The sequence below is a fragment of the Corvus cornix genome, chromosome 3, assembly GCF_000738735.6.
Source record: "Corvus cornix cornix isolate S_Up_H32 chromosome 3, ASM73873v5, whole genome shotgun sequence".
Lineage (NCBI taxonomy): Eukaryota > Metazoa > Chordata > Aves > Passeriformes > Corvidae > Corvus > Corvus cornix.
The window spans coordinates 73,871,377-73,981,195 of record NC_047056.1 but is presented as its reverse complement, the minus strand read 5'-3'; the positions used below and the strand labels follow the sequence as shown (position 1 = coordinate 73,981,195).

Genomic DNA, 109,819 nt, shown 5'->3' with positions numbered 1-109,819 from the left:
CAGGGCTGACACACACGGGGAGCCTCTCCCCCGCTGTGAGCTCCAGCACTTTCAAATTTCAAATCCCCATGGTGAGCTAGTTTAACATGCTTAAAATGGAAAAGAATTAAGCCAGTTTTAAAAAATATTAGTTTTCTGACACTTTTATTGAGCTGCAGGTCCAACAAGAAAGCCCAGTGAAAACCAAAGCTGGCTGGAAGGCAGGCGTGCAGAGCAAGGCAAAGGTAAGCCGTGAAAGCAGAGTTGGCAGCGCTCCCGTGCTTGCCAGGCAGATGATCACAGGCCGGGTTCCCTGCCTGGCTGTGCGGACGCTGGCATCCGCCGGCAGGAGGCACGGCCTGCACAAAGCCAGAGGCAGGAGCATCCTCCAGGCAGCAGGAAGTTTGGAGTAGTAGAACCAGTCCTGGCTTGACTTCCCTCTAGTGCCAGCCTGCTTTATTAACTGACCTTGCTTGGTACTACCACCCTCACTGCTTGAAGTCTGCCTGTTTACAGGTCTCCTGTAAATACAGTATAATTCATGTAGTAGATATTTGGATTTTTTTTCTTTTTAAAGCTAAATAAGGACTGCTGAAAGGGCTCAAAAAAGCTTGTCTCGACAGCAATGAAATATATGGCAAACTTGCTTGATTTGTACCTGCCTCACTTCTTTACTCACCTGCTTTCTATCCAAAAAAGCTCACGGTGCACTACAGTTAAGAGTCATTAATAACGCCTCAGAGCTACTGATAAAAACAGAGCTCCTTTATGCTAGGATAGTCTCCTTAAGAGACAAAACCAAGCCTTCCTTCAAAACAGGCATCCTCATATCATTCAACTTAATTTATTACTTGTCATTCATTTAGCAAAGCAAACACAAAATCTCAGTGAGAGAGACAAACCTTACGTTGGCATTGCTCTTGTATTTGTGATTTTAAAATCAATTACAAGCCAGTTAATACATGCACACTGGCAAGTAATAAACTTAACAGGATAAGCTCATTTGAAACTAGAAGTAGCTATTCCATGAGACAGAGCCTCAAAGACAGGAACAGTTTTTGGTATTGTGCCATATTTCAAAACACATGTTTAAAGTCAGAATATTGTACCCAACTACTCTTTTTTGGCCTATCCCTGGCCACAGCTAATTCTTGCTCTTACATGGTCTAGTGGGCACCTTGGGGCACATATCAACATTGGCTTGGTTGTATTCATCTTCAAAACAATTTGTATGGAAATCATTGTTCATTTGATTCCACACTATCCCTTATTTATTAAATAAGTTTTCAAGGGAAATGCCTCCAAATGTCGTGTTGCTCCATGATATTCAAAATCTTATGTATTGCTTTCCTGTAGTGCACTGAAATGTTTTTGCAGCGTTCATTTTAAAATGATACAAAAATGGGAATGTATGTATTTGCACATTTTGGGATCACTTAAGAGGTATGGAATTAAAAGAGCAGTTGTTATTTTAGCCTTTTCTGGTGAAAGACATTCCTAAGGGAGTTTCCAAAGCCCAGAGAAGTCTAATGTACGTGATGTTGACAAGAGTACCAACGTGTATTTAATTGCTGAGGGATGAGTAGGCCGTCATAGTAAGATTTCTGAAACAGTTAAATACAGAGATCGTATGCTCTTTTTATTGGCATACAGTCACTACCCATAAGTGCATTTGTGTCAAAAAAATAATTTTCATATTTACAGGAAGTGACAGAATTTCAGTTGTTGGAAGAGTATATAAAGCTTTTCATACATAATCTTTTTTATTATTAAGACAGAGAATATAAAATCTGAACTGAAAATCAAATTCAATGCATCCTGGAAACTGTATTCCTCAACAGCTTTTCTTAAGCTTATTTCTAGTTTCTTTCTGCTTTCTCAAGACATCCGTCTAGGACATCTGAACTGTTATGATACCTACTTTTCAAAAATTCCTCACTCTTACCCAGAGTCAAGAGTGTAGTGAGATTGGATCAATACATCATTATTTATATGCCTACCACTGCAAGTAAAAGTCATGTGTTGTAAATTATGCCTTATTTTGCTAATAAATACGACTGCTTACTCTATGTGAAAGGATATAATTAAGGGGGGGTGTTATAACTGATTATTTATCTGTAACAGTATTTTGATAAACATGCATGTATTCACTAGCCATTAGCTTGCTTATTAAACACATAGTTAAAACGTGTTTCTTTGTACTGAAGCAGTTGATTTCTGCATCTTATTTATGAAAAAATTACCGTTGAAAAAAGCTGCAGAGCTGAGTTCTGACTTAGTTAAATGGATTAATTAATCTGTTCATGAAGACATGCTTCGCAAGTTGCCTGAACTAGTATAATTTTTTCTTAGAAGATACAGCCAATCAAAGAGAACTTACTTTTATGTTAAGCCTTTTCTTTTTCACAACTGGTGTCACACCAGACCTTTTAGGCACAGATCTCTCCCTGAATTCACGTTCTTCTGTAACAGTCACTGGCCTACAGTTGGGTATTGTTGGTTTGTTTTTTAACTTCTATTATTTCACACTCTTGTTTCTAACAGCAATAGTCAGTTTCTTTAAGTAGGTAATCAGTGACCTCTTTCACTGCATGGTAATATTAAGATCAAAAATTTAGTGACATCATTGCTAATACATCAATGTATTAGCTCTACAGGAGTCACAATTCTTGTAACACTAAGAACCAGCTTTAATATTCACTATGCATTTGATGCATGTGCCAAAATGTAAAGTTAGCCTATTGTCAGTTTTCCAATGTGTACTGAGTGACATTTATAAACATATTCCATAAAAACATCTAAAATTCTGAGATGTGTGTAATATCCCTGAACATCCAAAGATCTCTCTGAAAACTGGGTGAGGAATATAGTTCCAGAGCTTAACACTGCCACAGGAGATCAGTTAATCGCACATATTCCTAATGGGGTTCAGTCTGTTTAAGTATAGCTTGTATTACAGTGACCCATATTTTACACACACAGCATATAGTACCAGCTAGACCAAAAAAAAAAGTTACTAAAAATCTATTACACATATCTAAAGAAAACTAAGATGTCCTTTCTCTGTTCTTCCACACCCCCAATAAAGTAATCTCATCATGTCCATGGATTACAAGTGTTTCACGTTAAATCTTTTTCAAGTACTTTAAAAATTTGTTATACCAAAAAAGCTGCCTTTTTCTTTTTAAGTACTTTCTACCATTTAACACAAAATTCAGGTGCAAGAATTTTAAACAAAAAATGAACTAAAGAGCTTTATTGACATCACAGTACATTCAATAGTAATTTTAAGAACATTACAGCTGAAAGAGAATGGCCTGTTTTATAGTCTTAATAAGCACTACCGTTCTTGAAAAAATGTAATACAAAGAAATCCTATTAGGTATTTAATTCTGAGCAGCATTTGGAAAAAATACACCTATTTACAGATAAAAAAAGGATTCTGGTTTCACCTACATAGCCACAATGTGCCTCTATAATGAGACAAGCCTTTTATAACTCATGGAATTTTTAAACGTCATAGCACTGGTGCCATAAATTCCTCAGCGTTTACGACGAAGAGGAGTTGTTGATCTGAAAAATAAAGGAAAAGGGGGAGAAAGTTAATTGGAAAAAATAAAAGACCCCCAAACCCACACACACTTTAGGCTTAGTAATTAATAGTTTTAAAAGATTTTCCAAAGTTACTTTTGCCTAAGACAAAAAGTTTAATAAATACCATACTTTATTTAAAAAGTTCATATGCCGTACACATGAAGACGAATATAAAAAAACTTTTTAAAAGTCAGACAAAATACTTAAAAAGTATACTACCTTGATCGTGACTTAGACTTGTGTTTGCGGCTTGCCTTCTTACCAGACCTTTGAGATTTCTCCATGGAGCATGACCGAATATGCTTCGATTTCTTAGCCTTCTTTTCTTTACTGCTTCCTGGTGATTCAGAACTACTCCTTGCACTAGATTCAGAGCCTGATCGTTTTTTGCTATCTTTGGTAGTAATTTTTTTGCTTTCTTGTCTGGAATCCTGTCTTATTATTTTCACACATATTGAATCACTGCGAGAAAAAGTTCTTTCACTGTCTCTTTTTCTCTTTAATCTACTGTCGTCATGATTGCCAGCCTTACTTTCTTTTTCCTCTTTTTTGGGCTTATCTTTTCTCTTTTCCTGATCTCTCTCCCTTTCTCTGTTCTTCTTTTTGTCTTTGTCTACACCTCCACCCTGCTCCTTCTTCCTTTCATGATCTTTGCCCTCACTTTTATGTTTGTGCCTATTTCCAGTAGGGCTTCTACGCTGATCTTCGGCTTTACGTCTGTCCCTGCTCCTGCTGCGGCTTGCACGGTTGGCTCGCCGGTCTCTTGAGCGGCTGCCGCTTCTACGTCTATCCCAACTTCTCTCTCTCGAAGGACTCCGATTTCTCCGCCTCTCCCCTCTTTCAGCACTGTGATTTCTACTAGATCTTCTCCTTTCCCTTATTTTCTCCCTGCTCCGACTCCTCTCTCTCCTGTTTCTGTGGGAGTAACTCCTGCTTCTACTGCGCCTAACTTTATGTGACGGTGTCCTACTGCGACTGTGTCTCTTCTTCCTTTTGGGAGAGGAAGAACGTGAAGAGCTGCGACTACTACCTGAGCTAGTGCTATAGGATGAACTGGATACTGTGCTGCTACTGCTGCTGCTCCTGCTATTGCTGCTGCTGCTACCACTGCTAGAGCTTCTTGACCCACTCCTTCCTGTCCTCTCTTTACCCTCTTTCTTGAGTTCTGTGTCAGGTGCGATTGCGTTTGGAGATCTTTTCTTTTCATGAACCATATCTGCTTCAATTTCTTTTGCCTCCTGTGATGCTAAGTTACTATTTTGTTCTTTGATGATAAATTCATTCATCTCTTTTGAAACTTTTTCATTTTGTAGCTTTTCTTCTGAAAAAGGAAGTACACAGAAGAAAAGATGCAATTAATTTGGAGCAGTATGTCAGTAATTTCCACACTGTTACATTGATGAAACCAAGTTTCCAAGCACCTCTCATAATACTTATAATTAAAACACTGCCACCATACCAACTACTTACCAAGCCACTCTTTTTTTTTTTCTTGTAATTCTAGAAAAGTTGACCTCCTGCTTAGAGAAAGTGTAGAGCCCAGTCGTTTTTAGAAGTCCTTGATGCTATTTCATGTTTCAGTGGTTTAAGATTAAGTTATCAAACAAATATCCTGAAACACCAGAACTCCCAAACTGATCTACACATAAGACCTTTTCCTTTTGCAGCCTTTCTGCACATCTGCTTCTCCCCTTGTCCTTCCTACAACACTCCTCTAGTGGTACTGATGTTTCCTGCCTTTCTTTGAGCCCCATTCATCTGGGTTTGAGGATTACTGACTGGTCTGAAGAAGTTGTATTTCTCACATAGTGAGACCCTCAGAGGTTTCCAAAATAAAAATTATTTCTATTCAACCTAGGATCCTTTGCATCACTGCCAACTTTATCTCCCCATTTTAAATTGAATCTAGAAAAAATAACTGACATACAACATTTTTTGCCTAAAAATGGCCTTTTGATGTGGGCCATCATTTCCTGAGTTAATTTAGGGAATAAAACTGCTTCCAGAAACCCAGAGTGCTCCAAATGGCAGCTGATGGTCAAATTTAACCCAGAAAACAATTCCAGCTGGTCCCTGAGTTATTAGGCAATACAGGCAGAAGCCAGTGTATGTTAGAAGATGCTGTATTGTCCATTAGAAATCTTCTGCCTTTCCAAAACACTGCTACAAATGAAACTCTGCATTAGCATTCTTTGGTATTTTGGATGTATAGAATCAGCTGCTTTACACTCTAGATTTGTATTTCTGCAAATAATCCCATGAAGATATCTCCACACTGACATCTGGCTTCCTGCACTAGGAAGACAGAGGTCACAGGCCACCACTCAGTCACTCTCCATATGGCTATCCTTTTATGCATACATCTTAAAACACTCAAAGAGAGATAGGAATATTAAGAAAACCAGAAGTTTCGCTAGTCCAGCCTTTTATTAAGGGCTCCATATGTCTTATTTTCAGGTGGAGGAAACCATCAATTTTAAGTTCTATTGCAATAGCACTTTCTCCTCCAGCCTGTGAACTTGGTTCATGACTTCTTAACATTGCATCCATCTCTAGACAACTCTTCAGCACTGGGAGCTGACTGTGCTACCCTTTTGACCTACATTATTTGTACAAAAGGAAAACCTTACCTACAGAGAAGCAGAAGTAAATCACAGGGTTTTGGGGTTTTTTTAAAATTTTAATTAAAAATACATTATTTATATATTTCGTTTTGTATTTTTGGCTTAAAATGTATTTCTTTGCCATCAATTTACATACAGTAAGTAGTAAACTCCATATACAGTGGCACAGTAAAAGACATTGTAAGATTTACCTTCTAGCTGTTTTTCTAGTAGTAGTTGCTGTTCTCTCTCTTTTCTCCAAAACGCTTCCTGTTTTTGCCTTATTCTGTGTCGTAATTCCTCATCATCAGTATCAGATGATTCAGAGCCTCTGTCACTTCTCTCATCTTCACTGTCTCCTGATCCATAACCACCCAGTCCACCTGCGTGCATAAAGTCCAGTCTATCACGAGGAAAGATTAAGCTTTGTTCTTAATACTTCTGTGAGGCAAAGAGGAGAGTAACATTGCCCTTCCTTCACTTCCTCGTCTCTGAAGAAGTCACTTTATTCTGGTAAGTGCCAGTGTTGTTTGCCAGTGTGTTCAAGGCCCTCGTATCTGCATTGATGCTCACTGTCTGGTTCTACTCCTTCTGGAACAGCTTGTCTATTTTCAGCAAGCAACCACTGTGACCATGGTACTTTTTTCCCATTGTATGGAAAGGCAAAAGAGCTCCCTGTGGAGACTGTAACAGTGCCTGCCTCTGTATCAGCAACCGGACAGAAAATGCCTGGGATCTTTCCCAGAAGACACCCCTGAAATGACTTCAGCTGCCTCCGTAGTCCAAGGCTACAGAAATTCTGAATGCCTTATCAATTTTTCCATATGATTTAGAAAACACTGCACTTTGACAGGTATGGAGATGGAAGAGAAACAGACTTTCTTCTCCCCCAGAGATATTAGTAACTACTGGACTGAAAAGGATGAAGTCAATTTAAACATCTGACATGGATTTCTTTCAGTCTGAGGTCCTTAGGATCTTTACTGAGTTAGTTTTGAAACATGAATACTTGTGATGATAATATTCAATCTAATTCATCAATATTCCATGTAATGAACATATAACTGATCACTGACACTGCTGTAGTACATTTTAGATGATAAAAGTCATGTTGGGAGAAATCTCTTGCAGTTGTGTCTCAAGCTGGAATTTCAATCTCTCTTTTCTGTGTTGTTTCTGGTAGTATATGATATGGGAGCCTTTGTGTTTATGTAGCTTTTCAAGAAAATAGTAATTGCAAAGATTACAATATTTTTATTTATAGACTTTCACATTAGTCTTCTATCAACTTTCCCCTCTGGTTTGCTTGGATCAAAATAGAAGAAAAGTATGAAATAGTATTCCTTTCTTTGAAGACTGCAGTGTGCTTCTGAAACTATCATACTTTGAAAAGTAAATTTATCTAAAATTTTTCCGGATTTTCAAAATTAGGGCAAGATTCTCATACACTAAATCACTGCCTAGTCCTTTACTCCAGCAACTATCCCACTATATATCAGTAGGATCACCTGTGGAACAAACAAAGGTGCTGATAATGATAAAGTTATCAGAAAGTGACCCATACTCCCAGGCAATTAAAATCTAGTTTCAAAATGCAATTTCTAGAAATGCAAGGCAAAAGTGTAACTCCCCCTTTAAGCCCTCTCAAAAATAAGGAACATACTTACCGAGTCCAGTGAGGGAAGCCAGTGCACTGGACTGTGCCAGCTGTTTTGCAGGAGCTTTGTATCACATCAACAACAGGAACAACATGTTAACACAAATAGCCACGATTTCATAGTCATGAGTCTATGGTATTGTTAAATCTACTACTATTGCTGTTCTTTGGAGGGAGAGAAGAAACATTAAAAACGCATCATCCATTTAAAACCACTTCTAGATTTTTTGACCATGAAGATTTAGAATTTAACTGCAATCAACAGTGAACAGAAAAAAACCGAATAGATACTCATAAATCACTTTTCAAGTTACAGCATCTGCACATAATTTTCAACTTCAGTAGTTACATACTTAGATTAACTGTGTTATGTTAAAATAATCTGTTCTGTAAGTACAATACATGTTAATAGTGAAAGCAAATTAATTACTAACTGAGGACTCAAAGTTCATCTCTTTTCACTTCTGAACAGCTTTGAGATAAAGATGATAGTAGTAAGGAACAGCTACAACTCAAGAGCCATTAACACACAGGTACCGTTTTAACTGAAATGAATTGTATGAAAAAAAATGGAATAACTCAAGTAACTCACAATACACTGCACAGGACGACAGTACATGATTACTGGATTTGAACTCTACCAAGTTGGATGCATTATACTGGAATTGTTCTTGAGGGAGAACTATGGGGGTTAAATGTTCTAAAGACATGCAAATACAGAATTTTCGCAGAAGAAACTAAAAAAAAAAAAATCCCCCAAACCCAGCATACCTTTAGTTGCTTTACGGTGAACATCTTTGGCCACATAATAGATTTCTTCATTTGTGACATCTAAGAGAATCTCTGTCAGCAGCATTTTTGTCAGCATCATCTGAAGAAAATTGCATATACAATTAAAGGCCAAAATACCTTGAATAAATGCTGCATTCAAATTATATCCATACAGCTTCACTTCTTTTGATGACTATGGAAGTGGTCTCCTGCATATTTTATTTAATGACCTCTTTCAAAAGACATAACTAGAAAACCAAAGATTGAAGCTGTTTAAATGTCACCTGATTCCACAACCTTAAAGTTTGTATTTTGACTGTGAATTGTATCTGCCTGTATTGTACACAGCTATCCAGGGCACTGATCCTAACGTCTAAGATGATGTAACAAATGAGTATGTAAATCAGAAACGTACTTAGACTGATTCCAATTATTCTTCCAAAAAATAAAGAGCACATTTCTGACTGTAAAGATCAGAGGTTACTTATATAGCATTTTATTACTACATATTTTCTACAAAAATTGAAATTACGGTAGCTAGTTCTCCAAGTTGTTTATGTCTAGCCACATGCTCTACAAAAATACATTCATCAAACTTAGTAGAATTCAGGCTCTTAATTAACAAGGATTCAGTTGTACAATTTGCATGCAACTGTCATTTCAAAGTATGAAGGTTGTGCAGACACAGTGAAACTGCTGCTGATCTAGGATTTAAGTTTGTAGCACTTCCTTGCAAGAATACCTTTCTTGAATTCCCTTTCACAGGAACTGAGGTTGAAGCATAGATTTGAGATAGGTGCATTTAATCACTAAAAGTTTTCAGAAATTTGGTAAGTGAAGCAAAACCATAGAATTAATAAAGATCAATGCAAAGATTACAGTCATTACATTCTTTCACTATTGTGCTAAATATGAGTTATATAACTGATATCCTCGTTTCCATGAGAAAGACTGCATGATGAAGAGACATGCAAATATAACCCAGCTTTAGTGTACAATGCATACTGTACCCCAATGACAGTATCAGGCATAGAAAAAGTGATTTACTTTGATATGCCTGAAAAATATGAGCAATTAAACAGAAATACTTATTGAGAACACCAGTATTAATACCATTTGATACTCCTTTTCTTCTTCTGTCATTTCTGGTTCACTTTGCTCCTCTTGAGGAGCTGGGGATGGACTCCTGCTGATTTTCCCAACACTTACAGCCTCTGTGTTTTCAGCATCTTCATCTTCCTCATCACTGTCCTACAAGAACAGCATCATACATTTCAGGAAAAACTTAAATATCAAGCTCCTTAGTCTCTATTTGTAATAGTCAATTTCATTTACTTTGTACTGAAATCTGTATTTCAGTTATCATAAAACCATTTATTTTCTCCCTTCCTAAAAAATATGCGGGTACCTCTACCCACACAAGCTAAGAAAATACTTAGTTGTCAGTTCCCTGCCAAACATGTACTTTGAACTACAAACAAGATAACTGTGGAAGTGAAGGCAATGCAAGGCTTCCTAAATTGGCTCAGTTTAGCAAATACAGGTATCTGAATTTTTTCAGCTGCTGATTTAGAATTCTTTCAAAGGATCTGTATGTTCCAAAAGGAAGGGAAAAAAAAAAAGGAAAAAAAAAAGTCCAATTTCATCCTTGTTTCTTTGCTACTACAGGCCAAATTATATACTTCTACCTCTTAGCCATTAAAAACTTCAAAACATCAAGTAATTATCAACAGAGCAGCAGCTTAACCTTACTTTAAGCAACAAAACCAATGAGGTAACCACAAACACAGTCTCTTCTTTAAAGAGACTAAAAAGGTGATCTTTCAGGAAATACAAACCTGAGCAAAAAACAAACCCTTCTACTTACAAATTTACTTTTCTGAGGTAATCGTGGACCATCCCCTTCTTCAGCATCCTCACTTCCCTTTTTCTCTTTTTTAGACATCTGTGAACGCTGCTGCTCCATTCTCTCTTTTTCCAATTTTTTCTGTTTTTCTCTTTCCATCTTTTCCAGGCCCTCACGAATCCAGGCAGGCAGAGTTCTACGCTTCACAGCATCTACATAAGCAAGGTTTACAGTTTTGCAAGATGAAAAAACCTTCCCCCCAAAAAAGGAACAAAAAAAATCCCCCAAAACAAAGAAGCAAACCCCCCACCCCCATCAAAACAAGTCCCACATCTGATTGTGGGGAAAAAAACATTTATAATGGCTTTTTCTTTCCCTGCTCTTTTACTTTCTATTAAAAAGACAAAGGTCATCAAATTTTGCAATTCTTTATAAAACACAGCTTTTAGATTTTTTCATTAAGGAGTGGTTAACATGTACCAATCTGTGGAGGCTCCTGCTTCACAGGCATCGCAATAGGTGAACGCTGTCGATCTCTGAATGAGGGTCTTTCCCTTCGATTTTGAGTAGGTGCAGGAGGTGCTGGAGGACCTGGTGGCCCTGGTGGTCCTGGCTGCCAATAAGGTGGGTGAAATCCACCTTGAGGTGGACCAAAAGCAGCCCCATGCTGAAAGAGTAATGCAGTTTATTTTTCTTCACATGGTAACACTAAATGCAGCATGTGAGCAAGTTGGTCTACAAAAATCCATGCAAGTAGGAATCCACGATTTCTATGCTATTGAAATCTCTCAATCTCTCTTACTGTGGTCCCCAAGAAACAAGTTTCCTTTAAATATTTAATGACTAAACTTAGATTTAAGCAGGTATACTTAACAAACCTGAAAGGGCTTCAACCAATCTCCTTTCATATTGTGCTAAATACTAAGCCCTATAATCACCATCTATCTCCATCAGTTCCGTGCCAGCTTAGCACCAGAGCATGCAGTTAAATCAAGAGTATACAAAATTAAGATTTAAAAGTCTACCTATGTTAGCAGTCTTTTAACTACAGCATGAGAACAAGAATTTAAAGTTCAGCCTTTTATTACATAAGAATTTTGCACTGTGCACTTTCTAGTAATCCTTCACAGATCTTATTAATATGGCTGATTAAAATATTAAATACATAAATATGAAATTTTAGTACAGATCCTGGGTTTTGGGCAAGCTGTATACAATCCAAATGTCGTAGGTCTTGAGGCATACATGCAGAGTTTTTTGTTTTAATATTTACTGCCCAGAAAAGCCTAATGAAACAATTTAAGAAGAGAGTGTTTAGGAAAAACGGTATAGCATCAAATATTCTACTGAGTATTTAACTCGCTAGTACTGAAGCACTCTCCATTACAATTTCAGGTTAAGCATCTCTTTCATTCACTGCAAAACAAGTTTTCTGTAGTATTTAGAGAAGCTAATTTTAAGAGTTTTTCCCATGACATAAACAAAGAAAATTATAATTAACTCATGTATTGGAAAATTAATGGTTGCCTATTTAACAATACTGCTGAACAAGAGAATTGTAACAGGAAAAATAAACGAGAAGATTAAAAAAAAACCCCTTTCTGCCCATCTTCCCTTGTATTTGTTTATGAACAGGAGGTAGGTTTTTAAACAGCTAGTCTGTCATTTTTATCAGGAGTTTTGAAAGAAAAATATTGAAAATAGAGGGAAGATAAAAAAATTATTTGTGTTTAAAGATCTGTGCAATGCACCCTGCTATTATTATAAAACCAGCTACATGTTTATTATGCTATACAACTTATATGCCAGAATGAAGAAAAAAGTGGATATGGATTTTATTTTTAGAAATACCATTGTTTATTCAAAGAATCACAGTAGATAGATATGGAAAAGATCAATGGATCATCCAGTCTATCTGTCTGCAAATACAGGACTGTTTCCTGTGGTACATTATCTAGCATATTTAAGCATATCTTTCTGAACTTTATTTTTTTTCCTTCTCCTCTTTTTTTTTTTTTTAAACACAAAGCTACATAATGTTAATTTATATACTGGAACACAGTGATTCATTTTAATACTGCAGACAACAGCCATTTCTCATTACTACTGGAGAAAAATAAAACCCTTTGGCCTCTGAACATAACAGAGAACTCTAAAGTCTCTTCTGTAAAGTGTTTGGTAAAAATGTGTCTTAGCAGATAACAGATTCTGTAGATGTTTGTAGAACTGAAGAATGAAAGTCGCCGCTAGATGATATTAGAGGAACACATCCATGGAAGGGACTCTGCGCGTCTACAATATTAAAGCAACAAATATGTTTCACCTGATAGTCAAACTGGTTCACTGGCCCCATTGCAAAGTTATCGGGAGGTCCCCCAAAGTTGTGATTGTTCTGGTTAAATATATGCCTGTTGTCGGGAGTAAATTCCCCACTGTCCTGACTGTTGCTGTCTTCAGACGGAGGAACAATTTCCATTTGACCTGGGGTTGGAGTCATCCACTGCTGATCTGGAGGTGGGTGAGGGGGTTGGTGAGGCATTCCCCATTCTGTTTAGGATTTAGAATACAAGTCAATACCAAGTTAGTATAATTTGTATGAGTCATCAATCGCTCAGTGTTCTTGTATTTATCACAAGGTTCCTCAAAGCATCACGGATGATAAAGTAACGAAGAATCATCAATCTACAGACTCTATTATACTGTCTCAATAATTTCTTTAACTAAATGAAGGAAATACAAATGGCTATAGCTGAACTAAAACATGCAGTATGGGGACAGAACTGGACAGGCACAGACACCCTGTAAACTTGTTTTTATAAATTTCTAGTGATAGTGAGTTCACCACAGGACTTGTTTAAATTGTTTAAACTGTTAAAAAAACTGCTCCTACTTCTCTACTTCAAATTTGAAAGCAAGGACTTGAAATACCTCTTATGAAGAGAAAATGGTTTTGCAAGCAAGCACAACCACTGAAACCTGTGCTCCAAAGTCCTGTGTCTTGATAATGGATGATTTCTTGGATTGTCCAATATCTAGCAGAGGTCCTAGAATAAGCTGTAGTCATAAGCCCTCAAACATACGTTACAATTGGCTAACAGAGTGAAAAGGGTCTAAGGAATGAATTAATAGCTCATGTGGCCATAATTTTTGAATGATTCCTTAAAAAGACAAAATTTATGTGCACTATACAGATACTTACAGACCATGACAGAGCTGCGCTATAACTTTCACCAGTAACAGAATTAGTATCTAGCCTCTCAGGTTAATTCCCACCTTCCATCCAGTCCTTTAGTACATTTTTCTAATTTTTACTGTCCTTCCCATCTGCATCATAATTGGATCCATTACTGTAGCAACTAAAAAGTGTTATCACAGTTTTTCTATTTCTGTGAAAATTTCTACGTACTGTACAGAAATACAGCTAGAATACACTCTGCCACATAGAAAAGTTAAAAATTCTTACATGTGCCTACAATAACTCGTAGCCCAGCACAGGTAGGTGAAACCTGATGGCTACCTCCCTTTTATTATGTGCATATAAGAACTGCCAATAACATATTAAGCCTACTTATATTAAAGGTTACATTTCAATAAATTTGGATAGTGACAATGAAAACTGGGAGTATTATTCTTTCAACCATTAACAGAATCAAGCATGAAGTGCAGTTTTCCCCAAAACAACTGAACACACACACATAACTATCCTGTTCATACACTTCAAATTGCATTATAGTGTAGTGTCATAACCCAGCTTTCAGAAAACAACTTCAGAAAAATTCTTGGCAGAAAATTACCAATTTCTATCCCATTCTTATTACCAATAGTATCTTAAGAAGTTTTAAAAAGAAAATTAATTTTTGGAAAAAACTGAAGTTTTGAGGAACTGAAAATAATTGATACTAACAGAAGCGTCCAACCAACTTTAACCTGCAATAATTGAAAAATGCTGACAATCAGATACCTAAGCTAAAAAGGGTAAATCCTAAGTATATGAAACGTAATAAAAACATATTTTTCACACAGAATTTTGCTGATCTCCCTTTTTAAAGATTTTAAGACACCTAAAGCCATCATCTACCAGTTATATTGTGAACTCATTCTACATGTCAAGATCATGCCAGAAGCACGTATTACACTACAGGAGAGGCAACAGTAGCTCTCTGAGGGGCAGGTGTGATTAATAAGTCAACTGGTAGTTTTGTATTTTGAAGCCTGAGGGACAGGGCATGTTCACACCAAAAAATGTCTGACACGAATAAAATGAAGAAACATGAAAAACGGGAATGAACCGGAAGGGGAAACAAACCTGGCTGCCACATTCTGTTGAAATTGGGATCCCCCTGAAAATTATTATGGTTGTTTGGACCAGACTCTATTCCTGAAATATCCTGTCCGTTTGGCATCATTCCTTGTTGTTCCACTACATTCTGCTGCCCTGAGGCTTCTCGCTGAGCAATCCATGCTTGAGCTAATGCAGCCCAGTCAATCTGGCCTAAAATAAACAGAGGAAGTTAAAAAGGTTAGAACTCACATGTCTGAAGTTTAACACTGTTTCTCAATTACATGTCCTATTGCTCAAGATAAACGGGCAACGTTTACCTTCAGCAAGTACTGTGAGCACCATTAAAACTTACTCACAGTGTACAGTAAAAGAAATCAAGCAAATGTCAGTGTACAGACTTGCTGAAGTACAGTTGCTCTGCATATGTTCAAAATGTCATAAGGCAGATTATTTTACATTCGCATTAGCACTCAGTGGGTGGTAGAAATGCACTTTTTTCATAAGTGAGCTAATTTTGACATCAGAAATTAATATACATATCCTTAAATTATAACTTCATGAAGATTTGAGAGCAAGAAAGAGACGTAGTTAGAAAATTATTTTTCAATGTACACTCTTCGTATAACCATTGCCATATATTATGTTTCAGTTCTCTCTCCCATTTTTTTCTTTACTGCCATTCCTGCCAGTAAATAAATAAACTGCACTCTCAGGTAAGAACACTAGTATGTCTTCTGCTTATTATCAAGTCAGGAAAACTCTCCAGTGAATTTAACAGAAATTAAAGTGACAGTAAAACCCATGTGCCTGATCACTTTGCCTTAGTATTAAATACACACCTGTATTTTCATCCATTTCTCTATTTCTCTTGATATTTTGATTTGTTGTCACCCCATTCTCAATTTAAGATATATTACGTTCTACTGTTTAAAGCATTTGGTGGTTTTGGTGGGGGGGAAAAAAAATCCAAACAAGAGATCATGATTATCACTGCTGTAACCTAAATCAAGAATCATATTAGTCTTCCAGTGAGGTTTTTTTCTGTATATATAGCTGCATTAGTACTTCTGCCAAACAGGTATCGAATAAAAAAGCAGATTCTCTCAAACAAAGGATTCAGCTTGGCTAAAGAACTGACAAGGATACATATCTGGTACATGAGGTCTAAATGTTGATCTATATGACTGGTAAAATGTTGGTAATTTGTCTAGGATAACTCAGGTTTCTTGCCTGTTTTTGCACATTATATATTAACTATGCGAAAACATTTGGAATCAATATGTGTTTTCTATGTTTTCTCTTTTTTCTAGTTCAGAAAAGCATCATAAATGCATTATCTTGAGAGCAGCTACAAAAGGCAACTATGAGTCATACTCTGTTACAAAGATTGAAAAATTCAAATGACAACATATTAAAAGAATTAATCCACAAAGCTTTCTATATACTTACTTGGATCTTGCTGGTGCTGAAATGACTGCATCCACTGCTGTTGGTTCAAAGGCCATTGCTGCCAAGGTTGTCCACCTTGATCCCACATCTTTTAAGTCTTTATATAGTCTATATTTCAACTAAAAATAATAGTTGTATGTTTAAATAGATGCCCATGAAATATCACATAACTGAAACTTACATAACTGCAGATATAGTTAAGCCTTGCAAAGCAAGCTGAAGCAATGCTGGCTTAATATTTTAAGCTGGAGGAAATGGTTCATCCTTCAGAGTAATATCTCAAATATTACTGTAAGATTTCAGGAGTCTAGTATGCTTTCTCTGTATTTTCACAAAGAAATTAACTACAAAATGATGTTCAAGGAGAGATATGACAAGTTGGTAAGACAAGATCTCATCTGGCAATAAATGCAATTTAAAGCAAGTCAAAATATAAAAGGCATGATTGGTATCTTTGCCTGCTTCTTAGGGAAAAGATGTGTATTTCTCTAAACAAGTGTCATGCAAGGCTGTTAAGCAAGACAAAAGTCACCAAATGGTAAAACACATTGTTTATGATTGCACAGGAGAACTGCACAGGTACAAGACAGTGCCCACATGCATTTTAGGCATTGTACAAACTCATCTTAATTTCTAAATAATATATTCCTTCAACTCTGAGAAAGAAAAATAAATGACCACACAATTACCACATTGTCCCTTAAAATCATGAGAAATTATTTTTGCCATGCTGTATATATCCTCACTGAGCAGGCAGCAGCAGCCCTAGGTCCGGACGGCAGGCAGCAGAGCTCCACAGCCTGCTTCAAGTAAAGCTCCAGGGGCAGCTCGACATGAATTTGCTGAGGCACAGCAGAACAGGCAGGTGTGCCCATAATGGCACACCAGCTCCTTCCCGTCATTTGTACCTCCGGCACGCACCTAACCTGCCACACATGGAAGATCTGAGAGCAGCCACCTGCACTGCTCTGAACAGTTTCTCTGAATATATAAACTAGGCACAGTTCTGGGAATACCTCACTCCAGAAGCTGTTCCCAAAAACCAGTATGGGTAGGAATGCACTGAGTGTGACCCCCTCCGTCCTACCCAATCTGTTAAGAACTTCTCAACAGGCTTTCCACTCAATGAATATATCATCGTGGAATTTAAAATACAATCCTTAAGCTCGCGCTATTAAAACATCAAGCATGTAGATTGTTTCGAACACTCCAAACTTAAAAGAAAGAGAAAAATTCATTCCCTGAGGTCACAGGAGCAGCACACAGGACCCAGTTGTGGCTCACAGCCAAGTGCAATAGAGAATAGATGAATAGAGCCTCTGCTTCAGAGCAAACCAGCTCAAAGCAGCCAGTGCCACTTGGGTGGCCAGCCAGGAACAACGCCAGTGGCTCCAAGGGAGTGGGACACACACACCCCACAAACAGCCCGCTCTCAGCACATGGACAAAGCGACTGGAGTGGAACCTGCTTGGAAAGGCATCTTGTGCTTGCCTGCTTGCACAAGGAACTGCATGACTGCATATGAAGAGAGCATCACTCTACAAAAGTGCACCACACAAAGAGCTGCACACAACATCAGGGGGCACCGGGCCACGGGGAGATGAATGCAAGTTTGTATTTTGCATACTTCTGTCAAATTAAATCTTTTATCTGAAAAACTGTAGATCACCTTTGTTCTGAGACCATTTACTGTCAACACTGTAGAAAAATTACATGTGTGGCTCTGAAACATTCAGTTGCAAATGCCTTTTGGGGGGGGCTTTAAACAAGACCAGATCAACTTTGGCAACAGGGGAAGTATTGGGCAAAACCTACCTAATACTTTATTAATTTCACTATCTTTTCTTGCCAAACTAAGTATGGAGGCTTTTTCCCATTTCATGAATGCTTTTATTATATTCAAACCTTTAATAAGTGAAGACCCTGCCCTTTCTTTTGTCCCTTTTTTTCCACAATTTTATTTGTACCTAGGAAATTAACTTTTTTACACCAGTTGAGTGTAAGGGTGGCTACTAATGCACTTAATGCAACATTTTAGCTGACCTCTTAAACTAGTTCTCCAGGTATTCATATATACATATTTCATACACTAGGTATGAGGAAGTAACTGCAAATACTATTTGCCCCCTAAAGTAAGAAAAAGGTAATTAAATATTTCTTCCTTTCCTCAGTTCATCTTTCTATCCAGAATAAAAATTCTTTCAATTGTCAAAATAAACTTGTTTACACTTTCAAAGTTGTACGAATTGGGGTTCAAGACTACTACTGCACTGCACAGCCTCATCGTGCCGCTCCCTTTGTTTCTAGCTGTTAAATCCCACTAGCAATAATAAACATGGATTTCACTAATTCTGGTAGCACTTTTTTACCTCAATACATAGTACATTGCAACAGGTTTGTGGAATTACACTAAAATACACTCAGCAAAAGGCTTAATTTTTTTCACTAATAATTTATAAGACAGGTTTGCATATAACCAAATGCAAAAAAAAAAATTTACACAGTTAAACATCAATTTCTCTTATCAAAGTGCAAGAATATTAAGACCATTCTACAAATTCAACTAAATTGGAACCTCCTACACACAGCTTTTACGTGATAGGATTAGATGAGATTTATTTGTACTGGACTGGCTCTATCTCTGTCCTAAATTTTTCAGTATTCCAGATTTTTTAAACATGCTCCAGCTAACACAATTATATATCTATTTCTCAATTGAAATGGACACTTAGTATTCTGGTCTTTTTTTTTTTTCTTTACTCTCAGGCCTTGATCCTCACTATGGACAAACTGAAGCATTTGTTTAGATCATTAATACAGTCTAAGGCAACAAATGTCTCCACATCTCAGTATAACCTGCCCTCAAGTCAACAGCTCCCTTATTATTTTACAAGGTATTCAAATCAATCTTGTGGGAAAGATAGATTACATTGCAGCCTGTACCAACTGGCATCTGAAATGGTGACCAAGGGACAGAGCAGACAGGCAGTGACCTCAGTCAGCAGCAGCATTCATTCATCTCCTGGCTGCTCTGTCAGCAAGTTATTATGCCCCGGGACACCAAGGCCAAGTCCACACCCCTACAGAAAGTGGTGCTGAACGACCCCCACAGTCTCCCCATCAGAGAACAGCACTAACCCAGGCCACCTTGCACTCTCTGGGCTGCTTCCAAGCACACTTCAGGTGTCAGCATGGACCTGGGACCCAACATGCAGTTAGGACATGTCCATTCTGGTTTGGAAGGTCAGAGGCTTTCACTCAGTGCCAGCTGGCTGCAGGGCCAGAATAAAATGCACAGTTGGGTTTTAGCTGTTAGCATACATAGCTGCTTCTCCACTGCTCTGCAACATAATATGGCCCGGACTTCAACTTGCCCTAGAGAGATTATTTCACCTTATTACTGCTATTCTGGGGAGAGAAATCAGGTGGGGAAGTGCAAAGCAATAGGTCAAGGCATGGAAATGGTTTCTATATTGATACACAACAGTTTGACAAGACAGCAACAACAGCATAAAACCCTGAAGAACTTCAACATTTGATTAATTCAACTTATGCCATTCAGAGCAAACTAATTTAAAGTCACTGCTATTTGAAACAGATAATTTTAGTTTGTGAACTGTATTTGAAAGCTTTTAATTCTGTATTGCAGTTGTACTTCTACTGTTTTCCTGAAGAAATGTTGATTTTCATAGGTTGGCAACCATAAAATATGCTGGTTTCCAAGTACACAGATTTATTACCAAATTCAGTGTAAAAAAAATCTTTACTAATCAGAAATATGTACTACACAAACACTTAAGCAATGACATCACTTTTTAATGCAACTGTACATGCAAAAGCCCTTTTTCAAATATAATGTGAAAACTGTCCAAAACTATTTTTCGTTTATTTCAATTCATCTTCCTTATTGAGCAATGTTTGTTTTACAAAAACAGGAATTGGATATGGAAGGAATAAAATTTGCAACTTAAAATGTTTATAAAACCAACCTTAACATATACAGGCTAAAAGAGAAGATCATGTGTATTCCAAAATTTTAGTATTGGAGACTAGATGATGTGTTTTAGTATTGAAGACTAAATGTGTGGCTCAGAGCCATTGACCAGAAGAGGTTGGTTCTAGGGCCCCTCTCTATATGGTGACCTGGAACAGAAGGACACTGTCATTTTCAGGGAAACAGACTCCCCTGCTTTTTAGTTCTCCACTTATTTTCCTGCATTTTCTCCAAGTTTTCACCAACTGGTACAAGGTAAACACAAAAAAGGTACTTGATAATTTTTTTTTTCATTTACTACAGGGAGGCTACTGGCATTCAAAGATGGTTCATTGACTTGAAAAACTGTTTTGCTAAGCACTACAGTGTCTAATGGTTTCATCTGCTGTTAAGTGCCAGAGGCAAAAACCCCCTGGTTTTAGCTCTTCATTTTCAGTTGCCTTGCTCTAAAAGGTAACTAAAACAAACACTTAGGCTATTCGATGTTACTCTTCTCTATATAAAGGGAATGTAACTTTGTATTCTGCTTGTAAAACTCTACTGAGTACGCAAGGACCTTTCAACAGAATCTCAGTATTGTCCTATCAGACATCACTGAGTTTCCTTCCTAGTGATGATATTTTAAAGATGTCAAAAATAAAAACAGACCAAGTCAAGTCATACAATAATGAACAAACCAAATGTGAGAGTTACCAATGCAACACTTTTGAAACTCAGTACCATAAATGGAAAGGGCACAAATTACTTCAAAAAGAACTCACAAAACACAGCAGAGAAAATGTAGCCTGTACTCAGTAATTTTAAAATTACTGCAAGGGATTCACCTCCAGTACCAAGGCAGGAGAGGAGGAAACAAACCCAACAAACAATGCCTCTCACCCAGCAAATCAGTAACTTAAAGGCTTAAAGCAGCTGGAACCTTTTGTACTGATGTATGTGAAAAGAAACAACCATTATTTTCCTGAGACACAAGTAGTAATTAATAATGGAGAAAAGAGACTCAAAGTGCTCTCCCACCTAAATAAAATCTGCATTGACAAAACTAACTTAGGATGCTGCCACATGAACTATAAACAAGTTTTTATTTCTTACAAAGTTCCCAAATCAGCATCACCTGAAAGAACAGGCTTCACCTAACACAATGGACAGCTCTATTTCCCAATAGTGACACAAGGCCAAATACACAGCAGAGCATCCAAATCGCACTGAAACAAGCTTTATTTTCTACTGAAGTTGGGGGGGGGGAAGGGAGATGAATACTGGCTAAAATTTACTCAATTCAAACATTAGAAGACACTAACAGAAGGGTACCTCAGCTGAGCAGTCATTAAGACACACCCATTCTGACATCACTAGTGCATACAAGAGGTTTGAAAAGCAACAGGTTCAAAGAATGGATCCATTTTGTAGGCACCTACTTACAAAGGAAAATGCAGTTACTACCCCTCCTTTATGATGATGCGTTAAGGTTCCTTTACTTAGCTGTTCTACCCTCCAATTCAATTGGACATAGCCTTTTTTCTTTCCCTCTCTCTCTCTAACACACAAATAAACAAAAGAACATTTATTGGTGCTTCAAGAGCTGTTCCCTGATGTCAGATCACAGAACAGGAACCTGAATCTATTAAAAATCTGTTTACCAATGAAGAAACAGAAGTCAATTCAGGATTCTTTTTGTTTTATACAGAAGCACAATCACATGAGCAAAACACCCCATCAATTCACATTTAATTCCAGTTACATGTACTTAACAGATTAGGAAAAATTCATATAATATCTCAAAATTTTGCTGGAGTTCTTAAGAGCAAACATGTTCTCAAATATGTTCTTTCACATGTTGGGGTTTTTTATTTTTAAATTAAATTTGTACTCAAAGGCTGGACCAGGATCTGCTGAAGTTTTATTAAAGCAAATTACCGGTATGAAAATGTGCCACCCTTGAGAGGACTGCTAGTGAGGGTGCCCCTGCTGATGATAAAAGCTGAGACAGTAACACAGATAGGACTTACCTTGATCTCTACCAACCTCTGAGAGCCAACAGCACTCAAACATTTAAATGTGGTGTCAAACTCTCTACTACAATATTTAAACTAACTTTTCTTTGGGTAAAGACATAGAAAGAACAGATATTTTTAAAGGCACCTTTCAACTCCTCTCCTTGATTGTAACATGCATCTCAACTACAAATTACACCTCAATGTTAACCTGTTCTTTTAGGAAAAAAAGGCAACTCCTTCAACCTATTTGTTTGCATAATAAGTTATTTTCCAACACAGTTGTATGATGTGTCCAGACACACCACACACTGAAAAGCACACAATCACAAGGTACTTACCAGTAAACAGAATCTTGAGTGGTAATTCACAAGCTCACCTTTCACTCTGGGAGACTCCCCCAAGCACTTCCCACAAAACACAGTTATCTTGCAGCAAATTACATATTTCCATACCAACAGGAATGTACCCTGTCAAGGAGAGCATGGTTTCCTGAGAATTTGCCAATGGCACAGTGCTTAGTGAAGTCCCCTGTAGCTCAGTGCCCACTGATGTCAAAGATGTGGCCATCTTTTAGACAAGGCCACCAACAGAACTTGAGCACTAACAGGCTCATTCAGGTTCCCTGGACAACTCTACCTCAGCAGTTTCATAGTGTAAACTCATAAAATCTGCTATCAGTTCAACAGTACTTGTGGCAGAGCTAACTGCGCTCTGACCTCTCAACAATGGAAAGGAACAGTCTTAAGGAGCAAGGCTCAGTCCTGGGAATGTCAAAAGACAAAGCCTGCTTGTCATCCTGGAGATAATACCTTCCTTAAATGCCTTATGACATTGGCTGCAGCAGAACTGAAAAATACCAAGAAATTTCCCCTGGAAAGATAAGAAAGATCTGTCCCTAAATAAAATTTAATACAGTTAATGGAATAACTGAATTGTTCCAATTCATGCAGCTAGTCCAAGACAAGAAGCACAGACTTAGAAAGTTAGCTCAGCTCCAGAAAAGCATCAAGAAGATAACTAACCATACCAAGCTGTCCAGATGAGTGCATCTTGGGCACTCTTTCTTGCTCCTTATAAGTAACTCCCATCACTCTGACAATCTGCTTCTTCGCAGTATGAATGTTATACAACATCCTAACTATGCAGAACACCTTACAGTTCAACAGCTTCTGCAGCAGATACAGAGATTCTGAATGGCTTGCCTGGAAATTAATGAAAGTGAAATATCTTAGCAATGAGGAAAAAAAGCATTGTTTGGAATACAAAATCAAATATTTGTTAGAAGCTAGACTATCTCAACTCCAAGAAATCAGGAGACAGCCTAGGAATAAAACTGTCACTAGAAGGAGAGTGGCACACACCTTCTGCTGCGTCATGAGCTGAAGAGATCAAGGTGAGGAACTCCTATGTCAGACATCAATATCATTCGACCTGATCCTCAGGGCACAATCTGGCGGTCTGATTTATTCAACCTTGTAGACAGACAGACTAATGATTCTGGAACCTACAGAACCCACAGCCAATAATCAACAGCTTTCTCATGCTGAGGGGAGGCTGTTGCATCACCTTTCTGATCATTCTACTCATCATTCCTGAACAGCAGGTCAATATATGACACAAGATGGCCTGACAAGTTTTACTTGCAAACTGAACTCTTAACACACTGCTGCAGAAGTTTTTCTGGTGACTAAAAATCTTGTCTTGCAGGCATTCCAAACAGGCATTGCATTTAGCAAAGAAATATCCATTACCTAAATAAACAAGGAAGAGCAGGCCACCATGCATACTTGGAGAATCCCTATACAAAGAGTCTTTGGCACTCTTTCGTACTCCATTCACAGGTCAGATATCTAGGTCAAAACCAAAACCAACCAAAAAAAAAAAAAAGCTAGACAGATGTTCCACATCCTCCAAGATAACCTGACAGTCCAGCCATGACTTTTGGACTATATTTAGATCTACATAGTTGAAGGGAAAGACCCCAAGAGGTAGGAGTCCTGGTTTGTAACAAACTGCAATTACTGGTTTTGAAACACATTATTATTAAACATTCAGTGTCATTAGCTAGGTAATCTTTTGGTGTGAGCTTAAGACAATACAAGCAGCAAAGGCACATTAATCTCTGACACTCTTTGTAGAACGTGGGCTACAGAAGTTATCCAAGTCACATCTTGAGAAGGATCTCAAAAGCATCACACACTCTGTGGGCAGAGTTTCTTTATCTCATATAGACTTAAGCTCTGAAGGTGAACCCAAAGGAAAATGGAGATGTTTCAGAAGCAGAGCTCCTTGAAACCAAGAGCCTGATTTCTTGACCTTTCATGTGGGTGCCTTGTTCTAATGTAAGGTTTTTATCTTTCCTTCAAGGTAGCTGGTATTGACCCCGTGAAGTTTCAGCACAGTGACTGAAAGCTTATGATGAGTTTCCATGATGAATTTTGTCTAACTGTTCAGTTGCAAGCAGGATAAATCTAATCCTACATTCACCACGCCAGGATCAAAGCAGTTACCAGAAAGACAGGAATTAAGCCAGTACCACCAAGAGTTCAAGCTGAACAAGTGCTGCTGGAGAGCTGTTTCCCCCCATTATGCTATTGCTTCAACAGGGTCATGATAGGAAAGACATCACCAACGAGGTTGGAAGGACTAGTGGATAAATACTCTAGGGATACAACACCAAGAGTTCACATAGTTCTCCCAAGTAATTAGAAAGAGCAGCTCATCCATGGTATTATCACTATCTAACCAAGCTGTAATCCAAAGACAATAATGGACACACATTGTACAAACTCCAAAGATGTCTATATCAAAGTACTCCAAACTGGAAGGAGATGTAAACTGAGCACTTCTTCCATGACTGTGTCACTGGAATAAAGGATACTCTTCTGTAAGAATTTGTACAATTGTACAGAGAACTGCACAAGAAAAACAGCTTTGCACACCCAAAGGAGCCCCCCCACCAAGAAGAAAATTTAATGCATAAAGGGTGTCACAAGAATTATCATCAGCCGGTGGTTTTGGCATAGGAGACCCAGGTAAGTCAGAACACTTCTGCAGTTAAAAATATCTGGGAATCTGGAAAAGCACTGTATCCTATGCATCCACATAGCAATGAACCCTGCAAGTTACGACAGAGGGTCTGCAGACACATTCACTCAAAACAAATGCATATCATCACTCAGACAAAACATACCAGCTTCCATTTGACTTGGGAGAATTAACATTTACTACTATATTATACTCAGCTGATTGGAAAATTAAGTATTTATGGCGTGAGTTAAGTCTGCAATAAATCAGAAAAAGTTGAAGTAAGTGTCTTGCTTGCTACTCTGTTGCACTCATTGCACTTTCACTTGGAGGAAGACTTCTATACATCATCTAGGGCACCACTCTTAAGTTGTTGCAGGTATTTAATGCCTAGATACTACGTATCTTTTCTCCTCTTAAGAGCCAGAAGCTATATCTATATGCCTGCTGGCATCTGTTAGCATGATGTCAAGTCAAAGAACATGTCAAATCTTCCAGCTCACTTATAGTTGTGTATCACTAAAATGCTGGAGGTCAACTTTGCTCCACTCCATTTTTAACATCAGAACCGTTCTCAGACTGAAGAACAGAGGCTTTTCAAATGTGTAACCAAGATCCAAAATACAGGACCAGAAAAAGAACTGATGAAAACAGCTTGCTCAGTATCCATGAAGTTCTCCAGAACCTAGTTCACACATCACTACGTCTGACTAATATTTACAGTGCTAACAAGATAAAGCAGTGTGAACAAAGGTCAAATAAAAAAAAAGAAAAAGAAAGAGAAAGTACTGTGAAATCTTCAGGGAGTCACTCGAGCAGTACAGCTTCCAAGGTCTGCCATTTCAAACTTAAATCCACATATCCACTGAGCTGAACACAACTCTTTTTTAAAAGAGAAAAAGGTATTGGCAGCCAGGTATCATTTACTTATTTTTTGTATTTCTAAGACATAAGGACAAACACATGATTTGATTACCATAAAGTACCAAAATCACTGCTAGAACATTTACTACCACAGAAACATTATCATAACTTAGGCAGTTTAAGTCAAAACTCTACTGGGTTTGGGGGGCAAAAAAAAGGCCAGTCTGATTATTTTCTTCATGTATCATTATGCTGGAAGTCCTGATGCAGGATTTTCAATTACCCCTGTAACCCAGCATTTTTTTTCTGAAGTGGATGGTCCATCTGCAACTTCCTCTGCAATGAACATGCTCTGCACAAAAAATTAATAGTACCAGTAGCTAAATAAACTACTCCTCGCTGGTCATGAGCAGATATCATCCTCAATGATAACTACAGTTATCACTTAATAAGGGATCAGCTAGTGATGAAAGTAAGAACACTTTAATAACACCTACCCAAAATATTAGTTTTCACCAAAAGCAGACTTAGAATCACTACATACCTCAGTCATGAAAAGAAGTGAGATTGGACACTCCTGTCCCCATAGTACCTTTGCATAATCCTGCACCTAACTAAAAATCAAACACAGCTATGACTCCACTCTACCACTACAGCTTATAAGGTGAGTTAGCCACTGAAAAATTGTGGAACTGTGCTAAATTTGTGGACTCTTAAGCCCTACAACACCTCTGAGCCCAAAGCAGAGAAAGCACTCTTACCAGAGCAGTTTGTATGTCATCTGGGACAAAGACAGTACAGAAAGTCTTGTAATGGCATAATAGTAGAGATGGCACAAGATTTGCTGCTGGACCAAACAAATTAAAAACCAGGAGCTTGTCTGTCAGTAACCCCAGCGACCTGTCCCCGAACAAAGGCAAGACTTTCAGTTCCCCCTCTGTTCTACAGGCAGGGGAGCCACAGCATCCATAACCCCCATGAGAGCCATTTTTAGCACAGCTAGACTCCAAAAAGAGGTTTCTTACTCGTACCAACAACACAGGTGGTCGGCTGGACTGGAATGGCATTTGTAACCCTGTCTTTGGAAAATTATGTTAGATTACTATCTGCTGGTACACATGCCTTATGCTTTGAAGACCACCATTCCCCCTCTTCAAAAGGTGGCTGACTCTGCCTTAAAACAAAACTTTTAGGGCAACCCATGTTCCCTGTATCTCACACCTTCCAAGAGACTGTTTGCTTGAAAACATTTACAGGTATAACTGTAAGAGAAGCGAACAACAACCAAGGTGGCTGAATACTCTGCGTAGTAATTTGTTACAGAAGAAACTTAGTACATTTCAGCTGGGGTAGCACATCATAGAATCACCCAGTGGTTTGGGTTGGAAGAGACCTTCAAAGACCATCTAGTCTGACATCTTGCATGATATGACGTTGCCGAATACTCTGTCCAACCTGATCTTAGACATTTCCAACCATGGGCATGTGCGATCTCTCTGGGAAACCTGCTCCACTGTTTCACTGCCCTTATCATAAGAGATTTCTTCCTTATATCCAGTCTAAATCTAAATTTCATTTTAAAACTGTCATCCCTTGTCCGGGGCCCTGATAACAAGTCTTCCTCCATCTCTCCATCTTTCTTACGTGCCCCCTTTAGGTACTGAAAGACTGCAATAAGGTCTCCCTGGAGCCTTCTCCAGGCTGAACAATCCCAACTCTCTTTGCCTGTCTTCACCAGAGAGGGGTTCCAGCCCCCTGAACAGTTTTGTGGCTCCATCCTTAACTGTAAGGCCTAGCACATCCCGTTAAAGTTCAGTTCAACAACTTTGTGGGATTGTCTAATGAAGTACAGAGAATCTGCAGGGATAAGTGCCAAAAGCAAAAAGGCTTTCAAACCCATCATCTGTCTGAGGCTCCATTTAAAAACACCCTGCGTTTTCCAAGCTACTAGTCCAGGTATCTTACAAATGCTGCTCTGTGAATTTTAGTTCTCTGGAGCCCTCCAGTGGAACGAACTCATAGGAACGGCCACGAAACCCATGAAACAGCACAAATATCCCACAAATACATTTCATCCGCAGGAGCCAGGCTGCTGACACAGCCAACTACCAAATCCCAGGGCACATGTTGCTTCCCTAACTAGGTTACCGGCTAAACCAAGTAGCCACTCTCCCCCGCGCCTCCACGGACGCTGCTTGCCCAGCAGCCAGCGGCTTCCCCGCCTCGGCCGGGCCGGCTGCGCGCTCCCAGCATCCCAGAATCGCCGTCCCCGCGCGGTCGCGCGCTCGGCACCGGCCTCTCCGGGCCCCGCCAGGGCAGCGGCGGCGGCGCGGGGCGGCCCCGGGACATGCGCAGTGCCGGCCCCGGGCCCGTCCCCACCGGGGACCCCCGCCGGGGGGGTCGGCGCAGGACGGGGGGGTCCCGGGGGTCCCCGCCAGCCCCCCCGCGCCTTCGCCGCGCATGCGCGGCGCGCCGCTCCCCCCGGACGGGCGGCGGGGGAGGGCGAGCGGCTCTCGGCTCGTCCCTTCTCGTCCTGGCCGCCGGTTTCCGCTGGCGGTGCCACCGGTTCCTCACGCCCGGCGAGCAGCTGCTGCCGCCGCCGCGGCGCGCGGTGGCCTCCCGGCTCGGCTCGGAGCGAAGGGGAACAGCCGGTCAGCGACACCCGCCGGCCTCCCGGGAGCGCTGGCGAGCACAACCCGCCCCGCTACTTACGCGCTCCCCCGCCGCCGCCGGTGCCGCCGCTCCGCGGCCGCGCTGCCCCGGCGATCGCTCCTCGTCTTCACGGACAAGACAATATGGCGCCCGCTGGCGCTCACCCGGAAGTGAAAGTCGTCACGGTGCTGACCCTCGCCGGTGTGCACGGGCGCCTGCCGCCGCCATCTTTGTTGAGGGCGCCCGAGCGGCGCTTCCCGTTTCCCTTGCCCGGGGGCGCCGCAACACCGCCCGGCCGCCATCTTTACTGCGGGCAGCTCCGCCGGTTCTGCTGCCCGCGGCTCTGCATGGCAGCCGCGGCGGGAGAGGGAGGCGGGGACGGGCTCCGGCCTGGGAGCGGTGGGAATCAAGCGAGATTCACGTTCCCGCCTGCAATAGTGTGAGGAGGCCCCTGGGAGGCTCATTAGCCCCGTGGCTCCACAGGTAACTGCTAGTCAGAGTGTGATCCGTGTTTCCAGTGCGGGGCCGACGTGAAGAAGTATGTAGAGCTGGTAGCTAAGCGTGGAAGTACGTAAGCGGACAGGCTCCGGGCAACGGCCCTACACTGAAATACACAGTAACTTCTGTGTTGCACAGCTGCAGGGTGTCAGCATTCAAAGTCAGGCCAGCGGATGGCTATCAGGAGCGTTTGTGAAGCAGGACAATTCTCTAAGTAGTTTATTCTGAATATCCAAATTAACTTCTGTGAGTTCTACCGTGAATTTTTCCTTTTGTTTTAAGGTACGAAGGAAAAACAAAAACACCTGCGGTAAACAGCTCTTCTTGTATCGTCACTGGGGATGATTCTGTAGGCAGGGACTGAGTAATTCCATTCCTTTGTGTGGAGCAGAGGTTTCCATTAGCTGGCACATTACTTACCGCTGTGATCACTGCCTTCCCTTCCTTCAGCGTCATGGATGCAAATGCCTAAAACATCCCCAGTCTCTCTGATCATTGCATAACACTTTATATTAATACCCACACAGAGTAACACAGTAAGTTAACTTTTATAAATCTGTAGAAAACTGAAGGCTTCAAGAAACTTCTGTAATGATTTCAGTGTAAGATTTGTCAGTGCCACTTAGGCTAGATATTAGTGTTAGCTGAAGTGTTCTAGATTTTTCCCTTTTTGTGTCACGTGGAATGGCAGAAGTGTTGTGGAAGTGCTTTCCATGGACAGAAGTGTTGTGGAAGTTTTAAGTCTGTCCAGTGTCGACTCACAGAACTCTGGAGTGATGCTTATGGATGGACAACCTTCCTGCTGCTACTGAAACTGGGCATGTGAGGGAGTCCCACTCTTGGTCCTAGTCTTATCACAGAATTACAGAACTCAGTTCTTGTAAAGGGAACAAACTTTATGCCCTTTGTTACAGGGGGTAAGGCCAGGGATATAACCAGGGTAGCTTAAGTGTTCAAGGATACAGATTCATCTCTGGGGAGCTCTTCCACAGGCAGTGATGATGTGAGACAGGACAAAAGCAAAAATACGTGAACTCAGTGGTACAACATACAGCTTATATTTAAATAACACAGTTTTCCACATGGCTGGATATTTTATTTACATATTTTTCTAACAATATATAACAGATAAAAAGACAAAATAAATAGATGACAAATGCAGCTATACTCTCAGAAACTTGTTAAAGCACCTAGGATAGACTGGAAAACTGATAAGACTTGTGTTTTTAAAATACAGTCTGTATGTAAGACCCTGTTTACTTAGTAATATTTGGAATTAGAAATCTACAAAAGAAATGTACCATGTATCAGCACTGTAGTCCAATTCTAAAAATACTATTTGTTATTTAAATACCTGCAGAGTAGAGTCAGACTATTAGTTCAAACAGATGAAAAAAAGAAATTAATGAAAACTAGATGAAACTTTTACATGCTTGATTCATTGCTCACAAGTATTTTGGACTCAGCAACAAGATTTTTGATTACTTTGATTGCCTTTTGTGTAAATGCAGGCACACATGATCAGGCATTATCTCCATGCATAAATGACCGTCGAATCAGAACTCAACTTTGGAATGGCTAAATAGGGAATGGTGCCTATTGACATAGTGGTTTCCCTACTGAGTACACTACAATGATTCCCAGGTTACATAGCCCAAAAGCAAAAAAACTCCTAAACTAGCAAAGCAATGAGGTAATTACTAAGAAGTCATAAACCCACTCAGAATAAATGCTCTTCTGTTTTCTTTTAAAAGCAGTGCTGCACCTTTACCTTTTGTACTAGAAAAATAGTAGAAGCTGCAATAGACATAAGAGACATCCTTGACACTTAAAAGTTAGTGTTTTCTACTGCTATAAATGAAGACGGAAATATTTGTAACTTTATATAAAGTAGAATGTACACCAAGTAGTTTTGAAGTGGTTGCAATGCATTGCAATTGTTTTATTAGAACATACAAATTCACTTAGACGTCTTATATAATGTTGTGCAAGTCAAGTGTTTTGACTTGTACTAAGACATCCATCTGAAAATATATTTTATAATCTCATTTACAAAAAAGATTACAAATCATTTTGAATAATCACTTTTCCACCATTTCTGCAATTTGTTTATACACCAACAGGAGAGGTACAACAGCTAGAACAGCTGGCAAAATAACAGCCTAAGATACAGCAAATAGACACAGAAGCAATAATAATTTGTTCTAAAATAATTCGACTAAAATGATTCTACTGAACAGTAGTGGCATTTCTTTCACATAGATATATAAATCTTTGTATGAAGGCATAAATTTGTACAGGGTACAGCAAAAGAGGGTCCAGATATTGAAAACTAAGGAATATCAAATCTTTGTTTAATCAGGGCTGCTGTAAAGCTGTTTTCTGAGGTGTGTTACCACTTTTTAATGAAAATTGAATTTATTAATTTTTGTTAACAGAAGAGTTGTATTTGAATGCTTTCTTTGTTCCCATCTAATTTGTTCCCATTTTAATACATCTTAGAGTTTCTACTAAAGAAATTACTCCTTTCTTAGTTTGTTACCAATATGTTCAAATAAGATTTTTATAATGGGTTGAGAATGGAGATGCATTAATTTCATGTCCCTTTATGATCCAGTTTGTGTTAGTATAAAAAAGAAGCATACAGAGAAGCAAATGGTGAAGTTAAGACATTTCAGCCTTTTAATGAATTTATAAACCACTCTCACCTGCTACCACTTGAAATCCATTAGCAAGAGCACTTCATTGATACACACAGAGGGTGCAGATGGGAAAGGGGAGGAAGGTTTGGCAGACTGCATGGATGTAATTTTCTAAACAAAGGCGATTTCAGTGTGTACATTTTGGGTGGCAAAGTTCAGGGTTTGTTTTTCCTTCCCCTCTATTTGTAGCCATCTCTTAGGAGAACAGACTAATGCAAACATAGTGTCTGTACACATATTGTAGACAGGTTAGTATAATAAACCTCCCCATCACTTTTTGCCACTTTTGGCATAAATTATATATAAATCCAAAGATAACAAAGCTCTTTCTTATAATCTGTACTAACTGCTTAGCTGATGCAGTGGTCTTTGTTGATGTCTCTGTTCTGGGGAAACTTTTGTAGGGGGTTCCAGTTGTCCATATATGTAAATCAGGTACTTCCCATGGGTGAAGTTTACTTACTGATGAGTGAGGAACTGTTCAATTTTAATCCTTTGTAATTGTTTTACAGGAGCTGTCTTGTGACTGGTCAGCAGAGAGCTGCTCAGGAGTCACAGCTTTTCTCAGGGATTGGTGTCGCAGCCTGTAGGCAGAGCCAGTGTGGTGGTGAGGACAGGCCCGACTACAGCTACAGTAGCTCTTCCTGCAAGAGCTTTGCAAGTTCACAGAGTAAGTAATGAGATTGGGAACCACTATATTATGTTTAAGGATCAATGAAAGCAAAGAGATTGACACAGAGGCCTATGGAGACCCCAAAAACATAAAGAACAGATGGGGCTGATGAAGAAAGTAGTGGTGCCCTTGTGAGAAGAGAAGGGTGGGATGAAGAGAAAGCCCTTTTGAAACTATTCCACACGAAGACACAGGTTACTGCATTTTCTCAGGGTGGGGGACCACAAAAATATAGTGAAGCTCTGTAAAGAGTAGATGCTGTAGGCCTGAAGAGATTTTTGGTTGGTAACATAAGATATTTTAAGGAGAATCTTAAACTTTCAAGCCCTTCACTTAAATTCTGAAAACACATAGCTTTTCAGTAGTGTGCACACATCTGGCAGTTGCAGGAAACTGCAGCTCCTAGACTCTAGAATCATATTTAACATTCTAGCACATACAGGATGTACACCCTTGTTTTCCCAGAATTCTCTGAGCTTCTTTTCCAAGTCCTGATAAGGAACTATAACAAGTCTTCAGTACACACATTTATGTAGTTTCTTTAGAGCCAAACTTTACACAAAAACCTATGTCTGTCTAAAGGACACCATGACTTGCATCTAAAATTGTGTGTGACGTCTTGCATTGGTCATCAGTTTTTTCACTTCGAAGGCATAACTTCACCTGTTGCCTTCATTTTTAGAGAATGCTTCCTTCTGTGGTATTTTCGTACCTGTTCCTGACTCAAGGCTTAGAGTTCCTGCCAACACAGCTTTTTATTTCAAGTCAGAATGCCTCATCCAGGGGCAACAGTGATGGCTATCTTGGATAAAGGCATTGGCTCTTTTTCATGGTACTCTCTCTCCATGTTCTGTAAAATACCTAAACGCAAGTAAATGGTCCCTGGCTGTTAATGAGAAAATAATCCTGCCAGCATCTTTTATGGCATCCTAGTCAGTTATGTCCACTTGGGAAAATTTCAGCAGTCCAATCTGCAAACTCCAGATATAAAGAAGCCAAGACCACCTCAGGAATTTCCTGAAAATGGCATAAAAAGTAAGAAGTAACAGGTTAAGAACCTTGTTCTGTTTCTCTCCTAGTTGTGCAGTCTAGGGAAGTAGTTCTAGGCTAAAAAGTAGATCAATACAGGTACTTAAATTCAGTAGTTTTACAATAGTCAGCAAAAGGAGGAAGGTCAGGCATCAGCTACTCAGTCTGTCTGCTTTAGGGTGGAGTTCTCCTAGCAAGATTGTGTCACACAAGTGACACTTAGTTGCCATTTGCTATGACTGTTGCCTGTAACTAATTCTGAGTTTGAATCAATTACATACAAAGAGAAGGCCGGCGTGTGTAGGTGGATGAATGGTACGGGAAGATAAGGAGCTAAAAGAGAATTAGGGTATTTTAACCAACTCTCCTCTAAACATCTTTCTTTCTTACTTAGTGTAGACTCAGGTTAAGATGTTGTTAGCTGGAATACAGATGGCTAAAGCTGGCTGCTTGGTTTCTCTCAGTTTTACTACTTTTGGGTAGACTGAGACAATTTTCATTTGTAGAAGGAAAAAACCCCATTGTTTTGGCTAAAACACATAGCCTAATTTTGATCTGAACAGAGGAGTTTTCCTTTTAAAAATAAAATCCTGTGCAACCAGGGGCTCACTCCGTTATGACAATCAGTTGTATGGCCTACAATCCTTAGTGCCTGCACAAGAATGTGCAAGTACTGTGGCTGTAAGATACACCTAAGGAGTTTGAGCAAATGCAATTCTAGCAGGTTCTGCCATGTTCTCATGCAAAAGAGGGAATGCAAGTGGGATGAAGCTCTGAAACAGAACTAGGGAATAGGAGAGTCAGGCAGCTAGGTATGACAACATGTGCTACAGACAGTAATAGGGACAGGATGTTTTTTCATTAAAAAAATATTACTATAAATGAAAACAGTAAGCATGTATTAACAGTTTTTCTCTACTAAAGAGCAAGTCATAGACGATGGAACTGTTACAGAAGTAATTTGTATTTCAGTAACAGCTTATTAAATAAATTAATTACCACGTAACTTCAAGTAGTCATCAGGTCTTGACCGTAGAATGTATCTGTTACTCTCTGGGATGGAAATAAGAAATTACCAAAGGAAGTAACACCTCAAAACAGGGCAGTCAAAAAGTCTAGAAAAACCAGTTCTGCCACTAGGACACCTGCTGTCCCCCACTGCTGACAAAAGGAAGTCCAGACATGTATCAGAGGGCAAAAGTCATCATTTACTGTCCAACTCATACACACAGTGCAAAAATAATTTATAGTTTATTACTCCTGTCAGAAAAGTATTCAGGAACAGATAAACCAGTTCATGTTTAGAACCAAAAGTAACAGCATTTACTGAATTATGCTTAAACTCTGTACATACACAAGCTTATATGCTGTACATTGTCATAATTGTGAAGTTGAAAAATTACTAAATACAGAAATTATTTGCAATTCTCTTTCCTAGAAGGTAAAATAACAATATCTGTTGATGGATTTATGGTGTGTGTATATATCTCGGAGGATATACTTACGCACACCAAGTACATACTTATATTGAAACAGGAGTACATTGCTATACCAGTGCCAGTTGCAGACAACTGAAAGGGTACTGGGTATCTGAGGGTTCACTGCCACTATTTAGAAGCCATCATTTTCCCAATCTATTCCCAGCTCTTATCAGGAAAGTGCATTACCCAGAGACAGCTGTTGTTACTCCACTCTGGAAGGACTCTGCTTTCCAATTACTAAACATGGAAGCGACACAATTTGACAGGTTCTTGTTTGCAGGAATCTTAACAGCTGACATCCAACCCAGTGATGGGAAGGGTCTGGGCTGGATCAAAAGAAGTTGAACACTTTGTATTGTTACTGTACACCAGCAAATCCAGGCACTTAACGCTATCAGTATTTCTATTCTCAACTGTTCTAGAGCTATGGGCAAAAGCTTATCTTTATTATAATCAAAAACAAACTTTCCCTAGACCTCAGTAGGATAGGACATCATCTTACATTCTAATGGTACTGCATTTTAACGAAACCAGAATTTTAAAAGTTTGGCAAAGTGCATACTTTAAGAGAATCATTCAGATATTTATGATAGTTTAACTGAACTTCAGAGTCAAAATATGATAAATTCTCTACAAGATAAAGGCACAATATTTACAGGTACTCTTACCACTGCAGCTTTAAATAAGATAAACTAAATAATACTACCATCTTTGAAATTAAAGTGTTAAGAATTATAGTAATAATCTTTCATAAAAAAGTAGATATGCTTGTGCATTTAGTACTCTTGATTCTGGAACCATCTGAACATGGGCATCACTAACATACACCCACTGTCCTCCTGATGTTCCCATGGCTTCTTTTAAACCTGAAATGCAGAAGCAAAAGAAATTTTTTCTTGTCTTTCACAACATTATCAAACAAATACAGTGGCTATTTCGAAAAGCAAGAAAAGCTTCTAACCCACAAGAGTAATTCATTACTTAGATGCAGTCCGCTATTCATAGTTGGAATGTAAGTTTGACATGTAAGTTTGAAACTTACACGTCAAAGAGCACTGTAATAGAAATTGGTGGAAGACAATGCAATGATGCTGCCATGGCTTTTTTCATTTTTTTTTAGAAAGCCAAAGACATTTCAAGTACAGCTTGCTGAGTTCCAACAGGAAGTTATACTAGAACACAACCAGTTCTGACATTGAAAAAAGATTCTATTTTAAAAGCTGACCAGTGTAAAATTAAGAACATGAAAAGATCTAATCTGTTCTAACAATCATTGCAAGACAAGCATTAGACTGAAGGAAACTTGGATGTCATGAATAATGTAAAAGATTGTCTTACTGGAAATGAGCTTCAAATGCAAAGTGATACTACATAGGATAGAAAAGATAATGCTTGGTTCTCACTTTCCCCCAAAAAGGAAAGAGTAAATATATTTACCCAACTCTTGACAGCTAACATATTATTGCTGCCACAAATCTTTTACTAACAGATTCTGATTCTGTCCTGGCAACTTATTTCATTCTGCATATCCATCAAGTATTAGTAAGAACTAGTGTGCTCTTCTCAAAATGCCAACAGAAACCCTACACCAAACCTTATATCTTCCATGAAAAAGATTCCTGCTGTTCACATTAGACCAGAGTATTCCAGATTTTTAAGTATGAAAAAATTCCCAATCCTAAAATACGTAAGATACATAAAATGCTCAAATATTTAGAAAATGTAATTTAATTTAATGTCATGGATTTGACTGGTGTACTAAACCATTTTCAAATACTGGATGTATTATTTTGACTAGGAAAGAGAGGAAAGTTTTCCCTCAATTATCTGTTTAATGGCTGAATCAAAATTCCATTATTCACTCAGCTCTATATGGGATTAACAGCAGAAGTAGGATATGCATTGTGTGCACAACAACAAAAGAGAACAATTAATAGAATCATAGGTTGGTTTGGGTTGGAAGGGACTTCAAAGATCATCTAGTTCTAACAGCTCTCCCAAGGACAGGGACACCTTCCACTAGTTCAGGTTGCTCAGAGTTCCATCCAACCTGGCCTAGAGCACATGCTGGGATGGGGTTTCTACAACTTGTCTAAAAATCACAGATTACTCTCAGCTAAAAAATTATTTGCTATAAATCCCTGTAGACAGTTGCTTTTGGTTTACAGTGAAGGAAAGGAAGCTCTATCTGTACATACCCAGAACGGTTTTAGTGGTAGAAATATGCTCTAGCAATTTCTTGGAAGATGTCCTGACTTTCACATACGCCGCATAATGACCACCTCTCATTGACCCACTGTGCTCCACTATTCCATAAAGACTATACAGCACTCTTGCACCATCCATAACGTTCTGCATTCCCAGAAACACAGAAAACAAAGGTGAATTATTTCACAATGAATTTTACAGGTGTCTTAAGTACCTATCAGCAGTACTATTCCGAAAGAGGCAAACAGACATCTACAGCATTTCCAACAGTGAAACACCTCTATTACAAGTACTCAGTAGTCTTGTTAATTTAGTTACCATAGAGGCAGTAATACTTGTCCTTAATGCTGTTAGATACACCAACATCACCAGGGCACCACAGCTTAACTAATACTAGCTAACATCTGTGATATTCTTGTCATGAATGGAATTGCATATAATTACAGTTCTGATCTCAGGACACTGTTTGAAAAATTCACTCTGTAATTTAATTTAAAAAGGAAGAAATAATCATCATTATCGTCATCATCAATCCAATTTAACTTGTGATCAGGACAACAACTGCTGAAGTACAATAAAGATTTGAAATGGTACCTTGCAAGATGCAGCGCAAAATGGTGCTAAGTCTAAAATCAATGGGAAATCCACATGCCTGTTTACTTTCCGTAGACTCAAACCAGCCTTCAAAAGAACAGAAAGGAAGACTGTAAAAGAAATATTTTTACTATGAAGCTTTTTAAAGATAAGGTATATCACTATACTATTAAAATTAACCAAATCCAAGAGTAAGATTTTAACTGATTTAAACCTTGTTATGTTTTCAATACAGTGTCTGCTACACATAAGCATGACAGACACATAAGGGGTTTCCCTGGATACATCAGGATGGCTAAATGCACTCTGAAGGTGTTAGGATAATCACAACATCAGCATGTTTCAAACAGCGCTTCTACCAGGTCTCCATCTAAAAAGGCAGCATTGGGATCACAATGGCACTTGAAGAATTGCTTGTTCACCAGTGGGGCAGAGGAATATACAAGAGGGGTTTGGCCTCTTACCTGGTGGAATCTTTTCAGGTGGAGAATAAGAATAGCAGGAACTGAAGAAATCAGCAGCTGTTTCCGAGCATTTGTGTAGACACCTTCCATTTTCTTTTCTGTATTTATGAATATCAAAATAATTTTTAGAGTGAAGGCAGTCATATGGAATTTTTAAAATATTTTCTAAACATCTGACAAAATAGATCTATGCTATAATGGTTTTGTACTTGTTATATAAAACACAAGGGAAATTTTGTGGAGTAACAGAAGAATATTTTCTCATTTTTCTAGTTATTAATAAACATAATCTGCAAAATCTGAGCATTATTTTAGCCAGTTTTGTGCAAATCAGATCAGAAGCAGGAAGCCTGTACACTATCTAGGTCAGCTTGCACACTGAGATACCTACATTGTCTGTTACTATAGCACCCAACTTTCCTGTTAAAACCTAAAATAAATGGATGATCCCTGGACAAAAACTGGAAGGCACAAGTCTCTTTATCTATGCTAATGTCCTAATCACTGAGAGTTTAGTTTTCCATTCTTCAGTTCTTTCTGAATGACTACATACTTCATACTTATTTAAGAGAAAGGTCTGAGGAGAACTGTCTACTTCAGGAAGCCTCATAACTTATTGGTTTGAGCATACAGGATTGGGATATGTGGCCTCCAAACCCCGTATGGTGCATAAGGCACGGAACACAGGGCTCTTACCAAAAGTAGCACAGTGAAAACTCCACAGAAAAGCTCCACAGTAAAAGAGAACATGTCGCTAGCATTTATTTTTGCTGACAAAATTAATTTACTGGTTTTACATATGTTCAGAAGAAAATAGTTCATTTGAGGTATAATGGTTAATTTTTAATCGGGTGACCTCTTACATCTTCTGTTTTAGAAGGAAAAAATAAATAATGATTAGTTGTGAATTGATTTTACTTTTCCGTTTTTCATGGTGCCCATGGAACCCAAGTGTTATTTATATAGCACAGTCCAATGATGATTACAGGAATGATTATAAAATATTATGTTTAGATTAATTTTTCTGAATTTACTCGTGCTTAACTTGTATCTCTTCAGGTATCTATAAATGCACAGCAAACAGGCAATTTTTTGTTATTATAAGACATCCCTCTATATTTTATTTACAGATTATGAGAAGAGCTTAATTTCTTCATTATTCTGAATTTCAATACCAAAAAACCCCCAATCCTCTTAAAATGTTTATTTTTCATGAAATTTAAATTGTTTTTCTTATTCAGTGAATGCTTGGGCTATACAGGCATCAAGGAAAAGATTGTCAGAAGAAGGTACTTCTCTCTCATCTCCATTCTTACAAATCCTGGAAGTTTTTTTTCCTCTCTTCATTACAACTCTCTTTTTTTGCCCCTTTTCCATACATAATTACATTACTTCCCTGAGTATGTAAGCTACTGGGGCTGAATATTACAGCATTTATTTCAAAGCTTTGAGGATTGTAAGGAACAGAAACAGCAGCAAAGATTAGTATCGAGCAGTGCATATACTCAGTTTATGGTCATCTTTAAATTCATTATCTTGGATAGAATAAAGGTGCAAAATAAATTCTATGTTACATCTACAATTATGTTCTAATATAAAAATTAGCCTTGTTGCCATTGCCTGATGAAGTTTTAAGTTGTTACAAGCAAGTTCTGCTTGGGGAGACATTTTCTGTTTAGCCACAGCAGGGAGGCCCGTGCTGGAGCAATGGAAGAGCAGCCAGCACACAGGCTTTGGGAGGCAATGCTGGAAATGGTCCAGAGGTACAAGCACTTTACCTGTGGAGCTGGTTTTCTTCTGATACTTCTGTTTCCTCTCTGTGCAGCTCTCACATAAAAGCTTGTTGTTCCCCATTAAGAGCTCTACAGAGGTGAACTGGTAAAGGCAGGACTGAACAGAACATTCCTTTGAGCTAGTTATGTAGCTTTGGGAAAGCGTCTGGAAAGCATTTTGAGGGGTTTGGGATAGTGAGGATTTGCCTACTGAGAACATGGAATTATTTGATAAACCCAATGCTGGATCGCCACAGCTTGGTTTCTTATCTTCATTTACAGGCTCACAGAAGCTAAGCTTGGATATGGCACTGGAAATCATCTCTTCGTTGCTGTTGCTCGGCTTGTTGTGCGGCGTTTTAGGGTTTAAGTGGTTGACGTGCACACCAGACACGCTGCTGGGTGGGCTCAAAGTTGTTTGCTTAGAAGCACTTTCGCTTTCTGAGGCTTCACTGTCTGCATCAAAGCTGCTTTCAGAGCGGCTGGCTTCCTTCTCACTGCCCTCTGTCTGGCTTCCATTGACAGCTGCCTCAGCAGTGGGGTCTTTGGAGTACAGGACACCAGAGCTACCTTCCAGCTCAAGCTTTTTGGCTTTTTCCTGCATGATAACAGGACTTCTTTCTTCTTCCTTTGAGGAAGCTTTTCTGGCAAGCCATCTCTCATGGTTCAATTGATTCTGTAAATTATGGCATTATTAATTCGGTAATAGAGGGGAGAAATAGAAAGCAGATTTGTAAGCTGACATCTTTTGAAACATGATTCAAATTCAAAGCAAATTCTTGGGGGGTTATATTGTTTTATATTCTTCATCTCTCATGTTTGAGATAGCTGTGTTCCTTAAGATGTTTTAATACTAATTTAGGATTAGAAACCTACACCCCAGTCAGCTAAGAGCATTATACTTACTGAGAGATCAATACTTCCCACAACTAATTACTTTCACTTTGCGACAGCTGTGGATGGCACATTTGAAGTGGTATTCGCTAATCTAATTTAAGCTTCTAAAAGGCTCTCAAGTTTAAGCTACTCCCCTCACCTCCCATGAGAGGCGTTAGTTGATGAACAGCCCCAGAAAAAATTCAACTCACCTTGCAGGCATTTATCATAGAATTAACTAAAGCATCCCTAGGAGGATGTTTGCTGATTTGAATATTACCTGAAATTGACTTTTTAAAAATCAAGATTGCAAGAAGAAAAAAAAGACTGCTTCCACAGAAAACTACTCCTATAGATTGAAAAAACCAAACCCACAAAGCTGCCATAATTTTAAGTGATTTGCAACTGTTCATGACTCTTTTCTTGCCTTCTTTTTTTTGGCTGCTTTCCAGAAGAAATGAGCAACTTTCCTTCCTCTTTTTTATTTCCTTTATTTGAATTGGATCAAAATTGCAGTGGTACCAATGGAAATCCTTCCACTCACCTCAACAGGTTGAGTTTTAGGGCTTTTCTTCTATAACAATGTTTCTGCACTACTTCTTTCCATCCTTTCCTTTGTTTCTACCTCATGTCCTTCTTCTACTTCTCTCTCATTCTCTTCTCCTATCATTGTTTTATATGGTTATTTTATATGGTTATTTTTTCTTCACATGTGTTTAATGTGTTAGGACCTGATTCAGGAGAGTTTTTATGGTACTCAACAGAGCACAGACATTTGCAATAGTCCCAAAAGCAACATGAATTGAAACTAGCCTGCAGATTTTCTTTTTCCCTATAAATGAAATGCTGTAACTGAAAGCTAAATGGTTACCAATGACTGTCATTTCTCATGCTTCTAATGATGACCTAAATATTTTAAAATGAGTCTATGTCAGCTATATGTATACTATAAAACCCGACTGACGTGTCAAAATTCCCTGGAAGTTCCCAGTCACCCTAGAAACTTCAGTTAACTCAGGATGACTGGTTAGTGTGAGTATATAAGTTCTTACCTTATCTTTTGTTAAAGTGTGTTTCTTGACAATTTTGGGTTGATTATTCAGTGTACCGATAGAAGAACAATTATACTGACCAAGATCTGCCTCCTGTACACTTTTACTTTTACCTGTTCTTCCCAAGGGCACAGGTTTTGCAACCTAAGAAATTAGACAGGAAATCAGGAAAGGCAACATGTCAATTTTGTTAATCCTTTGCAACCTACAGAAAAGATGAATGTAGGTGGATTTTTTTTGTTTATTTTAGAAAACAGTGACCTACATAAAACAATTAAATGGCCCCCTGAATTGTGACATAAGACTACTTTCTTATGTTTTTTTAAATCATAAACTCACTGTCATTATCTCTGAAGCTTCAACTGAAAGCCACAAGGAATATGAATGATACAAAATTTCTGTATGTAATACAATACAAAATAATCTATTCTATTATTGTATAAACACATGTGTAGCTGTATGAGATGTGACTTTATCAAAAGGGACACAGGTCCCCAAGTCAGTGCCTGGTGCAGTCTGTGACAACAGAACTGCCACACACACACACCCCCATCACATTACTGGCAGCAGCACATCTCAACTGTAAAGGAAAGTGATGACTATAAAGTAATGCCCATCCTCAAGTAAGTGCAGCAACTGCTAAATGCCCACAGAAATTGCTCTCAAACAGAACCCACAAAGTTTCCTTGTTACACATGAGAGCCAGGAAGCACAAGGGCCCAGATACTCAAAATGCTGCTAAAGCCTTAATTCCCACAGGCATCTGCACTCAATGCACCAACGAAGATGAAGAATTTGTTGTGGAAAAAAATTGGTGTTTGGAGGAGAATACATTTTATATAGAAAAAAAATTACATTAATTACTCTCCCTTAAATGTAGATGGATATATGCAGGATGAGGGAAGAACCACTCTCAACCCACCCCCACTACTCTCAAATGAAAAGCCCAAGTTCTGAAAAAACAGTTTATGCCTTCAAAGGAACACAGCTCCTCTGCAGCTAATGGAGGCAATCCATGAAATGCTGAGAACACCAGAACAAATATATTCAAATATCCATTTTTACAGTGTCTCATCTTGTAGGTAAACATCAGCCCAAGGGACTCAGGTTCTCTAGATGCAAACCAATAGGTTAGAATCTGCCTCTTTGGACCTCCAAAAAAAGAAAATGCTTATAATCATTCTATTTATATAAGTACACACTATTAAATTAAGCTAATCTCAGACTTATATATTCTCTAAGTTACTAGGGGCATTTGATCCAAGTTTGGACTAATTTAAAGATATATGCACTTATGACAGTGTATGCCTATATATATATGTATATATGTAGAAAATCATATAAGGAATAGATGGATAACAGTACATGTATTTATAGACAACGTTACATTTTCAGGCTTGAAATCAAAACTATGTGTATATGCATAAATAACTTCGTAAGGGTATTAAAAACAATCCACTGGAACCAATAGTTACTTATTACATATTCTGTTTCTTACCCTCTCCTCTATTATAGGAAGTGAAAGATCAATGAAAGGTTCTTTTACTGTTGAAATCTTGAAGAAAAAGAGAAAGTTCACTTAAACACAATGAACAGTATGTGGGCATAGTACATAGCTCCCTTTATTTAATCAATGTATTACCAAAAACTATACAAAAAGCTAATTACTTACAAGATGTATGAAACTACAATGAAGAACTTCCCACTAACTTTTTAAAAAAATTTATTAAGTTAGCTCGAATTTTCTTTCTAATACCACACAAAGCTTCAGCACACAGACACAAAGGGCAAGGCCATTCATCTGGGCATGAACTGACTTGAAGCAGTGTGGTGCTCAGTTTCTCTGAGCTCCAGATGGATTTTCAAGTCACATGGGCCTCTGTGGTACCATTTTGCAGAAAGCTACCTTTCAGAGTTTCTTGATTCTGACACTTCTGCACAGGTGTTTGAGCTGTTATGCAGCAAGGACTGGTTAATGACAGTTAAGTGACAGGTTCTAACCTCATGCTCTCAGTTAAGATTAAGTCAGTCTTACTGGTTACAGTCAAAAGCTTTGTTAGATCTTTTCACACCATATAGTAATTGGTAAAATAAATGCAGTTACAGGGGAAAAGAGGACTAAAAGAAACCAACCTCTTTTTTTGTACTAAGGTTTCATTTTGCCATGTATAAGCTGGAAATATCTTGCAAAGCATACCTAGACAATCTCTTTCAGCACTTTCCATCTGCCTTTATCACTAAGTTCCTTAGGCTCTCTCCCTTGCTGTTCTTGAATTCCTTCCAAAACTGACTTATCTTACCTCTGGAAAGACTGTGAAAAAAAACCTTAAAAAAAGAAGTAAAAATCACGTTGTACATTTAAGTCACAGTCATGCCATCAATTACCGTGTCCCTTCTCTTCTATTTGTGACCCCATCTTCCACCTGTGACACGTGGTATGGACTGCAGGTTTATATGCAAGGGACTCAGGAACGCTTAGGTTCCCGAGGTGCAATAAATGAGATCAAAAGCAGTGCAGCTCTGGTGACTCACTGCCTGGTGAGCCATGTTCAAACAGGGGTTCCTCTACAGTGTCAGTCTGCATGGCCAAACATGTATCAAAAGTATCTTGCCAGTGCAGGCAAAGGAGAGTGAAAGCTAAACTCTTCCTCGAAGGACTACAGCTAGCATATTCCCAAGTCCTGTGCAGGCAGAATGTAAGAATCCAGCAAAAATAGATGAGACATGCAAAATACATACAACCTCTGGTTTTTATATAGTCAAGGTTCTTCATTGGTACTAGTAGCACATTGAAGAGTAATCTACACATCACACACAGGGAACTTTACCTGGCACTGCAGGACTGTGCTTAATTTTTCAGATTGATTAATTTACTTAATCTCTATAATATGAAATAGAATGTTTTAAACCAAACACAAATGTAACATTCAATTAGAAAAGTCATGCAAACAAGATTTTTTTCTTTCAAACTTAAAAGAAAATTATAAGGATCATGGAAAGCATTTTTGATGGAATGTCAGTAATATTAATTATGAAAGAAATATACTGTTCATTAGAGTTATTATATTAATTATAAAAAATACTTGAAAGAAAAAGAAGTAAATTTTTAGCATTTTCCCACTCATTCTAATTCAAAGTAAGTAATTTCCAATTTTCAGGAGTACCCCAGAAGAGCAGGCAGGAGGATTTATGTTTTAAGATAGGTAAGTGTTTTAAAAATATCAAATAACACTGACGTGTAACACATATGATTATAAAATTTGGAACCTCCAGCCTTAAGTCAGATGTAAAATCCAACCCAGTACTTGAATCCTTTTTGAATTCAAAGGATCCCTCTTCTTAGGTTTGGGAGAATAATGCTTTAAAGAAGGAATAAATAATTTCAAATGAGAAACTTTCAATAAAGTCTTGTTTTTACAAACAAACACACAAGTATAAAATTGGCAACACAATTTTATACTTTCAAGACAACGTAATCAAACCAGTATGTGATCTATTCCACATCAAACCAAATTCCAGAATACCTACATTTTCACATTCCTCACACATGACAGTGCTAGTCAATTCACCAACAAAGATCCTATCTATGAAGTTCATCTTCACACCCTCTCTTCCATATGCTGAAAAAACATTGCCTTTTTTAAATGTGAAAAATAACACATCCAATGCCACACTATAAGTACAACAAAATTCTTTCCAAGATATATTATGAAAGCACAATTTTAAACATATTCAAAGTGTTTTGAATACAATAACTAATACATCATATACTGTTATCTCAACACTTGAAAATATTTTAGTGAGAAGGTTCCCTTTCATCCTTCCCTTCCCCATCTTCTGTAACAGAATAGTAATATTCCATCTCTTAAGAAAAAGCTTTTTAAATAAAATCTCAGTTTTCTTTTGAATACATAATATTGCATTGCCTTGATATAGACACTGGGGTAAGCAGACAGGTTATCACCCTTTCAAAATGTTTTTTTTCAACTATAAAGCCCTAAAAAATGTAAGAAAATCCTCTTCTAATACATCTTTATGCCTTAACATTTGCAGATTTGGGAAGGATGACTTACAAAACATCTTAACCATTAGGACTTTAATTAAAACAAAATCCCCCGAATTAGAACTACTGAATAAACAAACACACGCAAAAAAAAAAAACCAAACAAACAAACCAAAAAAAAAAAAAAAAAAAAAAAAAACAACCCAGAACCTCTTCTCTTGAAATAAAATGCCTTCTTTAGAAACTGCTGCCTATCTTGACTTTGTAAGTGCATTTAGAGTGCTCACAGTACCAGTCAACTAACAGAAATCAGTTTTATTTATGGAAAGTGGCCTCTCTGAGTATAAAGTAATTATGACTATATAACAAATATGGAGCAGGCTATTTTAGAAAACAAAATTAAGTTCTACCTATTATTAAAAGATGCATTGTTATCATCGGGGAGCCTTTCTCCTGGATACAAAGACGCAAGTCAGCTCTCTATACTTTAGGTACGCACTAGGCGGCACTAGAGTAACACAGAATAAAGCCTAGCAATCACAGCACTTCGGATTTGTTCGCAATAGGCAGTTCTGAAGAAAATGGTATTTAAAGACTAGTGCAGTTTTAAAAGTTTTCAATAAGGAGTTGCATACCTTTGACTTTTCTTCTAGTTTCTTCATCTGCTGTCTTAGTAGTTGGGTTATTAAACGCTTTTAAGATACCAGTTTGTATACGCTAGAAGTAAAAATAAAACCAAGTATTTTAAGTGTAAACATTCTAAAAACTAGTAATATATGATTAGACTTTATCTTGTTTTATTTCTATAAAATAAGCATAATTTAATATTGTGAAACTACTGTTGTTATTCACTAACAATGTCAAAACTACATGAGCTTAACTTTAGTAGATCATCATCTAAAAATTTCCTTTTCTTAAAAGGGAACCATCATAGGGCACTTTACAGGTTACCAAGAAACTATGAGATTTTCAGTAAACTAATACTATCCATTTCTCCCATTGTGAATGGACTAATACTGATTGACTAGGATACAAAATACTTGGAAGGCAGCTAAGTGTCTTTTAGTAGCCAGACTTCAGTGACTGCGTTTGGGCACTATTTTTATCACTTCTTTTTATTTTCTAACACTGCAAATTCCAGAGGTATGTTAGAAAACCTTAGAAGAGAAAGAAAACTTCTTATGAATCCACGTAAATGTTATCAACATTTACTCAGAAAAAATCCTAAAAACTACAGGTTTGAAAGAAGGATCAGAAAAAAGCAAATTCATTAATGAATTTGTAGCTGCCCCTCCAGACAGGGAGTGCTTCTGCCCACTATTTCTCAGCTGCCTGGAGGTGAGGAGATGTTGTGTTCCTGGCAGCAGAACTGCATGGGCTGGTAGAAAAGCCCAGCCTCTGACACACTGCAGAGAGAGAAGCAGGAGGATTAATCAGGTCCCCTGACTCCAGTATGCATGACCTGTGCTTCTCCTTTTCCTGGCAAATGTCCTGTCTCTCTGATCTACAAATTCTAGTAACCTGTACAAGTCTCCCTTGTCAGTGTGCAAATGACATTTATAATCAAATACTGAAGTCACACTTAGAGCAAAGTACATTCTAAGAGACAAATAGTTATACCAAACCTTCTGCAACTCAAACCCAATGTCCTAACAGAAAGATTAATAAATGGCTCTAGTTTCCAGGCAGCAAAGCACACTTCCAAGCCACATATCACAGTAGTGTGAGGATGACAGACAGCATCGGAGGTTTGGTTTCCAGTTCAGACACCCATCAGACCAAGTCATACTCCGACCTTATGAGTATGTGACCTGGCTTGTGAATTAACTCCCGCTGCCCCGAGCTCAGCTTTGTTCATCTTAAAGCCAACAATATACTAAAAGGATTAATCAATAGGTAATTCATGAAGTTGAGCACCATAAATGGGTTTAGGGCCATAAGCAACCCTTTTGTTGGGATTAGCGCGTTGAACCATTTATTTAGGTCAAAGAAAGACATAGTCTTTGAATGGGTAGGGTGCTGTGGACAATGGCAGCAGACATTAATCAATTAGCAGCAGGGTTCAGCCACTTCAGGCCCTGGTGTGAAACCATCTCCAGCCCACATTGCTGGAAACAGCAGACGCTATGTCATCTTTATTGTTGTATGGCCAAGCTTTTAGCTTAAAAGTCCACTTGTGTACAAACACACTTTCTAACTTTTTGCCACAGAAATATGAAAAAGTCCAGCACTGGTGTCAGATACAAACACAAAACCACACAGAAGAGGCAAAAGTACAACAGGATTTTTGGTTAGCTCCTATAAATAGTGTCTTGTTACTTATTATATGTATTTCTCATCAACACTTAGGGTTTAAAAACAACTAATCCTGGCAGGGATAGGGAAGTGGGGATGGCCATGTTCAGCTGTCTCATAGGTGGATGGCAAAGCAGCCAGCCACCTTTCAGCAGGGCTGGTCCCTCTCCCAAGAAGGAAGTTTAAAAGCAGCATGAAAGAGGAAGTTTAGCAGCTGTAACCCCTGCTATGGGGTTCTGGTGGCAAACACGCTGCTGCAGGCAGTGCCCAGCCAAAGCCCACGTGGTGGAGAGGCCACAGGGGCAGCTGCTGGGCTCCTGCCTGTGTCCAGCCAGCACAGGTCTTATGTTTGCTGGTTGTCTGCCATCTACAGACCTGAAACATGGGATGATTAAAAAAAACTGAGGGAGGGGGAGAGAGCTTTTACTAGTGTTGTCGGTGGCAGAGCACCCCGAGGTGATAAAGATGTGTCTGCAGTCATGCACCATTAGGGCAGCAGTAGGATGTAATTGCAGGGCAGGGTGGCACCCACCTCTCTCTGTCTGGTGATGGGGTGGCAGAAATACTGCCCAAAAATCACCGTAAATTCTCGCCATCTTCCATCACTCTTTTGAGGTAGGTACTGTAGCTGCTCTCTAATAATAAATGATTCAAAAGGCAAATGGTAATGCAGGTTACTGCAATGATGGCACATCCGCTGGTGAAGCTGACAGGAGACTGACTTGAGGGGAAAGCACAAGCACCTCCTGCAAAAGCAGCTTGTTGTAATAATCCTGCTTTCTGTGAATCCTCCTTTGTCAAGAAAATATAGTTTTCACCTTTTATTACACGAAAATCAAAAAATAAAATAATAAACTTTCCCTCTGCTGCAAAAACATAGCAATTGTTTTCTAAAGAAATCAGCTGCTTCTGTTGTGTACCCTGTTCCAGACATCATTTTCTAAGTGTGACAGTGTCAAGGTTTAACTGTTTTTTCTTGCAGTTCAGTTCTGTTTATAATCAAGAATGCTGCTGACAAGACCAATAAATATTAGTATTCTGGCAGGATGGGGACTTGTTCAGCTGTACTGTAGTGCCAGGAACTGGGCTCAGACACAGCTTTACATCTTATCTGTGAGATAATTCAGCTCAAGATCATGACATTCATCAGGTTACTAAGTGAAAGGGAAGAGGAAGTACTCTGCTCAGTACAAGATTTAAGGCCTTCCTTTAGAGGAGGCCTAGAAAAGGCTATTTACCACAAAGTATCATCTGAAAAGAAGGGTCCAAGACTAAGTCAGATAGATTAAATCTGATATGGTCAAAATAGCAACCAAACACACCCTTTCTTGCGTGAACAATGCAGGAAACATAAATAATGAAGGAAAATAAACAAAATTCACACAGGGATGTTTTCAATATAACAAACTGCTTCTATTCTTCACATACTTGAATGTAGATTTTAAACAATGAAAAGCAGCACCTTGCTGATAAAACAAGGAGTTCCTCACACTTTCAAGAGACACAAGAAACTTTGCATGATTTTTTTTCTCCCACAATTTTCAGTGAAAATTTTCAGTTAAAATTGTGGGCAGGGCCATAGCTAAGAACTGTTAATTTTTGTTCCAAAGCTTTAAATTCACTTTGTCAGCTAACACAGAGGTCCTACCTTTATTTTCTTGACATCTCAGATGTCCTTTTTTCCCCCCCTTTTCCTTTTTGTAAAGGCAAACAACTCGGATTCCTAAAGTTGTCATGTTCTACTTACAATACTCCTACTACTACTAACTGAAACTTTCATTCCAATCAACTATCTTAACAAATCAACATGAACATAATTAAATATCTTTCAAAAAAATATATTTTTCTCAAGACAGTGAAAATAGACACTCCTACTCCATTAAGCACATCTTTAAAACACTGGGAACATGAAGAACATTGAAGCAATGACTGGTATTTCACTTTTAAAAGACACACAAAGACGTTACTTTTGTCTCCTCAATCCTGATTGCATCCAACAGATAGTGCAGAAGCTCCTGGCTGTCCTGCTGCTGGAATCCCTTAAATCGAGGAGCCCTGTGAGAGAAACAGTAAAGAATTTTAAATTATCTTGGGAGGTTCTTAACAAGACAATGTCAACATCAGACACCTGTTGGGTGCCAGGGTACAAATAGGTACAATCCCTGCTGGACCTCATGGGGCTTTAGGAAGCTCCTGATGTGGCAGGCAATTTCATCAGCAAGGCTGCACTTTAACCTGGGTTGCAGTTTGACTTTATGGAGTATGGCTTGCCTAAAATACAGATTTGCCAGTAGAGTCTCATCCATGCTAGCAGCTCTTTCCTGACAGACTACCCCAGTACATCTGTACCACCAGACATTCCCAATGTCATGGAAGAGAGAGAAAGAAGATTTTCCAAGTGCTTAACCTCCTTTGCTATCTCACCCTTTTCTCATTTGAGGAGAAATCTCAGATGTGCATAAACAGTCCTTTTAGATCACTGGCAGCATCCACATGATCCTCAGAAGCCAAAAGAGGAAAAACATCTGTTTCTGACTATGCTCCCATTTACACTGGTGATGTTTTAGGCAACTGCACAGGGGTAATGTTGCATCTGCTCTGAGACAGCCATTCAGTAGTATCAATCACTACTATTAAAGAACTGTTGAATTATTTTTTTACTATTCAGAGCATCTAAATGTATTCTAAAGATCATATTTTTCAGGCACGGATTACATAGAAATTAGAAAAAAAGAACTTATGAGTACATGGATAGATCCTTAAGGTGTTCTCCTTACAAAGATAACGACAGCTAGAAGGCTTCTAATAAACAATTTGAATCTTCAGGTTCTTGCAATCCCAAATGAGGCTGTGTAAATATTCACTATTACCACATCTCTATTCACATTCACTGCAATTGACTAGCCAAATACCTGTCTTTCCAGGCAGGTTACCCTTTAGATCTTTAATTACAGTCTTGAACTACCTGATCTAAAATGAGATTCCACAGAATCACAAGGAGTTGGAAGGGACCACTGGAGGTCACCTAACCCAACCTCCCTGCCCAAGCAGAGTCCTCTAGAGCAAGTTACTCAGGATTGCAACAGGTGGGTTTCTGAATTTCCAGTAATGCCACCAAATGGCAGCTGTGACTCTTGTTGCAGACTGAGGTGAGCACATGCAGGCCTAACCATGTGCACCCCTTCCAAAACCTAGCACCGGGACAATTGGATTAGCACAGCTCAAACAGGAATTTTATTAAACTGGCAGAGCAGCCAGAAAAACCAACCACTCACTCAGCTCCTCAATTTTATTAAACACACATTGAGCCAGTTTTCACTTTGAGCTGTGGATTGTGTGCTGTGGCTAATCAGCACACAGAGCTGCAAATATATATTGGTATTTCCCCTGGCACAATGATCTCACATGCCCAGCAAAGCTGTTGAGGGTTCTTGAGAGTGAGTGAGGCTTCCATCCCACTCATACTCTAAAGCTGCTCAGATTTGCCTTGGAAGTTTGTGCTCATGGACAGCAGTAATTAAAGGTGACCAGAAGACACACCAGATGTGCAACGTGCCTGCAACAGTAAAATCTAAAGCTGGGCAAGGTGTCAAGATGCCAAGTTAGGGCACAGCAGACATAGGCTACAGGCACGATAGTGATACAGGGGTCTCCGTTTTGAACGGCTCCTTGGAGGCACTTTGGGGTGTAACTCGAGAATGATTGAAAGTGACAAGGCAGATATGTAAGGTCAGTGCCTAAAATTAAGTGGAACAGATCTGGACCTGCGTATGCAAAACAACATGTTCACATTTAAATAGGATAGGATAATTTCACATTGCACTTCATATCCAGTTTTTGACAGAAAGTTGACAATATCCCTAGTTTAAAATGATTTAATGATGCTACTGTACTGTAAGACTATAAAATCTGGAATCAGTATCAGACTTTTTTAAGCATTCTTTTGAAAGTGAATTTTTCTTTCACAAGCAAGTCAACCTCAAAAATTAATTTCAAATTTAAAAATTAAAATAATCTTAGAAATTAAATATTTTGTTTGATATTCCTAAAATTCAGTCTTTTCTTCTATTGAAATCACATGTTTTATTTCTAATAATTTTGATTATAAATTGCAAATACTTTCTTAAAAGCACTGAACCTTTATTCTGGCTCCAATAAAACACTCAATATACATTTAAACAATAAATAACATATGTAGCTGCATTCACAGGTTTGTATGCATGCACAGTTTCTCTCATTGAATGTCTAGGAATCTGAAAAAGCTTTTTTTTTAACCCAGATGGCAAAATCAGTTCAATTCTGAGAAATCTGGTTAGTTAGCCATAGTATTATCATTAACTTATGAGAAATTTCTTGTTTTCCTGTGGCAGTGAGAATCAATGAGTATATTCAGCCCATCTTCTGCAGTATAGGCACATTAATAGCTCCAGTATAGCAAAAAAACCTTCCATGTATACACATTCTGGATCCTGGTACTATAGGGATTTTATTATTTTTTGGCCACAAAAGCGAGACCTCTGTAAGAGACACTACAGTACAAAGGAAGAAAAATTAATAATTGCTTGACAAAGGACCAAGCAAAAACTCCATCACTGTTACAGGAGGGTTTTCTTTCACTGCAGAGACACCTCACAGAGCTAAATATTCAATGCAAATAAGGAAAATGCCCACACACACTTCTTGTTACTGCCTATGATTTGCAGTGCAACCTCTCACTGATCAGTATACAATAATCATTTCAGAGGAAAATTAATTTACTAATTTGTATTTCAAAGTAAAATAATTTACCTGCATGTTTCACACAATTTTATCAGTTTAAATTAAGAGGGAAGGAAATTAACTCAGCCACAGGAGTTTTTCATTTTTTGTTTTGGTTTTTTTTCATTTTATTATAATATAGTGCATTTACAAGTACAAGATTATTTAGGCTTCTCAGGGCCTGTACTAAATCTATATGCCTGAATTTTAATGGAAACAAGGATGATGGGAATGTAACAGCTACCACTTTAAAAGTGAAGTGGTAGGGAAAGTGACTTGTAAAGATTCCCTGTAAGGTTGAGTCATTTACTTGGACTGACAAATGATGTCATTGTTAACACTGCTTAAGATATAGTTAATCTGTCATTCATGTACATAGCATACTATGTAATGTTGCATATAATTCTAAATATCTCATGTTTTGTGGAAAAACATTTGAGATTAATGCATTTGTTTTGGGGGGGAAACCACAAGAGGAAACCAAAAAATAACAATAAAAAGGAGGGAGGGAATTTCACACCTCACAATGCATTTACTGGAAACTTCCTACACTTAAAAACCAGTATTAGAGAAGAAAAAGGAGTTAATCCATGCTGATACACAGAAATCTGACAACTAAAAGATGTGTGCTCTCGTCTCCTTGAAAATATGCTTCAAGCAATATCCTTGGCAAAAGTGAGGGACTTGGAGATGGTTGGTTGAGTTGACCGCTCACAGATGTGCTGACATATGGAAGCCAGTGCCAATGCGATACAACCTGTTGTACAGTGTCAGCAGGATAATGACAGAACAGGTTGAACTCCTGCTAATGGCCATAAGTGGTGAAGGACAACTGTGACATCTACATGCATGCTACTTATCTAGCCTCTCGTTGCTCATCTGGAGACCAGTTATAATTGCTTGACTGTCAGTTAAAGAAATACTTTTCATTATGATCTACTTCCTAGAATGCTGTAGTAACAAAAACTACATAGTAACATAGTATTTCAAAGAAAAAAAAAACCTAATAGTTTTAATTCCTATATTATATTCATTTGAGGGAAATTAAGCTATGATTTAAAAGCAGAACTGGGATACAATTAAAGTCATTCAATCGTACTGCACAAAGCCGACATACTTTTACTGTATCTAAAAAAATCTTCTCCAAAATCATCCTTTCAAAGATTACTATCTTTGTGCAGAAGATAGCCTAATACCCTGGAAAACTTTAGAAACAACAATAAGTGCTTGGAAACAGAAAACAGAACATACTATTTGATTTTTTCCAGTAGGGCAACATGCACAAGAATCCTTTAATGCAGTACATACACTACAGAGTTCTTCTTGGTAGGAGGTGCTGGGAGGAGCCCAACCAAACAAGGGCTTGGCCCCACATGTAAGTAACAGATAACACCAGGCACAACTGTAATATCTCAAGGGCATGGATAGACAGCACTTAGCTCTCCTTTGGATGTTCTGGGTGATTTATTTCATCTTTTTTGTCTCACCTTCCCCCAAAAGGGAAAATGAGATACCTCCACTTTCTTGCAATGCACCAGATCAATTCTTTCTTCCTTTAAGATTTCCAACAGCGCTCTGTGACAGCAAGTTCCACAGGTTAACCCTATAAAATGTTTAAAAAACTACTCTTCTTTTTTTTTTTTCCCCTGGCTCTAAATCTGTTGCCTTTCAGTTTCACAGACAGCTCCTTGAACTCTTACAAGGGCAGTTAAAGAAGCACAACTAATTTATCTTCTATCATTCATTGTCTTCTCTTGCTGTCACGTCTTCTTTTCATGTTCTCTCCTGCCTAAACTCCTAATATTCAAGTCCCTATTGACATAAAGCTTCCTATTTTTGTTACCTCTGCCAAATTCTGGTTAACCCAAATAGAGAATACACCTCCAATGTACCTAAAAAATTTATTTCTTCATTTTATCTATAACCTTTGCTTACAGAGCTCACCAATACCACACATTGAAAATACTTGTGTTCTCCAAAGTGCTACACAGGTCTTCCTCCTGAGTAGAAGTGAACATAAAGCTCAGGAACACACACTTTTACATGCAATTTGTCTACTTTGCACTCATAAACTTGTTCCTAAAATTATGAAAACTTTGTCAAAGTTTGCTGAAAAAAAAGACATGCAATCTCTCAACTGTTGCTGCGCAGAGAAGCTGTAATCTCCTCTGTCAGATCTCCTGAACATGACACAGCACCACCAAGCAAGGCACACAGAGGCATGACAGAGACACAAAATAATTCATAACATCAACTGTGTGTTCTGCTGCTATTATACTTAAATGGTAGAAGTCATATGGGAAAAATAAGCAAGCAAAAAATCTTTTCTAAAGATTATTTGAAATATTATTTTGCCGACAGCAAAGACTCAGAAAGACTCCTTAATTAATGAGAAAAATCCTGTTTCCTTTATGTCTTGTATCTTGTATAACATTACCTTAGTTTTCCTCAGCATTTCCTCTCAGAAGTGATAAATGTGGAATTGTTTAGGTTTCCCCTCCAAAACTATAGTTCTGTTAATATTAACAGTCTTAACCACACATGACCTCCATTCTGCCAGTACCACCTCTGCCTTCAGTTCTATTTTCTGCTCATGAGAAGGAAAGATGAATAGTCTTTGGAGAAGGAAGACATATGTAGATTTTGTGAACACCAATAAAATCTTTGTTAGGGAAGCATTTTTTCCTGCATGTTAATGTAGCAATAAAATATCTCTATTAATTATTATTTGATGGAGGTTTGAAGCAGCTAAATTCTGTAACTCCTTTCTGGACTCATCACTTATATGCTGCAACATTTACTTGCTAGGCAAAGCTAAGCTTTCTTCCACCAATAAAATTATTCAATCATAAAAAATAAAGGAAATAAAATGTATGTCCTCTTAATACATCAGTGTTGCATTAGTCACTAAGTCTCCAGATAAGTCAGAAATCTGCAGTCCTGATATTCAGCATAGTGGAAAACCAACAGAAGGGCCCCGTAGCTATGCTCACAATCTGTCCTTGCAAAACATCTGACAGCTGCAACACTAACAAAATTAACAGTGGATGAATTAGTACCAGACGCTAAACAGTTGCTATAGAAAGACTCATCCATTCCTTTTCTTCTTCTCCCCTTCTTCAACCTGGCTACTCCACCACTTGATAAAATTAACACTCAATATCATTTTTTTCTTTTGTTATTTAATAAAAAAAAGAGCACCACAAATGCCCTTTCAAACACAAGATTATGAACTTCACACCATGATCTCCTCAGACTCTTGAAGAAGCAGTTTGCAGCTGAAAATGACTGTGTTCCACTTCTCTTACTGCTTTTGAGCAGTGAACGTGTATCCACTTGCAGGTTTTGGGATCCCACTCGGACATGCCAGAGCTGCAGCTGAACAAGGCAGTGTCTGCAGCCTTTTCCATCCTACACTATCTGTACAATCCCCTCCATAAATTCCTTACCGAAGAAAGGTATGGTCATATGCTTTACACTTGTACTGAGACAAGATCTGTGATGGGGAAAGAATGAATTTAGAAAGAAAAACGGTTGCAACTGGAGTCAGCAAGCTTTTATGTAATGTATATAAACCCGAAACATTAGTATTAGAATGCCTCCCCCATGCCCTCCTCCCCGGTAGTTAACTGACTTGTCTTTCTCTGATGTATCTCCGTCATTTTGTGTCACTGTAGTAGACACCCTTTTACACATTCATCCTGTCATCTCTTTGGGAAACTTGTTGTTTGAAGTTTGCTTGTTGAATAAAAAGAGTTCATGCTAATGCAATGTGAAGACCACAAGTAGTGCCTGCCTCTAGGATTACTTTATTAGCATGACCTCTTGGCAGCATTCAAGAAGCAGAGGATGCTGCAGTAACACAGACTTCTTCCTAGCTGAAACTCCTGCAATCTTGCTCTGTGCTCTCTTGCATTTCAACCTTGCTGAAGAACAGAAAGCCAACTTTAAAAAAAAGGGGAAAAAAAGGCTTTGTAAAAATGGCATGACAGAACACTGCATTCATACTGTTAAAGCTAATAAATAGTAAATACATTAAGTTGGCAAAGATAAAGATTTCTCATTCTCCTACTTTTACCATTGCACACCACTGAATTTTCTGGAACCACCCCCTTTCTTGCTTATGTCACCAACAATTATAAACAATCCAAAGACCAAAACCTTCTGTCATACCTGTCCAGCCCCTTACTGCCCCCAAACACCTAACTTCTCACTAACAGGACGTGGCTGACACTTTTGCTATTGATAGCAGGGCTAGTAAAGGGTTTGTAACTACGTGGTGTTCTGCAAGGATAACAGAAGTAAGAAGTAGGGATGAAGGCAAGGGATGGTAGGAGCTGGCAGATACATGTCTAAACACCAAAAGTCTGCTGACCACATTAAAATGTTTCCATTTTAGCTGCTAGTTAAAGTGTATGCACATCTTAATGATCAAAAGACAACAACAGAAGAACAACTAGATAGCTGAGATTTAACACTGACATCGTGTGATGACTACACAAATACACACAGAGCAGATACAAAATACCTGTCACTTTTAAAAATGCCATGTCATCTGAAGTGAACTGCATTGTGATTATTTCACAATGAATTTGCTAAGGTGAGCTTCAAAACATGTTTTACATCATCTTTTCCCTTCGATCCTTAATACTTACTGGGAAAGAACTACTATTGTTATTCAATCATTTCCCTTCCATTTCTCAGCCAAATTTAATTCTTACAATCACATTTTTTGAGACAGCCTCAAAACACAAGGAGGAGGAGTGAGAAAACAATATAGTTTTTTTCCCTATATATTTTTCTTCCAGGTAGATAATGCTAAACAAAGAACACTGCTGTTTGACTCAAAAATGCTGTAAGGTCACTTTACACACATTTCCTTTTACAGCTCAAAAGAATCAAAAGGGAGACAAGTACAATAGGAAAAATATAATATTACATTTCTGAAGCGGAATTTTGAGGATAAAGAAAAGGCAATGACTTATTTCTTTACAGAATTAAATTGTCCCTGCTCTAGTCTAAAAGCTTTTTAAATCCATTCCTGCTCAGTAAGGTTGTCCTGGAACACCATGGTAGGAGGCTGCAATTTAAAGTTGCTTAAAGTTCCTTGCAACAATAATGTAGCAAGTAAATTATCATACAATATTATTCTTTTTTAAATATGAGATTAATATATACCATCCTCAGCTACTCTGCTTCTACAGATTCTGTTACTTTAAAGTCAACGTTTAAATATTTGTATCAACTTTTAAGTAGGTCTTCTACAGGTGTTTTGAAAAGCAAGAATGTTTGCATCATCACTGAAAGTACCTACAAAGCACCACTGTAAACATTTTCCACACCAAGGAACTGGAGCTTCTTTAGGGTTTGTAAGCTCTTTGCAATCTGGAGCCATATGCCATTTCAGTACTGCTTCGAGTCCTTACTTGCTAGACCCTTTCTAATTTTGAATTGATGCCAAGGTTAGACATCATAGCAGAGGTTCCCCATTTTAAAATCTTACTCTTTTTTACAAAATACCTACACACACTTTGCAGTGTTTGCACAGCTTTATGCTAATAAACACAAAACCTGGAAGGTAGTCCTATGTTCTTTAGTTTTACCATGCCCTCTTCTGCCCCCTCACACTCAGTTTGAAGCCAATTCAATGTCCATGGTTATGAACTGGGCCACACATTATGGGAAGAGCAGGTACAACCCTGGCATGCAACAAGGAGTCCTGCAACTTTAAAACATGAACAAGCTGTTTTCTGGACTGCCCAGTAAAAATCTAACAGCTTCTTTAGAAAGGACAACAGACATTGCACCCTTAGAAACACATCACTGGAAATTAAAAGAATAAGTGAAAGATACTGACAATACATACTTTTGACAAAGCTGGCTGAACAGCACTTTGGGAGAAAGAGGACCTTTTCCAGCCTCCCTCATGCTGTGAAGGAACAAGAACATTGCTGAAGTCAAAGGTCCCGGGCTGGAAAGGTTTACCACCAAAGGATCCTAAAACAAAGGTAAATTACGCATCAGATTTCAAAGGTGATGACACAAGACTTGTTCGAGTTACTACACACATGATAATGAGCAATGTATCTTTCAGTCTTAACAGTGTTTCAGGGTGTTTTTTTTAAATGTTGATGTCACCTATTTGATTGAAATAGTTTAAGAGCAGGCTTATTATTTAAGGAATAATAGTCACAAAACCAAACAATTCTTGTTGAGCAAATTGGTGGTAACCAATAGCTTTGCAAACAGGCATGTCAATGAGCTGGTCTCATTCTCACAAAAACAGACAACCTTTGTATTACCTGCTTTACTCTTACGCCCAACATGCACTGAAATTCAACTGGAGTGACAACCCAGGTGACCACCGCAGTGGGCCAGCATAAGATTGTGCTCAGTGGCTCTCTGTTACCCAGCCTTAGGAACGGGGTGTCCAGCTTCTCTGATCTGTGAGCTACACACTGAAATTTCCACACATCCGTAGCCACAGAAACGCACCCTGTTCCTCCGTGAACCAGGTGCTGTGAAGGTACCAGCAGTGGTTCCCAGCAAGAGATGAAGGCAGATCCCACACATTCCCCATGGCACTGTGAGACAGGCACAGGGTGCATCCTGCACAGCCCCTCTTGATATAACATTTACCCCACCGGCACTTCTGGGTTTGAAAAGATCCAGCCAGCAGCCACTCAAGCCAGTCTTAAAGCAGAAGATAGTCCTGCATTGCTTACACACCAGGTAAGCAATGGTCTCAATGTGGTCTCAATGGCCGCACACCACCAGCACTCCAAGGTTCGTATGTGCCCACAGTGTTCCCTACCAGCTGACCTGACTCTCAGAAAAACAGATAACAAGTGCCAGATGAACAGTTGGAGAGGATGCCTTGTCCAGAGAGCAGATCCACACAAAACGTAAGCCCGATGGACGCACGCAGATATAAAGTACGTGCTTTATATACACTATCAAAAGGTGGGAAAAGGCCCCTTACCAAGCAGGAAGCTACAGGTTTCTACATTACTATTAATTAGACTACTGCAGCAGTCTAATTCTGCATTGGCATATAAAGACCAGAAAACACAGTCTTTGCTCCAAAGACCTTATTTACATTGTAAGCATTGTCATGAAACTAAAAATAAATCTTTCAACCTTATGGCTGTGCAAGTTACACATCAAGCATAACCCAACACCCCAATGGCTTTCTAAGCCTTTGGGCAAAAACAAGCTCCAGACTTCTGTTGTGGCTCAGGAGAACTTAGTGAAACATGTTGCTGCTCAGAACTGCCACTGGAGGAAATACAGACAGCAATGCAGTGAATTTCACACTGCTCTCGTCTGGAGAAGCTACAAACATCACCTACAGCAACACAGTGAAATCTTCATCATTTTAAAGGTATCTGAAACAGAATACCACTCTTCTACCCTCACTGCCACCAGAAAGCTCACAGCAAACAGCAGGGGAAAAAAGGAAAAAACTAAGAAAAAATCCTCTGTAAAATATTTGCTTCAGCTAGCAGAGCGAAAGGGGTATTATCTTTATTGCCAACAACATATAATGAAACCCCAAGTCTCTAAGACATGACCAGAACAGCAGAATATTCTTTGGATAATAGCCACAGGAGACACTTTCCCATACGCCTGCAATGAGCTTGAGGAGAAGAAATTTGTTTCTCACTGAAATTTTCGCTCCTCTCATTTTAATCCCCCAGGCTGTGAAGCACGCAATAGACTTTACATGACTTATCAATGAAGGGTTGGGATGGAAAATATTTCATGGACACATTCTAGAGCCCAACAGACTATATCCTCTATCATATGTTCATACTGAAGAAATTAAATGGCAAAGAAAAATAAACCTGCTGCTCTTTCTTGAGATCAGGCATTATTTGATACTTCAATATGACAAAACGTGAAAGCAAGTAATTCTTCCTCCTCCTCCACGGCTGAGTAATGATTTTTGCAAAAGAAGTCAGTTCACAGGCAACATAAACCAGCTAAAAAATTAAAATGCAAAGGAAATGGGAGAGTAACAGTGTGCTTTTAACAGTGACGTGATTTCCTGTCCTCCAGCTTCTTCCCACATTTTCCCAAATTTGTATTTCTCAGTGCATACTTACCAATTGAGAATCTGAAGTATGACAGATTTTTAACTTTGTTCCTTTCTCCTTTATCTCATACATGAGTTCATTTAGTACATGAGTCTGTGCCAAGTTCTTAAAGGAAAAAAACCAAAAATACACAAGAAACATGCTGATTATTCAGATACACAGTTTCTTTAGTTATATATTCTAGATTCAGAGGTAGACAAAACCAGATATATTTCGTAATGTATAACTGAGGTTTAGATCAGACCACTAGAAAGAGTTCTAAAAAAATCACTGATCTGGCTGTATCTAAAATTGTATCTATTTCTTTTTCTGTAATTTCAAAATAGTTCACTAGTAATAACTTTGTTGTTTATGTTGAACAAGATTAATTTTTTTTTTTTAATGATGAGGACATTATTATTAGAAACCATTTGCCTCTTTCAAACTCTGCAGTCCCTCTCATCATGCCCCATGAAGCACAAAGGCTTTGGCACACTGAAAAGTATTACCTCCCTGAATTTAGGAGTGAAACCAACTCAATATATCTCAGCTTTGTTTCTTGATTTTTGGTTAACTCTGATTGCAGATCACTTAGGTTTCTACGATGCCCTAAGTATGGACAGATAACGATTTGTAATTTTAGTATCTCTTTGATGAGTTTTGTAATCAACATCATAAACACAAGGTAAAGTGTACCGGTGCAGAACACCTTCGTAGCAGTTTTCTTTCACTTGTTCACTCCTGTCTGCAGACATAGAGATGTCTCTGCTCAGCTGACAAGCAACAGAATGGTGCAATATAAAACCCGCTAAGGCTGCTGCTTTTTTTGAGGACATTAGATTGGCTGTACACTTAACATCAACAGATGTATATTAGTATAGCTCATTCCTCTTATTCTAGTCAGAAAAAACCTCATAATCAATAGAAGTAATTTTATAACTGCATCCATTGTAGGGGTTTAAAATCATCCCAAAGCAGAGTGCAGAAATTTACATTATGCACAAAGTACCACTATTTATATGACCAGTATGGTAAATACCCTGCATTAGTCATGACTGATAATGCTGAACTTCAGATAAAACCATATGCTAGAGTACAACCCACACATATATGCAGTGTGTAAAACACTTGGCATTTTCACTTGTCTCATTACTGTGCAAAATGCTACTGATCCAGGAATTCTTTTTTATTATAACAGGAAATACTCCTTGGATAGCAAGGAGTAAAAAGAATTTGTAAAGGACTTTCAGAAAGCAGAACGAAGACTCCTAACACTCAGAACCTTTTCAGAAGCCCATAGATATTATACAGATGTAGTATTTCTGAAATCCATTAAGATAAAGTGGTATGATCTTTCCATCTTACCTGCATGACAGCATTAAAAAAGCATGTATTTCCTAAATTATTTATCCCTTTAACTGGAACTGATGCACCATTACCAGAGCTTTTTCCTTTCAGTATTTCACTTGTTTCACTGTTTTCTTCACGAAGACGTATGATTTTTGATGAACCTATAATTAAATTACAGATTAATATGGCCACATAATTGCATAGTTTAATGAATTGAGTCTTTTCATGACTATGTTTATTAATTTTAACATACGTGGAAAGATACCTTGATAATACTCTAAGCTCCTGTATGCAGTCTTAAAAAAACCAAAAAACCAAAAAAACAGACATCATCAGATAAAGCCCTGGGGGGCAAAAAAAATGCCCTCAACAAGTACATACATTCAACAAAACCTTCCATCGTAATCATACTGTCCTATAAGACTGTAACTTCCACAATTACACAAGCAATAAATAAACTGAGTTCATTTATTAGCAATAGGCAGCTGAGTTATATGTTCATTAGACACACTAGAAACACCACTGAAAGGCCGCTTTTTGGTGCATCTGAATGGAGGTAGCCGAAAGTTACCACTGAATGCTGCAAGTCTTTATCAACTATAGTGTTCCATTCCAACTGCCTTGTCAACAGCCCAAGCAGATTCATTATCCCTACATTCGCTCCTCAACCCACCTTCTTTTGTCACAGCCTGAGGAATTGCTAATGCAACCCACATACATACAATGCTAGTGTTTTAATTTCAAGTAACAAAAAATTGATAAAACTATGCTATAACATCCACATAATTCCCTTTTTCCCTTATTATTTAAATAGATGAGGGGCAGCAAAGTTAGACAGTCATTAACTTGTAGCCTAGAGGTAATAGAAAGACTTGAGATAACAATATTTAGCCTTGAATTCTACTAGCAACTTTCATATTGTCATGGTTGCAGGACTAAATGTGAACATTACTGACATCTGCAGTGTCTTAAATATTGATTAACAATGCACGTCAATGTAAACGAGTTATGGACTTAATAGATGCCAAGAACCATGATGCTACAATCTCTGTCTTGACATATGAATTCATGTATTTGTTCTAATGAGTTTCACATTGAAGTCTCATTAAAGTGTTCTTGAGAAATAACTAACAGACCTATTTACGTTAATGAAATTCTCATACCAAAAGGTTCTTTTATGTACACTCCTAAATACCTTCTTCCTTGGAAAATGAAAAAACAATAATTAAATAAAAAAGAAGTCATTCAAATATCTGTTGTATCTGGCAACAAGCTTCTGACCCAGTCTGCCTGCACCCTACAGTGCCATCGAGGTGCAACTATTCTTCCAAATTGTATCAGAGTTTTTCAAAACAGAGTTAAAGGTGCTTTGCTGTTTAAAAATATTTTTGAATGTTCTTGTTAACAGTGCTTACACAGCTTTAAATTACTCTCCTTTCCACTCAGGTGGAAAATTAAGAGAGTACAAGGACAAAGTAAAGACCGAGTTCTCCTTGAAAAAGCAGACAAAGAAAGTGTTTTTGAATGTAACAAACAACAAATGAGCTGCTCATACCCTGAAACAGTCACTGTTTTATGGGCTACATGAAGCAACACCTTTTAACTGGCATGCTTAGAAGGGACATTCTACAGTGTCTGAGGCTTGTCCACCCACAGAGCTCCAGAAAACCACAGCATAGGAATGGGAGCTGCAAGTATCTGCAACTCAAAGGCACTGCTCACTCTCAGAAGTTTAATATTATAACTGGAGATGTTTTCCCCTCAGAGAAGTGGGCCATCCAGAGTAGTGCTGGGGAAAAGAGATGGTTAAAAAAAAAAAAAAAAGAGGGGAAAAAAAGGCCAAAATTGTGGAAATGATTTGTGTATTAGTATACCACAGTTGTTGCATTTATCCATCGGCATTCAAAAACATCTGGGACAGCATCTTAAAGTAAACAATGTTCACAAGGCCATCTGGACAAAACTGCAGGCAAAAATTAAAGCATAAGCATATGGAAAAGCAGATTTTTCTCTTCCCTTTAGCAGTACAGGATGACAAATGTCAAACCTAGATCTGTCCACGCTTCACTGTGCTATGCTTTGCAGCACCACCTGGCTCTCCTTGCACAGCCACCAAATATGGACAGCACTGCCACAGCGGACCATATCTGCAGGGCAAACTCGATAAAAGCATTTCACTTCATGGTTAAATGGCAGCTTCACACAAGTAGCAAGGTTCCATTTGCTGAACCTTACATATAAATTATTTCAGGGAGGGAAAACAAAGCCGAAGCATCCAGCTTTGTGATAAGAGCTGGATGAATACACAGTTACAAAACACAATAAATGAGAACCAGACATCCGATTGCCACAAAGCTGGATAATTGGTATAGGGATAAGGAGAAGTAGAGGAAATCGGAAAAATGCCTGGATGTTGGTATCAAAGTTAGGAACCTCCTTCCATTCAGAAGGTTTTAATTACTGCCTCTTGATTTTGAAATAATTTTAAAAGCACAATCCACATGACATTTTACTATGTTTTTGTATCTGTGAAAAAGTCCTGACAGAATAGCGCTGCTTTGCCATTACAACCATTATCTGCTGCCTTGCTTATAACACACAGATATGTTTAAGTACATATACAGAGCCAGAGGAGGGACAGCAGTTTTTAATTTAGCTCTGTTCAGTGTCCCTGGCTCAGTGATAAATGACAGACAGGCCTGAAGCTGAATGCTTACTTGACATGTGAAGAGTTGGTCAGTCTTAATAGAACATGCTGGTAATGACTGTGATAGCTAATACTTCTACAGATTGGGGCTAGAGGGTCCTTCTGCAAGATTAACCCAAGGCTACAAGCATGTTATTAATCAAAAGGCTAATATGTAATTTTTTAAAGTGAATTTGCACTGAACAACTGTTTCCTGGACCCTTGCCGTTTCAGTCTTGCAATCCTGTAATTTAACAGGCGTGCTTTGGGGTATGAAAAGTGACTTTTAAGCCAGTATATACACAAGGATCCCAGCTGAAGGATTTCATCAAAATGGCTGTCATCTGCTGCTGCCCACAAGGACCTTCAGCTCCTGGCCAAACAGAATAAAAGATGTAGTCCAACTCATCCATCCACATGCAGTAGTATTTGTTATAAAGGACCTTGTTAACATTAATGACAGCAAGGCAGGTGAAAAGCACAGAAGTAATCAAATTCAGACTGATTTCTGTCATTAGTTTACTCATCTTTTAGAAAGTTGACATGGTGACCCTTAAGCTCTCTGCCTTTCTCAGGTAGTGTGGACATCGGCCCTAGGCAAACCTGTCCATCCCCACTGTGCCTGGGACTCACATTCAGACCATGCCCCTCTGTCAGACTCCTTCTGCTGTTTTCATGCAGAGGTGACCTTTCTAATCCAGCCATAAAAGGAAGACTCTCACTTAAGTTGTGCCTTGATCATCGGAACCTTCTTTTCTTTTGACAAAGTGTATCTGGCTACAGAGACACCCTACTTGAGCACTCTGCCAAAACCCATTGCCCAGCTCTCCATCCAGATCATCACACCCTACTGACCACCTCTCCATAGGCACCAGGTCAGTGCCTGCCTCTGGTCCCACCACGATACCCACCTCCAGCTCTCAGACAGCTGCTTTTGTACAGAGACACAGCCTTCATGCTTGGTGAAGCTTCCTGACACCACCCAGCTCTCCGCCATGCTAGAAACCCCCTTCCCACCAGAGCCCTGGGAAGAAGGGCAGCAGAAACTGCTCCTCTGCTACAGCTCTTGCCTGCAAAGCACCCTTTTCTTGCTGCTCTTCTCTTCAGTTTTTCTTGTGCCTGCTCTGCTCACCTGTGGTCCTGTCTCATAAGCTCTCGGAAGGCAGGGAACACTGCTTTGTCCCACAGCTGCTCAGTACCAGCCTCATGGGTAGTGACTGAGATTCCTAAGCCCAACGTTAACATGGACAACGATTCATTGCACAAAGCAGAGCCACTTACTGGACCAGGTGTACAAACACACACGGTGCCGACACATCTGCTTGCAAAAGAAAACTTATTGTGGGTTCCCTATCAATTTGTTTTACCAGCATTTCAAACATTTGCAGCGCACATGGACTTCTGTAGCGCCTTTGCGGAAACTGAGCTGTGTCTGGGGGTGCAGATGGTATGTAAGCAAGAAGATAAATGACATCAAATTTTTCTTTCAGCCAGGGGAGTAAGCACTTTTGCTCATCTTTTCAACACATCTTTTTTTTAATTAAAAATAAGGGCTCCAGGAATACGCACTTTTATTCTAAGGTCAAGCCTTTTCTATTGAATACAACTCTGGTACTTCAGCTGAAGGTCTTCACAGTAAAAGCAAGGTTAATAGACTGCCTTTCTTTTACCAAGTTCTCATCATGCTGTTCTACAAAATGCTACTAAATTGTCTGGCACTCCTTTTTTATCTAAAACATTTAGATTTTTTTTTGACACTGTACAACAATGAGAATCCAACCCTTAGAAAAACATCCTGGTTTTCTACTGAAATAGGCACTAGCTTTACATTTTAAAAGCCTAATTTCTCTTGCAGTGTTACAACCCTAGCAAATCAAAGATTATAAACAATAAATTTATTTCTTTGAGTCTTGCCACAATGTTATAAACTAGAAAAGACATCTGCACAGTGTGAAAGAGCAACCTGTTCAAGGACTGCTTTTGACCCTCAGATGCTCAGACGACTTGTGTTACACCTCACAAGTAAATAAGTGGACAGGAAAGGTAAGAATCCATGGTTAAAAATGACAGAATGCTTAAATTTTTTTTTGTGGTTGATGATTCAATTTTCATTCCTTTGCAAGGAGCTTACTAAAAAAAAAAGCAAATTTGAAAGAAATTTCTGACCAATAACAGAAATGTCATTTTGCCAAAGTGTATTTCAGATTCAGAAGATTCAGAGAAACAACATAATCTGTTTTATTTTGCTAGTGAATTTTAAGTAGATAGAATGGTCTTCTATGACTCCAAACTACATGTAGTAGAAGTCACTTAAGAAAGAATACAATTTTTTTCAATATGATCTTTTGTCAACTGATAATATCCACAGCAGAATGCAAACCTGAAAAGTTATTCATCACACTACCTGTTTTTCCATACAAGTCAGTAACTCTCACTTGTACTGTAAAATTATATCTATTTTTATACATCAGTTATAGCCACCAAAATAAAAATCAAGTTTCTAACTTTCACTTATTGGCAAATCCGGGCAGCTGAACTTACTAGCAAAATCTCATTTCTCTCCTTGCCCCTTCCCAACAATAAATTTAACTACAAAATTCGAGAATATATCTTCTTCCTTCCCATTCTATTGCCACACAAATCAATTTAATTAACTGCTCTATAAAAAGTATGCAATCTTATGTTTCCACTGACACATAATTTGGCTTTTGTAAAGGAAAATACACATCAGATTCACTTTTAAGACTGCAAAACAATTTGTTGTCTCCAGTAAATGAGCAGACACACAGATTGCAATGTCTCAGCATGGTTCCTGTGTACTACATGTGCATTATGTCCATGTGAAGCTCACAAGTGTGCCACACAGACAATACTGCACCTGCCTTTCTGTGGAAATCATCGTGGCCTGCTAACCTTCTCCACAAAACAAATTTCTGGGTGGTACACCCTAGAAAGCAATCTTGCTTTTTTCTTCCAGCTTGTGCCCAACATGACCTCTTAACCAAACAGACTCCTCTAAAAAAAAGGGGGAAAAAAAAGAAAAGAGCAGGCATTGCTGGGTACAACAAACCATAGGATCAGATGTGAAAATCACACAGCTGCAAGCATTCTTTTGGGAACCCAGCACTGGGATTTATCTCAATCGCTTAATGTAATTACAAAAGTCAGTCATGTAGTAGTAATGTAATTTGCACATTTTTACAGCTGAAGTGAAGTTGAATCTTTATGAGAGGCCGAGTGAAAAGCAGGGATCCTGCTGCCACACTATTCCACCACATTAGTACCAAATGACAAGCATTTTGCTTTTGTTTATTTTCCAAGATGCATTAATTAGGAAATCTATATAACCCTCCCTCACATGTTTCAACTGATCATTTTATCTTTAAATGAATCCTGCACTTCTGAGAACTGAAAAAAAAAATCCTAGCAGCCCTCACTTGCTACTTAATCCATGTTCATACTGCATTTCTACAGAAATTTCTACACAATGCTATTTGAATTTTAATGATGCACCATGCCAACCAGTTGTTACAACAGAAAGAAATCCAGACCTAAGATGAATTGTTGTTACAGTGCCACATTCTGCCATGAGAACTGTCTTCACTTTGACTGCTTTTTTAGAAAGAAATGGAAAAGCAGTGGGGAAAAAAGCACAAGATTGATTTTTAAGTGAGAAATACGAATTAACTGTCAGTTTTACACTACTTGTTTCTCACAAGTTATTTTTCCTTTTTTTTTTAATTAGCTTATGTTTTTAAGGGGTGAATATACAAAATAAATTTTAAAAATTACACCAACTAATAATTTAAAGAATGACAGTTACACTGAAAATATCAATGGAACATGAAATAAAATGCTACACTGAAAAAAATTAAACCAAAACAAAAGCAGAGTGAATTTTAACAGCTATACATCTTGTACTTCTGTGTTCTGGACAACAGCATGAATTTCATTTCAATTTCAGGTTTTATTTTTTTAGAATCCCTAAAGGTAGTCTAATGAAAAGAAAAGAACCTTAGATAGATTTCTGTAGGGGAAGTACCAAGTCTGTCATTTATCAAAATGAACCAGGAGTGCCGATTCTGGTCAGGAGTTCCTTGTCATGCACACCAGTCATTTATGAACACACGGCTGTTTTCCAGCCTCTTCCAGCAAGGAGCCTGGCCCAAAACAACAGACTGTCCCAGGCAAAGAGCTTTTCTGTCTTTTCCTTGCCACTTAGGAAAACCCAACTAATCATTTTTGGGCCCATGTTTCCAGAGCTTTCAGGGATGCAATCCAAACTGCTCAACACAGACAGAGTAGAAAGGGTCACAGACTTCCACCTTTAAAACATCACTGGAAGTACACACACACACTTTATGCATGAATCCAAGCCTGCACTTGAGCCTCAACCCTTTCCCAGAATGGAGCAGGAGATGTGACTGCCCTGCAGGAGCAACCCTGGCATGTTCAGACCTCTTGCTGCCAAGGCAGGCACCCTGCAAGGCTATGTCTAAGCCCTAAACAAAAAAATATATATAATTTTGGTTCCAGTTACAGCAAAGTTCCCAGTTATATCAGCAAACACTTACATGAAATATATGTGTTTTCAAAACTGAGTATCAAAATTAAACACAAATGCATATACAGCAGAAACATATACATATGCCACCCTGCTCTGCTATAATACACTTACTGTTCCTGAGTTAGTTTGGAATTTTAGTTGCTTACTTTAAGACATTTCACAGAATACGTCTAAACTTCATAATTTGAAAGCTTTAGATGTTTTGAAGTTTCACGAATTAAGAATCTAAGCCATGAGGCACAGAGTTGTATCACTCAGAAAGTTGTATCACTCACTCAGTACAGTAATGGAATAAAATTGTTTTCATTACATTATCTGAAAAAACACCAGAGCATTTTCATCTGCAAGAAAGCTGCAACACCCATTTATTACACATAAATTTGAAACTAAAGCTGTGAACAAAAGTGAAATCACATGCTGTATTTTAACTGCTCCAAGAAAAAAGATGCAAAAGGTAGCAATATATCAATTTATTAAAATCGAATAATTTAACATACAACCTGTGACTACATCAAAATATCGTATTTCTAAGTAGTCCTTCATCTTCATCCCTCAAAAAATACGTAATGCCTCTTAAAACCAGTAGGATTTATGCACATGCAGCTAGAAGAATACTTAGTGTCATTCAGTAAGGCAACCCTTCTCCTTTCTTACTTCTAACCAGTTGATTTACTCAAGGTGGTTTTTGAGAAGCAAATCTGGAATTCAATGCACTCTCTGAGTCACAAGCCAGAAATGCTGCCAAGTGCATTACAGTAGGGATGAATAAAGTTGACATTATCAAGAGTAGACAGCTGAAGGCCACACATACAAAGTTCTATCAACTATCACATATATTGAAAAGGTGTATTAGGCTCCTAATACAAGAAAATAATTTAATACTATCTTAATAGAAATGAACATTTTATCAATTAAAACTGAATAGCAGAAAGGGACATTACATCCAACAACAGAGTACTAGAAAATCCATTTAAACAAATCTAGCTAACTGTGGAGAACAAATTTAAATCTGAAAAATTTAAGTTGTGATACATCCATACCAATAAAATTAAATTTATTTATAGTGAATGTATAGTGTACACTTTGATATATTTTTATGCATTAATTTATGTGGCCTTATCTTATTTAAGGTAACAACTCTTCTATGGTAAATTTTCTTTGTTAAAGACAAAATTTGGAAACACTGTCCTACAGTGCCCAAAATATTTTTAAAATGTAATCATACTGGAGAAAAAAAGTGACATTATGTTTTGACAGGCATTACTTCCCCAAGTAGCTCTGCAATTATAAATTACATTATGGTCACATTGTACATAATTTTTCAATTGTATTTTTAATGGGACTCAAAATCTGAAGTGCTTATTTTTAGAGACAGTACATTACAGGTATCTCCAGATAAAATTGTTTGTGCAAACTTACTTGGTTCAGCCCTGGCACCATGTTTTTGAAGGAAGTCAACTATCTGAGCCAGAACCTTTTTGTTGCAATGTGTTGACAGCTCTTCATCACATTCATAACACCTAAACAAAAGAAGAGACAAACTGGAATCCAGGGCTATCCGCATGCACATCCCAGCTTTGGCAAATTTGCCAACAACCTCACACTAATTACTTAAGCTCTCAGTTTCAATTTTTCACACTAAAAATTGGAATAGAATTGAATTCCTTCATTTCTTATACGCTCTTCTATAGATCAGTCCCAATTCACTGTGGTCGTTACAGATTTAAATAATTTCAGAGAACGCAATGGACCAACGTATTTTGTCTCCAGAAAGCCTGCCCTTCCTCTACAGAAAGTATTAATTTTATCTGTCATAATCAGTCTTTATCATGAGAAGAAACTACTTTAAGTCATGTGAAGTCCTTACACACAAGCACACACAAACACCTGCAGACTGATTCTTACCATATGATCCATGTGCTTAGGTTGATAACGATGCAGTGAGGTTCTGTGCGTGCAGTTTGGAAGTGTTTCAGAGAATGCTGGCCTTCCGAATTCTTACTACATCCCTAAAAATGGAAACATCAACCCAGTAAGGGTGGGAAAAGGGAAGGAAAAGACTATGTTATTAGTAAATAAATTACAAAAACTCCACTTTTCAAAATTAGACAAGAAGCTATTCTGCCCTATTCGTTTAGCATTCTTAAGGATTGAGAGGAGTTAACGTTCTCATCTTCTCTACTTGAAAAAATCAATTAAAAATATAGAGATTTATTAAGTTTGTTCTAAGTGAATAGAAATAATTCCTAGCTTTTGGATAAGTATTGAATAAATACGAATAGACAAAAATTTATACCATTCACAAAAGCAAGAATTCTCTAGTAATTGTGAATGAAACAACTACATGGCATATTTAGTCCACAGAATACCAAGAAAAAGGACAGCATAGGTAACTCTCACTGCTCAAGAATGTCAAATGCATTCCAGACAGCAAATGAAAAAAGTACATAAAGTGCTTTGTACTACAAAGCTGCTCCGAACACACCATTTCTGTAACAGCAATTTCAAGAGAAAGCATTTGCAATTGTTCAAGTATTAACAGAGTGGGACTTAGATTCAGGACTGGCTCTGAATGAGGCACAAATTTTAGAAGCTTTTAACAGCATGAAGAAGCAGACAGAATTAACTCCTTTTAAAAGCCCTCCTTAACTAGAATTTTTCAAACAAGATATATGAGTCCTCCTCAGATCTAGTTAACTATCTTCCGAACCCTGTGAATAGCACGTTTCTTTGCACAATCAAGTATGTTCATATTATACTGGTAGGAGCTGGCTTCTGTCCTTACTATAGTAAAACCAACTGAAATTCCAAGAAAATTGTGAAATGTTTTGTCCAGGCAACTATTGGCTGAATCAAGCCTGACAATGACCATAAACTGAATTTTGCTGCATCAATCTTTACTTCACTCCCAGGGCAGAAACCTGTGCAAGCCGCTGGGGTGAGGACCTACCATTTTAAACTCTGAGGCCATGATTTGACATTATAACTGATCCAGTCTAATGCCACAGAAGCAGCATTCTCACTCCAGCACAGTCCTTTCTCCCTGGTTTCAATCAAATCTAGCAACTGAGTGTCCACAGCACAAGCTCATTCAGCAATACACGTTTGGTTTTTCATTCATTCATTCCTATTTGTGGGAACTGCAGAGGAGCCAGCTGAACGGATGCATTTTGCAGCCACATAGTTCCCAGAGCCAATTCTCTCTAAGTGGCAACAGGATGCAGATAAGAACAGAGAAAAGACAGGACTGTCACTTACTAATCATGCCACACCTCACCGTGACACATAAAGCTAACCCTAAACTCTGCCAAAAATGAGACAAGAACATAAGGTCACATCCCACTTCCTGAGGAAGCTGAAGCATGGACTCTCACAACTAAGCACTTATGTCACACTGTTCCTCTGGAGGTAATGAGATGCCAAACAGACAAGGATCTACAACAGTTGTATCCTTTAGAAACTCCACCTCTGCAAAGTGAGTGCACTTGTGTACCTGAGAGCCACATTTGAGACACAGCCAGATGTCTGAAGGCGCCACGGGTTCACCATCGCTCATGCGCCTCTCCTTCAGGCATTCCGCACAGATTGACCACACGCTCTGAGCCACCGCTCTCTTCACATGATGCACATCCACTGCTTGGCTCACGTGCTGGCAGGTTAAGCCTACAGAAAATAACACAGACTCACTTTCATCCATCAAAAATAATAGCTATGAAAGGCAGCACATGTACGCTGAAAGACCATAATCTTCAACGAATTCAGCATTAGGAAAAAAAATCAGCACAGAATTAAAGTAGGAAAGATCAGCCAGCTGCTCCTCACATACTGAATTTTATGAAGGAATCTTTTTCAGTCTTTCCATAATGGAAATTCTTTTCAAGTCAATAAATGCCACCTCTTAAAACCAGATAAACTACTTTGTACAAAAGTACAAGGATTACTTTTGTACAAAACTAATTTCCCCTTTTTTTGACAATAAAATAATACATAAATCTATTTTTGCACATAACACAGGCTTTTGACCTCTTTTCAACCCATAAAGAAAGATTTTCAAATACCCATGCATCCCTACTACAACTGCTCATTCTGAATGTGAATATCAACCATTCTTCTCTGTCATATTTTTTTGCACAAATTCCACTATGTCACAGAATAACCTAGGTTTGACATACCCTCTGAAGGCCATTTTGTCCGAGCCCTCATCTAAAGTAGTCCCAACTACTAATTTAGATCTGTTTGCTCATAGTTTTGTGCAGCTGAGTGTTGACTATCTTCAAGGACTGAGATTTCACCAACTCCCTGGAAAATCAGATTTCTGTCTGACCACCCTCAGAGTGAAAATAAAATAAATTTCCTCACACCTAGTCAAATTTTCCATGCTCTAAATTTGGTCTGTTGCCTATAGTCCTCTCATTGTGGACCTCCTAAAAGAATCTGGTTCTGCCTTCTCTGTAACTACCATCAGGCAGTCAATGAAAGAAATTACACTTTCACTCCTTTGGCTAAACAAAGACATTTGCTTCAGCCCCTCATCCCACATCATGTTCTCAATCTCCTTAAAAACGTGGAGGGGGTGAACCATTGGCCTCACTCTGACAAGTCAGCCTTTCTTGGACGAGGGAGCCCACAACTGGACACAGTTCTTCCAATGAAGTCCCACAAATGCGGAAAACATGGAAAGAATCCCCCACCTGCCCTGCACTCTCATTGATACAATCCTGCCTATAGCAGGCACAAACAGCACAGCTCGGTTTTATTCAGTGTGTGCATGAGGACCCCCAGGACCTTTTCTGCAAAGCTACTTTCAAGCCATTAATTCCCACCCTGTAATTGCATGTGGTTATGCCCAGGTGCCAAACTCTCCACTTGCCGTTGTTGAACACTGAGAAGTTTCTGCCAGCCCATTTCTCCAGCCAGTCTAAGTCACTCTGAATGGCAGACCTATCCCGCATATCAACTGCTCTCCTCACTTTGCTGCCATGACTAGATGGCAGAGCACAGCCTCACAATGACACCAACCAGTTTTCTCAGCAACTTCAGATGCATCCCATCTGACCCCATGGACTCGTGCACATCCAGCCTGTTTAACAGCTCTCAATCTTCTACTCTGGACAATATTTATATCCCAAAGTATCCCATTAAGGTCAGGAGCCAAAGAGGATCTAGTGCAGAGCTTACATGTGAAGACAGAAGCAAAGGAAGAATTGAGTTCCTCAGCCTCTTCCTCCTGTGTCCCTAGGACCCCTGCCCCCTCACACAGGAGGTTTGCACTCACCCTAGTCTTCATTTTACTGTCACTGTATCCATACAGGCTCATCTTACTCTTCACATCCCTCATCAGATCCAAATCTAACTGAAGCTGCTTTACCTAATCCCTAATCCTGCACACTCCAGACCTCTGCAAGGGCAGCCCAAACCTGTCTCCACCCTCTCTGCCCTTCTTTTTCCCCTCTGCGCTAAGCTGGAAGCTCCCTGTTCAGCCAAGAAGCCTCCTGCCACACGTGCTTGACCTTACATGGAGAGGAAAGGACCATTCTGCTTTGAAGAGGTTGTCATCGAAGATCAACCAACTCTCCAGCCCTTCAGAGCAGTCATGCAGCGTAACAGCTGATCATGTCATAAACACTTGACTGGGGATATTTCTGTTATAAATTCAAGCAAGAAAAGTATTTCATGGTACCATGACTTGTGGTTTTCATCAGTCAACATGGAAGTTATTAATCCTCAACCTCAGGACAAACATCACCTAATGTACTTACCTGAAATATCATCTGAAGAGTCCTCATCCTGTGGCCTGTTAGGCCTTTTGCTTCTCTTTGGCTTCTCAGGGTTGGTTCTTGATGGATCTTTCACCCGCATCTGTTGCTTACTAGGAAAGAAAAACAGAGGTGGCTTTATTGTTATTGCTATTGAAATGTTTCATCGAATGTAGCAAGTTTGAAAGCACAAGATCAAACCACACATTCGAACCTGGCGAACGCAGTTTTAGACTTGGTCTAACGTCAGCTACTATGTAACAAGGAGTATGAACGTGTCAGGAAGGAAGTCTTAGGAATGTCGCTAGATCAGTTAACAGAACATGATGAATTGTATCTGTAGGCAAAGGGGACACACTCACTTCTAAGCAGTGGTGTTAAATATTTGAGAGATCAAGATTTTCTTCATAATGCTATTGCAAAGTAAGTTATTACAGAGCTACAACCATAACATACCAGAAAAACTTCATCAAAATAAATGTTTCTCTTCCTTAATATATATCCCTTATGAAAGGTTTCAGTCATCATTTACCCTTGGCACATTCCCTAAAAGTTTTTGAGCAATTTCAAACACTATAAGAAAATAAAAAAGTCTTCCAAATCTGATTAAAGTGTTCTATCCTATGAGGGACAACAGATTGGAGTGCAAGCTGACCCCTCTATTAAACATTGGAGAATCCATAAAGATGGAAGTCTCTCATAGGAAGTTTGTGTCATTAATCAAGAAGTCCTATGAGGAACAGAATTAAAGCATAGATATTTGCCAGTAAACTTTAAAAAAAAATCCTCAGAGATTTTGACACACCAGTCATTTAATCAAAATCCAAATGTGAATTCACTGAAGGACTGTAGTTGTGCATCAGACAGACGCTGGGGCTTAGTTTACAGTTTGTCTTTTAACAGTGTTGTTCATAAAAACAGATTTTTGTTTTCACATACAAAGCATATGAACATAAAATAGTCAAATATTCATACACTGCAAACATGTGAGCCATTCTGTTCAGAAATAAAATGACATCTTATTGTGCACCAGAAACAGGCTAGTAGTGTCACCTGAGCCACCAGGACCAAAGATTGTCAACTGTGCTACTGCATTTAGGTATGGGAAACCTCTAAAACGCCCTACATTTGGGAATACCAAAAGGTATATTCTTACTACAGATCAATTAGTTAAGTTTGCAAAAGTTTAGCAGGTTTGTCTACTTAAGGTTTTTTAATCTTTTCTGTATATGCGTTTAGACCTTTGTACCACTGAAGCTCTGAGAGACACAGGAATCAACCATTATGTTGAATTCAATATTCCCTCTCCTTATTTATCCATCAAGCCAATCAGCAGAACAGTCATCAATATCGGTATTAGAGCACCACCACCACTGGTATCTAAACAGCCTTCCCTGAAGTGAAGCAGGCAATTTGTACCTCCAAGTTCCTGTTCCCAGTTCCTACAGATTTGGATAGATGTCCCTGCATTTGCCACACATGCTAATAGTGCTGGAGGTTTTCTGCATGAACCTACCCATTAGAGATTTGCTTTGGACAAGTCAAATTTTTGTAGAGTATGAAAGAAATCTTTACTTGCTGCTTCCTTGCATCAACGGCTTCACGTCTCCTCAAGCCTTGCAAAAACACAATGCATTTTTTGCAAAATGCTACATTTATGTAGAAATTAGCTTACACTATATTAAATACCATGTTCTTAAATCACAGATTTCAAATTTTCCTATACTTATGGTTATAAAGCTTAGACATGCAAGTGAACAGTGCCACTGAATTCAGCTTTGCTGATTTCATGGGTTCACAATTCCTGTTCATACAGTAAGAAAGACCTACATATTCCAGCTCTTGATTATATATTTCCAACAGATGTTAGCACACGTAATGTCCATCAGCAGCCATGCAACCTGGCATCCCTAAAACATGAGGAGGTTCAAACAACTTCATCTGTGTCTTTCTGCCTTGGCAGCTTATCATATATACCCAAGTTTCATGTGAAACTACCCATCACCACTTGTCGCACTGCCGCTTAACTGAGCACAAGATTAATCGAGACATTCATCAAACACTAAGGCCTATAGAGCTGCTGTGAGAAAACACAAGGTCCTACACTAAATTATGTAAAGAGTCAGTAGCAAAGACAGCAAAAATGTCCTCCCTAAAGGAACATGGTTGTGTTTAGGTGATTCAACGTTGACATAAACAGTCTATGAGTTCATCTCAGCATAACAATTTTGATCTCTTTGGACAGATTATGTAAAACTGTCCAAACCACAGACTTCATCCCAATGAAAGTGATCTTCATATCAGTACATTTAGAGGGCTCAGATAAATAATTGTGGGCCCAAGCAGCTAAAATACAAGCAAGCCTTTACCACCTGTGAACTCCGGTGACTGACAGCACAGGGGATAGGACCTGGATCAGAGCACACACAGACCACTGCTGGACCCGTATCCTAGGGACCCTCAGGACACTGGGAAAAAACAGCGTCAGCTGATACCCACAATGACTGAAAACATGGCACTTCAAGCCCAACATAATCAACATGGCATTAGAAATGAACACTGATGTAAGAAGCTGCATTCACACTGCACAGCCCAGACACTTTTCAGTTTCCTTTCACTAAGAGCAGGCAGAGGAAAAGACAACATGGACCATTAGATTAATTACTTTTCATGGACACACACATAGATGGACATCCATCAGACAATGTTTACTGACCTGTGAGCTCTTGGAAAAACCAGAGCATATCAAGGACTTAGCCAGCCAGGGTTTGTGCCTGATTTTGAAAAGCATAGCAGTGTGATGGAAGGGTAAGAGCAATGAGCTACTCCACACAATCTACGATGCAAGTAGCACAGTGTATATGGAGTACTGTCTGCCCTTTCCAGTACATTTAGGGACTGCAAACATTACAAATTAAAGATCCCATTTAATAAAAACATGATCAACATCAATCAACGTAATTTCAAAATCAAAATGTTTATGCCAGGAATTTGATTGTTATATTTAATTGAGTTAAATGAGGAAGAAACTTAAGATGCTTCAGAAATAACTTCTCAGAAATATTTCAGTTCATGGGAAATAAAAGATTTGAGATTTTATTGGAATGAAAATCCTGAACAAACATAGATTCAAGAAAGCATAAAATACAGCTAAGAAAAAAACAAAAGGGATGCTTTATAGCTTATTGTTGGCCATAGGCACAAGCCATTCAGGACAAGCAGGAGAAAAGGGAAAAAAAAAAGAGAAAAACAATTCAGACAAAACAAACTTGACACACTGAAGATTAAAAACCATGGTAGTATTCCCATGATTTGCCTCTTTCCAACCCATTCTCATATTTTTTTACTCTGTCCAATGAGTATTTTGTGTCTATAGCCACCAACTATGGAGTATCCTAAACGGGACAGACTCTCCTCCTTTTCCTATGCAGAAAAGCCACCACAAGCCCTTGCTTGAAGTTTCCTTTTGTGATGGAAAAACAAATACATTTAAGTTCTTCATTTTGCACACATAAAATCAAGTCATGGAGCACACGATATTTGACTAATGTATCTGACAGATAAAAAGACACTGATTTTTGTGGTAGAAAAACCTGAGTTTAGAGGGTATGTTAGCTCTACCCTCATCTCTACTTGGCACACAGTAAAAATCTTAAATAGAAATTATGCAGTTTCATTGGGAAAAATCAAAAAATACAAAAACCTAGATTAGAAAAACCTAAACTTTTTCCTTTCAAAAAATCATTTCATACAAACCTAAGAACTAATCCTTGCCAAACGTGGTCAGATTCTTTGAGCTCAGCATACAAGAGTTTGAAGTGTAATCATCACCATCACTAGCTATTCTCAGTTGACTTTTCACTTCTTAAAAGACTCCTAATGTCAGTCTTCCTACAAAAACCTGATTAAGATCAAAACCTCCTCACTCAACTGCTCATTTCCACCATTCTAGAAAGAACAAACCACTTCAAAAGCAGCAGAATGATCTGCCTATCTAATTTTAAAAGCTTCAGATTTGACAGAGTGCCAAAAATCAATGTGCTGAATTTGTTAACTTAAATCTATGGTGTGCCTAGACTACTTTAAATGTAAGATATGCTTGAAATAGTCTCTATTTAACAGCATTCATATTCCTATATTTAGAAATTGACCCTCTTCATAAAGTATATATTTAGATACTTACAAGAGTTGAATGTAGTTCCTAAAATAAGTAACTGCTACTTTTAAAAAAAATTGCATTTTACAGTAATTCAGTACAGCTAAGACAAATAAAAGTTACAAGGCTAGTATGAACTAAAAATCACTTTTCCTTGGGAAACCAAACCAAACCAAACCAGCCCAACCAACCAGGTTATTCCACTTCACAACATCTTTATGCAAGGGAGTGGGAGAAGCAAACTGTCTTCACTTCCCAAAACCTTTTCCCATCTTATCATCTGGCACTTCTTACCCGGAAGCTGAGCCCCTCCTCATAGAATGTCTACAGTTCACTTACTAAATGCTGAAATGTGTCACCTTAGGGAGTTTTTCCATGCTGTACCTTCACCATGATGCTTATAAGAAACACAAACCAGACCACCAGTATGTTTCAGAAACAACCTGCTGCACTGATTAATACCATATCACTGCTTCCATCTGCCTAGATCACTTTTCCCCTCTTCTTATAACTGGGGTGTGAGCTCTTTCAGACAAGTGCCACATTTTTGTTCTTATTTGTGTAATACCTATTACAGTATTTTTCTGATTCTTGATTAACTAGGATTACAGTTGCATTACTAGAATGCAAACAAGACAAAAATTATGCAAAACCCACCAGCCTAAGCATACTTACTCTATAAAATGTACCCAAGTGAGTCTACAGATAATCTCCAGTACTATTTCAGATACGGGTAATGCTCTCCCAGTAGGACTGCCCATTAACTGTGGAACCAGTATTGTTAATTATTTCATCAGTGAGCACCTAAATTCAAAGAAGCTGGGGAAAACACATTTACCTCAATCTCTCAATTCATCTGAGGTATCCTGAATTCCAGCTGTCTCACCACTTGTTGTCAAACTTTCAAGTCAAAATTGTATCATTTTATATTGCTAATGCAAAGAAAAACCTGTGTCATACTGAAAGGGCAGAGCATACACTGAATACTGGGAAAAATTAGCACTTCATGTGAAAGAAACTTTCATGCTAACAGAAAGACAGCACTTTCATGTTAACAGAACTGTCCAGCTGTCAACAGCAGCCTTGCACCAAAGGGATTAAGGAACAGCACAGATGTGCAGATTAAGTCCAAAGATGCTTTGAAACACATCTGTGAAAGGTCCCTGTATGGATCAGTAATGCCAGATCCTCCACAACTGCTGCATGTTTTGATGTAAGCTGCAAGCTGATGTATTTCGGACATCTGTTCCAAGCGTTACCTGTGGCATTTTGGCTTGCTCGCCACTAGACCAAGTGTCACGCAATCAAAACAGGCCCCACATCCATCACAGTCAGCAGCCGGGCAGTGTCACCCATCAGCAGGCCGGGAAGCTCCGTGCTCTGACAGCCACCGAAACCTCTGCGGAAAATGAGCCCCCGCTGCCTGCGAGAGCAGTAAAAGGACCAGAATTGCTGACTGGTAGTGGCAGCGAAGCTTCTTCCCCTGGAAAATGTCATCTGAAATTCTGAAAGCACCATCTCCAAGATTCCCTAGCCCAAAGGTACATCACACATCCTACACCATCACCGGAGCTCAACGCCAATCCTGATGTCGTATCACAGTCCTAAAAGGGTGAGACACTGATGTACTTTTTGAGCAAGGAGTGAGACAGAGGCTTTGGACCGCTAGATACAATTTTCCAAGTGACAGTAAAAATCTCATAGCATCTCTCACTTTCATTAATCCACTTTATCCAGCTGCCCATGCTAAGCATGTTTCATCAACTTTCGTGTTTGTATCCTGTGCAATCCCCCTCAGATTTCCTTCTGAAACCACTTGCCACAGAAAAATTACCTCTAAAGATGAACAGAAGCCAGATGTGTCCAGAAACAAAAATGAAAAGACTCTGTAACTGGGCTTATGACTAGAGTATATTAAAGCATTGAGCGGGTAAAGAGAGTAGTACTTTGCTGACATATTTTTGCTAGTATTTTATAGCAAAATTATATGGAAAATTTCAGATATACCTGTCAACATCCAGCCCCATAAAGCAAATTGCAACTTTTGTTTATGTTCTCTATCCTGCATTAAATGTTTGGGGTTTTTTTATAATACACCAAAAGGGAAAAACATCTGGGTAGATGCATTTGTGGCCCAACACAGGTCTTCCTAGAAAACTCATCCCTTAAAAAGCAAAACACCTAAGTACTATAAAAAGAGCCATAGCTTATAACTAATGATGTTGGCTTGCAAGTGAAAACTTTGTATGTGAAAAGGCAGTCAGATGACAGACTGTGGACTCCCATGATACAAACACCAACGTTACTGTGCCATCACCATAGAAAATCTGAGGGCATAAGAACTGAAACAGCTGGAGAGTAACCAGTGAACCCACAGTACCCTGCCAGGACAACCATGTGGCCAAAAACTGGGGAAAAAGCAGTCCAAGATGTCATAACAGAAAATAAGGGCAATATTTACTTTAGAGGACTTTTAGAGAAATGCTAATTCTGTGAATTCGAAGAAATAAAGGAACTGTGGTTGCAGCATGTGTGTGAGACAGAAGGCTGAAACCCACACAAGACAATACTTTAAGCTAAGACTCCTGCTGTACCTCTGCCTAAAGGGCTGAGCTGGAGCAGATGAAGGAAGACAATGGCTGCATATAACTTCCTATCTACTCTGTAAGGGTGTTGTGGGAGTTGGTTAATCAGTGAGGGTAGAACAGATAAAACAGTAAGTTACTACTAGTTTGAGCTCTTTGAAAGTCTAAGTCTTGCCACCAAGAACAAAAAATTTTATTCCATTTTCTTCCTCCACACAGACTGCCCCAGTTTGTTTTGATGGCATGTCTGAAGTGGAACAACTTGTCCTCGATCTACAATTGATGCTCAAAACAGAACCCCTGAGACACTAGCTGCAGTTCTGTGAACCTCATAGAAATAAAGCTACAGAGCACCAGGTCTTCAATATTTCATGAAGAAATCTGACAAAATATTTACAAATGTAGTAAACACCAGAACAATTTCACAAAGGCATATTCTGCTTCATTCTTGCACATGCTCGTGCCATTACTATGCTTCTATTTAAAAAGCTAGAAAATGAGAAGGGAAAGAATCCTTTAAATACAACTCCACTCTTTATGTTTGTATGAGGATTATTTAATGGAATCGGGAAATACTTGTAGTTAAAGATGACATGCAACTAGAATAGAGTGCTACACCTGCAGCTATTGCCATCTGCTTCTATGTTCTTGATGTCTTCATTCTACTGCACCTATGTTTAATATGCTGTCGTGCATACCCTGCTTAACAGCACAAGTAGCAACATAGCTATAGCAAGGGCAGGACAAAGTCCTAAAGTAAAGCACGTGACAGCAAAAGACAGAAAGAAAAAAAAAGGAATCAAATCAGAGAATCCCAATAATAAATAAAACGTGGAGAGTTGCAGCTATGGGTTTAGAACACCACGTCTCAGATTAACCGCGAGGACCGGCACCGGGCTGTCATCTAATCCCCGGGCACGGGCGCGGAGCACCAACTTGAGGCGGCGGCGGCGGCAGCTGCAGGCCGGCACAGGCAGCGCGGGCCGCGGGAGCCGCGCAGCGCGGAGCCGGGCGCGCACCGCAGCCCCGTGCCCTCCGCCGGGTGACCGGGCCGCGAGTTCTACCCGGCCACAGGCGCCGCCACCGACCGCCCTCAGTCTAACACACCGCGAGACGCGCTGCGGGTCACGGAGGCGGCCCGGCGCTGCCGTTCTTATGTCTCGGCAGGCTTAACCCGCTCCACACCGACAGCGGGAGGTCGCCACCAGCAGCTCGTCGCCGGCGACCCAACACGAGCCGCACTTGGCCACCAGCCCGGCGGGAGAAGCGCCGGGCAGCGCTCCGTGGGTGCCGCCGGCAACGGGGAGGGGCGGCCCGCCCGGCCCGGGGCCACGGCGGGGCAGAGCCCCCTCCGACCGCCCCCAGCCCGCGCCCCGCGCCCGCCCGGCGCCCCGAGGGACGCGGCTCCGCAGGCCGCGGGCCCGGCCGCCGCCATGGCGAGGCCGATCGGCCCGGCCCGACCCTCCGGCCGCGGCCGAGGCTCCGCGACCCCCCCCCCCCCCCGGCTGCGCAGGACGGGCCCGGCGCGGCCCCGGCACCCCCCGCGCTGTGCCGCCCGCCCCCTCCCCGCGCCCCGCACTCACGGAGCGGCGGGCGGCGGCGGGCAGGCGCGGCGGCGGCAGGAAGCGGCGGAGGAAGCTCCGCTCCGCTCCGCCCCCGGCCTCGCCGCGCCGCTCCCCGCCCCAGCCGCAGCGCGGGCGGCTCCCCGCGGAACCCGGGGCAGCCGCACGAGTGGCAGCGGGGTTGGTGCTGGTTCCAGGGCACAACGCGTGTCCCGGGTGGGAAGAGCGGTGGGGAAGCGGGACCGCCCGGGAGCGCACCGGGGCCCACTGAGAGGCAACAGGTAGCGACAGGTCTGGCTGCGGGGCACCCTGGAAACTCGGGGCAAGGACGGTGCAAAGGGTGGGGTGACCTTCACGTCTGAATTTTGCTGAAAGACCCCGAGACGCTGCGCTGGGTTTGTACCTGTGGGTAGTGCGCTAAGAGGGGGTTTGCCAGCGCGCAGGGCTGTGGACAGTCGTGCCCAGAGGTTATGCAGCAGGGGCTGGGCCCTGCGTGGATTTCCGAGGCACCCACTGTGGGAGGGACATCAAATGTGCATATCCCCGCCGAGGACAGGCAGAGTAAAGGGTGTCCAGCACTGGAGGGAGGAGCTAGTGGAAACTGGGTTGGGTGCCACTGAGTTTGAGTGCGGGAGGCTGTGTAGAACGGGAGAGTCAAGTGAAGGAAAGGTGAAATGGAGAGGGTGAAATGGAGAGAGAGTCCTAAGAGGTGAAATGAAGGAAGCTGCTGAGGAGGGGTTGGATGGGTGCAGCCATGAAGACAAAAGGAGAATTGAATGTGCTGCTCCCCACCTTCTCACCAAGCTGCGGGAGTTACCCAAGCTTGATCTGTTCTGACCTCAAATTCTCAGTCTTTCACAAGACAGCTAGTGGATGCTTCCTATTTTGGCAAACGAGCTAGTTTCAAGAACAAGTGTGTTCTCTCCTTTTGTACGTAATATGATCCAGGGTCAAATTAAAACCATAAAAACGCATCTTCCTGTGAGTATGCATTTCATATGACAAGTGTTCTGGTGCTTCACATTGAACGCATTATGGTCCTTATGGTGATACATGCAATAAGTGGAGATGAACTGTGGTCATTATTTTACTACAGATAAAATATACAGTAAACTATCCTTCAAAAGATAATTTCTAGAAGCAGTGTGTTCTATCCTTACCTTGTGGGAAATGGAAAATGCATAAAACCTCAATTCATTTATAGATATACTGCTTCAGACAGGCAATTTGCAAATGCCTGTTAAGGAGGCCATATGGAGAGGCTGGCAGAAGGGCAGCTAGTGAACCAGTTATATGTGCCAAGTTCAATTTGTCACACTTTACAGTACAAAGAAATATTTTGTTCTTGTTTTGAGAAGGAAAACTCTTACTAGTAAAGATTCCACAACATACTCCTCAAAATGCATCTTTTATGAAAAGATCCAGCATGCCTGCTTTCAAATAATAGAATTGCTGGTATGTAACATCTACAAAGGTATGCAGTAAATACAGAGTACTGATTTAAAATGTGTGGAACAGAAGGACCCTCATTTCTCCACTCACATATGTCTTGGCCATTAGTCCTTGTGGCTGGAAGACTGACAGCTTTCAAAAACAAAACTAGGGTCTTGGTTCAAAACTGAAGCGTTCCAAACTGAAACTAGGGATCATAGAATCATAGAATATCCTGCGTTGGAAGGCACACACAAAGTTTGAGTCCAACTCCTGGCTGTTCACAGTACAGCCATAAGAATCACACACCATGTGGATCAGAGTATTGTCCAAACACTTCTTGAAGTCTGGTGCCATGACCACTTCCTTGAGGAGGCTGTTCGAGTGCCTGACCACCCTCTGGGTGAAGGTTTTCGTAATATCTAACCTAAACCTCCTGTGATGCACCTTCATGCCATTCCCGCACATCCTCTCACTGGTCACCAGAAAGGAGACCGGTGCCTGGACCACATCTCCTGTGGCTCTAAGGGGACAGTGACAGTGGTGAAAGTTGTGCAGGCTGGTGCTAAAATCACCTTTTCTCCTCGGTATAACACTCAGAGGCTAGGTTTTTTTAAATTAGATTTGGCATCAAAATTCCTCATCTCTGTTTACTCTCCCAGCCTTTGGTACTTCCAGGCGTCTCAGCAGTTTGAGTTGGCCGGTAGAATTTACCCCGCCCAGGCAAGGCAGCAGTTGCTGGATGTACCGAAACCGGAGGCGGTGTCTGTGTGACCCGGCTGCCCCCGGTGCCGCTCCCCGATCCTCTGCGCGGGCCAGCGCCGACCAAAGCTCCGAGCCCCCGCCCCTGCGGAGAAGGCGATGTCTCCTCCCCGCCGGCGGGGGCGGGTGGCGGGGCTGGGTCGGTCCTGGCTGCTCGGCCGCCATGGCCGGGATGGGGCTCGGGAGCTGGTGGCGGGCGGCGCGGGCCCTGCGGGCAGCGGGCGGCGGCTGGAGCCGGGCGGCAGCGCCCGGTGAGCGGGGAGCGGGGGCGGGCGGGGAGGGGTCTGTCCGGGGCGGGCGGGTCTGACCGGCTGTGCCTCCCCGCCAGGCCCCACCTGCCGCAGCCTCTGCGCCGCCGGGGCGCCGAACCTCTCCTACCAGGAGCTCAAAGACTTGAAGAAGGCCAGCGTCCTCCACATTGACGTGCGGGAGAGGTGGGAGATCGACAAGTTTGGAAAAATCCCGGAGTCCATCAACATACCGCGTAAGTTGTCAACGCCGCTGTGTGCAGGCGTCGGGTGTTCCTTGTTCCTCCTGGCTGGAATGGGCAAGGCTGCAGTCAAGTGGTGGTGACTGAGCAAAGAGGAACGGTGCTAGAAAGCTGCTGGCATGTAATAAGGCTGAACTTTTCCTCCAGAGCAATTGGAAGTCTTGCAATGTAAACCTGTCTGTGGATGGAGAATAAACAATACCTTGTTTTCTGTATTTCCCAGTGGGTGAATTAATGGAAGCTCTACAAATGGACCCAGCAGAGTTCAAGGAGCAGTATAATCAAAAGATGCCATCCAAGTCAGACCCTGTGGTTTTCTCCTGTTTGGCAGGAACAAGAAGTAAACAAGCACTTGGTTTTGCCATGTCCTTGGGTTTCAGCAGGTATGACTTCGTGTGTAAGGATGGGATTAATGCTACTTCCCCCCATGAAGCAGAACACGTACTCACCTTGTGGGCAAGGGTAAAAGTTTACATGTGGAATATGAACAAAATGATTGGTATTTGAGTTAGACACCTCCTCTTGTCTCCACTGAAACTGAAAGATAACACTGGATGTTCCAGCTAAGTGAGGTGTACCACCTTCTGAAACAACCCCTCAGCAGCTCTGCGCATGTGCCGCTGGTGACACAAACTGCTCCAAGACCACGCTGCCACTGAAGGGTCCTTCTGCCTCTTAGGGCTCCCTTGCTGAGATGCTTCTTCCTTATACAGCTTCATAAGCACTAGTTCTGAGATGGAGGAAGATTGGAAGGGTGGAGAATTGCTTGCTTTGGTAGAAGTACAATCTTAAATAGTTTATGAAACCACACCCTTTGTTGAATTGCAGTTCTACCTGTAATGTTCACTGTTGACAAAGGGTGCCTTCACTTCCTGAAAATCTTTGGATTATTTGCCAGGAGTAAAGCAGTGAAGGCAATAGCTAACAAAGCAATGAGATTATGATAGAGTGAAATCAAATGCAGCATTTGGTTTGCAGAATTGTTAAACCTACCTTTGGAAGGTGCCTTGCTGTTTTGAAGACTGCAGATGAAATCTAAGACATTGGTTATTTGCTCATGTTTTCACTGAACTGCAGTTTATGAACTGGACTATTCCTATTAATTCTAGTCAAAAGCACGGAAGCATGTTCTTGTTTCAAAGTGTAAAATATCCTCCATTACCTGCTTTTCGTGCTGCCTAATTGAAGGAGTCAGCGTTGTTTTGCGTGCTGGATTTTTGTTTTCCAGAGTTTAGTTTTGCACAGGGTATGTCAGACCTATAGAGTACGTAGGTTTGCAAGGAAGTAAAGATCAGTGTGCCGGGTTTCTTTGGTGACATCTGAAGTATTAGACACAGTAACACGTAAATCTCCCACTGCTGCGAGTCTGTGCTCCTGTTTTTAAAAAAGAAGCGGCAATTGTTTCATTAAGCCAGCTGCTATTTCTTGCATGATGTTTGAACTCCAGCAGTGTCATTTGGAAGAAGGGAGTTACAGAACTCATGGCATGGAAGCAGGCAGTATTAGAGTACCAGGAATGTCCATCTGGCTCATTGAAGCTACGTTCAAGTGTATATGGTTGCAGAGAATTTCTGTGCGTTTTTTTAAATCTGGTTTTTGTGGGGTTTTTTGTTTGTGGGGTTTTGGGTGTTTATTTTTTACTTTTGGTTTTGTTTTTTTTGCTGTGTCCTTGTAAGAGACAATATTAAGAAGGACTCTTCTTGAGAAAGGTATCTTCTGCATATTTTCAGAGTTCAGCAGTATGCTGGTGGCTTTGACGACTGGGTAAAACATGAACCTCCAGAAAAGAAATGAAGACAACTGCCCCAACCCTTACCTCATCAATGCTTCAGGATGGCTTGTAGGTTTTAGCAAACTGCACGCATTCCAGTTCCATAATAAAGCTCACTGCTGGCTTCTTGTGTAAATGGACATTCACCTTCAAATAGCCATGCAAATCAACTGCTTGGTTTAAATTATACCCAAAGACTACAACACGAACAGAGGACATTAAATTTGCTCAACCTTTCAACCTTTACTTTGGGTTATGGTTTTGGTGAATGTATATGAAGAGAACCTAAGTCTGATTATGTCTGCTTTTTTGTATGATGTAGTTTATGACTGTTGAAACTAATGATGATAAGGACAAATAAAATTACTATTTCTCAAATACTTGTGTTGGGTACTTTGGAATAGTCAAACTGCAGATATTCTAATGGAATCATGGAACCCTAAGCACAGGTTTAGTAAACTTCACACGTAGATGAAGTTTTAAAATAGTTGCTGTGTCATCAAAAAATACGAGTACAAATTTTTAGGTTTGTAATACGTGATTATATGGCCAAAACATAACTACTGGTCAGAAAATACAAAAGGAAACTGTCCTGATGCTAAGATACTCACTGTTGAAAATGCTGTATGATTCTTTATTTTAAAAGTATACCCACTCTTACATGCAGATCTGCTTCTGAGCCCAGAATGCTGTAAGATTCAGTCAACAACTTCTGTTCTCTCAGCAACTCTGTATCAAGTGAGAATGTGCCTATAGTTGAAGTTACTATTTCAGAGATAGAATCATTTTAGGCTGGAAAATTGGAGGTGTCCAAGGAAGTAACCAAACTCCTTTCCTTATTTTATGTTCAGTAATTTTCATGTCTTAACTTTAAAAAACATAACAACCCATCCCCACCTAAAAATTTGCATAGTCATAACTTTAAGTTTGGGGTTTTTAAAAATTTATTTAATGCTGTAGCAGCTCAGGGAAACTTGCAAAGGTAAATTGCTTTGACCTCCAGAATGCTAAAGTCCTAGCACAGAAGTTCAGGACTGTGTAGGATATCTGGAAAAAGGAATGAAATTTCTGGTATTGCAAGCAATTTGTGCTTATCCTATAGCTCTTCCATTCTGGCAGTGCAATCTGCATAGTTGGAAGAGGCACTAAAAATACACCCTCTCAAGTTCAGAGAGATAAGAAGCAGAAGTAACAAATGTTACTAGAATTTTATTTCTCTTCAGTTATTGGTTTATAGAGGAGAACCCCTATAGGTGGCACAGCCAGCTGTGTTCACCGTGCTGCCCTGGGGGTGTCTCTTAGAGGGGTTTCTGTGCTCTCATCTTTGCTGATAAGTATAGACACTTTGGTGCAGCAGTCACAACAGAGAGTAATGAGCGCCTTTTTCTTCAAAGTATCATTGACTTTTTAGTGATCTTATTGCTATACTTTATTTCCAATCAATTTAAAAAACCCCAACTTTTAGAATTTAGACTAACTTCCAAAATACTGGTTTAGTTTAACTGATGAATTAATGGGAATAAGATGAAATTAAAATGCCAGGATGAGCGTAAGTATTACCTTGCCGAGGTCAATTACCCTGCAATTCTTGCTCTCTTACTCTCAAAAGCTCTTTTTCAGACTGGATCAGGAGGAATAATGGATGCCAACTGTTTCCTTGGAGTTAGCCAAATCCTGTGATCTATTAATTTTGCCTGTTTAACATGACCTAGACTGTCAGTTTCACAATGCTACAGGCATGTGGTCAAGGGAACAACAGAAACACAGTGCTGGCTGTGTTGTGCCAGGCCTCACCAGGACTAACAATGCCTTTTGAAAATCACTAAGGTCAGACTGTAGAGAGGATTTCAGAACCACTGAAAATATTTAGCTAAATGTGTAATTCATCATGCTTGGCTGTATTGATTAAGCCACCAAACTTCAGCATAAAAACAAACAAAGCAAGGCAATCTAGTCAACTATAGCCATGAGCAGCCAGTGCTTCCTTTGTAGCTACATTAATGTTTGTTGGGAACACCTGAAACTACATAACCACAAAAAATAAACAAGTTATTCTGTGTCACACCAAGATCTATCTAGCCCATTATTTTCTGTTTGGCAGCAACTGGTAATAAACACCTGAGGAAGAGCATAAAACAGGATTAGTATGTAGTGATACAATCTCCAGATAACTCTCATTTACAACTTGGAGTGCTTCAGGCTTTGCATGTCTTAGTATATTCGGATATTTTCAAATTTTCAACAGAAACTCCCAACAGACACAGCAGTGGTGAGAAATCTTTCCTTTTGTTGCTTCCCAACTTGCCGTGTATTTTTTTCATCAGCTGCTCCGGCTTCCTCTGTCAGAAGGGAGCAGTTGTCACCTGGTAAGTCTTCACACCACCCATGATTCTTCTAGACCCCTGCTGTCTTTTCTGAAGAGTTGTGGGTTGTTTCTTTCATAATTGGAAAACTACTGTATACTTGTCTGATCCACTTTGTTTCCTTTGGGATTTTTCCTTAAGTTGTTCTGGCATAGATGGCTTGTGTTTGCTTTCACACTTCAGAGTCACCTGTTGCCATATAATCTGTGAAGACTTTCAGCTACATCTCTTTCAATGAGATACCACATTTTTATGCACCTCTCCCTTGAAATGAAACACAAGAAAGGTGATTTTTTTCTGTCTGCTTAATAGCAAGACTGTTGAATTCACATTGTTCCATTTCCTGTTGTTTGAAATTACATCTTTTTAAAACTGTCTTCACTGAATCCAGCTCTTTTGACTGCACTTTATTGCCTTTCACTCTTTTTACTGGAATCAGAGCTGATAAAATTAGCCTCACCTTTCCAATAGAGAAAACTATTAGGAAAACTCCCAGGTACCATCAAGAAGTGCCCGATATTTTAGCTCTGAGGTTTAGGTCCCATTGCGATTTAGGTGTAAAGTCAAGTCTGCAAAGGCTCTTGAGCAGCAAGAAAAAATTTAACCACTCTAGCCAGAATTCTTCATTAATTCCCCAATTCCAAAACGTGAACTTTCTTGGCAGATAATGTGGTATATGTGAGCTGAGTGATGCTTACCTAAAGAACAGCTCCCGTTTAAGAACTCCACACAACAGAGGTCAAGTCGCTTTGATTTATTCCTATTCCCCAAGTCCACATTACAAATAGCACATTTTAGACTTCAAGAAATGAAAGCAAAACAGCTGAATTCCACTTCATCAATCAACTGTCTATAAAAGGTACGGATCAAGTGGCAACCAAGTAGCAAAGACCAAAACGTGTATGTTTCCCACCTCACCAAAGCGTTTGGGGCTGGTTCACCTAAAGGTTTATGGAAATAACCTGAAGAGAAATAAATGCTAGTAGCCTAATGGGCTACATACAAAACCACTTGAGTTGTATTTCACTGAATGACCAGCCGACTACAAAGACGGTGGGGTTTTTTTAAGGGGCCAGTTTTTTGAACCAAGACGCATCACAGAGCACATGTTTTCAAGAATCTCCCTCCAGTATTTCAGAGCAGTGAAATGTGTTGTTCCAGGAAAACAAGAAAAAAAAAAAGAGAACAATGTTACTGAACTTTATCATTCGACTTTTATACTTGGGCAAGTTGGCATTATCGTTAAAAATAAAGTTGTACAGAACTTAGTTAGAAACAAAGTTATCTAAAAAATCAGTAAATGAATTTAGGCCAATTCCTGTCTTCAGTGGGATATCTGCCTGAGTAAGGAATGCAGGATATGGCCTTCTGTTTGAAGGAATCTCATTTTCTCCAGCACAAAGTTAACCAAGGAATCCCATTTCAGTTATTCTAGAGTTGCTCCTAACATCCCAATTAAAATTAGCCAGTATGAAGCTTACTGAACACTTGATCCTCTTAAATAAACTCTCTAATAAACCACACAAATTCACACTAACAGTGAAGGCAGACTAACAGTGTATATCTTTTCTACAAAAAAATCCACCATAAAAAATAGCAATAATATCCAGATTTGTACTTGATTGTGAAATATTCCGATTGTACTATACAGTACATTTATTTGAAAAAAAAAATCCTAGTATTTTGGGTTTTCTTAATTCCTAACACTTGAAATGTTTCAGAAAACTGCAGAATCACTATACATATTGCACTTCTCTGGTAAGCTGGGCTACTGTGTATTATGGCAGAAACAACCAAGTAGATCTACTGAGGAATACAGCTTTTTAAAATCCAAAAATAGAAACTGACTTTCTTTCCTGCAGCTTTCATTAAAATTGTAACAATATTCTTTACAGGCTCTTCTAGGTATTTGTTTCTGAAGGACTGTGTGTTACTTGTTGCAGAATCTGTATTTATTTTTTTTAAATCAACAAAACTGAAGGTAATGGATAGATTCAACATACAGTGCACTATCTTCCTTCAGTCACAAACAAAATGAAGACAACGCAAGTCGTTAATAGTTACGCTTAGGCCTCGGGTTACTGTCACTCTAAAAATAGTTCACATCAATGCAAATAAAACCAATAATGAACTATTTGTTTTGAGTGAAAAGTGTTAATCTTTTGCAGCTTGGTTTAAAGTTTGATTCCTTACACTGAAAAATCTTAGCACATTTGCTCCAGCGTCAGAGAAAATGATGTAGTTTTAGAGAAAAAGCTTTCAAAATGCTTGACACAAACAAGCTATTTATTCTTCAAGTTCTTTGTCAAAGATGTTACTAAAACCTTCTGTCCATTTCATGAACACAGGAAATATCCCAGGATGTCTTGAGTCAAAGTGGTCCATAAAGAAATTCTTTGGAATGCCTTAAGATTGGCTATAACTAGAGTTCTGGCTACCATTTGGACCCTGTTCTCCTTCACTGTTGAAGAAAACAAAAATATGTCTCTTCAATAAGAAGCATCATATTACATTTTTATACTTTTTTTAAAATTAAAAAATACAGTATTCTGAAAATAATAAAAACCTTTTGAAAGTAAATACTTCAACCTATACACAAATAGGTCAAAATATTCTGCTCAGTTTCATTAAAAAATGTGAAGGTTATTCTCAGCATGCATAAATAACTTCACCGTATTTATGTGAAAAATAATTTTAATATATGATCATGAAGCTGCCAGCTGAATCTACTTCTGACCATTGTGAAGTTCACATTACACAAGCATGTGCAAAGGAATTTGCATGTGCAGATTCCCAACAGTGATATTTAATCACAGTAATTAAATACGACATCAAGCAGGCCCAGTTCCATTGAATCTGGTCCCGTCATGGAGCCTCACACTGGGGTTCCTTACATTTGCTGAGCTGTATTGATCACACTCTAATCACATTAACACTCTCCAGAAGACAATGAATGTTATGCTTCCCACTAGCTCCTGAACAATCGGGCTGGTTTTGTATCAGAAACATCTGCACTGTAAAAACATACACTATACCTTAAATTAAACATTCTTAACATAGTAGTCTGGTTTTTCCATATGAAAGATGTAATAAGGAAGTACTGTACCTGTTTGGAGGTGGTTTTGGCTTAGGCATTTTACTAAGAATAGTAGCCATTTCTTTCCTCTCATCAAAGTTCTTCCACTGCTCATACAGCTTCAGAATAACCCTGATTATTTCTAAAATCTGTATTAGGAAGAAAAGAGAGCCTAAGGTCATGCACGATAGTGATTTTACCTTTGTCATAGCCAATTTAAGTGTGCAAATAACTAAACAGGCCCCAAACTGAAACTAAACAACACAATTTTCATACTATAAACAGAGCTGTCTCACACTTAATCTGGTTGCAATAAAGCATTTAATTATTTTTTTTATTTAATTGTGAATCGAAGCTGGAACGGAGTACTTTCCCTTTCAACTGTATTTACTGCTTCTCTACCTCTGCAAACTAAATACCTTTTTATTTATTATTTATTTGCAAGTACTGTCACAGCTTATAACTAAGCTCCTGGGAAAATACAGACACCAGGCAGCATGACTTCAGCTATATGACCATAGATTATCAATACAGTAATTGATGATTATCAATATTCTATATGTATTAGGGGCACAGTGTGGGAAAACAAAAGCCCAAAACCACGAAACATTAATCTGAATTCTTTCCTTCCAAGAAACAGAGCCAAAGAGTTTTTAAATACTTCTTATATGCTTAGTAAGAATTGTTGACACTTCATATTCTGCTTCTGGAAGTGCAAGCATTCCAGTTTCGACACTTTCTATCTACCTTAATTTCCTATTAAATTTCTAGTGCAATATTCTATATAAAAGCTGGAGAATGTTTCATTCATAGTATGTTTCATCATTCTCTAAATTAATGAAGTAGATTTGTTTCTTCTTTTTAATACATGAACTTTGATTAAGTGCTAGAGCAATATATGTCCTTGAAACAAAAGTCGTAGTTGGTGAAGAAGTCCATGGTGTTCATGTGAAAAAATCAAGCTTAGACTTTATCACTGACATAAGAACCAATATGTGTAAACATTCAAATATGTTCAGTATCAAGATTATGGTAATTTTATCTATTAACTATAGATTGGCTCTCCCTTGCTGCCAGTTTATTATCACCCTGCCTTTAAATGCATGACAGCATAATTCACAGAACTCTCGAGGCAACACAGCATCCACATTGTGTTTAAATTTCAAGACAAATCCTGGAATACAAACACAATGCCGTAACATCAGTGGGATAAAGGGCAATACCAAGGGCACAGAGGGAAATGGTACATCTCATCCATAACAGGCTATTTAATTCCAGACACTCAGTTTTAAAAAAAGACTGAAAAAAATACGTGCTAAGTGAAACACTGTGGTAAGAAGTATGAGTACTACTTTGACTTGCTTGCTGGAGCTAAAAAAAGGTTAAAGTAGCCAACCTAAAAAGTAAAATTGATGAAGAACATTGTTAGTATAAGGACAGCTGTACCCTGAAACCTAATAAATTAATGATGGGGATTATTTGACATGGAATTTGCATTAGCAGGGAACTCAGCTGAATGATCTTGGTGTGTCCCTGTTTAGCACTGATTAAAGTCACAGTGCTGGACATCCTGAAAGTGTCAAAAATGTTCTACACTATGCTATACTCTGCACATGTACAGGGAGAAAATGAGTATGGTATGTTGGCATGATGTCGAAAGGTGAATCAGAAAATCAGATGCACTTGAACTTAAAAGTCAGACTCGTGCTGGCAATCCTGTACGATGGAAAGATGCTGGGAATTCTTTTTTTGGCAAACAATGTAAAATATACTGTCTGGAAAATGGCAACACCAGCAATGCTCTTCTGTTATGCTATGGTTTTATCTTGACTTTCAGAGAAGGGTGATAACCACATAACCCAACATTGTCTACCTTCCAAAGAGATCTGCCTAACAAGATCACTGAATTAAGCTCAAATCAGTATTGCACATGTGTAAGACAACCACGACTACCATTTCCGGTCAGTCCATAACAAATGGCGGGAATAAAAACAGAATAGAAACAGTGTACCTTTTCCATATCAACAGACAGCTCAGCAAACCATTGCCTTGCATCCTTCTGCTGGACAACACAGGCCACATGTAGGCAAGCTGCAAAGATCAGGTGACATGGATATTGAACAAAGATACACTCCTGATACAGTTAGAAACATTAAATTTTTTATAAACCCTATACAGTTCAACAGAGAAAACCTGGGATTAATTGTCTGACTTTTCTTTAAGGCTTTTTAACTTGAAAGGCTACAGTGTCAGTGCTGTATGAAACACAACCTGAAGCACCTTATGAGGGCACTCTGAGGAATACTTGTGATGGGACAGCACACAGAATACTTCCAGTTAAACATGACAGGAGACATTACTTGTTACTTACCTAGAGCTATCATGAAAGGAGGGTACAGCAGACAAAGATCAGTTCTATATGTGTCATTCACTATCCTCCTGTGCAGAAAAGAACTTGTAAGTATCTTCCTATTCACCTTTAGATTATATTACTTTAAAACTGCTGTCAGTTTGCAAGTATTTTGTCAGTTTTCCAGATGGTCAAAGCAATGAGGCTGCAGGGCAAAACATCAAGGAAAGAGATCTCTTCCCTTGTAAAAATCTCTTAAAGCCTTTCTTTTTTTTTTCTTGTAGTCACAGCAGAAGTTTATTTGGAAACACTATTTTAGTACCATAAATGTCTTTCTGTAGCAGATGTTGATGTATACCATAAGATAATATCTGTTTCACAAATAAGTAAGGGCATGCATGAAAGTAGTACTTCTACTGTCTTTCTGCATTTGAAACAGTTCAAGAATACGAGTTCTGCTAACACACCTAGAAAATCCTACATATTGTTTCTACCTCCTATGAGAAGCTACAACAGAAGGACAATGCTGACAGAAAGAAATTTCCGCTACTCATAGTCACCATTCAGTAATGTTAAAACTGTGCTATTAGAGCTAGTCTAAAAAATAAAAACTAGACCACTGCAAAGTAAAATCATTACAGGGTTAAAGACAGAATAAGCTAAGTCAGGGACATATACCTGTACAGGTTAACTAGGGCACCCTTTGTATTCAAATACGGCTAAGCCTGCTTGGTTCAGCAAAAGCATAACCACCTTTGAAGCGTAATTGTTAAACACTTGCTTTCTTGATGAAAGGAAGAACTATTTCCATTGTCTTCATTACCATGCAAGAGGTAGCAGCATGTCTTCTTGGCCCATATCTTGCACATATTGGAGCAAAGGTCTATAAGGATGATATACTATCAAACAGCAGTCCTAGGAAAAATGTCAGTGGAATAGAAGTTAGATTACAATGCAGAGCATGTTGTCAGTTCATATTAAAACATTTAGTTTACAAGTCAATTACTGATTATTTTTTTAAGTAGCATTCTGACACCTAGTCCTGCTCTAATGAGGGCAGCGCTCTCTCTAGAATACCATTACACAGCACGGTTGCCAGTCTGTCAATGTCCTTCCCCTAAGAGACACAGAAAGCCACATCTGCAGCACACTGAAACCTCATTTGCTTACAAACCCGTAATTCCCACTTGGAAATACAAAACACTGCCAGAAAACAATCTGTTACTAAATACCATACATGGAAAGCATGCCAAAATAATTGACGCTGGTTTGGAAAGAAAGAGAAGAAAAATTCCACTGCTCTCAAATCCCCTCGTTTCAGGTCCAGGTAAACAAGAAGGAATAATCCTCTTGCTGAAAGCAGCCAACTGTATGGATACTACAGGGAAAAGCCACATTATTTACATGTGCTGAACACTTAGGTGAAACACTGTTACTGCACACACTATATATTGCATAGCATACTGGAAAAATAAGTGAATCCCTAAAACATGACTTCTTGTAAATGCAGTTGCTTGTCCTAAAACTCCTGCGTACAAAATTCAAGAGTTACTGCCATGCATTAACAGCAGGATCAAGGACTAAATCTAAACAGGAATCTAAAAACTGTATTGAAACAACTTGTAGACACAAACAAAAACTTTGATCTGACCTCCTCTGTGTTCAATTACCAAAATAAATTCTCTCATCTGCTGTCTAACTCACTAAGCTGCTCCCTGGCTTCTCTCTCCTTTTCTCTGCACCTGAGCAGAACTACTCTAGTAGAGCAGTACTAGAGTTCAGCGCTTAACCCATCCAAGTCCAAGCCATATGCAGAAATTAGGCACTTTACCCAAGCCCCCTAAGAAGCCTGGGATGCATCCTTTCAGCTACCCAAGCAAACACAGCAATGGGATAGCTACTCTTATAAAAAGCAGGTATGGCTCCTCTCTTTGAAAGGCTCTGGAAGAAACTGTCCCACTGTGCTCCTTTCATCCAATAACCTAATAGTTACAGCACCATCTCAGAAAATGGGAGGCCTGAATTCGGTTTCTTCCTCACAGGATTCAAACCCATATCTCACTTCCTAGAAGATTACTCTAATTATGAGGTTGTTATAGACTGGCCTGAATAGGATAGTACCCACACCTTCTGCACATATATATATGTGTAGCCCTAGATTCTTCCAGGCAAGAAGAAGAGGGCATAGAAAGAATACAACTCTTTATGGTCATGACTGGCCATTCCATCTAGGGAAAAAAAGACACTGACATCCCAGTCTGCATCAGGAAATTACTCTCCCAAAACCAGAAGCAGTTCCACCAAAAAACCCAACCTACCATTAATTCTAAGAGATAGAATTCACATTCTAGTATCTGTAAAGAAGCAAAATCACAGTTAATAAGCAGCATGTTTAAGGCAGCAGAAAGAATTAACTGACACACAGTTTAACACCACACATGCACAGGAATTCTCAACAACTATTTCCAACAGTCCTAAATGCATTCTATCTGAAACTACAAACCAAACAAAAATAAAACTATTATTGGCAATTGTCTTATCACTGTTATAACTTAACTCCAGTCATAATAACAATTAATTTAAATATTCTGCATTGAGTTTGCTATGAAAGACTGCTTCACTGGCAGCACTTGTCTGGTTTGTTTCAACACCTGGTAGCAGCAAATTGTTCCCAGTGCATAAAAACTTCACAACAATAGAGAAGTTCTTTTGTAGAATTAGAGCTTCTTCATCAGGCCACTAACATGCCAAACAGCCTTCAAAGCATTTTCAGGTTTAATTTCATATGAAATATTCGGTCTAATTGCAGTAATTAAATCAGCCCTCACTCTCAATAGAGGTGGTGATGTATTAGTGACATCAAGGAAAAGACTGGACTGCTTTGGCTATACAAAAGCAGTACTCCAAAATGCATTTCCATTTGCCTTTTTCTGTAAAATTGCAGGGCAGTTTTATTGTAAGGTCTTAGGTATTTTATATTCTGATGTATCATTTGGCTTTCTAGATTGAGTGAAAAGCAAACCAACAAAAGAGTAGTATTTGTTACAGTCAATCTAAAACTAATTAGACATTTAACTTTCAAAATTCTACAGCACAGGTCAAAATTGGTTTTAAGAAAAACTACAAAACTTCTCAGCAGTGTGACTGAGAATACCTTGAAAACCACTGGTAAATTTAAATTTTAAGTAGTAAATAAAAACTATTTTTCCAGAGCCATTAAATTTTACAGGCAAAAATAAAACTGCTTTCTGTAAGCCAACTGCTCATGTGTGCAAGCTTGGAAGCATTCCAGGTGCAAAGGCCATTTACTTTCCCTGGAGCAATGTATTTGTAACCAAGAATATTAAAAAAAACCTCTTTTAGATCTCTTTTCTCATCATGCTATAGAAAAACTACCATTTCAGTCACCTTATCACATCACTTATCTTTTCTGTTAGCAATTTAAGGAAAGGAGGTTATGTAATTTTTTACTTTAGAAAATAACTTTCCCAATATTCTATACAAAACTAATCATGAGCAACCCTGACATACGAGTATGAAAACATTTGTTAGAATTTAAAAGACAGAATTTCCTGCTAACAATTATTAATTTATTTGATCGAGTTGTATTTCAAATAGCATACTTACATGGTTCATCCTATAAGGAAACTCCTTTGGAAAGGCATATGAAAACCGAGTTTTCACTACAGTAAACAGAAAAAAGTATGTTAAAAATAATGTAATTAATACTTATACTTCTTTCCCTTTCTATTCATTCATCTGTATATAGCCCTTCAAATCTATTTGGCAGCAAAACTGCTTTCAGTACAAAAGGTTTGTACTTCAAAGAGAAGAGATGAGTTGCAAGATTTAAGATCCTGAAAGGGAGAGAGAAATACATCTGAAACACAGATTTGCACAGATACTCAGCCAGACATTTGACTGCCACTTCGGACACTATTAAATCTTCTGGTTAACCACCAACAAGCTCAGGGACAACTAACTTCCCACAAGTCTTTATTCACAGAGCTATCCAGCTACTGACATTCAGGATCCCAGTTCCAACACTAAATCCAAATGGAATTTTCACATAGGATTTTTTTACTTAGATTTGATCCTTCAACATGCAAGATTTTAAAAGAACTAATGAAGTCTTAAAAAAGCAAGCCCAAGGGCAGGGTGAGGGAGCTCAGTCAGACTTCTTGCAGGTCCACCATGTAATAATGATCTCCAGTTGAGATATCTAATTAATCTTCATGTATTTTACGAGGAAAACAAGTACAGTTCGTGCACTGGTAAGAAGCATGTTAATAGGCAAAACAAGAGTGATTTCATGTTAGAATGCTGAACAAAGAAAAACAAGAATACTTGAAGATGTGGATTTGAGATTTGTACAAGTGAAACATTTAAAAATCTATTTTAAGTCCTTGTCCTCCAAGGAAAACAGGTAACATTTAACATCCTGGAAGTGAACAATATTCCTTATATTAATAATAGACAATACATTATTAAATGGTAGTATCGATACTACTTCCAGAAAATCAGTATGACATTCACTTTGAAGAAAAGACAGCATCAGTCCTCGGGACCAAAAAATTCACCATTTAGACCTATGGTGGACTTTGCTAGGAAATTTGCTGTAGGACACCAAGACTGGGCTACTGGTCGGAAATTTTAATTATTTCAAGAAAGAGAAGAATTAATAAAAGGGTTTCTCAAGATGTATGCAAACTGAAGAGGTACATGGTAAAAAAAAAAAATACCACTTTGAGAAAAATCCCACAAAGCAAGCTGCAGACACAACCACTACATGGAGCTGTCCTTTCAGTGAGATGTGTAAACAGAGCAAAAACCTTTTGAAGAGGTTGTTGAAAACCAGTCTGAGATTATCTTCCTTAGAATAGAAGCAAGTGTTATTAACTTCATGTTTCTACCTAGCTAAAAGTAAGCAAACCTCTTAAACCAGCCACTATTACATCACCCCTTTTGTTAGCTTGCTTTTGCTTTTACTTGTCTTGCCTCATCTTTTCTTGTCTTTTGTATTAAGAGCTCCCAAAAACTGCTGTGTGCTACTGAAGCAACTCTGGTAAAGGAAAAACAGGTAGAATAAAAGAATGCTTGGAGAAAGCCTGTTGTATTTTTCCCCCATTTCCATGAAATGCACAGTACTTATCAGGGCTGACAGGACTTCTACGTCTGAAGGAAGAGCTGTGGGGAAAATTTTCTATAGGATCCTGAAACTGGGATTTTGAGAAACAGCACAGCTAAGAACTAGATGTCCAAGTAAAATCAGCTGCCATATATTGACCAAAATCCATCCAACTTTCTCACTGATGCATCAAAACTTCTACACAATGATGCTCCTGATGTAAAAATAGCAACTCTCAGCGCTATATCCAGTACTGGTCTTGGTCATGCTGGCACTGAAGATGTGCTTCAGTTCCTGGTGGCAGAACTGTCACAGGGCCAGCCCCATGGACTGATACACTCTCTGCATGTGGAGGCTACAGATGCAGCCAGTCACCTGTCCCCTCAATGGCTACGAGGGATTTTGAAAGCGCTGACCTACATTTGGGAGAGCACAGCCAGGAATTGCCCACTGAAAGCAGCTGGACCTTCTGGGTCAGAGAATAGCATTCAGCTAAGGAAGATATCACTTCGAGACTTTGATGGATGAGATGCAAGTAACATGAACTGGGAAATACAAGGCAAGTGGGAAAGATAGAGAATTAAGCAACTACAGTGTAATTTAACTGAATTTATTGTGAACAATAGGTTATAAAATGTATTTTTAGAAATAAGTATCATGTGCAAAGGCTAATTTTATGATGGGGGAAAAGGACTAAAAAAAATGTGAAGGTATACAGCCTACCAAAAATTCTTAAAACAGGTAATTCCATAGAGCTATACCTTTTACTAAACAGAGCCATAAATTTCGAATTCTATCTTTGAGTAGTTCAGAATTCAATTTACTACTTGAGGTTGTCTACCAATTTCAATGGTTTTATTTTATTACTTTGTTTTCACTTATGCCTGGCATAAGTTCCAACCATAATCAACCAAAACTAATACAGGAAGGACCTTTCTGTCTCTATATTTGGAAACAGAAGCTATTCATTCTAAATGGTTTTAACTGGCTCTTATAGTCCTCCATGATTTGATCAAAAGCTGCCTTTTAAAAACAAGCAAAGAAACCAACTCATCTCCCTATAGAAATATCTAACTGGAGTGTAATGAAAATTACTGATACTTACATACAGAAGTAGCAGCAGAAATCAACCTTGTATTTGAAACAACACCAAATTCCTGAAGAAAAAGAATGGTAAATGAGGTGAACCACCTGAAACACCATACACTCACACTGTTATCAAATTAAAATAATGGCTTCTTACTAAACTGGGCTTCTTTTCGCAGTATTGTAGTATTTGGTTTTTTCCCCCACCCCTTTTTTTTTCCTTAAGGTGAACAGGGTTAAACTCTTTACCCAAGAGTTACTTCATTGATTAGTTTATTGGTTGGTTGTGAGGAACAGTAAAGATTTATGAAAGGTACTAAAGCCACAAAAGCTCACCTGGCTAACATTCTTTATATAAAATAGACAAGATGGTTTCAAGAAAGTATTTGTTTCCTTATCCCATCTGGAGAGAAAACTGTCTTTAGAAACCTGCCATTAACTACCTTTTTTAGTTATGTTTTCATGAAGTCTTAACTCCTGTGCTGAGACAGACAGCAATCTGAAAATTTTCTACATACAGTGTTCTTTCAGGTAAGTCCATAGCTGAATCAACAGTGCTACAGCTGCCCTCTAAAGTTGCAGAAGCTTTAGCGTAAGGAAGGCTACACAGACTTCTAATTTAAGGTACATCTATGTCTCTACACTCTATGTCTATGCCTTCTTAAAGGCTTATTTAACAGGTTGATAAAAAAGCACTCTCTCCAACACTCACTCTCTTTTCCTTCATGTCTCCCAAACACTGAAAAGTGTCACAGTACTTGTACAGACAACAGTATCACAAGTCAACACTGGTTTAGTAGCACTGTTTCTACCATCCCTAAAGTATTTGAGTTCCTTCTGTAAAATTCCTTAGTGCTGACATATCACAAATTGTCCCATTTGACTTTTTTCCGTTACACGGACACTTCTCAAACAGCTGTAAAACTTGCTGCATAACAAAGGACTAACAGCAGCACCCAGCTGATGCTAACTCTTGGCCACATTCAAAGTGGAGTTCCGATGGTGGAGGCATGGAGCCCTCTCACCACTATCCCTAATGGGTCACTTCCTTATGATAACTTCTCAAGGACAGCGCATGAGCTACAACATACTTTTAATTCAAGTAACGAAAGTGTGGTAAACTCTGAGGATCCCTTGCTATATGAAATAGAACAAGATAATTAGGAAAAAAATTCCAATTATGTTTTAAAGTTTGAGTAAACATAAATAAGGAAAAACACACCAGAAAGGAGACACTGCACAATTTAAGATATAGTGTATGTAAATATGTAAACACTGTATCACAGCGAAACAGCCTTTTAAAATGTTTTTTCAATTTTCAGAGGCACTTTAGGGTTAGTAATTCAGACAAATTTTGAAGGCCTTCTCTGTCTCCTTTTCTTAAATGCTATAGAAATCTATGCAAAAAAAGAGAAGGTTTCAACCCCCAAAGCATGAAGAAAGACAAAAAATTTAAAAGTCCTAAACGTTTTCTTTCTCTCATACATCACATAATTTTACATTAAAAAATTGTAATACTTCATACCTCTACTTTGGATGCCAAAAACACACACGTAGGAGCCATTAATACTGGATCTATACTTTTTAGGGAATATCTGAAATGTTACAACAAAATTATAATATGTTGTTTCATACATGTAGAACGATTAATCTATTAAGAGCACCACACTTCCTTTTGAAAAAGCAAAGCTTAAGTTAACTTTATTAAGGCATAAAAGCTTTACACCATCCAGAAAACAAAAGTGGCACTGTTTTTAATACAGAACTGCATTTTTAAAGGGCTACCAAAATGTGCCTAGCAAATGTTTTATTCTTGTACCATCATAGTAAACAGTCCTACCTGGCATAGAATCTCTTGAAGTAGACTGTAGCAGTGGCAATAACTTGTTGTCTTAATTTAAGATGTTCACCTAAAGCCTGGATAACTTAAAAAAAAAATGAACAAAAGCTTGAGTTGAGTTTTTTTAAACAATTTGACACCAAATAGCAAAGGGTCTCAAAACATGACTAGTGCTGGGGATTCTAAGGAGCAGCACCACAGTCTTCTCCCTCAGCTCAGCTGCTCTAGTAAGACAACACGCTGCTGTAAACCTACAGACCTGCAGGTGAAGAACCGCTGCCTCCTGAAGCTTGGGGACACCTTCAAAAAGGGAAAGGTACCTTGACTTCATTGTGTATAAAGTGAGTATGACCTTTAAGAAGATGACAACACAAATCTCAGAAGGGTAAAGCTCAGCTATTCCATTTTAGAGCAAAACAAACTCAGACACAGGAAATATAAATCCACGGCTCTTCAGTGCCACACAAAATGGATGGGTTTTTTTCAAACAAGTAAAGCTGCCAACACAAACACGGTCATTAAATTTGGCAGAGGCAGCAGGTGTAAAGAAAAAAAGACATATTTAGTCTAGGGAAAGGGGGTGGGAGACCAGAGGATGCAGTCAGCTGCTCCATCACGGTGGTCCTCTGCCAGTTGGCCAAGAAACAACCCTGGTGTCATCTGTGCAGGTAGCTCTTGTTTGGCCTCCCAGGCAAAGGAAAGGTGCCAAGCAAATTAGATGCATCAAGCTGGGATTAAGAGCAGGGGCTGGATATTAAGAATGGCACAGTGAAACATAAGGTTGTTACTTGTTATTTTTCCCATACTTCTTCGCCGCCATTATTCTGAGCACGGCTTGGCTGTGTGAAGACTCCCTCTTCTTTTTTTCCTCCCTCATGAGAAATGTCAAAAAGAGTATTTTAAAATACACTTAAGTAGATATTTAAAATATGTACAGCAAGACCAAGACAGTGACCACTGGTGGGAAAACCAAACAATTCTGTTGTCAGTCATCACTAAATTCTTAGTCTCTATTTAAACATTCAAGCAGAGAGATTTTTACCCATGTTCTTATCACGTACGCCCTGCAAATAGCCAGGGTACACATTTGTCACCCACTGGCAATGCCCAAAGCAACATCAAATCCCTGCCTGTGTCATATCATTCTCTTCCTAGAGAAGAATGCCAAATTGGGACTAGTTTGCCACTGACAGTAGGCCAAGCAATACTTCCGAAAAGGGTGTTAAACCCAGTATGCAGTGTATAATGTATTAAACATTTTATCAGCATATCTTGGGAGATTTGAAAGAATTTTTGCCTTCAATTTGACCATGGGGCTAAAAAGCTGTCCTACTACTCAGGCATCAGAAAAATTCAAGTATTAAGCTAAACAGAATTCTCCAAATATGTTTCATAATCCCATGGGATTTTCAGGAATGGTTAGGCCATCTGCTGTCAGAGAAAATCAAGTGTGGGTTAGGAAAAAAAATGGACAAGAGCCTAGAGAGACTTAATGAAATGGAAGCTTGTATATGTCGGGAAAAAGTCCAATACTTGTAATTATTTTTATAGTATTTGAAAAGAAACTATAGGATCATTTATTCCTGTATGTTTACAAAGTAAGTGGTTTCAGTGTTTTGGGTTTTTTTAATAAGATTGTTTTAAATCTGAGTATTTTGCGCAGCCTCTAACACAAACATTACCGCTTCTGCCCAAAACCAAAAAGGGAAAACAACTAGTAACTTCTCAACCAAAACCAATTAAGACTTGGTGATCCAGAGAAATCAACATCAGTTCCCTTTTTCAAACTATGTTAGAAGATGATCTTTTTCCTTCTCTTCATAGCTGCAGGGAGCCATACAATCAGTTAGTGATCTACTGTACTTGTTTTCCAATGAGGAAGCAACAGGAAATTGCCCCTCTCCATGCAGATTTTAACTGCTTTAGGGAAAAACCATCTCCTGGGCTGACACACTGAATGTGACATGCTGTGGCCAAGCCTCATCTGCTCTCAGGTAGTGCAGATGGGAGACAAGGGGGGACCCAAAGCAGGGTCCCTATTCAGAGGCAGGCAATCATACAACACATCCAGGGTTTGAACATGGTGAGCTCTGCCTGAGCACAGAGCAGCCCCTGACTGCCCTGCCCATGAAGAGGCCTCTCTGCTAGAGAAGGGGAGAAAGCCCAGCACCACGCTCTCCTCCAGGGTAGGCTGTGTTTGTATGTGCACAGGGGAGACGCTGGCAGAGCTGTTCTCCAGCTGCCCCCAGTCACTCACCATACCTTCAGGGGAGGCATGGAGTGCCAAGGAAAGGACCCTGAGAACCACAAACCAAAACAAAAAAACTAACTTGTTTACTCTGGAAAGCTTTGTTTACTCAAGAAAAACAATGCAGTGAAACATTTAAAAGGCATATTTCATAGTTCAAATTAATACTAGTGAAAATTAGCATAGAAATACAGTTTTAGAAATACCCATACCCCTCCTTTTGTCTCTTTTTGTGTTATGAAGTTGTGACACTTGGTTTTCACCTCAAGAAATTTCAGAAATGGATCAAATGGGTAAATCATTGCTAGCCTGATTTCCTGGTGCCCTATAAGCAATAACACAGATGTATTCACAGTGATCGTGTTTATGGCATATGCAGTTGTTACAAAAATAACTAAGCTAAGAGAGAAGCTGGGATAAGTATCTTTCACAGTATCATTCCAACACTGACATAAGATCTTCCAGTGACCCTGGGAAAGTCACTTCACTTCTCTAGTCTGGCCAGATAGCTGAAAAAATAAGCATTCTGTACTTTAAAGGACTGCTGCAAAAAAATTTAAAGAGCTGCTAGCAAACAAGCTACTATTTAGCAATATCCATTGCCAAAGCAGATTTTTAAAAATATTTCAGTTCAAATATCCAAATATGTCAATTGCACAGAGAAAATTTTAAGTGCCTTTGTAATCTCATATACTCAGGTGTGGCCATTCATACGGATAGTTACACGCTTTGCAGGATCAAGTAAATCTTAGACAACTTCACACACAAGTCCCAAATTCTTTGGGAGAACAGGCTGCCTGCCAAGCTCTCAGAAACTCGTGGACAATTTGAGAGGCAGCTGGTGCTGGGAAATCAGACAGAAGACAAAACATGGGCTGTGTTGCAGGTTTCAGAGAATCTAAATGAACACAAATAACGAGTTTCCAAACTTTGCTGTTTAAGAGGACAGCGCAGATCACCTAAAATACTTACCCCAGCCTAAGAACCCACCAAAAGCCCAGGCTGAGTACTAATGCTTGACACTGAGCTTTTAATACACTAGCTTAGCAGTTTCTGCTTGCTTCTCCTCCTTTTATATTTTTGGTAAGAACCTCTTGAAAATAAGAAAATTTACTGTTTCATCCTATCACAGGTTAAAATGCTATAGATGCAGCTAATTAGCCTGCAAGTTGTCCTAGAATTGTGCTAATATAACTAACAAATAATGATGTTATTTATATTCCAAATCTTTGTTAAAATAGGCTGTGAAAGTATATGTTATACCACAATGAAAACATTACATTCTCTAAGCAATTCAAACCTCCATTTAGACATGGCAGACATTGCACAGATTTTATGGCTGAAATAAAAAAAAGTTTTACCATTAGTAAAAAATATCTGTAGCTTCCAATATTCTTCTTCAGTCAGAAATTTCAAGTCTTTCTGGCGTTCTTTCAATAGATCTTGTTTATCCAAAATCCATTGTAAGCTAAAGGAATGGAAAATAATTTCAGCAACTCTCCATCAACATTATACTGAGTGTCTCCTGTACAAACAGACTATGGATTAAGGCTCGGGGCTAAAGGGCTTGTGGCCTTTAACAAAGCCACAATCTTCCCAAGCAACTGTTCTTCAGGGTTTTCAAAAGTTAGACAACTAAAAAAAAAAACCAAGCCCAAACCCAAAAACCAAACAACAAAACAAGAACTACCAGGGGCTGAGATTACCCTCTACCAGTAGCAAACTGGGCAGGCTGTACAGATCTTAGACCCTGACAGTCACTAACAAGGTTTATGTTTCAGCCATTACATTACGGGCACCATTCAAACCTTGACGCGCTCAGCATGAGGAGTTTTAGGGCAGAATCACCGAATCAGTTAGGTTGGAAAAGACCTCTGAGGTCCTCGAGTCCAACCCATGACCGAACACCACCCTGTCAACTACACAGTGGCACTGAGTGCCACGTCCAGTCTTTCCTTAAACGCCTCCAGGGACGGTGACTCCACCACCTCCCTGGGCAGTCCGTTCCAGTATCAATCACGCTTCCTAATGTCCAACCCCAGCGGAGCCCCGGCTGCCCCACCGCTGGGGACAAGCGTGTCAGGGACCCAAGCGCCCGCACTCCGCCGCTGGAGCCCGGGGCGGCGCGGGCACCGACACCGGGAAGCGACCCCTCACCCGGAGCGCCCAGACGCTTCCCAAGCGCCGGCTGAGCGGGGCCGGCTCGAGCTGGTCCCGCACCCGAGCGCGGCTCCCGCCAGGGTCCCGCGGCGAGCAGGCCCCGCCGCCCGCCCGGCGCTCCGCCGGCCGCCCCGGGCCTCCCTTCAGCGCCATGCCCGCCGCCCGGCCCGGCAATGAATGGACAGAGCGCGGCGGCGGCCCGCAGCACCCGTGCCCCGCGCCCCGCGGCCGCGGCACCCACTAGTGAGAGCTCTGCCAGAAGTTCCCGGCCATGGAAGGAGCGGAGCGGAGCGGGGAGGAGGCGCCCGGGCCCGCGATGCCCCGGCCCCGCCGCCACAGCGCCGCCGCCCCCGCGCCGGCAGCAGGAAGGAGGAGGCGGCCGCCGCCGCCGTCGGCCGGCAACACGCGGCACTGGGAACCGTTCCCCCGCGCGCGGGTTCCGCCCGCCCCGCCGGCCCCCGCAGCCCGGCTGGCTGGCACAGGGACACGGTCCGGGATGGGCCGGGAGGCACCTTCCTAAACCACCCTGTCCAGCCCCCCGCCATGCACAGGGACACCTTCCACTAGACCAGGTTGCTTAGTGCACCGTCCAACAGGGCCTTGAACACTGCCAGGGATGGGGCAGCCACAACTTCTCTGGGCAACCTGTTTCAGTGCCTCACCACCCTCACATGGAGAGAATTTCTTCCTTATATCCAGCCTAAACCTGCCCTCTGTCAGTGTAGAACCGATGTTTCTCCCAATAAGGTCCCAATTGTAAGCACCCAGGAGGATCCAGAGCTTACCTGTCTTGTGCTGTCTCCACCTCACCTAAATTTCCCTTTAACTTACCTGTTCCCAAGTTTTCATGGCTCAGCTTGCTCCATGCTGGAATTTTCCTCATTGGAGAGACCCTCTAGGGGTATTTTCTTAATAATTATATAATAATTATAAATTTAAAATATAAACAGGAAGTACATGGGCCTGCTTTCTTTTCATGCTCTTTCCTGTGGTGGCTCTCAGCTTCTGAGTGGGATCTGAGATGTATCAACACATGTACTGAGAGGTATCAATATCGTGCACTAAGATGCACCAATCATCTGAGATGTGTCAGGCCACGGGGAGGTTGAACCAAGGCAGGAGCTGTGGGTGCCTGTACCTGCGCTGCCGCAGGATGCAGTGCTCCTGGCAGGGTGAACGGGGAGAGAGGGATTCATTTCTTCAAGCAGCAATGTCACTAGGGCAAGTACACCTGAGTTTTGCAGCAAGATTAAT

General features: G+C 39.4%; 4 protein-coding genes across 10 annotated transcripts; 1 reads left to right on the top strand and 3 right to left on the bottom strand.

Annotated features, from left to right (window-relative positions):
* Nucleotides 1-1,597: 1,597 nt before the first annotated feature.
* PNISR (PNN interacting serine and arginine rich protein) lies at nucleotides 1,598-28,871 on the bottom strand. 2 transcript variants are annotated; one of them, XM_039569558.1, is made up of 13 exons: nucleotides 28,776-28,861; nucleotides 22,511-22,639; nucleotides 16,182-16,300; nucleotides 14,757-14,942; nucleotides 12,774-12,997; nucleotides 10,931-11,117; nucleotides 10,472-10,662; nucleotides 9,718-9,855; nucleotides 8,605-8,704; nucleotides 7,844-7,897; nucleotides 6,389-6,559; nucleotides 3,793-4,894; nucleotides 1,598-3,552 (listed from the first exon to the last, which is right to left on the bottom strand). In XM_039569558.1, exons 3-13 carry the CDS (start codon nucleotides 16,267-16,269, stop codon nucleotides 3,522-3,524), a joined length of 2,472 nt encoding a protein of 823 aa, XP_039425492.1. In that variant the 5' UTR covers nucleotides 16,270-16,300; nucleotides 22,511-22,639; nucleotides 28,776-28,861; the 3' UTR covers nucleotides 1,598-3,521. The 2 variants fall into 2 exon arrangements, with proteins under 2 accessions (XP_039425492.1, XP_039425491.1); XM_039569557.1 differs by lacking the exon at nucleotides 22,511-22,639 and having other exon boundaries at nucleotides 28,776-28,871.
* Nucleotides 28,872-31,120: 2,249 nt separating this feature from the next.
* On the bottom strand, nucleotides 31,121-83,930 carry USP45 (ubiquitin specific peptidase 45). Of its 5 annotated transcripts, none has more exons than XM_039569559.1 (18): nucleotides 83,882-83,930; nucleotides 75,561-75,670; nucleotides 73,295-73,464; nucleotides 71,707-71,810; nucleotides 71,221-71,321; nucleotides 62,564-62,709; nucleotides 61,229-61,324; nucleotides 58,987-59,117; nucleotides 50,330-50,417; nucleotides 46,703-46,784; nucleotides 45,593-45,684; nucleotides 43,563-43,619; nucleotides 42,065-42,208; nucleotides 40,143-40,812; nucleotides 38,365-38,462; nucleotides 37,901-37,987; nucleotides 37,297-37,450; nucleotides 31,121-35,964 (listed from the first exon to the last, which is right to left on the bottom strand). In XM_039569559.1, exons 2-18 carry the CDS (start codon nucleotides 75,658-75,660, stop codon nucleotides 35,831-35,833), a joined length of 2,454 nt encoding a protein of 817 aa, XP_039425493.1. In that variant the 5' UTR covers nucleotides 75,661-75,670; nucleotides 83,882-83,930; the 3' UTR covers nucleotides 31,121-35,830. The 5 variants fall into 5 exon arrangements, with proteins under 5 accessions (XP_039425493.1, XP_010401913.1, XP_019142488.1 ...); XM_010403611.3 differs by lacking the exon at nucleotides 83,882-83,930 and adding an exon at nucleotides 80,973-80,990; XM_039569560.1 differs by lacking the exons at nucleotides 31,121-35,964; nucleotides 37,297-37,450; nucleotides 37,901-37,987; nucleotides 38,365-38,462; nucleotides 40,143-40,812 and having other exon boundaries at nucleotides 41,711-42,208.
* A 345-nt stretch (nucleotides 83,931-84,275) lies between these two features.
* Nucleotides 84,276-88,692, top strand: TSTD3 (thiosulfate sulfurtransferase like domain containing 3). The gene is made up of 4 exons (XM_039569564.1): nucleotides 84,276-86,304; nucleotides 86,382-86,537; nucleotides 86,767-86,926; nucleotides 88,274-88,692. The coding sequence occupies exons 1-4, from the start codon at nucleotides 86,034-86,036 to the stop codon at nucleotides 88,335-88,337; spliced, it is 651 nt and encodes a 216-aa protein (XP_039425498.1). The 5' UTR covers nucleotides 84,276-86,033; the 3' UTR covers nucleotides 88,338-88,692.
* Nucleotides 88,693-91,416: 2,724 nt separating this feature from the next.
* CCNC (cyclin C) lies at nucleotides 91,417-108,942 on the bottom strand. 2 transcript variants are annotated; one of them, XM_039569563.1, is made up of 12 exons: nucleotides 108,807-108,942; nucleotides 107,767-107,873; nucleotides 104,158-104,242; nucleotides 103,843-103,912; nucleotides 102,337-102,388; nucleotides 99,731-99,786; nucleotides 98,422-98,457; nucleotides 96,927-97,018; nucleotides 96,125-96,192; nucleotides 95,765-95,844; nucleotides 93,784-93,902; nucleotides 91,417-93,138 (listed from the first exon to the last, which is right to left on the bottom strand). In XM_039569563.1, the coding sequence occupies exons 1-12, from the start codon at nucleotides 108,836-108,838 to the stop codon at nucleotides 93,084-93,086; spliced, it is 852 nt and encodes a 283-aa protein (XP_039425497.1). In that variant the 5' UTR covers nucleotides 108,839-108,942; the 3' UTR covers nucleotides 91,417-93,083. The 2 variants fall into 2 exon arrangements, with proteins under 2 accessions (XP_039425497.1, XP_010401901.1); XM_010403599.3 differs by lacking the exons at nucleotides 104,158-104,242; nucleotides 108,807-108,942 and having other exon boundaries at nucleotides 107,767-107,854.
* Nucleotides 108,943-109,819: the final 877 nt, after the last annotated feature.

Excerpts from the sequence above, each read along its gene's own strand:
- PNISR (XM_039569557.1), bottom strand. The coding sequence starts at position 16,269 with ATGTGGGATCAAGGTGGACAACCTTGGCAGCAATGGCCTTTGAACCAA. Across the intron at positions 14,943-16,181 it reads TCAGCACCAGCAAGATCCAA|GCCAGATTGACTGGGCTGCA; the intron begins GTAAGTATATAG and ends TGTTTATTTTAG. Across the intron at positions 11,118-12,773 it reads TGAACCAGTTTGACTATCAG|CATGGGGCTGCTTTTGGTCC; the intron begins GTGAAACATATT and ends TTACTCTTTCAG.
- USP45 (XM_039569559.1), bottom strand. The coding sequence starts at position 75,660 with ATGCGGGTGAAAGATCCATCAAGAACCAACCCTGAGAAGCCAAAGAGA. Across the intron at positions 61,325-62,563 it reads TTTTTAATGCTGTCATGCAG|AACTTGGCACAGACTCATGT; the intron begins GTAAGATGGAAA and ends TTTTCCTTTAAG. Across the intron at positions 45,685-46,702 it reads AACTAGAAGAAAAGTCAAAG|CATATGGAAGAGAGGGTGTG; the intron begins GTATGCAACTCC and ends ATGTTTTTTCAG.
- TSTD3 (XM_039569564.1), top strand. The coding sequence starts at position 86,034 with ATGTACCGAAACCGGAGGCGGTGTCTGTGTGACCCGGCTGCCCCCGGT. Across the intron at positions 86,305-86,381 it reads GAGCCGGGCGGCAGCGCCCG|GCCCCACCTGCCGCAGCCTC; the intron begins GTGAGCGGGGAG and ends CCTCCCCGCCAG. Across the intron at positions 86,927-88,273 it reads ATGTCCTTGGGTTTCAGCAG|AGTTCAGCAGTATGCTGGTG; the intron begins GTATGACTTCGT and ends GCATATTTTCAG.
- CCNC (XM_039569563.1), bottom strand. The coding sequence starts at position 108,838 with ATGGCCGGGAACTTCTGGCAGAGCTCTCACTA. Across the intron at positions 102,389-103,842 it reads TTTTGGCATCCAAAGTAGAG|GAATTTGGTGTTGTTTCAAA; the intron begins GTATGAAGTATT and ends CTTTTTCTTCAG. Across the intron at positions 96,193-96,926 it reads ATGCTGCTACCTCTTGCATG|GAGGATAGTGAATGACACAT; the intron begins GTAATGAAGACA and ends TTTTCTGCACAG.